Source organism: Ursus americanus, chromosome 7 (assembly GCF_024610735.1).
Source record: "Ursus americanus isolate L20-20 chromosome 7, mUrsAme1.1.p, whole genome shotgun sequence".
Classification (NCBI taxonomy): Eukaryota; Metazoa; Chordata; class Mammalia; order Carnivora; family Ursidae; genus Ursus; species Ursus americanus.
The window spans coordinates 30,873,506-30,982,761 of NC_142133.1; the positions used below are offsets into that span (position 1 = coordinate 30,873,506).

At 45.9% G+C, this 109,256-nt stretch overlaps 1 protein-coding gene, 2 long non-coding RNA genes and 1 pseudogene across 7 annotated transcripts; 3 read left to right on the forward strand and 1 right to left on the reverse strand.

The window, feature by feature from the left end:
• The first annotated feature begins 2,198 nt into the window (after positions 1–2,198).
• On the forward strand, positions 2,199–66,231 carry LOC123785986 (uncharacterized). 4 transcript variants are annotated; one of them, XR_015725202.1, is made up of 5 exons: positions 2,199–2,355; positions 51,424–51,641; positions 54,915–63,516; positions 65,451–65,533; positions 66,033–66,231. It is a non-coding gene; the product is annotated as an uncharacterized LOC123785986 (long non-coding RNA). The 4 variants fall into 4 exon arrangements; XR_015725203.1 differs by lacking the exon at positions 66,033–66,231 and having other exon boundaries at positions 54,915–55,009; positions 63,396–65,685; XR_015725201.1 differs by lacking the exon at positions 66,033–66,231 and having other exon boundaries at positions 54,915–65,685.
• Positions 66,232–68,418: 2,187 nt separating this feature from the next.
• On the reverse strand, positions 68,419–92,304 carry LOC123785990 (uncharacterized). Of its 2 annotated transcripts, none has more exons than XR_015725200.1 (3): positions 92,087–92,304; positions 89,870–90,028; positions 68,419–70,525 (listed from the first exon to the last, which is right to left on the reverse strand). It is a non-coding gene; the product is annotated as an uncharacterized LOC123785990 (long non-coding RNA). The 2 variants fall into 2 exon arrangements; XR_006777844.2 differs by lacking the exon at positions 68,419–70,525 and adding an exon at positions 86,944–87,437.
• Positions 83,374–86,530, forward strand: LOC123785987 (large ribosomal subunit protein eL19 pseudogene; annotated as a pseudogene).
• A 20-nt stretch (positions 92,305–92,324) lies between the features above and the next one.
• Positions 92,325–99,564, forward strand: LGALSL (galectin like). Its single transcript, XM_045788102.2, has 5 exons — positions 92,325–92,458; positions 93,269–93,340; positions 93,491–93,579; positions 94,238–94,415; positions 96,408–99,564. Exons 1-5 carry the CDS (start codon positions 92,423–92,425, stop codon positions 96,549–96,551), a joined length of 519 nt encoding a protein of 172 aa, XP_045644058.1. The 5' UTR covers positions 92,325–92,422; the 3' UTR covers positions 96,552–99,564.
• The last annotated feature ends 9,692 nt before the right edge of the window (positions 99,565–109,256 follow it).

Consider the following 109,256-nt stretch of genomic DNA (forward strand, 5'->3'; position numbering starts at 1 on the left):
CAGGGCGTGATCCCGGCGTTTTGGGATCGAGCCCCACATCAGGCTCCTCCACTGGGAGCCTGCTTCTTCCTCTCCCACTCCCCTGCTTGTGTTCCCTCTCTCACTGGCTGGCTGTCTCTCTGTCACATAAATAAATAAAATCTTAAAAAAAACCCAAAAAACTCCTACCTAAATCCTGCTAATGCTCTTCCTACATAGGGCACCTCCCACCCTACGGGGCTTTACAAAGCCCTCGTTCATCTGTTACCTCGCAGGTAAGAAAAGAATGGCTTCATTGTGTAGATGAGGAGACTGAGGCCCAGAGAGGCTAAATGACTTGCCCTAAGTCACTCAGCTGGGGGTGACAGAGTGGGGATTTAAGTTCAGGTCTCTTAATCCTGTGCTCCTTCCATTACCCCAAACCTCTTCCCATGGGCTGCCGGTAGCTTGAACATTTACTCCGTTGTGGAGGTTGGAGTCTGCATTCCACTGCAGTGTTACCCCATTTCAATTTTATTTCTAAATCCGTATATTTAAGCACCAATTTTGTTTCAGAGAAATCCAGAGTGACCTTACTTAACCTTGCTCTGGAGGTGTGTTTATTTGGTGGAGAACGGCGGAGGGGGTCAAGAGGGAAGGGAAGGGAGTAGCCAGCAGGGAATTTTCCCATTTTTCCACTGGATGAGGCCAAAGCCCAGGGAGTTAGAGACAAATCCATGATTCTCCTGGCATTCTGCACATTTGCCAAATCCCTGCTCTTTGCTCTCATTATTCTTCTGGGGTGGTTTCCAAGTGTGGAGGAGCGTAGGCTGCAGAAGTGTTTGCGTCGGGGTGGGGGCAGCAGGACAGATGCTGGGAGGAGGGAGTGTTTACACCAACAGGCCAGCCAAGGCTTGGGGTCACAGGGACGGGTCCTGAGTAGGAAGTGTCCTCTAAGCTAGAGCCATGTTTATCTTTTCTAGAACGTCCTGGATGTTGTTGCTTCCTCTGCAATCGCTGGCTACCCCCAGATGGAATATGCTATGGAAGTTGCTTAACCTCCCCCAGGGTCAGTTTTCTCATGTATAAAGCGAGAATACCAATATACACTCTCTGGGCTGTTCTGAATTTTAAATTAACTATATAAAGCAAATAGCAAATGATGACTTCAATTAGCAGAGGTTTTGAGGCAGTCGGGAAGCAGGACAGTAAGGAAAGGGGCCTGCTTGGTCCACACAGGCATAAACAAGGAGCAGGAGTGGGTTCAGGGATGAACAGCTTGCAAGTACTTTTGTAAATAGCCCAGATGCTGGCCCCGGGCAAGTGCTGGGAAACTAGTTTGAAAAGCATAAAAGTCATAAAATAGCACCAGTGTTTTTTGTGTTTTTTTCTTAGTGTGAGCAAAAATATTCAAGCAGACAAACCCAAGCCAATCTTCTGGGACGAAGACTCTAAATATTACTTGTGAGTCACCCCAGCTTCCTTCCAAGAGAAAGACTCCCCCATGCCCTCACTCAACGCCCCCGTCTGTGACGCATTAGGGTTGTAGCTTTTCAGCTTCTCCTACCAAAACCCTAGTCCCTCATCGTGGGCACGAGGACAGCCCTATCCACAGGGAACGTGCTTCCTCATTTCAGTCCCCCTCCTGTTTAGAACCAGTACCACCCCCCCTCCCCCGCAAAAAACACCTCATCAGAAGAGCGGGATGCACACCAATTCCCGCAGCAGACGCTAGATGGCGCTGGACGCCACGTTATCCGGGCCGTTCTACCATTGCACCCTTTTCTGGACAAACGTTTCTGCGGTGAGGTCCTCTCCTCCCCAGAGACCTAGGGTGGTGGTAAGGGGGTGATTGCAGTTTATACTATGAGCAGAAAGCGCCACCAGGAGATCGCCCCTGGCTTTGCTTCTAACTGGGACCCCGCCCCGGAGCGGCTGCAGAAGGCAGTTCCCAGACCTGAGGCTGGAGACCTAGCAGTCGTTTGCTGAGCTATAAATAACGTTAGGAATAAGTAACCCTTTTCCAATTCTGCTCTGCCCAGAGAAGGGGGAAGGAAAGGACCTTTCTCCCTTTGGATGAGGGGGTGGTGGAGAGCCAGGTCCCTGAGGCTCCTTTGTGAGAACTGCCCAGCCTCTGCCCTTCCCGCTGGGGCAGAGCGGAGGACTTTGACCCTGGACCAAAGGCCACTTCGTTCCAGGCCCCGCCCTCAGAGTGAGAGCAGCTTCAGTGTCCCCGAGGAGCTGAGTTGTGGGTTTATTTTCTGTCGGGACATCCGGACTGCCGTTGCCCTTAAATACCTGTTTAATTCCATTGTACCGAGAGTACACCCTCATTTATGTGGAGAGCAGACCGGGATCCTTACTGCTGCAATCCCAAAGCTCGTATGAACAATAACAGTAAGTGGCAGTTATAAAGTGATTTCGTTTTCTAAGCATTATGAGCTCTCTTTATACCTGAAGAGGCAGGTGACTTGCAGTTTGTGTTTGCAGATAAAGTGACTGACACTCCAGGGTCTCTTTGGAACCGTAGGCACTGATGTTGTCTCTTTGAAATGATGAGCGTTGCTGTTTATTGTCATTTCCACTGTTACGTTTCCTTTGATGTCCAAACACAACACTTGCTTAAATACAGCTCTTGGCTAATGGGTTTCCGTGTGGCTGATACCATCTGGGCAAAGAAGGGCTGAATGTGGAGAACCACTGGAGGGAGAGGAATGCCTGAGCAGACCCTTGACTTCTAGGCCCTGGGGGAGTTTTTCCTGTGCTGGGAGTCTGGGCTCCGCAGAGTCAGAGGGCAGGTACCTTGGCAGGGCTGCTGAGATGACTGGGGGTCCCCATCGATCAACCAATCAGCACATTTGTGCACTCCTACCATATGGAAAGAAATGGTGTGCCTCCGTGAGGTCACAAAGACCTTTAGTCTTTGCCTCAAAGACTTTCTGGTGCAATGTCACTGGGGCAAGGATAATACACACAAATAGAAAGAAAAGGCCTAGCAAGAGTCCAGAAACCCAGTATCAGAGCCTGGGCATGCAGAGCTTCCCTTTAGGGCAATGAGGAGAGGGGCTAGGGGCACTGAGAGGAGGTGGGAGGAAGGGACCCGGTCAGTATTCAGTATTCCTGGTGGCTTTGGCTGGGCCTTATCATCTGCATAAGATAGGGCTTGCCCCTAGGTCCTGTCCAGGCTGGAGACGGCTTGTTGGGGTCAAAGTGGAACCAAAGGCCCAGGGTAGACGGGTGATGGTTTGTGCCTCCTGAAGGTTTGCATTGTGGCCCCGGAAATCACCTCAAGGCAGGTAAACCTTCCACCCTCCGGCCCTCCTCCCCACAAGGTTCTGTTCCCCGGGTCCTCAGAGATGGGGGCCGAGTTCTAGGCCCACCACCCCTACTTCTACTGAGCCACCGAGTCCTGGTAACTGGGCTTCTGACTTTCCCCCTTTCTCCCATCCCATAACCATCACCACCAGTTCAGGCCCTCCTCACACCTTCCCTGAAAGGTTTTTCTTTTCAAAATAAACAATGGCATTTTTATAGGAAATAAATGCACATGGAGGTGAAAACACGTGAATAAATCCAACAAAAGGATGTATAGTAAAAAGGTCAGTCTCCCTTCTGCTCCTGGTTCCAGCTTTCTAGATCCTCTCCCAGAGGCAGCGCTGCCCCCCCTCCCCCCCCCCCCCCCCCCGCCCCCAGCCCCTTCTCTCTCTAACCACCCAAGCTTCTTCCACCCGCCCTTTTCTGGTTTCCAGAATTGCATTGTTTTAGAGCTCCTGATTGGCCTCAGGATTTGCAAAAATGCAAACTCGATCAGGCTTTACAGACATCTCCAGCCCCATCACCATCCAGATGCCACTCCCCAGCTCCGCTGCAGCCAGGCCCAAGCACCTGTGCTGGTGTACTGGAGCATGGTGTAATTTTTAAAATAATTTTTGATTAACTTTTTCAAGTAGGTAACATGTTGACACACACACACACAGACACAAAGATAACCATGGTTGGTTCATGTCATATATTTCCATCCAGATAATTTTTACGCATAATCAATAAAATACAACTATATCCTCCCCTTTTTTACCCAAATGATAACAGGAATTCACACTTTCTACAACTGCTTTTTTAAAACTTCAATAATAATATAGCGAGACATGAAGAACTTCTCGATTGTTTTTGTATCTCTGCAGTATTCAATTGCACGGGGCGGGGGGGGGGCGCGTAGTAACATTTACGTTTTGTGGGCCATCCAGTCTCTGTGGGTACTACTCAGGTCTCTGCTGTAGAGCAAAAGAAGCCGTAGACAGTGTTCACACAAAAGGGCATGGCTGTGTTCCAATAAAACTTTATTCGTGAACACTGATATTCGAATTCTGTGTGATGTTTATGTGTCACAAATAATCATTCTTCTTTCAATTTTTTGAACCGTTTAAAAATGTTGGACCCGTTCGTGGCTGCAGGCCCTACAGAAGCAGACAGAGGCCACTTGGGCTCGCGTGTCGACCCCTGGTGTATTTAACCAGTTCTCGCTAAAGGAACGTTTAAGTCGTTTCTAATCTTTTGCTGCAATTTCTAGTCGTCAGCATATGTTACTCCGGACGCGTAGCGGATACATCCACCTGTAGGGAAAGCTCTGAGATGCAGGATTGCTCTGTCCGAAGACATAGGCACTCTGATACGTATTGCTAAGTTGCCTTCGAGGGGCTGTCTAGCTGACACGCCCCCAGCGGTGTGTGGGACCGTCTGTGTCCTCGCAGCAAACCGTGTTTCCACACGCAGCTTTCTGCCGGCCTGGGAGGTTTAATAAAAACACAAAACAGCATCTCAGCGCTTTTACTGTGCGCTGTTCTTACCATGACGGCGGTTGGACATCCTTTCTTATATTCAAAAGCCACTGTATCTCTCTTTCTCCTGGGAGGGATCTTTTCATACCCTTTGCTCATATTTTCTTTTCTTCAGAGATTTGTTCACGTAGCTTTAAAATTTCAGGAGATTCGCCCTTTGCTGAACTGTGCGCATTCTTTCCAGGTTTTCATTTGTTTTTTTTACTTTGCTTATGTAAGTTTCCTTTGTTTGTTTGGCACGCACAAGCTGTGAACATTTTTGTTTGCTTGTTTGTTTTTTTACCTCTATTAGCAAGCTTATCAATTTGTTATTTTATAGCCTGTGGTTTTTGAATCATAATTAGGAAGGATTTTCCCACTCTCAGATTGTTACAGAATTCTCCCACATTTTCTCTTGGTACTTTTGTGGTTGGTTGGTTGGTTTGCTTGTTTCCCTGTAAATGTTTAATCCATTTGGAGTTTATTCTGGTAGATCGTGTGAGGTATGGCTCCAGCTGACTTTTGTTTCCAGTGGCTGTCCAGGAATCTCGGTGCCACTTATCAGCTCGTCACTGGATTTGGTAGGTGGCCTTTCTCATATACTAAATACATTTAAATTCCTCTGAAGTTGTTCCACTGCTCTATCTGTTCGTGCACTAGCGTTATGAAGTTTTTAATCATCCAGGTGCTGTGAGACTCTTGACATTTGGTGATCGAGGCCGGAGTGTCCCAACGTCGGCACTACTGGCATCTGCCAGGCAGGATTCTTTCTTGGTGAGGGCTGTCTGTGTCTTGTAAGGTATTTAGCCGCACCCCTGGTCTCTACCCATTAGATGCCAATAGCAGATGTGCACACACGTATGCAGTGAAGATAAGCAAAAAAAGAAAAAGAAAGAAAAGTTTCCAGATGTTATAAAATGTCTCGTGGGGCACAAAATCACCCCTGTTGAGAACCACTGGTCTAGCCACTCATGGTTGCTTTTTTTTTTTTTTTTGTCATGGCTTCTTATTTATTCTTGCTTATTTCTTCACTGTGTGTTTGCACTATTCCCTCTACTTGGAATGTCCTCCTCTTCTTACTCACTTGCACATCAGAGTTCAGCTCAGACACTGACTCCAGGAAGCCTTCTTGGATCACTCTGCTCCATCCTGTGTCCCCGAAACCCAGGTGCTGACCCCCATCATTCTCTATGAAAACAAGCCATTTGCTTGTCTCTCACCCCGGACCAGGGTGTCAGCTCTGAGAAGAGAGGGGTTTTGTTCATGTCTTTATCTCTAGCTTCTGGCACTGAGCCTGGCGCAGGGTAGGCGTTCTCTGAGTCTCACTGGATAAAAAGATAAGTGGATATTTCTTTAACCCACCTCTTACCAAGAGCCATGAGTTCAGTTAAAGAAGACACGTGTGAAAGATGGGATCTCAACTGTTAACCAGAGTAATGCCCTGGCGTTAGAAGCAGTGGGGGGTGGGGAGAGTCGTGCACGTGTAAAGTGCCTACTGTATGCCAGGCGAGGTGGTAGAGGAGGCGAACACAATCTCCTGTTAACGATCCTGCAGTGTGCTCGGAGGAATAGGGAAAGGGGAGCTGGAGAAACCCAAAGGGCCTAAGTCGTTTCTGGGAAAAAGCTGGATAAATACAGTCTTCGGCATGAGCCCAGAGGTCGGACTCCTACTCTATTCACTTAGGAGGCGCTTAAGCTCTTTAAGCCTCAGTTTCCCCATTAGTATGGGGATACTAGTAGCATCCACCTCAGAAGGCCCCTGTAAGAATGCGGTGTTTCAATTGTACTGGTGCATAACGAACATTCAGTATCCAGTAGGCTCTTATTATTTTTAGTTTATCTGCTAAGTTTGGACTTAGCCAAAAATTTTTTCCAGCTGGTGGTTGGTTTAAAAATCTCTGAGGCTACTCTAGACCCAGGGCAGGCTGGTTTTCCGCGGTGGCTCCTTGCAAAGAGCTAGGGGATCCCTGGCAGGAGCCTCCTCCAGGAAGCAGCAGTGTCCCCTTGGGCTGGTGGTTCCTCTCTGACAGGTTCTCCCAGATCCTTCCAATCTGAGAGCCATGGGGAGAGGAGAGAAACATAAAGTGATTACTCTGGGTGTGGGCCAGGCTGTATGTGAGGGAATGATGGTGTTTGGGGAGCCTCTGATTGACTTTCTTCTGAGGCAAGGAGACCCCAGGATGACTGCAAGCCTCAGGGGCCACGAAAGAGCCAGCTGCTGGGTAAGAAGTATGCCCCCCTCCAAAAGTTAACACCCAAAGCATTTACCCAAGATCTTAGATGAAGCAAAATTATTCAGACACACATAGGAGGAAGTAATAGCGATGAGTAGCATCTAGAACATGCCAGGCACTGTGCTAACTGGCTGACAGAGTTACACGAGCCCCCCGCACATCTCCCTCTCTTACAGTGAGTCTTCATCCAGTGATGGGTGGGGTACAATCATCATACCCAGCCCCCCGCTCCCAGTATCAGTTCTCTTATTAATTCTAGCCCTGTTTATCTCCAACCCCAGAGCTGTCTCCTATCTGCCACACCGTGCTCCGGGTACGTTCAGCCGGAGGCAGGAGCACACGCTCAATGAGCCGCACGTGGATGCAGGGTTTATCTCGCAGCCCCTGGGGGCTGGAGGAGGGGCTGTCCAACACGCCCGAGCAGCAGGCCTGCACCCTCAGACCTCCTGCCTACAGCCCCGTAAAGAGCATACCTGCCCCCGGTGAAACGCTCCAAGACAGAAAACAGACTTCATCCAGGGAAGAACACGTGCTCCTCTTCCGAAAGTCCTCTGATGCCCGCTCGGGAGCCATGGTGCTGAGACGTTGTTGACGGGTTTGCCCTGGTCTGAGTTACGTTTCTCGGCATGTAGCCCATGCCAGGCGGCGGGGCATGGAGGCCTTCCCCTTTCAGAGGTGCTTCTGAGAAGGGAAAATGGCGTCTCCCATTCATTTCGTTTCCACCAGCGTCTTTGTCCAGCCGTCTGTCACCCTTTCCCCCAGAATCTACAACACTTTCAAGATGTGTCTGCTCCTAGGCTTACCTGCCTGCGATATTGTGATCTATAATAAGAAATATATATTTGGTCTTTGTGGCCATCTTTACTGTGAATCTACCTGGTGAACCCATCAGATCGCATGTAAATGTCCTCGGGAAGGCCAGCCCCCGACGAGTCATTACCAGCTCTCCTGGCTCCAAGCACCGCCGCTCACGCAGCTTCGACTCCATATCTGTTTGGGTGTTTACTGATTCCTGTTTCTTCCTCTAGTCCATGAGGGCAAGTGATGTCTTTTTTTTTTCTTACAACTTATCCCCAGAGCATAATGCCCGAACATAATAGATATTCAATATATATTTGAGTGAATAGTGAATGAAGGATAGCATAATTTAGCAGGTGATGCTAATATTTACGTGCTAGTGATGTTCTAAGCATGTTGCAAATATTACAATCTTCCTAACAATCTACAGGGGTGAGTAGAATTACCCTTATGTTATCCCTGAGGAAATTCACCTATAAGCTCATAACTAGTAAGAGCCAGAATTTGAACCCAGGGACTCTAGCTGCAGAACCTCAATGTTTAACCACAGGTTATTCTGGCCTGTGTTTTCTCCCATGTTTTAGTAAATCCACAAATTTCATTCGGTGCTAGATGGTTATTATGTCATGCCCTGTACCTCTTACTTGCCGTAAACTGTACTCGGCGTGACATTGGAAAATTTCTGTGACAAAACATCTTATCTGCCAGATAGGACTCTAGTAATACACATTCTAAATTTTAGCAAAAACAAATTGTACATATTAATCAAAATTCGGTGGCAAACCAATGAAGAATGGACATCATAGCGCGTGAGTTCGAGAACTGCTGGTGTGCTAGCTGAGAACAAATCCTTAACGTACTCAGTCCTTCCATTCTCTTTTATGGAGCAGGAAGAAAAATTTGCCCACCACCACTGCCCTGAGAATGTCTTCCTGGACTTGGCAGTATGCTTCATCTTTCTGCTTGGCAAGACTTTCCTCCTGGGGAGAAGCAAGGCCTCCTTCTATCCCTAATGCCTCAGAAGTCTTCTCTGTCCTTTGCAGTGGTCAGAATGAGGTGGGCCCCTTGGGGCGCCTGGGTGGCACAGCGGTTAAGCTTCTGCCTTCGGCTCAGGGCGTGATCCCGGCGTTATGGGATCGAGCCCCACATCAGGCTCCTCCGCTATGAGCCTGCTTCTTCCTCTCCCACTCCGCCTGCTTGTGTTCCCTCTCTCGCTGGCTGTCTCTATCTCTGTCAAATAAATAAATAAAATCTTTAAAAAAAAAAAAAAAAAGAATGAAGTGGGCCCCTATCTCAAAAGGAATATCTATCTATCTCAAGGCCAAGGTATTCAGATGTTTTGATTTCTTTTCAGCTGTGTTCCTGGTTCCTTGGTACTTTGCAAAATCACCCTCACCCCCTTGCAGGAAAGTGCCAGGGACATGAACCCAGGCTTTCTTAGGTAACCTGCACTTTTTCACTTTTCTAGATGGACTTGGAAGTGGTCTACCACCCCTGCAGATGGTTTAGCACCTGTATCCTGGAGATTTGTTTGGCTCCTTTGCCAAGGTCAGTCCATGCAAACCAGTGGGCATCAGGAAGCTGGCAGTGTAGCCGGGGCTCTGGGGACTCACTTAAGGTGGCTGAGCCAGATCCCGCCTGAGCTCAGGCTGCTGCCTTTCACCCCCACCTCTGCAACCCCAAGCTGACTGGCCATGTTGAATCTCTTCCCCACCCCCCTGCCCAGGTCCATCCCCTGCCCTTTGAGCCCTGCTGGGCTTCCTGGTGGGTTTGGCCACTGGGATTCACTGCAGTCCGCAGAAGATCCGGGGATGGGAAGAGAGAGAAGGGTCTGGATAGTTATTCTCCTTCCTCCTCCTGATTGACTGAGGTCCTGGCCGTGGCTGGGGTCCTCTGTGGCCACAGTTCCATGAGGTTGCCCTTGTTCTGCAGGGGGGTGCTCCAGTAAAATCATTTCTTCCCCTCACCTCCTTTAGGCCTCAGGGAAATAATGGCTCCCCACAGAGACTAGACCCTTTTGTGGTTCTTTTAACCTTGCCCACTGCCATCAACAATATCATCACCAAAGTCTCTTCGGTTAAACCCTTTCAGGTGTGCCATCTTCCTGATGGTACTTTGGAACTTTCTGGGTGCCTTTTTATGGCCTTCTTAATATGTGTATGGTCCTTGACGTTTCTGGAGAACTGCTGTAGCCTGGGCTGCCTCTCCCGTGTCCAGCAGCTCGTGCCATCTCCTGCATGTGGAGAATGCTTCCACTGTTCCTAGTTCAACTCCTGTGCCCGTCGGCCCCTGATCCCAGGGCTCTCAGGGGAGGGAATTGCGGTGTGGGGGAACCCTCAGATGTTAGCACCCATAATGCTCTCTTGGCCGCTCCAGACCTTTATTCTGCTCAAGCTTTCTCAAGGCCTCATCCTCCCTCCACCACCAGCCCCATTCATTCAACAGAGCTTTATGGGAAACCTGCGGCGTGTGGACACGTGCTCATCACACCGCTCTACCATCTGCTGTCGTGTCAGCATTTCACTCCAGTGATGTTCCTTTTTGGGTTTTGTAGTGGATGCTCCTGGGCAGTGACTCATGCTTAAAATCTACATTTGCTCACTTTTAAAATCTTCAAATACCAGGGAAATACAAATTGTTTATCACTCGTAATTCCTGGGCCAGGCTTTCAAAGAAGCAAACCCAGTGGGAGGGCATCTTGCCTTTCCTGTTTTCTGACTGTGGGACACTTAGATTGTCTGGGCTCCCCAAGGAACTGGACCTTGATGACAGCCACCAGCATGGCTCTAGGTGGGGTGGTGCAAGGATTGAATGACGCCTCGTAAGGGTCCTTGCTCAGACCCAGCACGGTGCTTCCCTGACAGTAGAGGGGCTGACTGCCTCAAGGCCACACTGGGGACAGCTGCCAGTAACGGCAAAGATGTTACTTGGTGTTCAGCCTGCAGAGGTTAAAAGTATTTATTTACATGACAGTGAAATTTTGTAGATGACCTAAATATCCACCAATAGGAAATAAGTAAGTCAGAGTACATATGTCATTACAGAATACTATATTGCCATTAAAAAGAATTTAATTGATCTATGTGTACTGAAATGGAAAGATGTTGAAAACACTTGGCTAAGTAAGAAAAAACAGTTTCAGGGCAGTAAACATAGTTGAGTTCTGCAATATAAAAATATTTGAAAGATGTATATATTTTTTAAAAAGCCTAAATGTGTATGTGTGTGTGTGTGTATTACATATATGTAAATTATAGAATAGAGATGAGAAAACTCTCTAGCAAGAGTGGTCACCTCCAGAAGCAGAAGTAAGAGAAAAGAGGTGATGAAGGGGATCTTCTTCAAATTTGGGGAGGTGGTATGCTTCTGAACGTTTGGATCTTTAAAGTAAGAACAAATTCACAGATCAGATAATTAACTCCTTCTTCCCCGCAAGAAGAGAGACAAAGAAAGAAAGAACTATTATTAACGCAGAGGAAGGCAGGGAGAGGGGAGGGGCAGTCACTGAAAGGGCTCTTTCATTTTTCCCTCTGTGGACTTCTGTATTCTTGAATTTGTGCAGTAGGAACACACTCGTGCATTTCTGGGGTAGCTATTTTTTATCATGCAAAGGCTCGTTTATGTACTCAACAGCTAATATTTTTGTCTTCGCTCGATGCTGACACTGTGCTCTGCCCTCGACCGGCTATCATCCCCGCAATATTCTGTGAGTCACATATTATCATCCCATCTTATAGAAGAGAATTCTGGGGCCCAAAGACAGATTAGGTAATCCACCCGATTGCCCATCTAGCTAGCATACAACAGGGCTGGGATCCGAACAGGACTGTCCGGTGGCAAAGACCACCTTCTCGCCTCCTGCTGCACTCCACGCTCCGGGCGTGGTGGTGGGTACCAGCGGGAATGAGGCTTCCTGCCTTCGTGCAAGTGGAACCTAGTGAAGAGGGAAAACAGGAGAGAAAGGTGAAAGAAACGAACAGACTGAGGAAAAGAAGCAGAAGCGTTTACTGGAAAGAAATGCTCAGAGAAATAGCCCGAGTAAAGTTGGGTGACACCAGAAAGACAATCAGAGGTGGTTTGGTGTGCCGGAACACCCATAAACATTTTCATTTGGTTCTGCACACCCAGACGCCTCGTGTCACACTGCAGCTCTGTCCAGATGATTCTAATAATAGCCCGATGGAATCCTGTGGTTGGAGGAGACTGAGAGAGGTCACTGAGTCTGTCTTCTGCCTGCAGAAGGGAGTAAGTGTTCTTTTTGTGGGAATAATGGAGGCAAAGAGTAACTCAAATTACTAGATCAAAGTCAGTTCCCCACCCTACCCTCGAAGTCGGCAAAGGAGTGGAACCGTGTACTGGATCCCGGGGCTCCGCCAGTCCCATGAGTCAGCATGTGGAAAATTATATTCATACTGTAGCTCTTTACAAAGGAAACAACTGTCCACCCCTCTTTTCCAGCTGGTAGACATCTGGAGGGGGGAAGGGTGTCAGCTGGGGAAATGAAAAGGAGTCACTAGAATGCCCCTTGTCCCACGTGGTGTCGGGAGAAGGAACGGGGACCGTTGGAAGGAGTTGGGTGTTAGTTGTTCATGCATCGTTGGGTCACTCTTCCTTCCTGTTACCCTGCTTCATCAGGATGTGGCTCCATCAGGACACTGGATCAGGCAGAGCGCGTTACAAATGATTAAGGGCCTTGCAAGAGATTAAGAGAATTACATTTGTAGACTCCATCTAGCCAAAGGCTGAAGGGCAACAGCTGGTGATTCTCTGAGTAGCTTTATGCATGGAAAATAGAGAATTACCAGGGCAGGTTCCAGGACTTAGGGCTCTGAATAATGAGAATAATGCAGAAATAAGTTCTGTGAGGGAAAATGGCTCCTCAGTCATGGGCATTGAGAGGACTGTTGAGTTGGGTACCATTTGAATGAAGATGCAAGTCTGACAGCAGTGATACAGGAAGAAATCCATAGGGCGAAGGTCACCTTTGGGCCACTGTGGTTAATTGGGCCAGAACTAGGGTGAGGTACTTACCTTCAGTGCAAAATTTGAGGGGACATCAAAAAACTCAGCAATCAAGAAAAATAATATTTTAACGCCGTATTTCTTAAAAATCAGAATTATGCTCTCAAAATGCCACAAAAGATCCATGATGAACAAAATATCCAAATTTTAAATTAAAAAAATCAGTGCCAGGTTGAGCCGTATTAGAGCCTGAGGCAAAAGGAAAAATGTGTGCCCCCAGCCTTAGTGGAAGCAAACTCCGTTTGGGTATTTTCCAAATATGCTTCTTTGCTTATCTCATTTTTAATTGAGGGAATTGCCATGTTTGACAATTGCTTTGGACTAAGTGACAATCTTAAATAATTTTTAATTAATTTAAGCAGAGCTAAAATGATAGTAAATTCTACTTGGGTGTAAGTCAAATATTTAAACTTAAAATAATGTCAGTTTTAATACACCCACTTTGCAATCTTGAATATTTTTTCAACTACTTTAAGGTTCTAGAAAGAAATTAATCATTTAAAAAAAATGCATCTGGAGGCACACAGCTTTCCTTCACACTCCGTCATAGCCCCTCATGGCTGTGGTGGTAAATAAGCCCAGAATACGGTCGCCAGCGGAAAGTGGGGTATGTCTGTGTCAGACGTGGGGGGGGGGGGCTTTTGCTGATTACTCCTCCCCTCAGTCTACAAAAGACCCTTCTACCTCTCTGGGGTCCCCCTTTGGGATTGGGGATATAGGGAATCATCTTATCTCATTTCACATCTTTCTCAGGGGCCACGAGATTATGGAAACTGGGGACGTTAGCCTATATTCAGTGCTTGTCATGCAGGAGTCCCTGGCTTTTGGGAGGCAGTCACCTTGAATCAAAGGCCAAGGGCATGTAGCACATGCCTGATAAAGATCTATGGGTGTGAATTCTCTACTCTAGGCAACTTTAAGAAATGCCATTCGGAAATTCTTGGCTAGAAGAAACTTGCTGGGAGAATGAGGTTTTTTTCTTCTTATTTAAAAAAAAATCCATAATATGCTCATACGGTTCAAAATCCAAAAAGATATAAAAAGGTAAACATTAAGAAGCCTGTCCCCCACCCTTGTTCCACAATCTCCCCTTGCCCCCTATACAAACAGGCAATAACATAGTCGTTTCTTGGCAATTAAGGCTTTTTTAAAAAATAGTATTAAAGTAGGGTTTATAATTTAGACTGGGACCCACCCAACTCTTTCTGGATGAGACTCTCTAGTTGGTACAGAGGCTAAGCAGGGAGGTCATATCTTGCATGTAGTTGACACTGGCCACTTGGAGCTGTTGCTGTACTCAGGACACACCAGAGCCCGTGGCCCGCGGCCTCTCTGGCCGACTGGCTCAGCGGCTCGCGCCGGTGTTCCCGAACAGCCAAGCTGACGGGGACTAGTCTGCGGCCATCAGCATGGTTGGGGTTTTCCTCCCATGACATCTTTGGTCTAATAATAACCCCCAAAGGAAAGGGTATCAGTGTTTCTTAGAAACACATGCCAGAGTTTGTAATCTGTCCCACATTCAACCACAAGCAAACTTCTGCATACCCAGGATTACCCGCATCCTCACAATGGGAATGACATTCCAAACCACAAACACAACTCTTTGTTTTTGTGGTCACCATGTACCCTCAAGATATCAGTTGCTCCAAAGGCAACTGATTTCCTTTGCTCTCTCGGGGATGGTTGAGAAGCCCCCTTATGAGCAAGGGTCCCACAGGGTTCAGAGCTGGACTGTAAGCAGAAGCTGGGCCAGGAGAGATCTCAGTACAAACCAGGAGAAATGCTGACTAAACCGCCATGCCACATTAACTTTATAATGTGTCGAAGGCGTCTTCTCCTCACGCCTCTCTTGGCCACATCCCTACTCATCACCCTTCTCTATAAAGTTGTTTCCCACTGAGTCACCCTCTAGGGCTTGCTGGCAGGCTCCCCACTCCTCTTGGTATTCAGCCGACGGGCCCCTCCCAGACTTCTCCACTCATTCTCACCCTTCACAAGGCCCTGGAAACTTCATTGAAAACTTGAGTGGTGCGTGATCTCCCGGGTGCTGCAGGATGTCCTGAGCAAGGTGGTCAAGGAAAGCAGACTGGACCCCATGGCTTCCTCTGGGCCCTCTGACTCACTTGGATCTAGGAGGGCATGGAGACCACGGAGTCCAGAAAAACCAAATTGGGCTTGTGGTTCCACCCTAGGGCAACATGTCAATGCTTACCTAACCCAGAGCAGACACATTATTTTTTGTTGTTCTGTTCAACTAGCGTTAATTAATGTGTTCTGGAAAGTGGTAATTGCTGTTGGGGCAAATTTAAGAGTAAGAATCCTCTGGTGAGGAGGAGGGGCAAAGAGTGGTAGCCAGTGTTCAGAGAACAGGAAATGTCTAGAGAGTTCTGGAAAGAGAGCCTGTGAACTTATAACAAAGATCAACTGCTTAAATGCCGAAGGAAATTACAGGAAGGAAGGGGAAGCTACAGGTTGGATTCTGAAGGGAGCGCTACTCATGACGCAAGATCGCAAGCACTTTCCCTGTTTCCTCAAACCCGCAGAAGCCTCTCCGTTCCTTCGTTTGTGCAATGCATATTCACACCAACTTTACGGGGGGCACTCAAGAATCAACTAGAAACGATGTCTTTCTCTGCATATTTTTCTGTTTCCTTGGATATCTCTTCCTTGCTTTTTGAGGAGAAATACAAGGTTTAAAAAACCCAAATAACTTTTTCTCTGGAAGATGAATTTCACCAGCAGTAGTGCACTTCCAGCGATCCGTGCTATGTCCAAGGAGTACAACACCCGTCACACTCACTCCCGACGGTGACTGGTTGCTCTTCTGTTAGTGAGTGTGGGTAAAGACTAGGTCATTATTTCACAAAGCTGGACAAAAACAGAGTAGAATGTGTCGCACTGGCTTCCTGGACTACTTGACTGTAACACTCGCTGTATTTTTTTTTTTTTTTTTTTAGCTCTACATTTTTGAGGCCACGCTGATGGAATGTTCCTTTGTACTTTCGCTGCTGTCTGGAAATAATTGCTTTCATCTTATGGATTAAAGAGAGCTCAGATTTCTATATTTTAATAAGTGCGACCTAGATAGTGGTAAACAGCCCACACCAAACCCATGCCCTTTTGATACAATAAAGTGCATCTAAATAAGCCTTTTGAAATTCTGATTAGCTCAGGCAGGCTTCATTCCACTGCCAGGAATCTTGAGGTTAAAGGAGACTTCTCCCACGCCCACCTATAAACACAAACCACCTGGAGGGAAAGAAGCAAGGAGTATTTTCTCTCACCGCTAAATTGAATAAACTTTAACTCCTTTCCTTCACACGTGAAATGCTAGATATCTCTCATCTTGCCAAATGCCAGTTCCTGTCTCCTGTGGGATGACCCTCTCCCATCTTCCCAAGGACTTCAGTCCTTGGTTGGCATAGCCTCTCTTTCTCCTTTCTGCTGCCTTGATGCCTCCCCTTCTCTTTGAATCATTCCCTTCTGCATAAAAAATAAACATGAAAAACTCCCCTTCTCTCATATCCCCCAGCTACAGCCCCACCTCTCCTTTCCCCCTCCCACCCAAATTTCTAGAATGAATTCTCTACCCACTGTTGAGGTCCCTGGCTTCCTGGCACCACTGAAATGGCCCTTGTCAAGACCCCCAGTGACTGCCATGTTTTTGTCGTAATCCTTTCGACCTGACCACTTCCTCCTTCTGGGCCCTAACTTGGTTTCTGGGTCAGCCTCTCTCCTGGTTTTCTTCCTCCTTCCCCGCCCACATCTGCTTAGTCTGCTCCACCCACATTTAAACACTGGAGCAGCTCAAGGGTTTGGTCTCAGGTTCTGTTTTCTTCTGTCTACACCCTCTCCCTGGCTCATCTCATCAGTGCCCAGGGATTGAAATGCCCTCTTTCTGCTGTTGACTCCCAAATTTCCCTTGCCAACTCAGACCTCTCCAGCCCACGACTGTCCCACAGAACTACCTGCCTTATTTAATGCCGTGCTCCTTATTTCATGTCTCATGGATGTCCCAAGTCTGACCAATCCCAAACAAGGGATAATATGCATGCTGAGCATTTGAGAATTCAAGGAATTTGTCCTTGTCTTCATCCTGGGTGGTGATGCCTGCTCATGAAATCTGTGTGTGTAGCAAGTGTGGTTTAGGTGTGTGTGGGAGTGTGTGTGGCCCCTAGAGTTCTACTCCACTCACCAGGTGTACAGTGTCCTGATTAGGAGCTAAGTGTCATTTTTTCTGGACTTATCTCTAGTGGACTGTCTTTTCTATCAGTTCTACGATATTTTGAATCACGACCGCAACAGCAACAAAAGCCCACATCCCATACATTTCCTGGAATGTTGGGAAATGTTCTATAAAGCGTGATGGTTGCCTTGCTGGGACCACAGGGCTAGGTCATACCCTCCGAGGTGGTGAGAGGGTTTACCGTGAAAGAAAGAGACGTTCTCAGAGCCATCAATCCCAGAAGAGCTGGTTCAGGGCCTTAGATGTAAGTGAGGAAAACCATAATTCCTCTCTGTGGTCAAGGCCTAGAGACAGTGAGGATCATAGCAGTGGGCAGGTCCCTGAGTTACATGAACATAAAATAACATTTGAAATGTTTCTGTTTAAATCAACTTACTCACGAGTCTGTCTCCCATCCTGGCTGTTCCCCTAAGCTCCTACCTCGTCGTCAACCATGAAGCTTCTCATCCAGGAGGGGCTTCCCTGGAGCAAGAACACAGGAGGGGCTGGGAAGCTCTGGCCAATCACTCATCCTGCTATACTTTGGAATTACTTGGGGGGGGAGGGCTTTACAAAATGCTAATGGTTGAGACTTCCTGGAGATTCTAATTTATTTGTTCTGGGTGTGGCCTGGTCCTTGATAGTTTTCAAAGCTTCCCAGGTAATTCTAAGGCAAACCAAGGTTAAGAGCTCCACTCTGGGCCATGCTAGCACCAGCTTTAAAAAATTTTTCACGACGGCTGATTTCCAGCAGTAGGATTTCGGCTCCAGAGAGCCTCAGGCTTGTATCTATCAAATGGCCCTTCCTGTAATGATCTCTTTCCCCAGTAAACTTAGAGGACTGGGGCTGTGTCATTGCATCTGTTTCTCTACGTCCAGTACACAGTGGAGCTCAATAAATGTTTGCTCAATGCCTGGATGAATGTCCTGGAAGTGAAGAGGTGGTTGCCTCTAGTCCCCATGCCCTGGGTCATGGCGACTTTCTGAGACTGCATCATCAGTGCACGCTGCGTGTGCACTTGGTATCACAATGCGTTCCAAGCTGAGTCTCCCAGGTTCCCACGAAGTCGCTCTCTGTGGAACTGCTCTCCACGCTTTCATTGTTCTACCGCTGCCCCCTCAGGGTGGGGACACTCACCACAATAGGTTCGTTCCCTATTTGCTATGGTTGGAGACGTCACCTGGGAATGTTTCATCCAGCCTCTCCAGGCCTGCTCTCCCACTGGCCTAGGAGTGTGGTACCCTAAGTGCTGGAAAGTCTGGAACCTAATGGGTGGTCCTGAGAAAGCTCCTGAGGGTCTTGGGAGCCAGTGTTCCATGAGGGATGATTTCTCTTGGGGATGTGTCACTCATTTCACATTGTCGCCTGTCAATCTCTGAGTCTCAGGATGACATCATTTAGCTTGGGCCTCGGGTGTGTTGGATGCAGAGCCAGCGTTGTTTGTGCTCTGCCCTTGTGCAGCTCTGCTTCTCGGGACTGAATCCTTCAGGATGGGGGATCTTAACGCAGGGCCGATAGATGGGTCTTGGAGAGGAGGATCCATGACTTTCTAAAATTGTATGTACACTATTGCATCACTACGATTTAAGCAAGTCTCCCTAAAGGAAGAGCCCCTTAGTTTTCTTCAGATTCAAATTTGTCCAAGAAATGGCAAAAGTTCTGGCCCATCAACCTCCCACTGTTTTCCCCACAGTTTTACCTTCCTGCTGATCCTAGAAGGCCTTGAGAGGGTGAGTTCTACCATTCTGGCACAAAGATCTGGAATGAGGTTGTCTAGGTTAGACTAGCTTCTATGCACAGAGAAAGAGACTATGGGTCATTGGGTTTTCTGAGAAGTTGAAGGGTAGAGGAATGCATGAGAAGGGATCCTTCATCCTCCATCGTGGATACTGATGGTGTGTGTGTGAGAGAGAGAGAGAGAGAGAGAGAAAGGGAGAGAGAGGGAGGGAGAGACTGCCTCACACTGAGCATGAGTGTAACAATCTGACAGGCAGCTGTGTCTCATTTTTCCTGTGCCAACCCCTGTTGGCAGGTCCTAGGTTTCCTGGGCTCTGTAATGCTGATTCAAAATGGCTGGAATCTCCTCAGGGAGACCAACCTCGTGCCACCAACATTCCCACCCCCTGCCTACCTCGAACTCCTCACTTAAGCCCCAATATCATCCCTTTCTCCAGAGTGGGTTTTGTTTATTTCCAACAAGATGCATGCCCTACCCATCCCTCCCTGGGCAGGGGCCGTGGAGGAAAGGAAGCATTGTTTTCCCACCCAGGAGAGGCAGCAGCTGGTGGACGAGCCCCTCCAGCGCAGGCTCAGCCTCATTTCCCTTGGCTGCGGAAAAAGGGACAAGCAAGGATTGAAACTGGGAAGCCAGTGCAGGGACTGCTAAGGCTCTAAGACCGACTCAGAGAGAAGCTGGGGTGACCACACCCAGGACTGAGTAACACCCAAGTCCGCTTGGGCTGGCCTGGAAACGCAGAGTCAGACCTGCTCTCTGCTCTCTGACAAGCTGGGGCCTCGGGCCCACCGCTGTGCTGGGGCGAACAGCATGTGCGGGGCCTTCCGTCACTGCCCTCCGCACTCTCCCCAGTGGGCTGATTTCCAGCCTTCATTTCTGCTACCTTTTCCCACAGAGTGTTGTCCATGTTTCTTCCCGGAGAGCTGGTGGGGGGCCCTCCTTTACCAGGCTCTGGGTGCTGGGGTCGTGACGAGGTGGGATAGTGTCGGGGGCACTTTTCCTGGCAGATGCCCTGCCCTGAACTGGGGAAGTGGCTTCGTGCGAGGAGCATGGATATCCCTGGCTTTGCTGTGAAACTGATTGGGGGTGTGAAGGCTGAATGCTTTTTCTTCTTGTCCAGAATTTTCTAGATGTAAACCCCACACGTATATGAATACCTACTTCAGTACGTAAGGTACGGCAGCTGGTGCCTGTCCTGGACCGCGCTAGTGTGGAGCTGTGTCTGCATGACAGTCCGAGTATGGAAGTCTCCAGCCATTGCTTCTCCGTTACTGTTGAGGGGTCTGTACCTCTCCCCCACTAGAGCCTTTCGTGTCATGTATTTTGGAGCCCTCTTGTTAAGTGTGAAATGTTCATAATTATCTCCTTGAAGAGTGGCCACTTTCATTACTATAAATTTTCCTTCTTTGTGTAAAAAATGTCATAAACTTTATCTTAGATTTAAAAAAAAAAGGAAGAATGACGATCATTTCAGAACAACAGCTGGCATTTATTGGGCATGGATGATGCCAGATACTTTGCTAAGCACTTCACACGGATGACCCATTTTAATCCTCATGGCTCAGCTGAAGCTACCATTACAAATTTTACAGAGGCGAGCAAAGCTCAGAGGAGTTAAATAACTTGCCCCAGGTCACAAAGTAGGTAAAGGTTTAAGCTGAGCATCAAATCCATCCCCAAAGCCTGTGCTCATAACCACTGCCATGAGCCCCCCACAAGGATGGCTAGGCAATCGGAGTAGTTCAGAGTCCGAAGCCTGCGCTCATAACCACTGCCATGAGCCCCCCACAAGGATGGCTAGGCAATCGGAGTAGTTCAGAGTCCGAAGCCTGTGCTCATAGCCACTGCCATGAGCTTCCCTACAAGGATGGCTAGGCAATCGGAGTAGTTCAGAGTCCGAAGCCTGTGCTCATAGCCACTGCCATGAGCCCCCCACAAGGATGGCTAGGCAATCGGAGTAGTTCAGAGTCCGAAGCCTGTGCTCATAACCACTGCCATGAGCCCCCCACAAGGATGGCTAGGCAATCGGAGTAGTTCAGAGTCCGAAGCCTGCGCTCATAACCACTGCCATGAGCCCCCCACAAGGATGGCTAGGCAATCGGAGTAGTTCAGAGTCCGAAGCCTGTGCTCATAGCCACTGCCATGAGCTTCCCTACAAGGATGGCTAGGCAATCGGAGTAGTTCAGAGTCCGAAGCCTGCGCTCATAACCACTGCCATGAGCCCCCCACAAGGATGGCTAGGCAATCGGAGTAGTTCAGAGTCCGAAGCCTGCGCTCATAACCACTGCCATGAGCCCCCCACAAGGATGGCTAGGCAATCGGAGTAGTTCAGAGTCCGAAGCCTGTGCTCATAACCACTGCCATGAGCCCCCCACAAGGATGGCTAGGCAATCGGAGTAGTTCAGAGTCCGAAGCCTGCGCTCATAACCACTGCCATGAGCCCCCCACAAGGATGGCTAGGCAATCGGAGTAGTTCAGAGTCCGAAGCCTGTGCTCATAGCCACTGCCATGAGCTTCCCTACAAGGATGGCTAGGCAATCGGAGTAGTTCAGAGTCCGAAGCCTGTGCTCATAGCCACTGCCATGAGCCCCCCACAAGGATGGCTAGGCAATCGGAGTAGTTCAGAGTCCGAAGCCTGTGCTCATAACCACTGCCATGAGCCCCCCACAAGGATGGCTAGGCAATCGGAGTAGTTCAGAGTCCGAAGCCTGTGCTCATAGCCACTGCCATGAGCCCCCCACAAGGATGGCTAGGCAATCGGAGTAGTTCAGAGTCCGAAGCCTGTGCTCATAACCACTGCCATGAGCCCCCCACAAGGATGGCTAGGCAATCGGAGTAGTTCAGAGTCCGAAGCCTGCGCTCATAGCCACTGCCACGAGCCCCCCACAAGGATGGCTAGGCAATCGGAGTAGTTCAGAGAGTGATGACATAGGAATTCAACTATAGATGATATCAAAATTGAGAAGAATGAAAAAATCAGGTAATAAGAAGAAGGGGGAGTGGAGTGGGAAGAAGAAATAGAATTATGGAAGAGAAAGTCTTGAACTCTGCCATGAAAATCCATTGGTTCCACAAAAATGAATATTGAGAGGACTTACTAGGGGTGCCTGTAGTGATCTCAGAAACCGTACCCAATCTCTCCACTCTGATAGGCCATCCCTGCCCACCGCGGGTGAGCCTTTGTCTTCCACTCCAAGCCCCAGCCCACATCCGCTGCTTCCGGCTGGGTGCTAGTCACCCCTTCACCTCCACACACTCTGGTGATGCTCCACCCAGATCCTCTCAGATGCCTGCTCCTGGCTGTGGGCGCTTTGCTTTGAACAGCCCGCACCTGCGGCTTCCTCAGAGGCCTGACCTGCACTAATGGAGCCACCTTTCCCTCCAGGAGCAGGAACCGCCTGGGAATGTATTAACCCCCAAGGTCACCTGTAGCCAAGGACTGAGGGCAGATGAAAGCTTAGCAGACTTGCCTCAAGCTGTACAAAGGCTAAGGTGTAATTTCTACTCTGGAGCTCCTCAGGAGCCAGGCTGGTGCTGGACTTCACCGGAGGTCACATCCTTGCTTGGCTCCATCCCTGCCTTGTCTACTTCCCCGCTCCCTTGTGATTGCTCCTGGAAGCACTGCCTTTATAACTGTGTGTGCACACACCTCATCTCAGGCTCTGCTCGTGGGAGCCAGACTGAAGACAGTGTGGTGGTGACATCCCACCAACATCTCTGGGAAGACCGAGTTGACTTGAGCTGACTGGATACCACAGGAAGCCTGAGGCTCTGGGGACATTTGTGGGTCAAAGAGTTCCTAAAGGAAGTGGGGAGGATTCTGAAGGGCAGGGAAGGGATGTGGACCAACGTCACCCCTCCCACAGAATTGTCAGTTGCATATGGTGACTTCTGGGTTGGCAGTGGACCTTGCTTTCAGAGATGGAACTCTGGCTTTCTGCTTTGCTCATTTCCAAATCACAAGCATGTGAGGGGCTAGAGTTATCAGGAACAGAGGAGAAATCAAGTGGCTTCTGAAGGATAAATGAAGGGTGAGGGAGAACATTCTGGAGCGGGGGGAAGAACAAGATGAGCAATGAGGAGAGAGTCCTCTTGGGACTTCCATCCTTCAGTGGATCCAGAAATGGGGCCACAGCCCTGTAGCCCTTCACTGAGGGTCAGACCCCTTTGTTCTACCTGCAGAACCCTCACCCTATGGCTGGCACAGCCAGTGAATATGAGCTTTTCCTTCCTTCAGTAACTCCTACAAACCACAGCACACTAAGGAGAGAGTAGGTGGCGATTCCCACAGGGATTACCTCACCTGAGGAGCCAAGTTCCCAAGTTTCAAGTAAGCATGCTCTAATGAGAAGACACACAGTGCACAGGACTCCCTCTGAGGAGATTCCACATCACCTCCTACACACACACACACACACACACACACACACCCTCCTATATTCTTTCATCCATGGGTTGCCCTCAGTCAGGGCCTGCTGGGTCAAGAAAGTGACCAGGCTTTGGGGCCTATTGTAAAGCCAGACTCCAGGGCTCATGATTTTTCCTGCTTGAGTAAGCCCTAGCTGCCTGGCATCCTGGCAAAGATAACTGCCAGCTCAGGTCATAGGAAAAGTGGTGGGGTTGAGAGAAAGAAAGTGAAGCACCCCAGGGCCTTAGGACCTGCCTGACAGAAATACGCCACTCCCCTGCTCAAGAGTCATCTCAACTCTCTCCCTCCACACCTGCTCAGAGAGTGTGACCTGCTGCCTGAGGAATGCAGGTGCCTCCCTCCACAGCTTGGCCACAGGGGAACAGCTGTTCCACCTCTGGGGAAAAGGAGTCTCTCCCTTGGCCCCAAAGGGATGCCCTCTCCTGCCTTCTTCCCCGTTCCTAAAGTTGTGGCAATTCTTCCTCCCTGGGTGATGCCAGGTGTGGTCTTCACTGGAGTTCATCCTCCACTCAAGGGTGTTTATCCATCATGAACTAGGAATGTGCTTCCTCCTCTTACATGGGAAGGTCCTGAGGTGGTGCACAATTCCTCCTCCCTCGTCAGAACCTACCCTGATACTTCTCCCCATGGCCTACTCAGGCTTCAAAGTAGGTTGAGAAAAGCTTCATCAGGAAAGGTAGAGTTCCCAGGGTATATTTCCCTCCACCCAGAAAAGGCAGCAAATTCAGATTCTGTCCGTAATAACTCAAATCAACCCTCAGGGACGCTGTGGACCGTTGTGTAGATTACAGACTGCACACATATGCCCTGTTGAGGGGATGAGTGGAGGCTGAAATTCAACTAGAGCTCTATTTGCTAAGCTGTGTATGCCGGTGTGGGATGCATTCTTTTTTCATTGCACAAAAGCACCCCTTATACACTTTCATAATTCATACAAAGACTCTCTATAATCCAGCCTCTGACCTGGTAACCTTGTTTCCCTTACCTTCTTCTGCATGGAAACGTTCTCATCTTCGCAGTCCCAAAGAGTAGTCTTTACCTTTTCCTCTCTTCCTCTTCTGTCTGGGATGTCCTAATAGAAACAAAACACCTGTAGTTTACCATTGCCATTGAGAAAGTGACACCCATGTGCCTTCTCGAATTCTCCATCTGTAACGAGCAGCAGTCCCGGTCAGTCTGGACGAAACTGTCAATGCTGCTTCACTCATCCACTCAGCCTGGTCTTCCTTCTTTTCCTCCCACAGTGTCCAGCAAGATCATTTCTTATGAGGCTTTCTCTTGAGGAGGTGAACGAGGCCAAACCTGAAAGATCCCTTTGCCCCTCCTGCAGCCTTAAGAAGTGGCAGGTGGAGCTCATGAACAGGCCTGGCTCCAGCCCCCCTTGCTCTTCAAAGGGATATTTATTTTCCGTTGTTGGATCCTTTGTTGGATCCTCCTTGCTGGGCTGTGAGCTAACTAAGCACCCAGCTGGAGGCAGTGTCCAGCCCCGAGAGCAGCTTAAGCAAAGATCATGGAAAGCACCTGCTGGGGTAAATGGCCCTCGCCAGCTTCAGTCTGTCTGATACATCCCACATGGATGCTCCCCGTTCCTTTCCTTCCCAACAGTCTCTTTGCGAATTTTCTCCCCAGCTGTTTGCAGGAGGCACAAAGTAAGAGTTTATTCTTGTGTTGTTGGAGCCCCTCAAGTTTAACTCTGAAGCCCCCAACAGGGCAGACCTCCCTGGCGCCCCTCTCAGGGATGGGACTGGGGAGTCGGAGAGAGGATTTGGAATTGATCTGATCCTATGGGGGGCACACCCTGCAACCCAGCCAAGGCTTCACCAATGGCCTAGGAGGGCCCAGGCCTGTCCACTCACAGTGTGACTGAAAACATGTGTCCTGGGTTGAGGTTCTGTCCAGCTTACAGCCAGGCCTTGGCCTTTTCCTGTGTCATGTTCTGGGGTCTAAGCACAGCTTAGAGGGATGGAAAGAGAGGCTCAGACCCAGGACTTGCTTTGTAAACACCATTCTCTTCTAAGAGGATTAGCACTCCTTGGAAAAATAGCCAGTTCTAGGGCTGGAGTGGAGAAAGTTCATGAGTCTGGAATATCTTGTGCCAGGGAGCAAGAAAGGACTCACAGAATAATGGGAACACGTCAAAAAGACACAGAAACCAGCTTTAGGAAACTCCCACTGGACATGTCTGGAATAATTTGAGCACCATAATAATGATGGTAATGTATTATAGTCTGTTCAATAAGATTGGAATCTTTGAGTCCATAGTGATATAAATAAATGAATGAATAAATTGTTGAAAAACAGGGTGTTCACACAATCTGAAAGTACTCCCTGTGAAATACTTATTCATTACAAGGGGGAAAATAATAGTTTAGTGTGGAGAAACTGGCAGACCTCACTTTAGTCAAGTGAACATCACCAGTTAAGGGGACAACTTGAAATTGTGTCCCACCTGATAAAATGCAATGCCAAGAGCACAGCATCATTGCTTTGACGTAACTACTCAAGAGGCAGAACATGAATCTATTTGTGTGGAAACACGAGGCAGAATTACATTTCACAAAGGAAACGGTCTGTGATCTTCGAGTGTCAAAGACATGAAAATCAAGGAAAGTTATAAGAATTATCCCAGAATGAAGGAGACTTAAGAGACTTGACCACTAAGTGCAAAGTGTGATCATGACCCGAATCCTTTTGCTGCAAAGAATGGATCTGGGACAAGCAGCAAAACTCAAATATTGTGTAATAACTAGATGGTAATATTATATCAATCTTCGTTTACTAATTTCAACAGTCATGGTTATGTAAAAAAATATCCTCGTTTTTAGGAAATACACGATAAAGTATTCAGGGGTGCTGGAGTATCATGTTGTACATAGACTCGCAATTGTTTCAGGGTAAAATACTGTTTTTGCAACTATTCTGTAAATTTGAGATTGTTTCCGAAACTAAGAAAAAATTTGAATTAATTACGTGAAACCCCACAGCTATGATGAACTGCAGGATGGAGAAACTGATTTTCTCAGAAGTTGAGGTATAAAGCATTTGGGGATTTTATTTGGACACAAACCCAATATGTACAAAACTGGCAATGATAATATGTAGCTTGAAACGTTGCTAGAATTAAGAACAATTCCACTTGGGGCGCCTGGGTGGCTCAGTTGTTAAGTCTGCCTTCAGCTCAGGGCGTGATCCCAGGGTCCTGGGATCGAGCCCCGCATCGGGCTCCCTTCTCCGCTGAGAGCCTGCTTCTTCCTCTCCCACTCCCCCTGCCTGTGTTCCCTCTCTCGCTGGCTGTCTCTCTCTGTCAAATAAATAAATAAAATCTTTAAAAAAAGAAAAAAGAATAATTCCACTTGGCTGTGAAGGCAGGACTTTATCTGTTTTATTCACTACTATATTCTTAGTACAGTTTCTGACATTTATACATACTTGTTAAATAAATGAACAATATGTGGCAAATAATCATACCTCAATAAATGGTAGTTTCAAATATTATTATTACTAGGGAGAAGGCAAGTCGGCCATATGAGGCTGCCAGAATGTTGGTCTTCCAGGTGGTACAAGGTAGACAGTAGCTCACACCCAGCATGATGGTGGCCCAATCTGGAACATCATGCTTGGTTTTGAAGGCAACATTTAAGGAGTATCAGATATCATTGTTTTCAGTTGTAAATAACATAAAGGTTGGTTTACAATGTCCTAAACAAATGAGGATTTAATCTTCTCATAAAGCTGAAAGTCTGGAAGCAGGCAGTTGGTGGCACCAATTCTTCACCTCAACAACTTCATTCCTAGAGCCTCTAAGATGTTTTTTGACCTCTCCCTCATGGTCATAAGATGGCCCACCTAGCTCCAGGCACCACACCCACTTTCAGGGGAGCAAGAAAGAATAAAGAGACAGCGCCAGGAGTGTCTATCATTTCAGTTAGGAAAACAAAAGCTTTGGGGCACCAGGGTGGCTCAGTCGGTTAAGAGTCTGACTCTTGGTTCTGGCTCAGGTCAGAATGGTGGGATCGAGCCCCGCAACAGGCTCTGCACTCAATGCAGTGTCCGCTTGAGATTCTCTTTCCCTCCCCCTCTGCACCCCTGCTTGTGCTCCCCCTGCCCTCTCAAATAAATCAATAAATCTCAAAAAAAAAAAAAAGGAACGGTGGAAGGTGTTGAACATGTTTGGATTAAAGCAGAAACAAATTAGAAGAACGTGATGGTCACCTTATAGAATCGTCACAGGGAAGACCTTTACTTCCTCTGCGCTGCTCTAGAGAACAAGAGTAAGAAACCAGGCAGGAGATGTTAAGAGGTGCCCCACGCCCTGGGCTGGCCCTGCCTACGCCTGGAGCTGGCCCTACAAGGCATGGCTGTTTTGCAGGGAAGCGAGGGCCCCTGGTCTGGGAGTGGCTTGGCCATCGCCATCGGGGACATCCTCCATCTCACAGGAGATTGAAATGACGACCGTCCGGGGCCTCTGGCAATGCAAAGATTCCCTGGTTTTCCCGTGACCCAGTGAGAAGCAGCCTACAAAAAAAGGGAGCTGATTTCTCGCGTCTTCAGTAGCTTCTCGGTGAAAGAGAGCAGCTTGCTTCTGAAGAAGTGAAAGCTCTTGCTTGTGTCTGGAGTCACATCCTCCTGGGGCTCTTCTCTCCTGCTTAGCGCTTCAGGCGCCGTTATCCACTCGGCCCCTTGAACTAGGTGTGCAGTTGAAGAAGGAACAGTTCTTCCTAGCCAATGAGTGCAGCGAGAGCTCAGACTGGGCACAGGGTAGAGCAGAAAAAGTGACGTTTGGACACCAGGGCTCAAGTTTTCCTTGGGGATGAAGATAATCCCTGATCTGTTTGATTCACACCGTCGTTGGGCCGGGTGTGGTTAAAACACTTTGGTAGACCCTCAAAGGCTGAACTACTGAGAGTCATTATTACGATAATCTAATCATTCTGCCTTCCGTCCTGTCCTGTCACGGAGGGAATATTGAACCCACAGGAGCTCTCTATTACTAGAAGTCTATCTCCCCCAAACATAATTGTTTTCTCCTCATTGGTCCTTCATCAGCAGTTGTCTGAAAGTTTCGTAAGCTCGGCCTTGCACGCTCTCCGTGATTTTCCTGACTCCGTCTCAGGAGGCTGCAGCAAAAATGATGGGTCTGGGCTTGTTCTCCTCAGCCCTTCTCGCTACACCCCTGATCCTGCCACCCAGTCCTTGCTTCAGAACTTGGCCCAGAGGGCCCCGGCAAATATAAAATACCTTCAGGGAAAAGCGTGCTTTTCGGGATCCAAAGAGGGAAACATCAGCTGCTGGGAAGTCATTGAAGGTGCTGCTGCTAAAGAGAAGACAGACCAGGGCGCTGATGTTAATCTCACGTCTAGCATTCTCTACCAGGCACTGCGTTAGGCGCTCTAGGCTTAACACATTTCATTCTCCAACCACTTTGTACAAAATAAAGAGGAGTGTCCGTAAAGCCCATAAAGGGAAATTAAAGCCTTAGCGAAGCAGCTTGCCTGAGTTGACGTACCTTACAAGATGGTGATCAGGCTTGAAACAGGTGTTTTGACTTTGCCAATACACACTTGTCATATGCAGGGTGGCTAAGCTGAGCCCGGATCTTAAGGATTTTAAAACTGACATGACGGGAAAGGAAGCAGGGTGGGGATGCAGTGGGGCCGAGAGCCTAAAAAATGGCCATTATACTATTATTAAGGTGCCAGGAGTTTTTTAGCTTTTAGATGTGGACCCTTCTCTTTGTCTTGGGGCGTGAGCACTCCTTGGTTTGGGGACTGTCACCACCAGAATGGGCCTTCTGGTGCTGAGAACCACCTGCAGGACTTGAGGGGGAGGGCCTCCGGAAAGACTCAGGGACCCGGCTGTGTGTGTGGCTCAGGCTTGGCACACATCAGAGAAGCTGCCAGGGCCGCCCTCAGGGGGTATGAGGTCCCAGGAAAATATTTGGTGGAGTCTCTCATCTATATAGGATGTTAAAATGTATTACCAAATACACAGATCCACAGAAGACGTAGCCATTTATCCATAAAGATTTAGAATAATGGGCAGAAAAGAGGGACTTCTGTATGTGTTTATTGTTCAGTCGGTACACCCGAAGGTTCTTTATAAAGTCCAAGCACCTAAAGAGGTAGCAATGTTGTTGTTCCTCACGTTTCCATGGATCTTTGGTTCTCTGTATTTAAACAGTATAGATCTTCCTACTTCTGCAGTTCCCCAGGACCGTTATTTAATACAGTTCCCTAGTACCTCATGACTCATGAGGCTGTATCATCCGTCATGCCACCCGCTGTCACCCACCCTCTCAAAGGTGGCTCTCTGCGTCCTTGATAATGACCACAAATGGTAGTCTTACTCAGAGTGTGCAGGAAAATGTGAACAGTAATTTGCTTTCTAGTCACGTTAAGTTTACTGATAGGAAATTTATAGCGAAAGCATAGAACATCTTCTGACTTTGTCTTCTCTTGAACTCACAAGGCCATAATCTCCACCTTCCGAGAATGGGAATCTCTTTCAAGAGAAGGCACCCCTGCCTTCCAAACATCACCACCAGCAGGAAGGATAAGTGAGGGACCCAGGGGTGGGGCCAGAAGATTGGTCCCATGAGTGCAAAAACTTCAGTCTCTTGTCCCGCAAGACTTAAGACCCACCTGGTAAAGCATGATGTCATAGGCTGGAAAGACCCACCAGCATTGCAGAGCAGCTGCTTGCAATTCACTCATCTGTCCTGGAAGCAAGGCTTGACGGGAGTCCTGGAAACTACACTAAATTTCAATAAAGGCAGTCCAAAGCAGGGGCAGAAGGAGTGAGAGGGGCAGAGGCCCCACTCTCCTGGGTCTCAAGGTGGTAGGAAAACAATCTCTTCTTGTGTCTGCCTGAAACCGAGCACCTCTGGGAAGAGACAGTGTCTGCAGGAGGTGCTCTGTGCACTGGGGCACCAGGACTGGGAGGGTGGGGACCACAGCCAAAGGTAGCTGGAAGGATGAGAGAAATCCCATAGATTCTGCATAGTGATGGCCCCAGACAGACTGGTTTGTAGGCTCATGGGTGGTATCTTTGTAGGGACTTCCAGAGATTCTTGGAAGACACTTTGGAGTGCACAGAAGTGATTGGGCCATAGGGCTGAGATCCAGCAATCCCCTCTCACCTGGGGAATTGCAAATCTGATCTCATTTTACACTTACAAGTGAGGGGACCCACAAGTTCAGTTAGGTGGTTTAAAAAAAGTAAAACTTGCTATAGATACTCAAATATACTTATACAAGTAATTACACAGCACAAGATGTTTCAAACCTGCTTTTCATTAAACAGTACAGCATGATTAACGTCCAAGATCAATGATTACTTGCTCGATTTATTATTATTTTAATTTTGGAGGTAAAATTTACATATCGTGACATGCATAGATCACAAATGTACAATCTGGTAAGTTTCACCAGATATATACAGCTGTGTAACCAGCACTCCCCCAACCAAGATACAGACTGTTTCCATTACCCCAGAAATTCTATCATGCCCCACCAGTCAAACCCAACTCCATGGGCAGCCGCTGTTGTGATTTCTATCACCATGGATTGGCTTTATAGGTTCTAGAACTTCATATAAATGGAATCATACATTATTTACTCTTTAATGCCTGGCTTCTTTAACTGAATATGTTTCTGAGGTTCACCCATGTTACAATGTATAGTCATAGCTAGTTCTTTTGTTGTTGTTGAGTTTAGTCTTTTTATTCTTTTTTTAAATTCCACTGTATAGATGACCACCGTTTATTCTCCTGTTGATGGACTTTGGGTCGTTTCCACTCCCTGTGATTTCAAACCGTGTTCTGAGGCACCTTGGGGTCACTGTACGGGTCCATTTAGGGTTAGCTGCTAAAGTGGGATTCAAGACAACTGTGTTGCACCTTGAGGGGAAAGAGTTGCTTCACTTTCTAGGGGCTGGGATTCTCTTGGCTTGTTTGTCCTTGCTGTGGCATTGTGGTAAAGGAGAAGCAACCCAGGTAAATGAGAAACCAGTAAACCAGGTATAGGTGACGCTGACTGCCAAGTAGACCTGTCCAGATATGTCACTTCAGCTCACTTGGTGAGTAACCCTGCTCCTGAAACAATGGTCTCTCTGTAATAAACAAAGTTTGCAAAATGAATTGGACTCTGACCATCTGCCACATTCCAAAACAGTGAACTAACTGAAGGCCAGGATGGGAAGCTCAGCTTCGGCTCAAATTTAGGACAGACCTGCAAATACAAGGGGATAAAAAGAAACATAACTGTCTGGAGTGTCTCCAACTTGTCATTCATCCAGAAAGTGGAATATGGGGTTGTAGCTCTCACAGGAGGAGGGTGGGAGGGGGGTGACAAGGCTGGGGTTCTCAATGGGTTCATCAGCTGCGTTTGCTGAGGCCCAGCCCGGAGAGGTGGACAAAACAGGAGATGAGGCCATCTACAGAGCTGGAATTTCTAAGTGAATCCTCCCTTCCAGCCCTCTCTTCCTCTCTACCCCTAAATATTGAACCAAAAGAAAATGTAAGGCAGGGTCCCCAAACCCAGCCCGTCTAAAGAGACCCACAGTGAGCCACCGATGTTCTCCCATCAGCCAGAGTCCCTCTTTTCTTCTGTGTCCTCACCTAGCTTCGTGGGAAGTTCGGTCCCTTCTACTCTTGGCCACCAGGAAACTCTGATGTATTTGCCACTCTAATATCTCAAGTGTGGAGAAGGCCTTGTCATCTGGAACATCCATTCTCATTCCCCTCACTCTGCTTCTGTTCTGTATTTATATTTCACTAATGCACTGTGTATTTCCTATACGCAATACCTAATCCTTTGTGGAATGAGGTGGGGTATGAATAAATAAATCAGTCACAAAGCCTGGCCTCAGACCTCGACTGAAACAACGTGCATCTCTTATGTACCCCCACCCTGCAGGGGCGGCCAATACAATGGCTCCTTCTTCCGACAGAACAAGTGAGCAAGCAGGAGTGGAGCCACCTCTGCAGGTGATGCTGTCCAAATTCCTCAGCAGTACTTTGCATTTTCATCCACTCATTCAAAAAGTTAGCTACGGTACTGGGGGAAATAAGCAAGGTCCCGCTCTTACGGAATCTACATTGCAGTAGGGGAGACAGACGAGCAAGTAAGCAAAAAAGTAGATCACATGATTTCAGATAAATGCTACAGAAAAAGGTAAATGAGGGTAGAGTGGTTTATTGTTTTAGGAGGGCTTGGGAAGGCCTCTGGGAGGGGAGATACACAAAGATGTTTGAATGAAAAGGAGGTGAGCCAGAGAATGTTCTGGGAGAAGGGTTTTCCAGGCAGAGCAAACAGCTGTGCAAAGCTCCTGTGATGAGAACGTGCTGGATCCATTCTGGGAACTGTAAAAAAGTTCCAAGGAGTGTCGAGTGTGACAAGTAAAGGGGTAGGCAGTGATGGGAGGTGAGGAGTCAGGTCATGTAGGGCTGCATATACACGTAATAGGAAGCTGTTGAAAACTTTTGAGGAAGAGAGTGGGGTGAACTGATTTATAATTTTGAAAGATCTCTCTGGCTGCCACGTGCTAAACAGACTGAAGTGGAGTGAGAGCCCAAGCAGGGGGATGGGTCAGGAGGCCTCCGCAGGTGAGCGGCCAGGAGGCTCTGGGCAGGACCAGAAAGTGAGTGCAGGAGATGGTGAGGGTGGCCTGATTTCACTACAGAAGGAAGACGCCATTAATTAAACTATGGTGTGCCATCAACTCTAGGTGCGCTCTGCATTCATAGATGCTATCGTATGGGGGAAGATGTGTCTCAGAATTGACGAAATACGGAATTCAGAAAGTAGAACCCAAGAGTCTTGCTAACAGATTGGATGTAGAGGGTTGAGGAGAAAAGAGGAACCAAGGACGGTTCCTAGGTTTCTGGCCTGAGCAAATGGGTAAGTGATGTGCTATCAAAGATGAATGAGAAGGAGGGAGGGGCGCTGGGGCAGTGGGAAACAGTGGGGGAGGTGGGGATTTGTTGGGCGGGCCTACCTTTGAGCCGCCTGTTGGCCAGGTGGAGGGGTGAGGCAGGCTTGGCCAATTTAGCTTAATTAAATTGGACCTTGGGAGAGCTAAGAGACAGATTTAGAAATCTGGGAATCCTTAGCATTGGGATGGTATCTATGGCCATAAAACAGGGTACACTCTTTTCCCCTTTTCTGGCACCTCATCTAGAGACCCTCTCAGGCCCGCCATGCTATAGAAAGCAGAGGGCGAGAGCAGGAAGATCTTAGGTCATGTTGCACCCCCCCCCCCCAGTCTTCTCCCAGGGACCCTCCAGTGCGTCTGTCCTACCTGGGTTTCCTCCAAAAAACAAAGCCCAAATCAAGGGCTTTTATGCAAGTAGTTTATGTGGGGAGTGAATCCGAAGAGCGAGAGATCAGGAGCTTGCGCGATGGGAGGAGGAAGAAGGGAAAGCCGATCCGAAGGTCCTTGATGATGCTGGTCACCACTGTGGGCAGCCTGCTCCCACTGAGGACCTTCTGAGGACTCACACTGAATGCCCCTGAGACTTTTCCACCTGAGGCTCAGGACAAGGGATTATTCATCCACTCTGTCCCACATCCCCTCGCCCAGCATTGCCCCAGGACGGGTAAGCCCCTCAAAGTCCCAAGTTCGTGCCTGCCCGAGCAAGGGTAGGCAGCTCTCACTGGCTTCCCCCTTGGCAGGGGCAGGAAGTCCCAGAGTAGAGGCGACACACGCGAGAGCAGCGGAAGCGAGGCGCTGGCCGGGCGCTTGCACACGGCTGGTTGCCACAGCACCAGAGCAGAGAACGGCCAAGGGCTCCGAGGCGGGATATGAAACGTCTGCCAGAGTCGCCTCGAACCCCGCTGTAAACCCAAGTCAGCGTTTGAGGCCAGAGATCCACAAGGCTGGAAGGATACATGGGACACAGAAATGCAGTGTAAAATGAGGTAATTAGTCAACGTCAACTGGATTTTAATATTTAGGCTAAAAATGTCTGGAGGCAAGAGGCCTTTCAGAGCGGATTCACTCGGATTAAAATGCTTCATTCCAGCCCCGTCTCCTTCCCACTCCAGATACAGAAAACTGTTTTTCTCAGGATGGAAGCTCTCCTAGAGTTTGGCAGAATCCCGGGTTCTGCTCATCTGTGTTTGTGACGTGGGTGGAGACGTATGTCTGTTGTTCCTACTTTAGGGGCCTTTGGCCTCTCACCTAAGAGTGAGTAGGTAACATCTTCCTTGACCCAGAAGTGATTTCATTTGGCTCAAATCGAGGTCATATTACCCAGGAATTGACACCATCAGTCCAGCTTGGCTCTGTGCCAGGACCTACAGTAGTCAAGGTGGGGCTCATTCCTGGTAGGCATCTCCAGGGTGCCCTGGGTCCTCCAAATGAGCTCCCTGGACTACAGGGTCTTCGTGAGCTCTTATCTTATCCCCTCACCACAACCACCATCACCATCATCACCACCACCATCATCACCACCACCACTTCATGTTACACCAAAGCTTCCACAATAATTATACTAGTTATTATATATATACACTAGTAAACATATAGAGAATAACATATATATGTATATATGGCACCTATTGTGTGACAGACACTATTTTTTAAAGATTTTATTTATTCATTTGAGAGAGGGAGAGCATGAGGGGGGAAGGGCAGAGGGCCAAGCAGACTCCCCGCTGAGCATGGAACCCAACACAGGGCTCAATCCTAGGACCTTGAGATCATGACCTGAGCCAAAATCAAGAGTCAGACACTTAACTGACTGAGCCATCCAGGTGCCCCTGACAGACACTATTCTTAGCACTTTCTACATAACAGCTCAAAAGCTTCATATTTAATACATAAATTTATATGTAATTTATGTCAGTTGAATTTATATATAAATGCAAAGCCCACATTTTCACATAATAGCCCCGTTAAGCTTTAGCGATGCTGAAGGGAGAGTACTATTATCATCGTTATCCCCAACTGACAGATAAGGAAACTGAAGCATGGAGTGGATGAATAAATTGCCCAAGGTTAACTGGCCAGTCAGTGGTAGAGCCAAGATTCAAACCCAGGTGGTCTGGCCCTGGAGTCTGTCTGTGGCTATCTTCCTGCAATGCATCCATACCTCCTACACCAGGGTCAATGGAGGCGATACCAGGATGTTGAAGGGAGGGGCGTGCCCTCCTTCCCGCTTTCCCCCATGTTTCCAACTGGGATGTAGAGTGGCAGTGAGCCATCTTGGGGAAAGCAGATGAAAGCAATAACTGAAATTTAGCAAAGCAACAACATAGAAGGAAGCTAGGTCCCCGATAGGATGGAGCCCCTCTATCTGTCCTGCACCTGCTTCAGGGAGAAAGAAATCAACTTCTGCATGGTTTAAGCCTCTGTTATTTCAGGTCCTACTGGCAACAGCTGGATCAATATCTTAATGATGCAGTGGGCAAAGTCAACCTGGAATACAGCTTTGCCAGCCGCAGAGCCTCCTGTCCCCATCTCAGAGGCTGCTGAGAGGATGACGTGTACTGTGACATGCCAAGGGGCCAATTCTGTCTCTGTGTAAGGTTGGAGCTTTCTGAAGACTGTGCACCCAGCTGCACAAACCAGACTCACGGGCAGGAGGTGGGGAGGGGCCCATCTCCATGACAACAAGGTGGTGATGTTTTTATTTATGTAGAACCAGAAATGCCCCAGTAGTTTTTATGAGCGTAAAGCAGAAGATTATCAAACCAGACCAAGGCTTCCTAAGCAAAGAGCTGACACTCCAAAGAGTCCTCATCTCACAAAACAGGGTGTGTGTATATTTGGGGAATGTAAGATCACAGGAGAAACTAGATAGGCCATCTAATCTGATTTGAAGTCTGGGAAAGAGAAAAGGAGAGCAAGGCGAAGGAGGCCAAACAGAGTTGAAAGGTTTGAGCATGGTGGTTTGGGAGGTGCAAAGAAGGATTTTTTCAAATCACTTTTTCGTTGAGAAATCAATATAATAGTGAAAGAATTTTTTTAAGTTTCTATAATCACTATCTTTCACAGAATTTAAAACAATATTTTATATATCCATTCCTTCTAGTCTTTGTACCCATAATTATCAAGCTTATCTACAAATCCATTCAGCTTTATTTACTTCTAATTACACTTTTCAATATTTCTACATACTCACTGCAGTTGTTGGGAAAGTCACTTAATTCACACAGCCTTGGTCTCCTCATCTTTAAAATGGGGCTAATAGTTCCCAGAGGAGTTGTTATAAGGATTAACTGAAGCGAAGAAGTTTCAAACGTTTAGCAGAGTGCCTGCCACACGGTCAGTGTAAACCAGAGGCGTTCCTTCCCCCCAAAGAGTTAGAGTTTCCCCAAAACTCCAATTCAAGGCCCCTGAGTGTTCAAAACATCCCATGCACTTCTGGGAATTCCTAACAGTGAATTTCCTCAAGCTTCCCTCTGCCTCCACGCTCATACTTCTCATCTGTTCACATCAGACCAGAAAAGGGATAACTCGAGGGAAGGCTTGGGTCCATGAACCCATCACGGTAAAGCTGTTTGATGAAGTACTAGGTGGCAAGAAGCAAGCAAAGCCATCACTACACCCAACAACAGAGGTGCAGATGCTGGCTGGAAGGTGTTAGATCCCCTTATACAAAGCTCCCAAACAGGAAAAACTCGTCTATGGGATATCCGAATAATGGTTTCCTTTGGGGGAGATGACTGGAAGCGGGGATAGGGGTAGCTTCTGGGGTTCAGCTAATGTCCTGTATCTCAATCTGTGAGGTGGTCATGCAGATGTGTTTACTTTGTAAAACTACATCACACAGTTCACCCCTGATCTGTGAAGTTTATTGTATGTTCAGAATAAGATCTCATAATAATAGCTAATATTTTTGAGCATTTATTAAGCACCTGGCATAGTTCTAAAGTGTTTCATAAACATAAACTCATTGAATCCTCACAACAGTCCTGTAAAGTAGGCACTATTATTATCTCGATTGTACAGATGAGGAAGCTGAAACACAGAGTGGTTGAGTCACTTACTCAAATTCACAAAGCTAGTGCATATTAGAGCCAGGATTCAATCTGGGGAATCTAGAGCCTATACTCTTTTCTAATTGCCCCTCCCAGAGAAAGGGACCAAAGCTGCTTTCCACTAATGCCATGGCACCAGCCAAGCATGACCTTAAGCTAATCCCAAAGGTGAAACATGGACCATTCCCGTCAGGATGAGATGGGTTAAAAGTAGACAGGCTTGTTAGGTCCAGAGACTGCTTTGTGGAACTAGTTGGATCTCAGCTGAGATCCATTTTTATTTTCTACTTCACGTTTCTTAGACCACATTGGGGGTGTGACTTCAGACCTCAGACTCGTATGAGTGCTGTTCGGGGCACAAATTCCCAGGAGAGATTGTTGTTGTGTCCTTCCACCTGGCGCCAAGGGGGAGGCATTCAGGCTTCCTTGCTAGCCCTTTCTGCAGGGTAGGTTTATTTCTCATTTACCCTTCCACCGAGAGGGGAGCCCTTCAGTGTCCTACTCTGTTTCCTTCCGTCTGGGGTGTGTTTTCTTTCTTAGAGGCACATAGAATAATGGTGGGTCTTGCAATCAGATACCTAGGATTAGATCAAATGTTGTACCTTCCTAAATACAGAGGAATGTATGTCTCCCTTCAAAAGCCTTAGTAACTCTCCTTTATTTGGAGTATGAAGTCCAACTCCTTAGCCACAAATACACAACCCATTCTCATCTCTGGACACTCTCCCCCAACACCACAGAAACCTCGAGCCTATGGACACCAGACCACGGCAATTCCCTAACAAACTATACTCACCACTTCGGGGGACCAGTTCAGAGGGAAATATGAGGGGCTCCTGCTGGAGCCTCTTTTACACAAAAGAGCAGCTGGATCTGCCTTCTGAGCCTCCCCCCTGAGTTATGGCTCATATTTTATTTTTCAATAAGAAATAAAATTGGTAAATTTTCAGGTTTTATCTTATAAAGAGAGAACAATTTGGGGAAAAGGAAGTATTTAAAGCTAGGATTAAATTTGGCAAATAAAGAGAACATGTTTGGAGGAAATAAATATTACTTCATAGATACGTAGATCAATTACAGCTATTTTAAATCCAGTATTTAAATGGCCTCTATATTTGTAATAGAAAGAGTTGATTTTAGCAAGAAATGTAATACTTCACTCAAGTACAATTCTACAATAAACATTTGAACTTGGTTGTTGCTTTTCGTTTGTTACTCTTTATTTCGAAATAATTTTAGACACAGGACACTGTAAAAACAGTAAAGGAGCTTCTGTGTACCCCTGAGACTTGTTCTTAACAGATGCTAGAAACTAGTATAATAAAGTATGTCCATAACATTTGAAAGTTCAAAGAAAATTTGATAAAGTGGCGTTTTATGCATTTTATGCCTGTCTTATAATAAACTTGACATTGAAGTTTTCCCTAATTCAGTACTCACTATCTCCCACTTCCCCCAGAGCTGGTGTGAGCCTAATAATTCATTAGGTTTTAAATATTAAATGTCAGGGGTGCCTGGGTGGCTCAGTCGGTTGGTTAGGCGTCTGCCTTTGGCTGGGGTCGTGATCCCAGGGTTCTTGGATGGAGTCCCGAGTCGGGCTCCCTGCTCAGCGAGGAGCCTGTTTCTCCCTTTCCTCCAAGCTTATGCTCTCTCTCGCTATCTCTGTCTCTGTCTCTGTCTCAAATAAATTAATTAATTAAATCTTTTTTAAAAATTAAATGTCAAATCTCTTATAGATTGAAAGCAAATAATTAAATCTAATGATAATCTAGTGGAATCATGGAAAGAGTGTGTTTGGAAACCTATTATCTTACAAAAAGAGCTCTACACACCTTGGGATCTGTGTGAATTCCCTGTTCCTGCTTCCTTAGTCTGACTGGTCTGTTCTGAGGCTTATCAGGTGGTCCTCCCTCTGGGAAGCCTGGTCTAGAACTTTTCAACAGAGCTGCCTCATCTGATTCCCCAGACAACCAGAGTCATTTTTCTCAGCCACATTATAGAGAATTGTATGTCTTGCTCTCTTGGTGGATTAAAGGAAAGCCAGTCAGTATGGTGGGAAATACAAGTTTTAGAAGAGAAACATTGTATTTCAAGTTCCAGCTACTCCATTAATCCAAGAGTCAAACTTCTCATTTGTAAAACGAAGACAACCTTAGCTCAGAGTTGCTAACACAGGTAAAATATGTGCCTATCATTTGGCACAAAGAAAGACTATTGATATTACTGACAGTGAGAAGAAGGAAAAAAAGTATCATTATTTTTTAAATTAGCAATTGTTTGAATAAATGCCCTTAGCAGATAAGAGAATTTCTCTTAGAGAGAGAACTGCCCTTTTGTCTAAGAAAATTCCATGGTTCTCCCCACCTTGGTTGTAAAAATTGAGGCTCCCCAGGACATGGTTTAGGAAAAAACTGAGCTTAAATTATAAAATACTAATAATAACAAGCAAGAGTGAAACTCATCCATTCCTTTTCCTCTTCTTCTTCTTGCTTCTCTTTTCTTCCTGAACCATTCAGTCTTAAAACCATGAGAGGGGCAAGATAAGGTTAGTGTCCACACTGGGGTCTTTGGTGGCCCAGAGCAGTGCATTCTAGCTCTAGTGGGGGAAGGAGGACGTCCACATGAGGGGACAGCCCAACGTGCAATGTCAGAGCCTGTATGTGGTGAAGAGAGCATCCAGGTGAAGAAGAGCTGGGAGACAGATTACATACAGGGAGACTGATGAGCTTGTAAATATATTAAGGATAGCAGATGTCACTGTCAGAGAAGGGGGTTATAGAGAGAAAAGTAAAACCTTGCAATGGCTGGATCGGAATTGTCGACATCAATGCAAACTCATAGTTTTCCATAGGCACAGATTTAGGAGTCGAAATAAATGTCAATGTGTGTATATATGTGTGAAGAGAGAGTGAGATTGCTAAGTAGTGTTTCATTGTATGAATATTCCACAATTGTATATCCATCCTGTTGATGGCCATTAGGATTATTTCTAGTTTGGGAGCTATTATGAAAAAGTTTCTGTGACATCTTTACAAAATTCTCTTTTGGGGGTATATGTTTTCTTTTGGGTAAATACCCACAAGTGGAATTTTTGGGTCATAGGGTAGGAGTCTTAATTCATTCAGGCTGATATAACAGAATACCATAGATGGAGGGTCTTATAAACAACAGAAATTTCTCACAGTTCTAGAGGCTAGGGAATCCCAGATCCAGGCATCAGCAGATTCAATGTCTTGTAAGGGTTCAAAGATGGCTGTCTTCTCACTGTGTGAGAAGGAGTGAAGGGGTGAGGGAGACCTTTAGGGTCTCTTTCATAAGGGCACTAATTCCATTCATAAGGACTCCAAACTGATGATCTAATCACCTCCCAAATTCCCCATCTCCCAATACCAACATATGAATCTGGGAAGACGAGAGCACATAAACCATCTATAGCAGCAGGCCTACCTTTAGTTTTGTAAGAAATCATCAATGGTTTTCCCATGTAGCATTTTTAGGACCACCAATGTAGGACAGATCCAGTTGCTCCACATCCTCACCAACATTTGGGGCTTTTAATTTAAGTCATTTGAGTAAGTTTGAAATGGTATCACCTTTTGATTTTAATGTCTTTCCCTGATGATTATATCAGGGAGTGTGAGTGTTCCCACTTGGGGCTTTTTTCTTCCCAAAATTGTTTTGCTATTCTAGGCCCTTTGTATTTCCATGTTAATTGTACGGTCAACCTGTAAATTTCTACAAAAGCCTCTTTGGACTATAATTGAAATTGTATTGAATCTTTAGGTCATTTTGAGTAAATTTGACATTGTAACTATATTGCACCTTCCAATCCATGACGTGTAGCTTTCAATTTTGTAGGTCCCTAATTTCTTTCAATACTCTCTTGCAGTTTTTAACATCAACTTATACATCTTTTATTAAATTAATTCTTATTTTCTATTTTTAAATTTTATTTTCCAATTGTTGGTTGCCATTACATAGAAATGTAACTTATTTTTGTATACTGGCCTTTTATCCTTAGGATTCTCTACATAAACAATCCTGTCATCTACAACTACAATTTATTCTTTATTTCCAAACTTAAATTCTTTTATTTACTTTCTTGCCTTATTGCACTGGCTAAGACCTCCAATTCCAAGTTGAATAGAAGTGCTAGAAATGGACAACCTTTCATTTTTCCTGATCTTAGGAGGGAAATATTCAATAATTCACCATCGTATAAGATATTAACTGTAGGTTGTTTCATAGATGCACTTTAGCAGATTGAGAAAGTTTCCTTCTATTCCTAAATTTCTGGTTGTCTGGTTGTTTGTTTTTTAATCATGAATGGGTGTCATATTTTGTCATATGCTTTTTCTGCCTCTACTGAAATGATTATATAGTTTTTCTCCTTTACTCTGTTAGTATTATTAATTAAATTGATTTGTTTTCAAATGTTAAACCAACTTTATAGTCCTAAGATAAACTCCACTTGGTCACAACATGTGATTTTTTTCATGTATTTTTGAATTCCATTTGCTAATATTGTGTTAAGGATTTTTGTGTCTATATTCACAAGTACATTGACCTGTTATTTTTGTTTCTGTAAATGTCTTTATCAAGTCTTGATATCAGGGTTATGCTAACCTCATAAAATAAATTGGGAAATTTTCCCTTCTTCTCCCTTTCTAAAAGTATTTATACAAGATTTGTATTATTTTTTTCCCCTTAAATGAATCAAATTCACAAGTGAAATCATCTAGCTATAGAATTTTTTTTGTGGGAAGCTTTTGATAGTGAATTCAATTTCTTTATAAAATATAGGCTATTTAGGGGTGTCTAGGTGGCTCAGTTAAGCAGTTGCCTTTTTAGATCATGATCCCAGGGTCCTGGAATCAAGCCCCACATCAGGCTCCTTGCTCAGTGGGGAGCCTTCTCTTTCTCCCTGGTTTGTGCGCTCTCTCTTTCTCAAATAAATAACATCTTTAAAAATAAATAAATAAATAAATAAATAAATAAATAAATAAATAAATAAATAAAATAGAGGCTATTTAGATTTTCCATTTCTTCCTGACTCAATTTTGGTTAAGTTGTATTTTTCAAAGAATTTATTTATTTCATCTAAGTTACCAACTTTATATAAAGTTGTTCATCGCATTCCCCAATTATGATTATAACACTTGCAGGATTAGTAATTATATCCCTTCTTTCATCACATATATTGATCATTTGTATTTTCTTTTTTTTTTTAACTGAGCAACATTGCTAGGGGTTTATAAATTATATGAAACTTTTTAAAGTACCAATTTCCAACTTTCTTAAAAATCCCCACAGTTTGTTTTCCAATATATCAATTTCTGCTTTTAGTTATTATTATAACTATTATTATAGTTATTACTTCCTTTCACTTACCTTCAGTTTTATTTCCTTACCTTCTTTTTTTCTCCTCTTTGAAGTGGAAATTTGAATAATTAATTTTAAAACTTCCTTCTTGGGGTACCTGGCTGGCTCAGTCAGTAGAGCATGCAACTCTTGGTCTCAGGGTTGTAAGTTCAAGCCCCACATGGCCATGGGCACAGAAATTACTTAAAAAAATAAATAAATAAAACTGCCTTCTTTTCCAACATGAGCAGGTTAATGCTATTAACTTCACTCTAAACACTGCTTTACCTGCACCCTACAAATTTTGAAATGTAGAATTGCATTCTCATTATCATTCAATTTGAATATTTTCTAATTTCTCTTAAAATTTCTTCTTTGATCCATGGTTATTTAGAAGTGTATTATTTTCTCTCTCTCACTCTCTCTGTCTCTCTGTCAAATAAATATTTTTTTTAAAAATTAGAAGTGTATTATTTAATTTTCAAGTATTTAGGATTATCTAGGTAGCTTATTAATTTTTAATTTAATTCCACTGTAGTCAAAGAACATATTCTGTAAGAATTCAATCTTTTGGAACTTATCGATATAAAACAAGTGTGTAATTCACCTTACAGAAAGTGGAAAGCGGACATCAGAGAGATGTAGATAAAATTCCATGGAGTTAGAGAAGGGAATGGTAAATTCCAACTGGGGTCTATCATGGAAGACTTATGAAAGGAGGTGACATTTGAGCTGGGTCTTGAAGGATGGAAAGAATTGGGAAATAAGGAAATAGAGGACAGTACCTCAGGCAGAAAAAAAACAAAACTAAAATTTCTTTAAAAGGAGAAATTGTGATTATCTTTTATGAAAACCAAGACCTAAGAGCACTGCTGGGAAAGTGACTACAGACTCATGGCCCCAATATTCTCCTCTAGGCTGCCTTGAGACATCTGCTGCAAACTACTTAGACATTTTGAACTCTGGGTCTGGCCCTCTCCTGTTTCAGACACTGACAGCACCACATACTTTACAGTAGCCAGATTCCATAACCTGAAAAGCATTTGTCTTTTTCTTTTTGGTATACTCAACATTCATAGGTTTCTTTTTCTGCCCACAGGTCTGGGAATATAACAGGAGGGATACACCGGGAAGTCTGTTCCCAGTCATAGCGTCTCCCTTCTGGGACGTTTAGAATTATTAATGGCATCATTAGAGAAAAGCTTCATTTGTCTCTATAGTCATGTGGCAAGAGTCACTCTTAGAAATGTCACAGGCAGGAGGCAAGTGCCTCCTGGGGATCTATGTCATCTAAAAATAGCTCCTAGTCACAGTCCCCTGATGGGTGAGTGATGCAAATGAGTTCAGGCTTGACACCAGTATCTTCCAGCCAAGCACTAGCAGGCCACCATTCAGCTCCAGAGGCATCTCGGGACCTTATAGCCACCACCCCAGAGCTCAGGACAGGAATGGTGTTTTATTTCCCCCTTCACATGCTCTAGTCTCCAGAGTAGCATTTGCGGAAGTCCATCAAGTGAATGAGTGAAACCAAGCTAAATCTCCCTCTCACCTGAGTGCTGGCACATAGCAGACATGGCCTTTACCCTGATCTTCCCTCTGTGACGTGGGACGGTTGCCCTTATTGTGATTGTTTCTTAGGGGTTGAGTTCCCAGTGTGGAAGAGTTGGTTTGGAATGTTTTCTCAGATCTACTTTGATATGCTAACACCCACATTCCCACCTCAACTGAATACTCCTTCCAGCCCTGCCAGATGTCATGGGCTTATCTGTGTCACAGGTGCCCCAGAAGGAAGGAGGTGAAGGGCTGACCTGGAATAAAAATGAGCTTTTGAAAGCTGACTCAAAAGACTGAGAAGCCACCTCAAGGTCTTTCAAGACCTTCAGTTCCAGATAGAATAATTTAATATAATTCCTGGCGAGAAAAGTTAGGTAATCCAAAGTCAGGCATAGGGTTTATCCTCCGTGGGTCTAATGAAGCCTATTTGAAAAAATCAACTTGCTGTTTCCTTTGGCCTTGCTGAAGACAGTGTCCTCTGGCCAGAAGCTATATACAGAGCATACTGGCATGCCTGCCCACATGTGACGCATTTCAGCCATGTGTTTGCAGAGAAACTGTCCTAAGGACCCCACCTCCAGTGATTAGTCCCTCCTTGACTTTTGCAACTCCAAGTCTGTAAGGGTTTCCTAGCCAGGATGGTGGCAAAGATCAAACTCTCTCTGGAATGTGTCTCTTCAGATGTGCCTGACAATTTTGTGTCAGAGACAAAGACAAAGTGTGAGAGCAGAAAGTGCTTCATCTAGGAGCGGGTCATCTCCAGCAATGGCATCTGGTTTTGTTTCAAGGCTGTGTGATCTGGACAAAGCCTTCCAGATCACTTTGTAATACTGAAGAGGGACTGGGCATCTGGTCCCTCACCCTCCAAGTGAGGAGGACAGAATATACAAGGAGCATATGGGCTAGAGGCTCCCCTGGGTCTGTTTAGCCTAGGTGAGTCTTAGAAAGTTTAGGGACAAACTCTTCAAACTTCAATCTGGTACCTCCTTCCTTCATGCATTGCTTTATGTTTCTAGTCCACATGAAACTTATCAATGACTTTTCTGCTGCTTCCTCCCTGCTTTCCTTTCTCTTTGTAGAGGGGGCCAATATTTGAGGAGTACAAGATTTGGAAGCATTGGGGCTGAGACTAGAAATTAGAAAGAGACCCAAGTGAAAAATCTAAATGCCTAATCAGGCATATCTTTCTCAAGGGAGAGAAGGAGGGAATGCTGATAACCAGAAAGGCCAAGAGAGGCCTCCTTGCAAATGCTTCCTACAGATTCTGAAAATATATTTATAAACCAAGCCAAATGCTACAGGGAGACATATTCCAAATGTAATGGGTTCAACAAACTGGGATAACATCAATGTCATACTTGTTTGAGATGTTTCCGGCATCTTCCCAGAATGTGCCCAGAGCAATAACTATTACAACAACCTCATCGAAACAGGAGTGCCCAAGAATGCTCCACCTTCCACTTTAATGGTTAGGCTTTGTGCATTAGCATACATTCCTGCCATGTACTAGAACTCCCTCCTTGTGTATAAGATGCTTGGGCTCCAAAATAATTGGTTTGCTTTTAAATGCCCAACTGTGATTATATAACCTTGATTCAATTAACAGGTCTGACTTGATTCAAGCCTTGCTCAGGAATGAGCCAAATAGTCACCTAAATAATAATTAGAACAAGTCAAACCAGCCTTGCCAGTCTCCAATGTTGGGGATTGAAAGAACATCAGAGTCATCATGGAGTTGATGGCTCTGGACGTCCAACTCCCAACACTGGGCTCATTCCCCTTTGAGGTCCAGGACTGTAGGTCTGGGGTTCCCTGACAATGGCCATCAAGGGCTCTGATAATTGCTCCCTCTTTTCAACTTAGCAATGATAAAACGGAGCCCAGGAGAGGTAGCATTGATGGCTCAGGGCTATTCTATCAGCTGAAAGCAGAGCGAAGCCTTAAGTTCAGCACAAAGGGCTACAGAGTTCAACTGATCCACCCTCCTACCCAGTTTGGGAATCCCTGACTGTCCTCACACCTTGCTTGGCCTCTGTCAACAGCAGGAAGCCCACTGCCTCCACCAATCTTGGATGACTCCAACTATGACAAACTCTTCCTTGCTTTGATCCCAAACCCACTTTCCAATAACTTTCATCCAAAGATTCTTTTATCCTTAGCTTTCCTGATGTCATTTCTTAACTTACTCATCTTTACTTCTTCGAAACAAGTTCTAGATCCCCAAAAAGTTTGCACTGCTAAGATATGCTGACAGCAGCTTGGATTCATGGTTTCTTACAAAACCCAGGCATAAGCTCTGCCTTGACTTTTGAGTGTTTCAGCTGCTTCAACGCTGAACACCACCACAGCCCAGGACCTCGTAGGGGTCAGAGGAATCAAGGAATCCTGCACGTTGTTGTACAAAGTTTTCTCAAAGACTAGAACAAAATTGGAGAGGAAAATGAAATAATTAATTCATGCTTTTGCCAATATAGTGACATATGTTGATGAGAGAATCTGAATTTTTTTCCGAATAGATTTTTGTATCAAACTGACAGTGTCATTTATGATTAGTTCATAATGGTATTGTGCAATTTTCATGATGTTAGACATGGATCCCACTGAGTGCCAGTTTGCAGAAGGGAAAGCCAGATAACTCAGTATTTTGATTAGATATTCAACATGAAGAGATTAGAATTAATCACAGTTGACATAATGCATGGCACCTGGAATGCCGTACTATAGTGAGAGGGGTGCCTGCTTGTCTTCGCCACTAGACTGTGAGGGCCTCGGAGGCAGGAAATGTCGCCTCATCACCGTGCCTTCAGGGTTGGCACAGGTGGCTTCTCAGCAAATAGTTATTGGATAAACTGATCCATAAAAGGTTTTCATTCCTGGCTGGTTTGCCAGTTGGGGGAAGTTAATCAGTGTGATGTCACATTGTACTGTGCCTGTCAGCACACCTGTGAGCACATCCTATACTGGAAATCTAGATCAGGAAGCAATTTATAGTACAAGAGAATTACTACTCTATCCTGGAAATCTAGATCAGGAAGCAATTTATAGTACAAGAGAATTACTTCCTTAAAAATGGATTTGCCACACAGCCCTTCTAAACAATGAAACTCCCCCTACAACATTTTAAATGATCCAATTTACAAAACCTTGGTCAGCATTTCTTAGGAGCATGTATCACAAGTGACACCCCATGCAACTACCAGAGATACATCAGTACATTTTGAAGGACATGTTGGAGTTCAGCTCTGCCAAACTTAGGGAGCAATCTTAATGCCATTTTGATCTTTCCCGCACCTCTGCTAGCATATGCCATCAAATCAAAGAACCTGCAGGAACAGCAGGAAAGGAGGACTTTCAGCAGTCAGAGATCAGCTCCTTTCCACATCCCTGCGCTCTGGGCAGGCAAAGCTTGGAAAGTGTGGCACACGAAGGCCAAGGTTCCCCGACCTTGGAAACTTAGAAGCCACAATATTATAAATCCGAAAGGTCAAGAAAAGGAAACCTACATTTAAATGCTGTTATTTTATCAGAGTAGCCATCCAGTGAGGCATTTTGCAGATAATAAAGCTGAAGCTTAGTAAGATTAATGTCTCCCAAAGTCACACAGAAGTGACGAGTTGGCCCTCAAACCCAGGCACACGGGCAGAACTCGAGCTTCCAGGGCCCTACCGAGAGCGTGCGTGTCTGGCCCACAGCCTCCTGGGAGAGAAGGGGCTTCGGCTTCCTGGGTGGCGCAGCTGTTACCTTCAGCTTTTGATTGCTCACCATGACCCACCATCAACCCTGAATTCCTCTCCTTTCTGCCTCTATTTGTAAATTACTTAGAAAAAGTCCTGTCTGGGAATCCCACTCCGATGCCAGGGGGCTGAGCAAGTCAGCTCTCCTGTGAGTGGGGTGCTGGTGAGTACCTGTCGGGGATGTGAACTGGGTTCTGACATCATTCCACTATCACCTCTCCCACCTTCCTCTCCTGTTCCCCTCTGCCTCCTGCACACTGTCTGTGGGAGATGGGAGAAGCCACAGTGGTCCTGGCATCAGGCCCAATTCAATTTTGCCTTTGCAGGTGTCAGATAAAGACCCTGGCTTCCAGATAACCAACTTGGAGTTCAGCTCAGTCTGGCCCTATAATCCAAAATGGGGAGACAAAGTCTATCACCTACAGCCTAAGGGGGAAATGTCATTGTGGGAATACAGAAGTCCTCTGGTGGCCTTTGCCTAGGGTGACCTTGTTATGTGGCATCAGGGATGACTCCAGGATGGCTTGGGTAATCCTGTTCCCTGGAAATGAGTGGGGTTGGAATGAAATGGATTATCAGCCCTATTTTTCATTGTTTACCCCAGCCAGAGGAAGCTTTGGATAAGATAGCTGTGGTTGTATTGGCCCCCAGTTAATCTCCTCGCCTCATCTGTGGAATCGCAGCTCTTTACCCTTGGCCCCACCCCGCCCCCTCAAGCCTCTCTCTGCCCTGTCTCCGCCCACGCTTTGCCTTCACTCTACCTGCCCTTTGTCCTTAAACACACTATGCTCTTTGACACCATCGAGACTTTGTTGTCCCTTCTATCTAAAGTAGCCCTCCCCCAGTCCTCTCTCAGCTATGTACACCCAGCTCTGGGGTTGCCTCCTTGCTGTGGCTTGCCACAACGGACCAGGGGAAATTAATCACTCCTATGTGAATTCCGCCAGTACTTTGTCCGTCACAGCGCTTGTCACATGATATGAGAGTATTCACCTGTCTGTCTCACTGGTTGGATGATGCACTCTTTGGAGGAGAGGGGTCATTTCTTATTCTTACTTACACCCCCTGGAACATAGGAAGGGCTCTGTGAATGTTGTTGGAAAGTGGCCACAGCAGCAGCAGTGGAAGATGATAGATGGATGATGATAGATAGATAGATAGATAGATAGATAGATAGATAGATAGATATAGTGTGTGTGTGTGTGTGTGTGTGTGTGTGTGTGTGTGTGTGCTGCACGTGTCCTGGGAAGCTCCTTGGGGCCAGGAGCACAGGTCAGGCTCCTGAGTGACAGGACCTCTTGTCCCTCCCTCACCACATTCTCCAGTGGGGCTCAGCTCGGGCCCTGGAGGAGACCGCCCACCAGCTCTAGTGCAAGCAGGGCGTGCAGGGCAGCAGAGCTTTGGTTTGGGGGATCAAAGTGTCCTTTGTAGGACATCAAGGTTGCTTTTCAAACCCATGATAATGGCTACCCAGGAAAGGGAGACAGAGAGGCCGGGTGGTCATTTCTGATCTGGGGAATTTTGTGGAAATTCCTTGATCCGTCTGGGGCTCGTGACCCTCACCTGTACAGACGGAGAGATGACGCATACCTCGTGTTGTTGGGAAGACTCGTAATTACTATGTACTGAACCTATTGCTGTGCTTAGGGTTTGACAAACATCACCTAGTGAGAGAGCGACGGAGGCCGAATCAGAACTGGAACCACTACACCGTATCCAAAGGACAAGGAAAACTACAGAAGATGACACAAAGGGTAGCGGTCACTATCTACCGAAAGAGCATCTAGACCCCAAAACCTTTGTGCTGTTAGGAAGTGAAACTGGAAAAAAAAAAAAAGGCATTTTTCCCCCTGCGCCATGGTAAATAGCTGCTCTGGGAAGTACAAGGTGAAGGAGTGGCAGGGACACCAACAAACTGCGCCTCCCCTTCCACAGACTGCCTGCTTTCTGGGAAGGGGCTGCCCAGCCGGGGACTACACGTCCCGGCCACCCTCGCGTGTAGGTGGGACTATGCGATAGGTGCCCTACGGAATGTGGTTAGAAATAACTCGGGTCACTTGCAGGTCAAGATGGTTAAGAAGAGGATGTGAAGAAACAAAAGGTAAAAACAACCAACGTGACCCTTAATGGAGGAAGGGACCAGTAAAGTGAGGTGCATAGTTAGGGTGGAATAGCATTCACCCTTCAAAAGGAAGGAAATTCTTTTTCTCAAAAAGATTTTATTTATTTATTTGAGAGAGAGAGAGGGAAAGCACAGAGGGAGAGGGAGAGAGAAGCAGACTCCCCGCTGAGCAGAGAGCTGGACGTGGGGCTCGATCCCAGGACCGAGATCATGACCTGAGCCGAAAGCAGATGCTTAACCGACGGAGCCACCCAGGCGCCCCTAAAGGAAGGAAATTCTAACATGTGATATCACAGTTCCCTAAGAACGAGACGGCAGAAAGTTTCAGAGCCTGGCTCGGTTTGGGGCGGAGAAGACGTTTGTGCTGAGGGCTCACCTTCAAGTTCACAGTTCTCGCAAACGGAGTCACAACCCCTTGGCTGCGAGATGGATTCCAAGGACCTTGCTACTGAGGAAACCCAGAGAAGTCTGCCTCCTTGAAAGGCACATCGCTCATTCACTGAGAGGAGCTGGGTATGGGCCTGGGCTATAGGAATGCAGGGGAGAAGGGAGCGATGGCTCTCGGTCAGCTGAGGCAGACATGGGAACCGGGACTGCATGCTCTCCTAGGCCAGCCTGCTCTGGAGAACGTGACTGCTGGTGGTTCCAGACCGGCGGCAGCCTTAGTGAATACAACATTGAAGGGCCAGGGATTGTCCGGTCTTGGGCTGCTGGCTATGCCCCAGACTCCAGGATCTGCAACAAGAGGAGGCCCAGCCTGGGGGGTGTAGAGGAGGTGGGAGCAGCCAGGATGGCTCTGGAGCTCCAGCGGGGCCATGGCATTATAAAGTGGCCGTAGGAGCTGATTGTCCGGGCTCTGGCCCCTCTGCTTTGGGTGGCCATCTAGGGACCTGGCAATGACTGAGGAGACCCCCAGCCTGAAGTCATGCGTCCATGTGACTCCAGTGGCCCAAAAGACCAGGAGTGACCCTTGGGTTTCAGATAATCGTTCCGGGATCCTTGACTTGTTGGGCTTATCACAGGACAGTGACACTGGGAAAGACAGAAGGTCAGGCTGACAATGGGGGGCGGGGAATGAAGCTGGAGCCAAACTGGGGAGCCGATAAAAGAGATGCAACCTCAGTTCATTATCAATTTTGCAAAGAATTTACTGTTTTAATGAACTCGAGCAATTCGAGGTTACCCTATCCTGACAATACTCTCCCATGCATTCTTCCACTGCTCCTAAGCTGGAGAGGTGGAGATGGAATTAGGGCCACGGAGCCAGGAATTGCACACAAATCTGACCATTGTGCCCAAATCCTGCACTGTCCACAGGGGCGAGTCATGCAGGGAAAGGTCACGTGAATTGCATTTAAATAAAGGCTGAGAATGATTGGTTTTTTGAGATTTTTTTTTCAGGGATTCAATGTTTGTTAGATGCATGAATGCCCCCCTCTCCCTTATTCCAGGGTAAGATCTCCAGAATTCTCCTGCAGTGGCCATCAACACCCCCGTGGGCTCTGACGTCCCTTGACCCAGGCATTCACCGCGTGATGCGCCGCGGGCCTCTGAGGCATTCAGAGACGACAGCACAACACTCCAAGAAAAGATAAAGTGCAGACGACACTTTTCCTTGCATCTCCTTGTCTTGGAGTCTCTTGGAGTCATTCCCCCATCATCCTACAAGGTAGTGTCTGTTTTTTTCTCCAACTCTGGGCTGTTTGCATTTGCTTTCACTAGGGCCAAAGAGGTGTGTAAGTACCCTGCCTATGGCCTGAGCCGGAGCTAAAGAAAGCTGTTTTAGCTTCCCTGGCATTTTCTGAATTCTTCTACAGCCTCAGCCTGGGTCTTGTACAAAATCCTGCTGATAAGCATCTGAAGCCAGCTTTGACGTAGTGCCAAGGCCGCCTGGGTCTTTTGCTGCTTCCTGGGAGCTGGTCCCAGGGCCGATGCTGAGCATGGGCCCCTCCCGCCCGCCAGACCCAGGCAGGGCCCTGCGGAAAGGGAAGCCTGTCCCTCGCCAATCAGAGGGTGACTCAGAGCTGCCAATCCGGAATCCCAGTTCCCACAGCATGACTAACACTGTCCTCCCCGCCCGCTTCCAGAATGATGCACCCCTCTCCGGCTGGCACTGGTCACCTTTGTGGGAAGCACGCACTGGGTCTCGGGAATAGTTTGCCATTCCCTTCAGGGCCGTGGTGGGTTGGTGGCTGTGGTGACTCGAGGTCATTCAGAGACCTGCCTACCGTCTCTCCCGTCCCTCCTGCTCTCTTGCTGCCTCTGAGAACAGGCTGAACTATTCCTGACACCCGGGGTTGAGCAGCACCGCAGAGAGGCTGGGCTGGAGTGAGGGTCACCGGGCTAGATTCATCACGCCTGAACCCCAGCCTCGGGCCCGCTTCATGGACAGGCTAATGCCTCCAGATACCTGCCTATTCTTGGGTGGGAGGGGGAGGGCGGACTTCTCTTCTCAGGATCACCTCTGGCTCCTCGGCTCTGCTTCCGCTGGAGTCTTTCAGTTTGAGTCACTCTGCCATCTGTGCGCACTGACCGAGGTCTGCACCTGCAGCTCAGGCCCTTGCCTTGATTTCCACCGAAACCAAACAGCCATGCAAGACCTTCGTGTGTGGAGCAGACTCGGCCAAGGGCTGCTTGGGCCAGAGGGGTGGAGGGGCGCTGCAGTCATGCAAACCACTTCAAACGGCATCTTTGATCTTTAATGATCCTCTTTGAGGCCACCCTTGCCTCTGGAGACGGCTCACTGGCCAGCCCACCCCACATCACTAACTGAGCTCATGTCTCCCCAAAGAGTGGTTCGCAAACCACCTGCACCCGAACCACTAGTCGGGGGGGAGGGGGTGGATCTCCTGGGGGTGTGTGTGTGTGTGTGTGTGTGTGGGTGGGTGGGTGTGTGTGTGTGTGAAAGAGAGATGGGAAGAGGTGTGTATCTTTGGTTTGTTTATTTGGATTTTGTTTTTTGTTAGAACACTTGTTTCCAAGTGAATGTGTACATTTGGGGATGTTTGCCCATGCTATTGGCAGGGCCCACTCGCTAGAGTGGCCCCCTGGATCATATCTGCAAAATCCAAAGAGTTGAAAGGAACAGTGAATGCCATCTAGTTCGGGGGTCTGCAAGATTTTGCCTGCATACCCCTCAAGGGAATTTTGAAACCATACGCACTCCCCATAAACATTTGTGTGTTGGTATCTGAAAATTTTCATCCTAAGTTTAAATAGCTGCAAAAGATTAAATTCCACTGTAAATGTAAAATATTTTAACATTTTAACAGTTTTAACATTTTGAAATAACTATTGTCACTCATTTAAACGTACCTAAGTAGAATTTAAATGTGATGGCAATTGATACCCTCCATTATCCTTTTTTAAAATACCCTGAATGAGCTCTTCATTAGGTCAGAAATTTTACATTATTTCTTTTCCTCCTTGAATTTCTATTTCCACTTCTCTTCCCCTATAGAACTTTATCTGATATAATATACATTTATGATTAAAAGTTTTTATTAATCACCTTATCACATTTCTCTTAAAAATATATACAAATGCAAATTTAATGTCTTTCTTTTTCTGTGGTCACAAAGTTCTAAAGCTACGCTTTCTAGTACTGTAGCCGCTAGCCACATGTGGCCATTTATGTTTTTAATTAAATAAAATCTAAAATTCAGGTTTTTTTAAGATTTTATTTATTTGTCAGACAGAGAGAGGGAGCACAAGCAGGGGGAGCAGCAGGCAGAGGGAGAAGCAGCCTCCTCGCCAAGAAAGGAGCCTGGTGTGGAATTCGATCCCAGGACCCTGGGATCACAACCTGAGCCAAAGGCAGACTCTCAACCGACTGAGCCACCCAGGTGCCCCTAAAATTCAGTTCCTCATTCCCACTAGCCACACTTCAAGTGCTCAGTAGCTGTGTGGCTCATGGAACCACACTGGACAGAGCAGATAGAAAACATTTCTTTCCATCATTGCAGAAAGTTCTATTGAACAGTGCTGGTCGACAGCATGAAAAGACTGTCTCCCAGAATTAGTTATCCTTACAATTAGTAGTAACACACCATTCCTCAAAATAGCATAAATGTATCACCCATTTATTGAACATTTGGGTAAAATACTATTGTTCAAAAAGGTAAACTTTTATTAGAAACGCCTTTCTTAATGAGATGATTAGTACTTTTTTTTTCATGTATCCATGGATGAATATAACATTCTTTAGGATGAGAATAGTTTCCACATCAATTCTTACCTGTAATTTTCGCTTTAAAAACATAGATGCCAAGAAAATGTGCTCAGAATGGAGGTGTTTTATTGTACTGGTATTGTTTGATTTCGTGAACTCCTTCTGTGGAGTGTGCCCGAGAATCACACATAACGACAAGACTACTATTAGCGATTCATCATCTGATAGTTTTAAATGTTTCTCCTTCACCTTTGTTAGAATGATGGGATAATGCCTGATTTGCCAAAGGATTTGTGGTCCCGTCATTAGAGCAGTTCACTTAGCCTTAACCGATACTTTGAATTGTCTCTTTGATGGGAGTGGAAGATTTTTACAAATGATAAGATGAAAGGATGGGCCACATCCTTGTACAAAACACGGGAAAAAGAAAGGGGGAGAGCAACCCCAAAACGGGAGCATTCACAGGGAGACCAGCTTTAGTAAAAGGGGACACCTGAATGTGGCATCCCCTGCGTTTTGTTTTTTTTTTTAATCCAAATACATGAATTTGTTCAGCACAATTATGGGCCTATTCTTTCTTTCGCTCTTTTCTTTCTTCCAATATTTTATACTGAAAATGATACACATACATATTTAAGATATATACATATGCAGTATATAATAGCCATAAATTTATCTATAAATATATATGGTATATAATAATTAAGCCACCACCCAACTTAGGAAGTGGAACTATACCGAATGACCCTCATGTCTCACTTGCCTTCCTAGGTACGCAATCAAATTGGTTTTTTAAAGTATGATTTGTGAGATTCATCAGTACTGTGAATATACCACATTTTATCCATTCTGCTGTTTATAAACGGGTAATTTGGGTTTCTTCACTGTTATAAATAATGCCACTCTGAATATGCTTGTACACATCTGCTGGGATAGATACAGGAAATTTTCTCTGGAGTAGCCGTCCTCAAAGTGTGGTCTGGAGACTTCTGGGAGCTTCTGAGACCCTCTCACAGGCACCTACCAAGTCAAAACTAGTTTCCTAATAATAAGATGTTATTTGCCTTTTTTACCCTCATTCTCACACAAGAGAATAGTGGCATTTTCCATCAGCTACATGACAAAAGGTATCTCAACGCACAGATGCAGAAGCAGCTGAGAACCCCCTGCCTTCTGTCAAATCGGATTTGCAGACTATTGAACAACGCTGCTCTTCCCGCTAAGTTGTCCCATCTTGGGAAATGTAGTTATTTTTCACAAATACATTATTTATGTTGGTAAGTTATAACTCTGTTATTATTACTCTTTTTTTTAAAAGATTTTATTTATTTATTAGACAGAGAGAGAGAGAGCCAGCGAGAGAGGGAACACAAGCAGGGGGAGTGGGAGAGGAAGAAGCAGGCTCATAGCGGAGGAGCCTGATGTGGGGCTCGATCCCATAACGCCAGGATCATGCCCTGAGCCGAAGGCAGGCGCTTAACGACTGTGCTACCCAGGCGCCCCTGTTATTATCACTCTTAAATGAATTAATATTTTTTAATTCTTAGTTTTAATTTCTAACATGGTAAATATTGGTCAGTATAACTCACCTGAGCAAAATTATTTGGTGTCCTCAGTAATATTTCAGAGTGTAAAGGGGTCCCGAGACCAAAAGGCTTGAGAACTGCTGCTCTAGGATATTCACTAGAAACCGAAAGCCTGGGTTGTAGCTTTTGTCCATCTTAGGCTTTCCTATATAAAGTAACAAGAGTCTTGCCAAGCCGATGTACCAACTCACCCTCCCATTAGCCACACACGGAGTCCCGATAGCAGCACAGATGATCTATCTCAGAACACCTCGTGAAGGGGATGGGTTTAAAAAGCATCCATTTCAGGGGTGCCCGGGTGACTCAGTTGGTTAAGCATTGACTCTTGGTCTCAGCTCAGGTCTTGATCTCAGCTCAGGTCTTGCTCGCAGGATCTTGAATTCAAGCCCCCTGTTGGGCTCCACGCTGGGTGTGGAGTCTAGTTAAAAAGTGATAAATACATAAATAAATAAAAACTAAACAAACATCCATTTCTTCCCTCTGTCTCGCTCTACCCAACCAGTTTTCCAGGTGAACCAGATTGGAAGTCAAAGTGATTGTGAGATGCCCCAAATTCACTGAGGACAGCTGTGGGTTGAGGTTCTGGAAAGCAGAATGGGTTATTGCAGACTGGTGGTTTATTTATCCACTTTGGGTCTCCTAGCAACCACGCTGATTTTCGATCTCTTCGCAATTGAAAATGGTCACTACTCCCCTCCCCCCTCCTCATTAAGGCCCCTTGGTTCCCCGCCCCCTACCCCCAGCCTGCCTTCCTAGAGTTCACCTCACTGAAATAGTCAGCTAGGGCAGGTTTTCTGCACATCGAGATTCTTTATCCTCTCTGGCCTAAAAATAAGCCCCGAGGAGGCCATTTTTGGCCCTCTGGCTGTAGGGCCGGAAAGGAGATTCCCCAAGAGAAAAAGTGAGTTTCCCAGCCTGTCCTGGAGAGAGAACGGAGAAAGCCTGTTCCTGCCTCAGAAACACAAAGAGGTAAAGCTGATTTTTGCATTCTATTATCCCAGTGCATTCCCAGGCAGGGGCCATGAATAGGTTATAATATTCTTTCTTTAAAAACACACACCTGGGAATAACCGTGCTCACAGGAAGTAGGCCAGCCATGTGCACGACAGCCTGGAAGAATAACAACTCTCCTGATTTTCAGAAACATGTTTACTTCAGAGCAGGGTTTTTACCAGGAAAAATGCTGCTGGGTTGTGTGGGCTCCTTTCAGTGCCCTCGTCCCTCCTCCCTTCCCACAAATCTCCTACTTCCGTCACCAGTTGGCAGGAACTGGCTGTTCCTCGGCCCTGGGAGTCCTGCCAGAGCCCTCCCATTTTCCGGAGAGGTTCTCTTCAATTTCTAAGCAGAGTTGTTTAAAACCGGATGCCACACGCAGCCCGGGCTCCTTGCCCTTCCACCCCCTGCCTCCCACCCCCTGGCCCCATGGAGCAGGCCCCCTCCGTTCACCATTTGTGACTTTGGAGTCCACAGCGTAACTGAAGCCAACCTCCTTCTGTGGGGCAGCCCGGCACAGGCTCCCGGCCAGTGGGGGGAAGCTGCCAGAGGAAATTTCACTGGGCAATGAGGCCCCCAAAGGCCTTCCAGCCACCTCTTCCCTCGGCCCCTCCTGTTACCGTCTCCCTGCCTCTAGGACCAGGAATCCTGAGGCCAGAAGAATTAGACCAGCTCATCTAGCCAGCCCCTCAATCAGGGCCAGACTTAAGCCATCACAGATTACAGGGAGATATCCAGCTGAAAAAACAACCAAAGGAGTGTCTACAGCTTTCATTCATTTAGTTTGAATACACTATTCTTTGAGCAGAAGGTGTTCATTCATACTTGTGTTCATTCATTCATTTGCTGTTCAACAAGGTATCTAGTGCACGCCAGCCACTGTCCACAGCGCTGTGCTCCCTGTGGCTCTCACGTTCTGATGGACGTTAGGAAAGAAATACAAACGAAGGAGTAAGAAGTCATTGGAAATAGGACAATAAAAAGAGTCATCAGGAGGCTGCTGATGGCCGGCAAACGATGATATCCTCTGAGCCCGCTGCAATCTTATAGACGCATGCAGGGCTCACCAGGCCTGAAGCCCAGATCTGGCAACCGGCAAGGCCAGAAAGCCAGCCAGGACTGTAACAGCTCATGGCAGTGGGAAACTGGAAACGTGGCTTTGGATTTTCCCCAGCACATGTGTGGAAGGAGGTGGGCCGTCTGAAGCTTGGGGGAGGGGCTGGACTCAGCAGCCACAGATGTCCCCGCTCATGTCTGGGGAGCAGCTGGCAGTCCGAGGGTCTCCCTTGGGCTGGGGGAGGGGCCTTGGCCTCCTGGCCTCGTGCTGCTTGCTATTCTGGTTGTCGCAGGAGCTGTGACACCATTATACCCACAGGTCACCCATGATGACAGAGGGGGAGGACCCAAAAAGGTGCAGCCACTGCCTTCCTCGAGAGCGGTGGTCATGTCCATGTCTCTCCAAACCAAATTCCGTTTTCCACAGTGGACTAGTCATCTGTGTGGGGAGGTGTTATCACTGTTTCTGATGACTGTTTATTGAGCAATGCCTCCACCATTTTGCTTTCAGTTTTTCTGCTTCCAGCTTATCTGTCACATGAATAATAACCTATAAATACACTTTCATTCATACACTGGGTGGCAACCATGTGCCGGGCCCTGTGCAGGGCACAGAAACTGCACTTTTGGAGGAAAGGCAGGGTCCTGCCCTGAGGGTTGTAATGGGACAGGCAGGCACAGCGGGTGCCTGAGCCATGCTCTCATGGGGGTCACTGAGCCGAGAGCTCTGGGGACCAAAGTGAGGGCATTCCTTTACCATGGTGTGACCTCGAGAGCTCATTCAGTGTTGAGTGCACCGTGCTTGGCACTAGGATCTCAAAGGCCTCAGCAGAGAAGGGAGAGCAAGTTCACTGGAGATGAATGAATAGAAGTTTCCAAGGCAGGCACCTGATGGGGAGGGAGTGGGGGAGTTCATGGTCAGAGTGAACTCCCGTGTGCAAAGTCTGAGAGGCAGGAAAGAGCAAGGTTCACAGCAAGGCCAACGCGTGTTCCCAGGGCCGGAGCCTGAGTGTGGGGGCGGGGAGGTGGCCTATCAGAGGCGAGCTGGGGACGGAGAGTGGAGAGGCCAGAGGTTACAGAGGCCGCGCCAAGGAGAGTTTGGACCTTATCCTATAATAAGCAAGAGGGAACTGTGGAAGGTTCCTAAAGCTGGGCATGACATGATCAGATCTGAGAGATACACTCACATACATACCTCCATACATCTATTTATATACTACACACATACTATTGTAAACACATATGAGTACCTATAAAGTAAAATCAATGAAAATATCCAAATATTCTAAATATATACCCACTTTAAATACATATGTGGTTTATTTCAGCCATATAAACCTAGATACATCAGTGGCTATGCTTTTCCTCTTCCATTCTCTCTCCCCTAGCCAGTCAGAAACTTGAACATTACCCAGGAGAAATCCAGTTTTCTTATCAGAAATATAAAGAGAAAGGGGTGCCTGGGTAGTTCTGTCAGTTAAGCGACTGCCTTCGGCTCAGGTCATGATCCCGGGGTCCAGGGATCAAGCCACAGTCAGGCTCTCTCTCTCAAATATAGGTGAAATCTATAAAAAAAAAAAAAAAAAAAAGAGTGAGAGAGAAAGAGAAAAACACAGTTAATATACAATTGGGGTTTTCTTCTTCCTTTCTTCCAAATGATGCTTTTGAAAACCAATAGGCAAGGCTGTAGGGAGGTGGATTCAGAAGTGAACAGGAGAGAGGGGTGGCCAGGTGACAGCCCTCCCACAGAAGCCTCCTCCTGCCCCACTGCTGGGTGAGGGATGGCGCAGGGGGAGGCTGGAGACACAGGCCCTGTCATGGGGAAAAGGCGTCCGGTGAGAGCTGCCAGCACCTTGGATTTGACTAGACGGCCGTGCAGAAACGATGCCCACTCCTGCAGCCCCTTCCTCCTCTCTCCCCAGAACAGATCCGCACGTCTGGGCAGAAGCTGCTGGCATCTCTCTGGGCCAAGTTATCCATCAACAGTTGGCTGAGTGGTGCTGGTGGCAGTCCTGAGACTGCTGAGCTCCAGCCAAACCAGCTGAGTTGAGAGTCTAAGAGTCCTTGCCCCCCTCCCTCCAAAGTACCCCAGAAGTGTAGTCCCCAACTCCCACGCAAGAGGGGGAGAGGAGTGGTGGGGAAGGGGAAGCCATATACATACCACATATCATTAAAGAGAATTTTGAGGCGACTTACAAAATCCACGCAATAAGTCGGAGATCTAGGGGTTACCCTTAATTCCTCCCTCCTTCTCACGCTTCACGTTTAACTCCTCTGTCAGTTCCTCCTCCGACGCATATGGCAAGCCCACCTACGTCTCTTCATCTTCACTGTCCCCGCTAAGTCCAAGCCCCATCATCTCCCACTTCGCGTGTTAGTTTGCCAGGGCTGCCGTAACAAAGTACACGGGCGGAGTGCTTTACAGAAATTCATTTTCTCGCAGCTCTGGAGGCTGCACGTCTGAGATCAATGCGTCCGTAGGGTTGGTTTCTTCAGAGGCCTCTCTCCTGGGCACGTAGATTCCATTCTCTCCCCGTGTCTTCACATCGTCTTTCTCTGTTGTGTATGCCTGTGTCCTAACCTCTTCTTATAAGGAGACCAGTCATATTGGGTTAGAGTTCCCCCTAATGACTTCATTTAACCTTCATTGTCTCTTTAAAGGCCCTGACTTCAAGCACAGTCCCGGGGCGCCTGGGTGGCACAGCGGTTAAGCGTCTGCCTTCGGCTCAGGGCGTGATCCCAGCGTTCTGGGATCGAGCCCCACATCAGGCTCCTCCGCTATGAGCCTGCTTCTTCCTCTCCCACTCCCCCTGCTTGTGTTCCCTCTCTCGCTGGCTATCTCTATCTCTGTCGAATAAATAAATAAAATCTTTTAAAAAAAATTAAAAATAAAAACAAACACAGTCCCATTCTGAGGTACTGGGCACTAGGACTTCAACATATGAATTTTAGGGGAAGAGAATTCAGCCCATAACCCTTGGGCCATTGCAAGGATAAAGGGAGATGCAAACATCTTATAATTGCTCTCCCCACTTCCATCTTTGCCCCTCTCCAATTTGCTCTCCACACAGAATCCCGAGTGAATTTTTAAAAACATAAATCTTATTGCTTTATTCCTCTGCCTCAAACTATTGAGTGCCTTCCTGTTGCACTTAGAACAAAACCCAAACTCCTTGCCCCGCATGATCGGGCTCCAGTCTACCATGTCAGTCTCTTCTCGTGTCCCTCCCCCCACCTCAGCCACCACACTGAGTCACACCCAACTTCTCTCTGTTCCTGGGGCAAGCCAAGCCTTTACACAGCTCAGAGGCTTGTACACCCACTGTGCTTGCCTGGAAGTTCCTTCCTGCTTGTGTAACATGGCTGTCCCCTCCATAGTCTTCCTGTCTCAGGTGAAATGTCCCTCCACCCTGTTCTTCTCAACGACAGCACCCTAAACATGTCCTCCACGGTGCTCACACATGACCGTCATCCCTTTGTCAGATTATCTATTTATTGCCTGTTTTTTCCTTCTTCTACTAGAACGTGAGCTTAATGAGGGCAGGGACTTTGTCTTCTTTCCATGGCTTTCCCTCTAGCACCTGGAAGAGTTCCTGGCATATTCTAGCTGCCCTGTAAACGCTAACTGAATGAATGATCATGCCAGAGTAAATTATGTGGAAAAGTGGACCCATAAGAACTGAATGATTTGATCTGTTGTATAAAATATTGTTGGATACATGTTCTGCCAAAATGACTATTGTAGAATAGTTGTTCTCGAACCTTCCTTTCTGGCAGGAGTGGAAGAGCAGGAGCAATTTCCTGTTGAAACCACTTCCAGTCCTCCACCATTCAATCATCTCATCAGTGGAGAGCACACCCCTTTAATTGCCCAGGGCAGGACGAGCTGGCCATTCGAGTGCCACATTAGAGTGGCACAGACTTTGGCATTGACATTTCCAAATGGTTTGAATCTTGTCTCTGCTATTATAAGCTGCATGGCCTGGCAAGATCTAAACTCCCTGAGCCTCCCTCTCCTTTATAGGTGGATTAGAGAGAAAAGTACCTACCCCTCAGGAGTGTTCTGAAATTAAATGACATAATAAATAAAATTCAATGAAATGCATGGCATAATAAAGTGCCTAACCTAGTTCTCAACACACAGTGGATGTTACTGAGTGGTAGCCATTATTACGGGTCCAGGAAGCAATGATGCAGGACTTTGGAGCAGAGTCATGGAGGCAAAGAACAAGAGATAAATTAAACACGTGATCATGAGATGGCACTGATAAAATCTGTAATTATTTAAAGGGAATGTGAGAGATGAAGCAACATTAATGGAACGGAACTTGAAATTTCTAGCCAGATGATTGTGCAGTCACGTGCCATCATGCCATCAGCAGACACTTCCACACAAAAGCTGCCGGGTAGAATAATTCCACAATCATTTTGAAGCCAGATCACTCACTGCTTGAGCCTTAGCTCTGGATATCCTGAAAATGGGGTTTACTTGTGTTTACGAAGTCTTTGTGAGACCTATTCACTTCCTGGTCAGTGGGAAGAAGAAATCTTAAGCGTTAAGGAAAAGCTGGAGTGTTTTTCTTTCCGTGTATTTCTAATTTTCATTCATCATCTGGCCTTTCCTTTCATATGTGACTGGATCTTTCCATTTCTTTTGCATTGTAAGGGGAAAGGCTCCTCCAGCTGTCCTCCCAAAGTTACAGATTTAGGCTCCAGCCCCCTGGAGAATTCCATTGCTTCTATGGGGGTCTTCTGCTGTCCAGGACTCTCAGACAGGTGCATGCTGAAGCCATCACTGAGAAAAGCATAGAAAGTGGTGTTCCCGAGAACTGGAAACCCACTGAAACCAGATTAGCAACCACAAGGCAGTCTCTCAAGTTTAAGGTGGGTGGTTGCTGTTTTATGTTTTATTGGTTGCTGAAAGGAAAGGTGGAGGGCAAAGGAATCATCAGGGAAGCATTCATAAAATAGGGATCCAATCACCACCACCCTTGGCAAGGGGGGGGGCGGAGGTGAACATAATTGTGAGAGTCAAACTCTTTTATCCTCCAGCTCAGTCCCAAGTTATGCCTTTTAAAATTGCAGCAAGAGGGGCCTAATGTGAATAAGTGTTGAATGAATTAAGTTACAGGAAAAAACCCAAGCATGCTTAATTATATATTCCGGAGAAGCAAATGCATATGTTATCGAGAAACGTGTACAAGAATATTTAAAACAGCATGATTCATAATAACCAAAAAGTATAAACACCCCAAATATCCGTCATTAGTAGAATGGGTAAATAAAGTGTGGTCTATTTACTAAAGGAATACTACACACAATGAAAAAGAATGAAGAGTGGATACACCCATCAACACGGATGAATCTCATAGATACCAGGTTGAACCAAAGAAGTCAGACACAAAATAAAATGTGGCAGATACACTCTACCGTGACCCCCAGCAAATCACATCCTTATACAATCCCCTTCTTTTGGTTGCAGATGGAGACTGTGTCTTATTTCCAACGAATAGAGTATGACAAAGGGGATAGGATGTTGCTTCCGTGGTTAGGTTATGGTATATGTCATAGTAATGAGACATCACTCTCACAATCTGTTACTTTTTTCTTTCAATAGGTTTGTTACTTTATATAAGACTCTGTCTTTGTAAACTAGAGAGAGATATTCTTCCTTACTCTCATGAAGTAAGCTGTCACATTGTGAGAGAGCCCATGAGAGGGCCATGTGGCAAGGAACTGTAAGTATTCTCTAAAAGCTGAGAGTAGGGGCACCTGGGTGGCTCATCAGTTGAGCATCTGAATCTTGGTTTTGGCTCTGGTTATGATCTCGCAGTTGTGGGATCAAGCTCTGAGCTCAGCCTGGAGTCTGCTTCAGATTCTCTCTCCCTCTCACTCTCTGCCCCTCCCCCCACTTGTGCTCACTCTTTTCTCTCATAAATAAATAAATAAATAAAATCTTTTAAAAAAACATAAAAGCTGAGAGTGGCCTTTAGCCAACAGTCATACAACTGCAAGGGAGTGAATTCTGCCAACAACCTGAATGAGCTTGCAAATAGATCCTTCTCCAGTCTGGCAACCAGATGAGAACAAAGCCCAGCCAACACCTTGATTGCAGCCTTGTAAGATCCTGAGCAGATGATCCAGCTGAGCTGTGCCCTTACTCTTGATCCATAGATAATGTGATACGATAAATGTGTGTTATTTTAAGCCACTAAGTTTATTGTAATTTGTTATACTACAATAGACAACTAACAGAAAACATACTGAATGATTCCAAGTTCACAAACAGAAAAAATCAATGGTGAATAGAAGTCAGAATAGCAGTTACCGCTAAAGTGAAGGAGGGATTATTAACTAGGAAGGAGCAAGGGTTACTTTCCGGGACACTGAAAACGTCCTATATATTGATCTACTTACATGTTTGTATATGTATGCAAAAATTCGTTGAGCTGTACACATAAGATTAATGCACCTTAAACACTCTACTGTATATGTGTATTCTTTGATTCGAAAATTTTAGAAAATAATAAGAAAACCAAGGGAGGGAGGGAATTCTGAAGGAGGATCCTTTGTCCATCTCTTCTCCAGCCTTACATCCGGTTGAATCTCCAGCAAAGAGTGTGCGGAGACTCCCAGAATGTGGGTTCTAGTACATTTTTTCAGCCTTCCCTTGGCTGAAGTGCACTTTCCTGCCCCTCACGCTCCCTCTCTAGTTACAAAATGAGGCCACTTGCAAAATTCTGGGCCGAACTAAGAATTTTAAAGTAGGCTCATGGTATTAATTTAAAGATGAGGGTTTGACAAGTCCTCATGACCCAGAACGCCTAGGATGCAAGCATCCTCTGGATGAGGCTCACTTGTGATTATCTCCCTCCGGAAGCTTGGTGCTCCAGACTGTCACTTAGCTAGTGTGAGCAAACTCGGCCAAGTGCGCAATAACTACATCACAGGAAGAATTTATTGTTCTCTACTGTCTTTGTGTCCACATTCCATTGGGTATAGTCTATACCTCACATATTTGGGGATTCTGGAAGGTTCCAGTTACCTCCTGTCTCTTGAAGTTAATCACCTGGACAGGCACCTTCAACTGCCCAATCCCACCATGTCCCCCTCCCCCAAGCTCAAGCAGAGTTTCCTTTCACTTCTTTGTTGGGCTCTCTTGCCTGCTCTGCTCCTAACATGACATAGTCAGCCTTATTGCTGGATCTCCTTCTGACAGTCTAGCTCTGCCTGTGTTCTCCAAGTGGGTGCCAAGCAAGTGCTGCTGTGTCTCAGCCCTTCTTCAAGATACTCATTCATCTTAGAATTTTCCTCACCACTTCTCTTGAAAATGAACCCTCACCTTTATAAAGGGCAGAGGCAGTGAGGATAACTAACCGGGAATAGCAGCCGAGCTACTTGGACAGGTGTGACTCTAACCTCCCTGACTCCCAGGTGGGTGTTGAGAGGAAAGGGAATATAATATATTTCTGACAGAATAGTTTAAGACCACTCTCCCTCCTCCTCTATCATATGTCCCCCCAAAGTCAGGCAGCCCTGGAGTGGTCATGGGCATTCTGGGGATCTGGCTAAAAAGAATTAAGTTGGGGGTACGTTTGGTGTGGGTTTAAGGGAAGGTTTGCATGTCATTTCCACGTGCGGTTCACTGATGGCTAGCCATCTACTCTGACAGGTCATCCAGGGTCCTGATGTGAAGGTCAGGGGTATGCTGTGCCATGAATGTGACCTGTGACACCCAGCACCAGAACTCATCAGGTAATGGAGAAAGAAAAAAGCCCAAAGATTAAAATGTACAAGCTAGTATATGGAAAAATTCTTCCAATTCTTTTTTTTTAAATAATTCTTTTAAGATTTTACTTATTTATTTATTTAAGAGAGAGAGAGCCCATGCACAAGCAGGGGAGGAGTGGAGGGTGAGGGAGGGAGAGGGGGAAAACATCCCCACGCTGAACACAGAGCCAGACATGGGGCTTGATCCCATGACCCTGAGATCATGACCTGAGCCAAAACCAAGAGTCTGATGCTTAACTGACTGAGCCACCCAGATGCCCCAAATTCTTCTAATTCTTAAAGTTCTGAAATGAAAGAAACTCAATTAAGGTTTTCCCAGACTTGAGTGCAATTCCAAAAATGTACACAATGTTACCAATGAGTTGTGAAGCTGAAAGAAACTTTACAAAACTATCAATAGCTTAGAAAAACAAATTTCAAATATGTTAGAGGTAAGACTGAATTGTCTTTCTGTTCTCTCCAGAGAAAGGGATAATACAACATTATTGTCACATGAAGAGAAAGTCAAAGTGTATGCAGACCAGAGCTGTAGGAAAGAAGCATTATAAAGGTGTGTCAGGCAACAAATTAATAAAAGTTTATTATGTTATTTCTCTGGATTCTATATTTATGGTATTTTTCATAAAATATGTAGTTTGCAGTGATTTCTTTTATTACCCTGAATAAACATCCACTTTTATACTTAATTTTTTAAAAGAGCTTAAGTAATCTCCACACCTATCACGGGGCTCGAACCTACAACCCTGAGATCAAGAGTCACATGCTCCACTGACTGAGCCAGCCAGGTGCCCTCTAAATTAATTTTTAATGGTAATTTTGTATGCTTTTTCTTAAAGATGACCCTTCAAGTTATATGTGTCACAAAACCAGGATCCACCCTGATGAAGAGGTCACCTGCCCAAGACTCTCCCCATTTGCCTCTCACACCTCTGCCTCTCTTTCCTGCTGCCTTTCCTCCCTGCACCTGCATAGAGATCTTCACAGAATCCCTGAGTGGCTCCAGACATTTGTGTCATGGACGGTCTTTGAGTTATAATGGAATGTTAGCACTTATTTGGTCCCCCACCCATTTTACAGATGAGGAAACAGACCCAGAGAGGCAAAGCAACTTTTACAAGGTCACACAGCAAGCTGGTGGTGGAACTTAAACACAGGACCCTGATTCCAGTCCAGTGCTCTTTACAGTGCTGCTTGTACTCTGTTATTTATTATGCCAGTGATTTGCAAACCTACCAGTACATCAAAATTACTTGGTTTTCTGAAATGCAGGTTTCTGGGCCCCACCCTCAGAGACTGTGATTCATTAGAGCTGGATCTAGAAATCTGAGTTTTAAAAAAAAATCTCTCCAAGTGCAGCTAGGGCAGAGATGGATGGGCCTTGCTTACTTATCCCAGCCTTCCTACTTCTCAAACCCTACACTGTTTCCTTCCTCTTAGCCATGCCCCCTCCCAATACAGTGGGGGAAGGGAGCAGCAGATATGGGCTCTCAGCTTCTTACTGTCCCACCTCCTTCCAGACACACACACACACACACACACACACACACATGCATGCACATGCACACACACACACACACACACACACACACACACACACACACAATACTACAGCCTTCTTCCCTAACACATTTAGCTTGCAAGTCATTTACAGGGATAAGTACCCGATAAGCTCGTAAGATTGTCTAGAGCCTAAACAGCAGAAAGACCCCAGATCCCATACCAGGGTTTTTGGAAAATAATTCCTGGTAGATTTCACAAGTGCTTACTCGTCCTCCACATGAAATGGAAAATCTGGACCTGTCATATCCAGTTTCATTATTGACCATGGGGATAACCACAGGGTGAACCAGAGAATAACTAGCGTGATTAATTTCTGACTCAGGCCTTTAACACCACCTTGATGCTAACTAGTAGTGATCGGATCTGTCGGCTCCTGATGTCTGGGGCCTCGGGAGATTAGCAGCCAGAACAAGACACACGCTGTTAATTTCCAAACAAAGTAGATGCCATCTGAGGCCTTAACAGTCATGGCTCCTGAACTTCACCTGCTCCTAGGAGCCCAAATTAGGAGAGGAAAGCTTTTGCCTATCCCCAGGCATAGTGAGATAATATATATGAAACTCTGCAAATTCTCAGGAGCGATATAAATATAGTGTTTCTACTCACTATTTTTATAAGCCCCGATCTGGAGGTCCTAGAAAGATGTTTTTGAGCCCAGAGTAATCAGTTGGCACTCCCCTAAAGCACATATGCATGGACCTGATTAATAACTTGGCCCCAATAGAATCCCTCAAGGCACTACAATTCTATTTTTATAAAAGGTACAAAGATTATTAATGGCAATGCTTTTTGTTATGAATAATTATGCTTGCCAAAAACAGTTTCCTATGGTGTGCAGGTCCTTGATCACAGCTTGTATGGGGTTCCCTGGGAGCTGCTGGCTTCTTCCGCCATCCTAGAAGCATTTTATAACTATTTTATGTTCTTTGGCCTTTCTGCTTCCTCTGTGTTTGGTGTCCCAAAACTAAATTCAAAAGAGTAGTTAAAGGCTACTTGTTTCTCTGAATAGACTTATATTTCGTGCTCCAAGAAGACATTTCATCCCTACCTTCACGCACATGGTGGTCTAGAGCTAACTAGCAGCTTGTTCCAGTGGTTTAGGAAATTCTTTTCTCCCTTTGTAGGATCAAAATAAAGATTACTCAGATGGATCTGTGATTCTGTCTTGGCAGAGAGTTTCAGAGTCTGGGAACCAAAATCTATTTGATGAACATTCATAGGCTTCATTTCAGAATCTCAAGTGACAGAAACATTCCCACTGATTGCAAATGACTACCAGAATGCTTAGCTAGTTTTTGATATTTTATTTTTTTTGAAGATTTTATTTATTGGGGCACCTGGGTGGCTCAGTGGGTTAAGTGTCTGCCTTTGGCTCAGGTCATGGTCCCAGGGTCCCAGGATCGAATCCCACATCAGTCTCCCTGCTCAGTGGGGAGTCTGCTTCTCCCTCTCCCTGTCCCTCCCCCTGCTTGTGCTCTCTCTCCTCTCTCTCTCCAATAAATAAATAAAATCATTTTTAAAAAATATTTAATTTATTTATTGGAGAGAGAGAGAGCACAAGCAGTGGCAGCAGCAGGCAGAGGGAGAAGGAGAAGCAGACTCCTCACTGAGCAGAGAGCCCGACATAGGGCTGGATCCTGCGACCTTGGGATCATGACCTGAGCCGAAGACAGAGGCTTAACCCACTGAGCCACCCAGGAGCCCCTGGTTTTGATATTTTAAACTAACACCCGTAAAACAATAACAAAGACCATCTCTTGATTCTCCTTACATCAAAATACATTCTCAAACAGCTTCAATAAATAAAAGTTGAAGTTCTATCATTGAGAAAAGTGCCTAATAAACTATCAATAAACATTTGTTGATATGCAAAGATTATGCCAAGTACCTTGGTGCCACAAAAATAAAAAGGACACCATTTCCATAGAGAGGACCTGAGGATCCAGTCAGGGAGACAAAACATATACACTGGCAATTACAAGTAGAATATAAGAAGTCCCGCAAAAGAGGTACAAACAACGCTATAGAATTTCCGATGCAAGAGATTACTTCTGGCTGAAGGGAATCCTTGAAGGGCTTAAAGGAGGTGACATTTGAGCTGGGTCTCAGACATGTGCACAGTCCGCTACTGGATCTGCCGTGTGTTTCTCCAGTTACCCACTCAGTAAAGTCGTCTTGCCAGCGGAGCTCGTGGTTATGATGTGTGTTCATTTGTATTGCTGTGTAACCCATTACCGCAAACTGGCTGGCTGGTTTTATCATCTCGTGGTTCTGTTGGTCAGGAACCTGGTGTGGAGTAGCTAGGTTCTCTGCTCAGGTCTCACAAAGCTGAAATCAAAATGTCAGCTGGGCCGTGTTCTCATCTGGAGTTCTTCCAAGTTCATTCAGGTTGTTGGCAGAATTTTCTTGCAGTTATAGGACCGAAGTCCCTGTTCTCTTGCCGGCTGTTGTTTGGGCTGCTTTCCGCTCCTAGAGGCCACTCTCATAGTGTGGCTACACGGCCTTCTCACAATATGGCGGCTTGCTTCTTCAAAGCCAGCAGGAGACTCTCTCTCTTTAGGGAAGGGCTAAACCTTCCTTTAAAGGATTCACCTGATGATGTCAGACCCATCCAGAGTAATCTCCCTTATGATTAACCCAAAGTAACTAATGAGAGACCTTAATAACCTCTGCAGAATCCCTTCACCTTTGCTATCTCACGTACCCTACTCATCCCAGTAAAACCCCAGCATGTTCACAGCCCCTCCCCCAACACTCAAGGGGAGAGGATTATTCAGGGCATGTGCACCAGGGAGCAGAAATCTTGAAGTTTATTTTGAGGCCATTCTGCCTGCCACATAATTCAAGCAAAAGTGTAAGCTTTAGCACCCACGTGATAACACAAACCTTACTGCAAATTGCATCACTGTCCACAAATTTAAACCAACAGGACGGTAAGAGACAAAGAAAGGGATACTGCAGGTGGAAAGCGATGCGGCAGATTGTATTTTCCAGCGTGGCTGCCATGATAGAGGGCGTGCTCGTTACGCTTAATACACGCACACGACACGACTGCATAGAGTGCCTTGCACACTACATGCACATGAACACACACACATGGTACACATGCTGTGCTTACCACGGACATTGAACCCTCCTCCATTGAGTAGTAAAGTCTACGTCAGCCCCTCTTGGACTTGGACAGAACTGCGTACCTGCCTCGGTCAGCAGAGTACGGCAGAGCTGAATGACTTCTGAGACAAAGGCATAAGGACAACGTGCACTTCGCCTCGTCTCCTCAGACACTCGCTCCTGGAACCCGGCCGCCGCGCACGAGAATGCCGGTCCCACAGAGAAGCCACGTGTAGGTGTTCCAGGCCACGGTCCTGCCTAAGGCCTCAGCAACAGACACCAGACCTGCGAGGGAGGGAGTTTTCGGTGACCCTGAGCCCTAACTGCAGAGTCACCCTTCACCTTCCAGCTGCCCAGCAAGTGCCCCGCGGGCACCCTGCCCGGCCCAAATCACAGACTCATGAGCAAAATGAATGACTGTGGTTTAAAGCCACTGAATGTGGGGGGAGTGGTTAAGCAGCCATACGTGACGGGCACAGATGTAGAAAGGCGAGCTGGACCCAGGCAGCTCTTTCCTTCAAGAGGAAACCCTCCCGTAGCCAGAAAGCTGAAAGCATCGAAGACTCCGAGGCCCCACAGCCTGACGGTCGTGGAGCTTCTAATCTTCCCTGCTTTGATCTGCGGCCCTCTCCACGCAGCCGATTAAGAACCCCGAGCCAGTGTCCACAAGGCGCTTGATGCCCTGCTGGGGAGCAAAAGAGAAAGGGGGCTGGAGAGGTGAATGAGGAACAACAGAACTGGAGGGAGAGAGGCAGAGGGAAGAGGCTGCTTTCCAAACCGGGGTCTGAATCGCAAACACGCATGTAAATGGCAGAATGCTAGAAACGATAGAGGTTTTTATGAAAGATACCTCCTACACACACACACACACACACACACACACGCACGCACACACACGCCCCACGCTGCTGGCAAGAGCAGCCCAGCCTCCACCTGTCTTGCCCTCTCAGGTTTGAGACAAGGAATCTGGCTTCCAAATACAAACTGAATTTCCCATTGCCCGGCCACGTCCCTGCTTCTCTAGAGCGTGGAATTCCAGCCGTTTGGCTGCGTCCCAAGAGGCACTGGGATGACAAGGGCTTCTCACATGTGTTCTTGCTTACTTGGCGGGTGGGGGAGAGAGGATTTCTGAAGGATCTGGAAATCCTGCGTAAATGGGGCACTGTGGGGGGTTGTTCTGGGCAGCAAGAGTAAGTAGTGCATGACACACCAAACCCATACATACTGTACACACCACCCACACACGCACACACACGCACACATGCACATATATGCCACACCTACACCACACACTATACCCACAGCACACACGCACGACGTGCACACACACGCACACACAGCCGGCCGACCTGCAGGAAGAGGAACATAGTGACAGGGAGAGTTTGACTAAATACTTATAAGAATCTAAGTAAAATGACAACTCCTAGAATTACAATATTTTGCAACCATTTAATCCAACCTCTCCACTTTATAGGCAAAGAAGTTGGGGTTAAAAAAACAAGTTGGGGTTTAGCTGAAAGTAGGAGTGCCTCCTTCCCAGGCTGGACCTTTCCCTCAGATCTCAGTGCTACGAAAGCCCTCATTGTGCCTCTCCTCAAGTTTTAAAAATATCCACGGTGGTTAAGACTTCAGCCCCAGTTACACACACACACACACACACACACACACACACACACCCTCATCTGTGCAACTGTTATTTTGACTTAAGTTTAAAGAAAAAAAAAGGAAAGAATTTGTTGCTTCCTCTCATTACCCATGCATAAAACCATGGACTTCCTTTCACTCCAACATCTACAATCTCATCACTTACTTTTCAGTTTGAGCACCAAATCCAGATCTGAAAATTCCAAGGATAAAACTGCTGTGGTAGCTGAGGCTCAGAGCAAAGTGAGAAAACGTTAGGTCACAAGCAGAGCCCCTTGTCACCCAGATGTCCCTTCGCGCCCAACAGACACCACCTGAGCGCCTGAACCACCCCAAGAGGCCAGCCTTTCACTGGATCCCCACCCAAGGCTTTCAGGGCCGTCTCAGGAATGCGATCCCGTGGGTCTCACTGTGGACGGCCGCTGCCCAGGACCCACGCTGGTCACTGGCCACTTCATAACTGGCCCTCTAAGCCACCCTGAGTCTGGTTAGACAAGACACACTCCCCACCAAGTCAACTGAGAGAACTTTTGAATCCTCAGCCCCAAGAGAGAAAGAAACCAATTTCCCCTCACCCTTGTCCCCCAGGGCCTCGGGCTGCTACACAGTCAGGTTAATCATTATCTACAGGGACGCAGCTCTACCCACCCCGAAGAACTTCTGCACCTGGAGAAAGGAAGGTTTTCTCCATGGTCCGGCCTCACCCAAGCACCTCTGCTGGGTCTTCCCTCCCACATGATCCCCACCCCTCTTGGGCCACGGACCCTCTGTTGTGAAGGGGCTTACCAGTGCCCCGGGGTGCTATTGAGCAGACTTGTCAAGGGTGGCGGGGATGGAGCTCAGCAAAGTGACTGGGTGTAGGACAGTGTCTTTTCTGTGTTTGATGGGAGACCCTCCCTAGATGCCAAGTGCCTTAGTCTTGCCATTGGGCGAGGGCTGCCATGACAAAACACCAGAGACTCGACGGTTAGGCAACAGAAATTTATTTTCTCACAGTTCTGGAGGCTAGAAGCCCAAGATTAAGGTAATAGCAGCTCTGGTTTCTCCTGGTCCTCTCTCCTCAGCTCGCAGATGGCTGCCTTCTCTCTCTGTCCCCACGTGGTCCTTCCTCTGTGTGCATGTATCCCTGGTGTCTCTGTGTGTGTCCAAATTTCCTCTTCTTATAAGGACACAAGTCAGACTGGATCAGGGTCCACCCACTTTATCACCTCTAAAGGCCCTATCTCCAAATACAGTCACATCTTGAAGTACTGGGCCTCCGCCTATGAATTTAGGAGGACATGACCCAGCCTATAATAGTAGGAGAACTGCCATGGGGTTCCGTTCCTGGCAGTCAAATGGTACAGAGTAGCTCTTGTGGAAAGGTCCCCCAGCTCCCTCTCCCTCCAGTACATGAGATCGCTGAGTAGTCTCCCTGGAGTGTAGGCAGCTGAGCAAGGGATAGCTTTTCCTTTCTCTCCTTTTTCTTGTCTTTGCTATGGCAGGAACTCTGTGCCCCAAGGCCCTCAGAGCTTTGTCTTTTAATTTGCAAGGACCTGATTTGGAAGCATACAATAACCTCAATACTAGGATTTTCTTCTCTTTGCTTTCTTTCTTTCTTTTTTTTTTTTTTAAGATTTTATTTATTTATTTGACAGAGAGACAGCAAGAGAGGGGACACAAGCAGGGGGAGTGGGAGAGGGAGAAGCAGGCTTCCCGCTGAGCAGGGAGCCTGACACAGGGCTCCATCCCAGGACCCTGGGATCATGACCTGAGGCGAAGGCAGACACTTAACAACTGAGCCACCCAGGTGCCCCTTCTCTTTGCTTTCTGACTCTAACAGGCCCCTTAAAGAAAGGATCCAGAATGAAGGGGGAGAAGGAATAGGACAAAGATTGATATTTCGAGACCTCCTTTCTTTGCACATTTTAATGTACAGCTCTATAAAATTCATTGTCCTAATTTGGAGGTCCTATTTCAGAGCACCCCTACTATAATCTTCCTTATGATGGCCAAAGACTTGAGAAACCAGGAGGTAGGAAACCTCTACCAAGACTAACAGGGAGAATTAAATCATACAACAGCTGAATATCAAAGCACGTAGCACAAAGTAGAATGTAATCTAAACCTCTCTGCACTTCAATTGGCTCCTGTGCGCACTGTGCAAAAGGAGCAGGTGCAGAGGCTATTTTAATGCAAAAGCTCATGCTTCAGCCATAGTACCTGCTCAATAAATATTCATTAAACTTTTTAAACATTTTAATTTTTCAGGACTCTGAATTATGTCCAGTCGTGTCCAGGTTCAAATCAATGACTCCAAGAGCAGCAATGTAATTCCTTGGGGTTTATATAGTGTATAATTTCTCCTTTCCCTGGAAGGCTTAGTATCAAGTCTTCAAATCAAGCACTTGGTTTTATTTTCTATATATTTTTTTCTCTTTCAGTCTACAAAGGCAGAAGTAGTGACTCCAGAATTTCTATATAGGAAATATATAATGTAGTTCTATATAGGAAATTTATAATATATAAACTGGATTAAAAAGATTAGTCTAGGAGACTTAAAGACACATTTACATAAAATATAGCTGCTTTATACATTCACGGGCAGGTTTTTGTGTGAACGTAAGGTTTGATTTCTCTGGGATAAATGCCCAGGAGCACTGTTGCTGGGTTGTATAGTAGTTGCATGTTTTATCTTTTAAAGAAACCATCACACTGTTCTCCAGAGTGGCTATGCCACATGACATTCCCACTGGCAATGGGTGAAGGTCCAGTTTCTTCACATCTTCGCCAGCATTTGGTGGTATTGCCACTATATTTTTTATTTTAGCCATCCTGATAGGTGTGTAGTGCTGTGGTTTCAATCTGCCGTCCCCTGATGGCTAGCGATGCTGAACATATTTTCAGGTGTTTATTTGCCATCTGTATGTCTTTTTCAGTGAAATATACATTCGTGCCTTTACCCATTTTCTAATCGGATTCTTTGTTTTTTCATTGTTGAGTTATTCTATATTCTATATGCTAGTCCTTGGTCAGATATGTGGTTTACAAATATTTTCTCCCTGTCTGCAATTTGTCTTTTCATCCTTTTACCAGGGCCCTTTGGAGAACAAAAGCGTCTAACGTTGATGAAGTCTAATTTATTATTTTTACTCTTATGAATTGTGCTTTTGGTGACAAGTTTAAAAACTCTCTACCTAGACCAAGATCCTGAAGATTTTCTCTTATGTTTCTTTCCAAAAGTTTTATGGTTTTACACTTTACACTCTAAAGGCATGACCCATTTTAAGTTAATTTTTGTATAATGTGTGCAACTTAGGTCAAGGTTAAATTTTTTTTAGCTTATGGATGTCCAATTGCTACAGCACCATTTATTGATAAGTCTCTCTTTTCATCACTGAACTGCTTTTGCACCTTTGTCCAAAATCAGTTGGGCATATTTGCATGGGTTTATTTCTGGGTACTTTTTTCTGTTGCATGGATCTATCTATGTCTGCACCAATATTACCACATAGTCTTGATTACTATAGCTATACAATAAATCTTGAAATCAGATAGACTGATTCCTCCTACTTAATTCTTTTTTATCAAGATTATTTTAGCTATTCTTGTTCCTTTGCCTTCTGATACAAAATTTAGAATACTCTTGCTATAGCTACAAAACTCTTTCTGGAATTTTGATGGAAATTGCACTAAGCCTGCATATCAGTTTGGGCAGAAATGACGTCTTTACTCTGTTGAGTCTTCTAATCAATGAAGTTGGTACGTCTCCATTTATTTATGTCTTCTTTGATTTCTTAAGTGTTGTGTAATTTTCACCATAAAGTCCTGAATGTATCATCTTAGATTTACATGTAAGCATTTCTCTCACTTTTCTTTGAGCAATTATAAATGATACTATAATTTTAATTTCAGGGCCCATGTGTCCATCGCTAGTACGCAGAAGTACAATCTATCTTTGCATGTTGTTTTGCACCTAGTTTGCATCTTGTCTCTTGCGGTGTTGCTGAACTTATTACTTCTAGGAGGGTTTCTGTGTGTGGAGTCCTAGGGATATTCTACCCAGTCAATCATGTTATCTGCAAATAGGGATAGTTTTATTTCTTTACTATGCCTATGCTTTTTATTTCCTTTCCTTGAATTATTGCATTAATTTTTTACTTTTCTTCCAGTCTATTTTCTCTCTGTTGTTCAAACTGGGTAATTTCTATTGTTTTCTCTTCTAGTTCACAGATTCTTTCCTCTCTTTCCTCCATTCTGCTGTTGAGTCTACTCACCGAGTTTTTTTGGTTTTCATTTTATATTTTTCAGTTCATTTCATTCTTCCTCCTATGCTTCTATTTCCTCTAATCTTTTCTGAGACTTTCTATTTCTTTGCTGAGGTTGTGTCAAGCATGTTTGTAACTGCTGAAAGAGTTTTATTATGGCTACTTGAAGTCTTTGTCAGATAATTCTAGCATCACTGTCCCTTGAGTTGGAAACCTGCATTTCCAGCTGCCCGGTAGGCCTTCATATATGCTGGGCATCTCAACCTAAACATATCCAAGACCAAAGTATTCTCTTATCTCAGAATACTGCCTGGCCCCCTGACCTTTAACCTCCACTAGTGATACCATCACCTTTCCCAATAACCCAGGCTGCAAACCTCTTTGAATGTCTCCCTGTTCTATACCACCTTCACATTCGATCACTTGCCAAGGCATGTAGATTCTTGCCTTACTTAGTTTACTGCATCCTTCCCACTTTTTTTACTCCTGCTGCCTCCATGCAAGTACTAGTCTCATAAACTTTCAACCGGACTATCATAATCCTCACAATTAATTTGGACTCATAAATTCCCACACTAGCTTTTGCTTCAGAATCACACATTCTCACACTCAGACACACGTACACACTCCCACACGCAACCCACACCTACTGAATTAGAACCTCTAGAAATGCAGTGGAGTCTGGGAATTTTTTAATCCCCAAATGATTCCAATATGTAGCTAAGTTGAGGAGCCCCTGACCTAATGATTCCTTGCCTCTAGTATTTTCTTCAAGCACCCTCTTCCCCAAATTTTGATCCAGGTTGTACATTGCTTTCAAAAATCTTTCCAAAGCAGCTGCTTACATTAGTCTTTTCAAAGACCTCCGATGGCTCCCCACTGCCCCTGCAGCAATTTCCAAAGCATATACCTGCTAACAGGTAATAGGAGGGGAGTAGGGGAGAGAGGAACCCAGGACTGATTTTAACCAGCTCCTTGAATGCAAAACTTCTCAGCATTTGCTATGTAATTATAGAGTGTGAGCTTTCAAGAGAGAGTGATGCAGCATGTCTAGTCCCCAAATTATCCGGCCGCGGGGCCCTTTTATGAGCCATCCCACTGCTCTCGAGTTCTAAGGAAGCTTTTGGGAAAAGCCAGTCTACAGGATAAATTCCAAACTCCTGAACCTGGCCCCACGGCACCCCCATTAGACCCTGGGTCTGCCTTTCCAGCCTTGTCCTGCACAGGCCTCAAATACCCGCTCAGACTGAACTATTCCCTGTTCTACCGACACTTCTCATTCTTTCTCTCTTGAGGGAGAAAGGGCTTTATTATGAGAGTCAGACAAGAGTCCACCACTCTGATTCTTGTCCTGTCAATCCACGGGCCCATTTCTATTTGCCAAACTAAAATGCATATTTACACAACATAAACTAGACCTTTAACTGAGGGAAAAGAAGGTCTAGGTCCCTCATCTATGCTGAAGGACGGTACCAGCAGTGCACAGGCACACACGTCCGTGGGCCCATTCACAGCTGCACACACACTAAGGACGTTTTGATTTTTTGGTGCCACAGGATATGAAACTGACTTTTGTTCTTGATGTTCTCATTTACTAGGGAAGCTTGTTGGATGGTTGGGAGGGGGAACCTTTGACATGAGCATGACCAGGGTGCACAGACAGACTCCATAAGGTTACCTTCTTCCACTAAATCTCTGCCAAGTTGAGACCATGAGACAAATATCTTCTTGCCTTTTGGGTCACAGTGGCTACTACAATCCACTCAAGCATTAGGAGAGGAATCTCAGAGTTTTCTTTCTTTTTTTTTTTTTTTGCCAAATCAAACCCTCAGTATGTTTGAAGATTGATCTTTCTTAAACCCTAAGTGGAGTGACATCATGGGACAATTGAGCCACTCTTGTTTAGAACCAGGGCTCCTTGGGTCAGTGCCCTGCTCTAAGGAAATTAGGCAACACGTATCAGTGCTTCAGATGCGTGAAACAGAAACTTGACTGCAGTGGCTAAAACAAGTGCTTTATTTCCCTGGCGTAAGAATTGTAGCAGCAGCACTGCAGGGTTCGCTGTCCAAGGGTTTCTGATGCCATCAAGGACCAATTTCTCCTACCTTCCTGCTGCACCATCACTAGCACATAGCTCCTGCTCTCATTATGCCCATGTTCTCTGTAAGAAAGAAGGAGAAAGAAAAACGAACCAAAGACACAGGCCAGCTTTTTATGGGAGAAAACAGTGGCTTTTCTGAAAGCCCCATCGATCAGGGTTCTTTAAATCCTGTTGGCCAGGGGCGCCTGGGAGGCTCAGTCAGTTTAGCGGCCACCTTCAGCTCAGGTCATGATCCCAGGGTCCTGGGATTGAGCCCCGAGCCGGGCTCCCTGCTCAGCAGGGACTCTGCTTCTCCCTCTGCCTGTCGCTCCGCCTGCTTATTCTCGCTCTCTCTCTCTGACAAATAAATAAAATCTTTTAAAAAAATAAATAAATCCCGTTGGCCAGCTCTACATTATATGACTACCTTCAACAGCAAAGAAGCCTGGGGAATACAATTTATTAGTTGGCAAATAGCCACTCACCTCAAAATAGGTTCTGCTTGCAAAGAAGAAGGGAGATTGGAGATTAGGTAAACAGGCAGAAGCGTCTGACCTAGCGGAAGCACCAAGCCACCTGCACCATCAGGCAGAGCACCTGGAACTCCTGCATGGACGTAACGTGAAAACCTTAAATTACGTGCCTTAAATTAAAAGCTATCCAAATAAACGTCCATGCTCTATTTACCTGTCTGTATTGCAATGTGCATATACACCTAGCATACCTTTGGGCATTCGTTCTATGTTTATAGCATTTAGCAAATTGCTTTCCCAGGAATTACCCAACATCCCTGCGATCTTCTGGTTATTAAGCATTTAAAGCCAAATTTCAGCACATGAAATAGAAAACATGGCGTGTCCTGAAAACGGCAGTTGTTATAAAAGCTAAAAACTGCTTTTGCCCAGCGACAAAAAGGTCGGTAGGCATTTGAATGCCAAGTTTTTTCGTGAATTCCGCTAACTCATGTATTTACACACAGCCTGGAAAAGGGATGGATTGTCTTTCTCAGCTTGCCGTTGCCTAATCCATTACATTTTTTTTTAGTAGAAATTGTTCCAGAAGAATCCAGTGTGAGTTTTCTGTATATTAAATGACTTGAAATGTAAGAGCCCGAGCAAACCTCAGACACAACCGTCCCCACAAGGCAGACGCCAGAAACGTGCACAGCAAACAACTGGGACGGTGAAAAAGAGTGACTGGTTCTTTCTGTAAAGGCCCAAGAGAAATAACCATGAAAGATGCAGATATTTTCCAAAGAGCTTTCTTGCAGTTTCTTGCAAGCCTTTCGGGAGCTTTCCACCCGTGTGACAGCAAAGCCAAGAGAATTGAGCTGGCGCCCTTCTCCCCCTCTGTGACTCAGGCGGAGTAGGTCTTTTCAACAGCACTTGTTAATCTTGTTAAATCTTAAGTGCCTCTTGGTTTTATGAGCTACACTCACTTTCCCTTCCAGCCCTTGCTGACCTTGCCGTCTTTTCATGGCTTGAATGTCATCTCATGAAAGAAGTGTACAGTTAATTCTAGGACAACACCAGACTGGAGTATGTGTGTGGCCAGCATTACGGGGAGAGGCACAGGGCTGGGGGTCTCTATCGGATGCCATTAAATTCACTTTGAATCTGTCAGCAAACATCTTTTAGAGACTAGATTTTGGTGACCTGGATGTTGCATTTGTCTTTGTTTTTTAGAAGGGGGAAATGAATTCGTCCTAAGGTGGTTCAGCTGAGTGGAGATGCATCACACATGGGAGCAGAAAATGTGTTTAGTTGGTACAACCACGCTGGACAGAAACCTAGCAGTATCCACGAAACTGTTAGATGTGCATTCCCTATGATGGAGCAACTTCATCTCTAAGTGGGCCAATGCTTAGATTTTTCGCAAGAACATATCCTGGTTTTGCTTGAGAACAGCATTCAATGAAGCGGTTCACTTTTTTCCTTTTTTTAAGATTTATTTATTGACTTGCGAGAAAAAGAGTGAGAGAGAGGGAGAGAGCAGGGTGCGGGGCGGTAGGAGGAGCAGAGGAAGAGAGAATCTCAAGCAGACTGCCCGCTGATCATGGAGCCCGACTTATGGCTCCATCTCACAACCCCGAGACCGAAACCTGAGCTAAAGCCAAGACTCGGAGGCTTAACCGAATGCACCACCCGGGCACCCCCAAACAGTTCACTTTTTGATACTAAATCTAGCTCTTGGGAGAGACAAACGTTCTAGAAGCAGAGGTAGCTTCCGAGTGCAGCTTCTAAGGACTAAATAAGGCATCTCAAATCCTGAAACAGCCCACCTTTTCAGTACTACCTGGGACCGGGCTCATTTCCATTGGGGCCCATGCACTAAGCTCAGCAGAGAAGTGACTGCAGAAAGACAGCTCAGAATCATCAAAGAGAAATGGAGGGCATGAGGATTTCAAGATATCTCCTCTCCCTTCCACCATCACTCAACCCCTCCTGCTAGACAATGACCCTCCAGACTTATTCCTGCTTCTGCCTTCACAAGGCCTGTCGCATTTGGGGACACATTCTTCAGTAAAATCCTATAGAGTTCAGGAAGAAATTATTTCTCGCCCACCCCCAATACAAACGGTTTGCTCCAGGAAACAGCTGTGTCTCTCTGAAACCATGCTTGTTTTCAAGAGGATGGCATTAAAACCACACTGGGCTCCGGATACAGAGACCCCTCTTTATGTTCTCCCAGTTTGGTTCAGTGTCCTAAAGGAGTTTGAATATCTACTCTAAGATCTGTACTTGGCATCATGAGTTCTCCTGTAGCTGTAAATTACTTTTAAACATCTACATACTTGCTTTGCTTTGTGAATTCTTTAGAGTACTGTTATGTGGCAAGCTATGGGGTAACTTCTCTAAGACAGCTTCAGGTGTTATGATAATGGGCAGATCTTGTTGAAATATCCGTAAGAGGATGGGACAGAGTTTGGGAGAAGGAAAAGAACCTGCTAGCATAAGGGTCAGTGATGGCGATCGAGTCAGGTCGGTAGCAAGAATGACCTTTATTCAGATCCCAAGTAGAATTCTTTAGTCCCTCGGCTCAGAGAACACATTTGGTCTGCTGGGCAGTCTATACAGCATGTCGCTGAGTGTTCTTCCTGATGACTATTTTTGCAAAGAGCGCTTACTACCAAGTTTTCTTCCAGCCTTTTGAACCGGGATTTCACATATAAATAAAGGTAGAGAGGGATTAAAACAAAATTTCTCTCTCGGGCTCAAAGAGGCGATTTTACCAAATTCCAGAAGAAGGAATGCGAAGCCACTAAATCCTACTGGAGCTGAAAGTCTTAAGGATAGTGATTGCTGCTTGGTGAGCTCCTCTGCACAGCACAGAATCGCACACGGGGGAGATGTGTGTTCTGCGTCATCCAAAATAAGAACTCCTCATCTTTGGATCTCTCCCTTACCTAAGCCCGGTCTTTAGAAATAAGGAGTCCAATTCCATAGTATAGGAAACGATTTAAAAATATCTTTAAAAGAGAATGTGTGTGTATAATGCCAAAAATGGTGATGGAAAAAACGTTCTACTGGATTTCCTCTTTTCTCTCCTCCCCAAAGTCCACACAGGTCTCTTCTGCGGAGCAGCCCAGACCCTCGTCTCTCACCTCGTCTGCTGCCCTCCTGGTCCTTGACAGTGTCGTACTGTCTCACGCACCCTTGTAAGGGCCCAGGGCCCACCGTGCTCACATCTGCTGAGCCTCGCTCTGCTTCCTTTACCCTCTTCCCATGGTGCCACCTGCTATTCCTTCGGGCGTTTTTAGCTAACCCCTCACTCCTGTGACTGGCAGAGCACAGGACTGGTCTTGCCCTGCGTTTTAGTGCCTTTCTTCTCACTCCCTCACTCTACACTCCAAAGGGGCCCTTTCTTCTTCCAGGCCAACATGAGAAGCTTAGCACATGTCATCTTGTTCTGGACTTCAAGCCCAGTCATTGTCCCTCTGCATCTAGTCCTGATTCTTAGATTTTTACAGGCAGGATTTAATATTCAAATGTAGTAGGCAACCCAAAATGATCATTCTTTTGATGTTGTTCTTAATAAATTCACCAGTACCTGGCAGGCATGCATGCACTCGCACATGTACACACACACACACACACACACACACACACACACACACACACACACAGAGGCAGGCTTGCAGGACTTTAGAAAGAACTAATAACAAACAATATTGCTACTGTTACTGTTTTTAGGCTGTCTTCCACCCTCTCAGAAGTAAGAGCTCAGGCAGCAGAGCTGAGCAGTTAAGAGCTCTGTTGCTGCAGCCACACTGCCTGGGGCAAACCTCAGCTCTGCTACCTGACCTAATTTGGCAAGCCAACTAATTTCTCTATGCCTCCATTTTCTCATCTGTAAACTGGGAATAATTAAAGGACCTACCCCCATAGGATTGTCTGAGGGTTAAATGAGTTAATAATTGAACAGACTCAGAGGTTCACTGCCCAGATCCCCCTTCAAGGGAGAACTTACCGCCCCCGTGCAGAAAGGATGGACTCCAGCTCCCAGCAACCTCAGTGCGTCTCAGGCAGCAGACTTGCCTAAGGCCATGCCCTTCCTAGGGGAGCCCAAGTTTGGTGACCAAGTGAGGCAGGGGGCGGGGAGGCATTAAGGCAGGCCATTCTGGTCTGATGCAGGACTCTGATGGGCAGCCCTCACCTCAAGCTCCCCGCCAGCCTGGCCGAGGCTTTGTTGACCCTGCGTTGCAGTCTGGCATTTTCCTGCTTTCTCCCCTTCTCTTCCAAGGTGTTAATTCCTAATAAGCATCTCACATCCCAAACTCTGTCTCAACTATTGCTTCCAAAGACCACAACGTGAGATGGCATTTGTCAGGTATTTAGAGAAGTCCCTGGAGCACAGTAAACACTCTGTCAGTGCTTGTTAAATAAAATTAAGTAAGGAGTCTGGAAAGGCAGCACCCTCACCACCCATCCCCCTTAGAGAAGAGGTTATAATTAATGTTCAGTATCAGGTTACTTTAAAGAGCCTGAGAGTCTCCCTAATCGGGATGAGGAAAATACAGCTAGTATGAACTACTGTATTGCTGTGTTTATGCTTTAGGATTTTTTTTCACTCTTATCTTTTCTGTGCTTGATCGTACCAACTCAATTTTTTATTGCTTACAAGGGTATTTTCTGACATTTTAAATTTAGGTTCCACATGTCTCCTTATGGCTAACATGAATTTGGATATAACTCCAATGGCTTCTAAAATCAAGACTTCTCAGTGGGGGGAAGGACAGCTCAGTCCTGTCTTTACAACCCAAGGCGGATTGTTCTCAGGCTGTGTAATGGGAGGGAAATGAGCGGACTCTGGTCTTGGGACCCTGGAGTCCTCAACAGCTCTGAGGTTGTATTTCATCTTGTAGATCTGTGGTTGTGCCGGGTTTCACCTCACTTCATGACGAAGAAAGAAAACACCCTGCTCTCGAGGCCCTTACCCTCTGGTGTGGAAAGGCCGTGCCAACTGATAAACAAGACAATTAAAGATGGAGGTTAAATATGTGGAGAAGTAGAGGATACGGTAAAGAGCGCTGGCCAGGGCCTAAACGAGGGAAGGCGTCTCATGGGAGGGGACACTTATGAATGGAAGGATGACAAATCAGAAAAGTGCCTAGGGTAGCACATTCCAGGCAGGAGGAACAGCTACTGAGAAGACCCTGAGGAATACGTGTACTTGGCTGTTGGGAGAATAGCAGGGAGGCCAGTTTTGGCTGAAGAGCAGAGGAGCAAGGGAGCGTGTGGCCCCCGGGTGAAGTTGGAGACATAGGGCCAGATCCCATAGGCCTTAAAAGCCAAGGAAAGGAATTAAGTTTCATTCCAAACACCATGAGAACTCACCAAATGATCTTAAGGAGGGTTGATGTGATATAACTTATTTTTTAAAAGACCATGCTGGCTAAACACAAGCTCAACATTGAAGAAGGAAGCTGAGCTACAATTTACTAAAAGATATGGATTCCTGGGTGACGCTGTACTTTAGCATTGTGTAATTATTTCAAAGGGCTTTTAAGTGAATCTGTGGCTGTTTTATGTGCCACCAGGAGGCCACTGAGAATGAACAATATTATAGAGTAAAACCATCACTAGACCTGAAAAAACACTCATCCTGCCCATACTCAGAAATGGCACCCATCGTCTGTCCTCACTAAGCCCATTCCTTCTTATTTCCATTCAGACTATCACCTGGCATTGGCTTGTCTGTATAAATCATCCAGAGCCAATCTTTGGTTGTAACTTCTCGTCGTTGTTGGCTATATCACTTGGGCTTGAAATGGGATGATACTCACTTTTTGGCCCATCCCGGCTACGGCATCAATCTGTCAACAGTGACAAGAAAGGATGGATTTCCTCCCGCAACCGCAGCCACAGTCACGATATGCTCAAGCTTCAGAAGAGGCTTGCCTCCGGGGTCTTCTGCTGCGGCAAAAAGAAGGTCTGGTTGGCCCCAGGGAGGCCAATGAGCTCGCCAATGCCCATGCCCGTCGGCGGATCCGGGCTGATCTGCTGATCAAAGATGGGCTGGTCATCCGGAAGCCTGTGACTGTCCGTTCCTGCGCCCGGTGCCGGAAAAACACTTTGGCCCGCCAGAAGAAAGAGAGAAGGTACTGCTCATGCTGGAATGCCTGAGAAGGTGACCTGGATGAGGAGGATGAGAATTCTGCGCCAGAGATTGACCGGCCCACCTATCACAGCCTGCACCCGAAAGCGAAGGGTTAGGTGTTCGCAAACGAGCGGATTCTCGTGGAGCACATCCAGAAGCTTCTGGCTGACCGGGTTGAGGCACGCAGATCCAAGACCCAGGAAGCACACAAGGGCTGTGAAGAGCGGCTCCAGGCCAAGAAGGAGGAGATCATCAAGACTCTGTCCGAGGAGGAAGAGACCAAGAAATCTAATTTCCTCTCTTTTGTCTGTATGTAGTGGCCTCGGCAATAACACTGATCAGTTATTCAATGAAACAAATCTTTATCTGCCAAAAAGAAAGAGAAGGGTGAGTATTGGCCTCCTGAAAGACAAGGACTTCCCTCCCAAAGAAGGACTGAATGTAAACAGGATGTGTTTGTCTTTACTTTTCGTTCAGGCTGAGAACCTACTCACTAAAGACAGGTGGAGGAAGAGCCTGCCCAGGAGAGCCCAGAGCTAATGGAAGGAGTAGGGAGGCATCTAAAAGGCCAGGAAGGAAGTGGGCCAACCTGTCCCGGGGAGAAGCTGGGATTACAGGGAAATGAGCCATTCTGCATCACTAAATACAACCGATGTGTGAGGTGGGCAGAACTGGCCAGGAATGCAGCTGTGCGAGGGCACATCCCAGATGAGTGTGAAGGGGGACATTGGTTAACAGAGAAAGCTTCAAAGGATATTAATTCAATACTTGTGTCTCTGCCTCACTCATTTCAAAAACAAAACTAAACAAAACAAAACCCAACATTTTTTTAAAGCATGAGTCTCCTCTCTTCTCTCGATGGAGTTTTCCCTGGCACTAAATTAGGGATGGGATCAACAGCCAAGGCAGCTCCTTTGTTTCCTCTCCTCAATTTACTTGTGTTTATCCCTGGTAATTAAAATGAGGATTGGCTTTTAAGAGAAGTTGACAATTTCCCTCCCTCCCTATTCAACCCAGCCCTCACACGCGCACACACACGCACACACACACACACACACACACACACGTGCCAGAAATCTTGAAAAGTCATGCCTGGTCCAAGCCCCACTGAACTGATAGAGTTCCAACTAATTCTTAGGTGTAGGAGCAACACTGAGCCAACCCAGGCCAAGGTTGTGAATGAATGAAATGTGATGAGTTTCATCAGTATAGACTGCCAGTGTGAACTTCTTTTGCTTTTTAAAACATTTCTTCAACTCTTCATTTCATCTTTCTCTGTGAGATAAATTAATCATTTGAACAATTCAGACCTAAAATAAACATGCAGCAGATAATCTAAATCTAGATAGAAAATGTGTTATCTGATTACAAGGGGAATGTAACCAGCCTCTGTATTCAAAACATTTTATTTCTATTTTCTGGGCTATACTGCCATGTTGGCGGGGACTCTTAGACCCACTCTGAATATTTTCAGACGGAACAGGCAGTGTGCAGGAGAGGAATCTACAATCGGAGGAGAACGAAGATCCCCTTAAGAAAGTCACATGGATGAGGAGGACAAGTATTTCAAGGGCAAGCATGTGTATGGTGGTTTTTCTTCTTCTTTTTTTCTTTTGGAAAGTAAAAAATCATCATAAAGACAACCAAAATGGAGCCTCACTCCATAAAGCATAATAAATAAATAATGAATGAATGAATAAATACACGAAGTCTGTTTTCTCTGAATCTCTTTCGTTGGTCAAATTTGGATGCCAAGTTTAAATTTCCAGGTCTCTCTGGGCTGGTGGTCTGCTCAGAGGCTATGCTGTGTTAATCCCTACTCTGTGTAGTTCACCTTTTAAGAAATCCAGAAATCTGTGTCACCCAAACACATTTCCTCCAAAAGCCAAATGCCCATCTGGCAGCGTGCCTCCTGAGTTTTCCTCCCCACAAGTTGGGAATCTCCAAAGGACTCCTAAATCTGAATGTTGGTCTCCTTCCCCCCAGCTGAGCCACCCAAGTTTCCATGAAACTAAAAAACTAAGAAACCCTTTATGCCACTTGACAACAAGAAAGTAAAATCACAGAGGCAATAAAAGGGAGGACTATAAACCAGCAAATGAAAACAGAAACATCAAGCATAATGAGAAGAGTGAAATTAGGCCTGGGGCGTCGTCACACAGGCCCAGCACATTCTTTATTGGCAAAAAGACTGGCTGAAGACCAGATCTGCCTCTTGGAATCGTCGAAAGGTGAGGCTGGGGAGAAGGCGCAGAAGCGCATCCTTGGCTCTCAGGATACGCCCAATGCCATGCTGGAAAGAATCTTAAAATATCTTTCATTCATGCTGCCAGTTCCAAACGCTAGAAGCAGTGTTCTTTCTGTTTTCCTCGGCAGAACGCCTTCACAACCCCGCCAGCTCTTGTCACCCTTCCCAGGAGTGAGCTCTTAGGACAGGGTGCACTAAAGGGCCCACGGTGACATCCCCTGGGTAGGAAACAGCAAGTTCCTCTTGAAGCCCTGAACCCCTCCGGGGGATGGGCTCATTATTATCTTCTTCAGCGTGGAGGTTTTCTGAAAGCAATCCTCTTGTGCTGAGTAATTAAAACACAGGCAGGAGGCTGGTTCTAGTTTCCTCATAAATAAACTGAAAATAATGAAATGTTAGGAACTGCCGCTGACTGCCAAGTTTTATGGTTGTTCCCTAATTACTTTGGTACAACACAAATGTGTGCATGTCTAAAATAATTATTTGATAACGGGGACCATAGTTCCTACAATAATTAAGAACTTTAATCATGTACTGAAATATAGAAAAACAGCCTGATAAATGTGCGCCCTCCTACCTAACTAGGTAAACAAAAGGACGCTGACTTGGTGTATTTTGTGGCTTACATGACTATTTATCACGAGCAGAGACTGACCTGACAAAAACAATGATGGAGAATTGCAAGCCTGACGGGCCTATAAAACTGTGTACTGTCTTAGTCCTCAAAATAGGCTATAACCAACCTTTGGGGTCTGAGGTGGGGAGGGCATCAAGCCACAGGATAAAAGAAGGTAAACATTTGGGGATGCTTCAGTTTTACTGTACTTAGGGGTGTAGGGAGCACATTAGGTTTATATCAAAAATAAACATGGCAATATGATAAAACAGAATGCAAGTTTCTCAATATCACAAAGACGTTGTGAGCTGGGAGTTACAGCTACAGGGGCTTTCACGGGTCCTCCTTCATCTTAGGTGTTCTCTGTGGGACCACTCGTGAAGTGCTCGTATAGCATCAGGAGCCATGACTCACCAAGTAGAAAAGAAGGCGTTTCCGGTGTGCAAGTTTCTACTCTAGATTCGACTGGGTGAATTTCATATCATGTATAAAAATATGAATAATGGGAATCGTACAGCACCTTCTAGATAACAGGTTCTGAATCCGGGGGCAATTTTGCACTCCCCACCCACAACCCATGGGGTACATTTGTCCACGTCTGAGGACATCTTTGGTTATCACCTTGTGGAGTCGGGGGTGGTGTTACTGGCCTGTAGTGCTCAACGTCTTATAATACACAGGACAGCCCCCCACAACAAAGGATTTCCCAGCCTAAAACGTCAATAGTGCTGAGGTTAAGAAACCCTGCTCCAGCTAATGTGTCTATACACACACAGGAAACACGTGGTCAGAAGGTCAAAGACAGGCCGAGGGGATCAGAGCCCACAGAAAGCCTATGAAGGCAGTCACAGTGCAAGGGAAGGAGGCATGTCTATCTGCACCAGGGCAGGAGACAAACAGCAGCCTCTGGAGACAGGGCATCAGCAATTGCCGGGCCAGAGAGAAGAGCAGATTTAGAATTCAGGCCAGGAGCTGCAATGTGGTGTTTGAAGACATGCATTTGTGGGCCTGTGGAAGTTGCTGTATACATTCGATCAGAAATTTGCCACCTCCTCCAGGAAGCTGCCTTAATCCTCCAAATGGGAGTGAATCTCCCCACTCAGTGCTCAGGCTATAGGTCTAGGCATTCATTACCTTACCAACCATGACATTCTGCCATTGGTTCCCAGAGTGAGCTGTAAGCTCCTCAGAGACAAGACTTGGGCCTCTTCAAACATTTCTTTTTGGTCCATGGTATCATAGAACCAAACAATACCCATAAAATAGTTGTTGAATTGACCTCAATGCTGTAGTCTCCTCCCAATATTAGAAATGCTGCATGCACACATGTGAAGAAAACACATTAAATGGGAAGGAAAAAAGGAAGTGATCTACTATTTTCATCTGGGAAGATCATTTAGCAAAATCTTTCTTCAAAGACCTGTTTATACTTCTTTTTTGATGTTAACCATCTGTTTGACTGCCTTCCCCCCTTCTTTAGCCTTTTAAGCAGTTTCCAGTAGTAATGCAGTTCATCTCGAAACTTCACTGGTGCCTCTCATAAAAGGGTCACAGTCTTGGTTAATGTTGTTTTAGACGCAACTGCCTGAAATCCAAGCACAGAGCAGTCTGCCTATCCTTTCCTACACAACTACAAATAATTAAAGGTCTATAATTCATTAATTTGCTAATAACTTTTCCCTGTAAAAAGCAGTTTGACTCTGCTCAGCTTTAATTGTAATTAAAAATTCACTTAGGCTTTCTCCTTCCTCTTCATATTTAAAATGAGTCATTATGTAGACTGAGAAGGAATCAAGCATTTTGGGGATAAAAGACAATTTTCCACGTTAAAGTATTCTAGGACTGTTCAGTACCTTCCTATTCTTTAAATTCCCAAGATGCAAGAAACACATCTCAAGCAATCCAAATATCTTCAACTCCATTTACAAAACAAATCAAAGGATTCTTCTTCACCTTATAAAATCACTTATCAAGCCAAGATTCAACCCAAGATTGCTTTCATTTAGCAGCCCTTACTCTCAAACCCATTCAAATTCAGATGGTATTTACACATCTTTTCAGGAACCAGAAGAACTTTCTAAGAGCTAAGAAGGAAGGATGAATGAGCCCAACCCTTCATTTTGCAGGTGAGGAAATAGGCTCAGAAGTCAGTATGAACTCTCAAAGCTACATAATAGTAACAGCTAGGACTTACCAAGGGCCCATGGCTTCTCACATCTTCATCACTTCCACCGAGTCTGAGCTGCCATGATATCTTGCTGGCCTGGTGCAGAAGTCCCGCTTCTACCCTTCCTCATGGGCACTCCCCTCCCCACGAAGGCCACTCCACACAGCAGCCAGAGGGATGCATCTGCTGCAGAGGGAAAACTATGTCACTCCTTTGCTCAGAAACTTCCAATGTCTTCCCACCTCTCTCACGTAAAAGCCAACCCTCACATGGTCTATGGGGCCTAATCTATTTGTAATTATTTATCTCTTCTGTCAAAGCACCCAATACTCCTCACATACTTCGCCTGGGACTTGTCCCTTCAGAAACCTCTTCCAGACTTCCAAAGGACTCCCTCCCCCTTCCCTTTCTTCGGGGCTCTTATCAAACATCGCTCTACCACAGGTGGCTTCCCTGTCCACCCCTATGTAAATAACAACACTCTACTTCCTGTCTCTCTCTCCCACCTTACTTTCTGTCCTATTTTTTTCTAACACTTTTACTACCTGACATATCATATACTTATTTGTTTATTGACTGCCTTTCCCCACTACAAGATCAACAAAAAAATCCCTGCTGGATCCCCAGTGCCTGGTACATGGCAGACACTGAGTATTTTTGTAGAGTAAGTGCTACTATGTGCCAGGTACTATTCTAAGGAAGGTACGAGAAGCCATTTACTTAATCTTCCCAACAAGAAGGCACTATCATCATCACTGCCATCTCTGGTTCACAGACGAAGAAATTAAGTCACAGAAAAGCTTAGAAATTTGTTCAAGATCATCAGCTAGTAAACTGTAGAGTCAGGATGTGAACCCAGGGCACAGGCTCTTTAACCACCGAGATGTATTGTGTCACGCTCAACTAATGACAAAAAATGACTTCGATGGTTTTTCCCCATACCAGACTCTCAGAAACAGAGATATATCCAAGTGTGTTCCAAAGTTTCTTATAACTGCCTAATATTTTAAACAATCACTAAGATGTGATTTTGAGCTAAAACTCGCAAACAAGATAAAAAATGTGAACCACAACTGTGTTGCATTTGCGTCTCTAATTCAGAGCACACAAAGCATAGGACTGCGGCATACAGACGTGTGCAGGTAATTCTCCGTACTAGACTGAGATTACCACGATTAGCTCTGGTCCATAAAGGGAAAGCTAAGACGCAAAAGCTGCAGTGATGTTCCAGGCCACACAGCCAGCAGCACTGGCTGGAAGGGAGCCTGTGGGGGCCCCTCTGGGACTGCAGCAGGTCACACATGCTCCCTGTTTATTAGCGTAAAACACCCTGGTGATTCACACAATGGAATGTTTAAGCCAAGATGTCACCTAATAGAGGGTATGTGGATACAGCTTTATCTAAGAAGTTACATAATCATCCTAATGTGGAAATGCAAAAAGGAATTTGTGCCTTGGAATAAAAGAGGGGTGTACCCCTGGGAACTACTCCACAAAGCTTATAAGAAGTTTTCCAGTGAGAACCTTATTGGCCCACACTGAGCAGGTGACTTGTGAAAAACAGGGCCCAATGGGGGCTGAGGATTCACTGTGAGCAGTTCTCCTTGGAAAGACATAGCCAGGCCCCTGCCCTGGAGAGCCTCCAGGGTCCCCCAGACCCGCCCATCAGTCCACAAGGGAGAGAGAGGCCTATTCTTATCTAGCCTCCTGGGAGTAAAAAAAGCCCTTACCCTGAGTCCTCTCTGCCTCTTGCTTTCGGGTCAAATATTTATTTATGCAAGTCTAGCGCCCTCTCATTATCTTTCTACCCTAGAGGGCCGAACAAATCTTCTCTTCCACTTTGTTGGAATTTTCTGAAAGAAATCTCGAGCTCTGGAATACCGTCCCCACCGTCCAGTCTTCCCTTGACCTCGGCCTTCACAGTTCCACCTGCCCCAGGACGTGACAGAAGGAAGGAGGTTGGCTAGAAGGGAGGGGCGAAGGTGTCACAAGCACCTGTCACCTGGCAGGCCCTGGTCCCTACTATCCCAGCCCCCAGGACCCCCGCCCTCCCGCACGCCCCGACGGCGACTGGCCCGTCCCTCCCCCTCTCAGCCTCCCGCCACCTTCCAATGGCCGAGGGGCAGGGCAAGCTGAGCAAGCCGCGGCAGCCCAGCCGGGTCCCCGCCCTGTTCCCAGTTCCCGAGCCGGGCCCCGGCGGCCTTTAAATGCCTCCCAGGGCCAGCGCGACGCGGCCCTCGTCACCTTTCTGCCTCGGGAGGCGACAGCAGCACCCCGAGGAAGAAAGCAGCCCCGACTCGGCAGTCCCCATCCGGGCAGCTGCGGCCACCTCCGACCTCCCGGCCCGCGCCGCCTCCCGCTCCCCTCCCCCTCCGCCCCGGCCCAGCCTGCCCGGTCGGCGCCTGGCCCCAGGCGTGCGCGCCCGCGCGCCGGTGTGTGTGTGCGCGCGCCCGACCAGCCTCGGACCCGCGCCCCCGCCCGGCGCAGGACCGCCCCGGGATCCCCGCCCGCGCGCCGCGTCCCACGTCCCCCGCCGCCGCCGGGCCGCCAGCCGTGCACCCCGGCGCGCCGTGCAAGAAGATGGCTGGATCGGTGGCGGACAGCGATGCCGCGGTGGTGAGTGCGGAGGGGTGCACGCGAGGCGCCCCCTTCCCGCGGCCCGGCACGCCGCCGCCTGCTCAGCGGGGCTGCGGCGGAGAGGAGGCTGAGGCCCAGCCCGGCGCCCCCCGCGTGGGAAGGCGCCCGATACCTGTTAGCGAGCGCCGGCTGTGAGCGGCCGGCCTGGGGGGCAGGCGGGGTGCCCCGGGTGCACCGGAGAGAGGGTGCATGGGGGCGGACGGCGGCGTGGGGGTGACCGACAGCCCCCGCGGTGCCGTGCAGCCGGCAGCCAGGTGTGTGCACGTTGCACGTGTGAGTGTGCGCTTGGGTGAGTGTGTCTGGGGCGCGCGCCCCGCGGCCGCCTCCGACATCCCGGGGATTCCCCCTTGGAAATGGGTCTGGCCTGGGGGGCCCCGAGACAAGTTGAGCGCGACCCTGCACCCCAGCCACGTCCCTCAGGACAGGCCTGGGCGACTGCGGGTCCAGAGGCGTTTGCGGTTGAAGAGGGGCCTCCCCTCCTCCGACGCGGGGCTCTGGCTCCCGGCGTGCCTCGACCTGGATTTTGATCTAGATCTGAAGGTCTGGGAATCTTCAGAAGCTTAGCCACCGGGTGGGTGGAAGGGACGGGTTTTGTTCCCGGGCTTTCTGCGGTTATTCAATGGGCTGTGAGGTGGCAGCATCTGCAGACGCTGCCTGTGCCCTGCGAAAGCTGCTGGATTCAGCCAGATTTGTATAGGTGCTTCCCCACTACCTCCCCTTCCCCTCCCAGCCCCCACCCCCCTAAAACTAGAGCCTTTGGAAAGCCAATCTGTGTGCTGCTATTTTTAGAAACTAGATGATGGGCATTTAAACAACTCCTTGGGCTCTCCAGTTCAAGCCGACGTGTACTTCCCACGACTGGTAAGTGATTTCGTTCTGTGCTCTGTGTCTCTGCCTGTACCCTTTTCCTTTCTAATTGCATTTTCCAGTGGGTCAGGTCCTCAGGATCTGAGGGCGTGGCTCTTCCCGGACAGGCTGTAAACTTCCCGTTTCTCCTGTCATCCTTTGCAGATAGTCCCGTTCTGTGGGCACATTAAAGGTGGCATGAGACCAGGCAAGAAGGTGTTGGTGATGGGCATTGTAGACCTCAACCCAGAGAGGTAAGACAGAGAGTCCTTGTCACCCAAAGGCTCGTCAGGCGCTTAAAGGCCCTGCCCACTCTTGTTGTGGTTGATTGCTGCTCCTCCTCCTCTCCCTGTGGCCAGTGTTGCTAGCTGGAAGTGCCAAGAAAGTACCATGTTCCCATGAAAAGAATGTGTATGAATCCCAGCCATCATTTCTCCAGACAGCTATTTATATCAGTGATTATAAATATAGGCCCACATCATTTTCTCTTTGACCCTTAAGGAGGGCAAAGGATTTTTTTTTGTAAGGGTTTTTAAACATGGTGCTTGGAGCAAGATCTGTCAATATACATGACAAGCCAACATTACAAGATATCATTGCCCCTGGTCAATTCCTGGGGCTGTTTTTGAGAATTGTGAAATGGATTAAGACACAGATGTGTGGGTGGTTTGGGGTATCTGAAATCCCTAATGGTGGTCATGTTCAACTGCACCAAAGTTTTTACCAGAGCCTCCTTCAGGTATTAAAATACCTGGCTTGGTTGTAATCCTCCTTCTCCGCATATATTCCAAGCTTCTGTGTAACCTGTAGTGGCCCATTCAAAGCAGACAAACCCCGAGGAGGAGGAGGAACTACGGGAGCCTGGGTTGTTGACAGCCAAACCCAGAATAAATGAGCCGATTTTCTTTTCAGCTTTGCCATCAGCTTGACCTGTGGTGACTCCGAAGACCCTCCCGCCGATGTGGCCATTGAACTCAAAGCTGTGTTCACAGACCGGCAACTACTCAGAAATTCTTGTATATCTGGGGAAAGGGGTGAAGAACAGTCCGCAATCCCTTACTTTCCATTCATCCCAGACCAGCCGTTCAGGGTGAGTACCTCGAGCGCTTCAGCTCCGGCCGCTGGCAGGGTGACGGTGCGCGGCTCCTCCAGCGTATGCCAAGAAGGCTTTAAGCAGCCAGAATTTGTGCATGTCTAGGAAGTTTGTCACCTGATGGTGGAAAAAAGAAAAAAGATCAAAAGAGCTCTGTTTGCTGATACAAACTAATACTCCCCATAGTAGCTCTAGGCTCTGTTGAGCCAGTACATTTAGTAAAGAAGCCTGTGTCCAGATTGTTAAGGATACTTTTCTATGTAGTACTCATCCTAGTACTAGGCATGGAATCTATACCTGTCCCAAAATATCCTGATTGATTAATAAATAATAAGGGCTAGAAATTTCCTCATTTTTTTTCAACCTAGAAGGAACACTAAACCTTATTAGTTGTGACTTTTTTTTAAGAACAATAGTGATAATCTTTTCATTTTCTCCTGTTACTTTTGCTAATGAGGTCTGGGCCTTGTTTCTCCCTCTGGGTTAAGTAGCCTTAGTCTGTTTTATTGTCACAGGTTGTGTGGCTGACAAATTCCTTCCCTTGGGCCCGGATGGGTATAACTTGGCTCTCCACCATCTAATGGGCAGGAAGCACAACCCAGCTTCGCATACAACCAAGCAATATTAGTAGCACCTTCCTCTATGAAGGACAGTGCCAAGTGAGAGATGCAAGTAATGTGAGTGATGTGTTAGGAAAGGATTTCCTGAAGCCCCGGGCCTGGTGATGAAGTTGTCTGTATTACACCTTGTTAACATGCATCACAATAATAACAGCTCGGTTGCATATAAGCCTATTAAAGCACAACTACCCTTAACCTGTTGCTCTTCATCTAGACATTTACAAGGGCCTTATGAAGAAGTAGTAATTTTTCTTCTCACCTTACCATCTGGTGGGGGGAATAAGAATCCATGACTTACATCAGTGATAGAACTGAGATCGTTGCCCTTCTAATCATAGTCTGGGGAAGGTACCTGTTCCTATTAGCCATGCCCTCCCCCTTCTCTAGAATGGTAATGGCCCCTTAGGCTCCTCTTGGTTATGTCTGTCTGTCTGTCTTTCTTTCTTTCTTTTTTTCTTTCTTTCTTTTTCTTTGTACTATGACAGTTTCTTGATGAATCTTAATGCATAGCTTATGAGTATGAGTAACCAGAGCTTCTGTCTTCCAAGAGGAATATAATGCTCCCCAACAACCAAATTGAAATGAAATCGGCCCTTCTTGGTGATAAAATTTTAGTAATAATATGAATTAAATGTGACTAATATCACATATGAAGTCTCTTCTTACATGGTGGCCACCAGTGCTTTTAATAAATACCTAGCACAGAACCAATGATTAAAATCTATGGTGAATTACTTAAGGAAAAGAGGAAGAAAAAGCTTTTACCATATGGAATCAGCATTTCTGTTTGGCTTAACAAAGCCTTGTTAATTACACATCCTTGGGCCAATGGTAATTACTGTGTAACCTTCTCTCTGCTTTAATGTTTACCATGTTTGAGGGCCTAGACTGTCATTACATGGTCCTAAGTGGGGGCCAGTTTATCTTTGTGAGGGTCTCCTCTGAGGGTTGGATGGGCTCAGGGGATGACCGTGGAGGCATTAAGTGCCATGTAAATCAATCTGTGCTGCTTTAGGTCACTTTCCGGAGTACAAAGAGAAGGAAGAAGGGTTCAAGCATGAACAATTAAAATCTTTAAAGGATATTGAATAGTGAAGAACGGTGGTTCACAAAGTGTGTTCCTCATTCCAGCAATAGCAGCATTATGTTGGAACTTGATGGAAATGCAGATTCGTAGATCTTACCCTAGACCTACTAAATCGAAAGTTTGGGGGGTGGAGCCCAGCAGTTTGTGGCACTTCTGTATGATTCCAAGGTTGGAGAACCACTGAAGATATTGCCTCTCTCTAAAATGAAATATTGTGTGTTTGTTTTCCCCAGCAGCGTTCACTGAAATTGTGAATTGAGATTATGATTTTGTTTCTTCCAGGTGGAAATTCTCTGTGAGCACCCACGTTTCAGAGTGTTTGTGGATGGACACCAACTTTTTGATTTTTACCACCGCATTCAAACGTTATCTGCAATCGACACCATAAAGATAAACGGGGACCTCCAGATCACCAAGCTTGGCTGATACTGTTTAAACCACCTCTGTTTCAAATACGATCAGGTGCCACGACTGTCTGACTGTCCGTCTGGAAGAAGTGTCCTAGCAAGATCTGGAGACTTAAAAAGAAAACAAAAACAAAAAGCAGGCTTCACTGTCTCTTCTTTCTGTGCAGTTTAAACCCAAAACGACAACTTCAAACTGTGGTTTGCCCTTGGGAAGCTGTCAGAACAAAGACACCGAGCCATTATTTCCAGAACAAAGTAATACATTATGCTGGATTTTATTCAGACTAAACTGACATGGATTTGTGATAATTTGTGATTCGGTAGCAAGTTATTCATCTTTTCAAAGCAAGGTGATACTTAGAAACTAAAGTGCTAACGACTTAAAACAACACCACCAACAACAAAGACGATACACCGAGATCAACTCATTTCTGCACTGAAGTGGAAGTGTGTAGCACAACCAACATTTTAGTCAGGGTATTTACATAGAATGTAGGTGGTTCAAGGTTTGGTTGGTTTTGTTTTTTGGGGGTTTTTTCTTGTTTTTTGGTTTTTGCACAGCATAACGTTAATTCAGATTTTTAAAGCTTTCTCGTAGTTATTTATTTATACTCAATGGACATATTAGAGAATGATTAATGTCTCAAAAACAGCAAGTTATGAACTTTTGAATGTATAGGTATCTTAGGTCCAAAGGGGAAAATTACATAGTACAATCATGAAAGAATTGTATCTTCCATACCCCTAAACTTAGGATCTCTTGATATAAATTGCTGTAAGTGCTTTTGGGAAAAGTTTGCAACATTTCGATAAAACTGCTTTTCAAGTAATCGATGATTACATAAATTCTATTTATATCCTGTTTTCTCCTTACTGTGAATTAGCACAGTATTGGCTTCCTTAAGACCAATTAACTACTTTTCCCTAGGTCTTTATAACAGCTCGTTAAGTTGTTATTAAACTAATTGGAAACATGTAAGAGGCGATTCTATCAACAATTTTTAAAATAACTATTATATAAACTTTTAAAAGTATACCATGAAAATGATTCTGGAATGCAGTGCAGAGCAGAAGCAAATGGCCCCAAATAACTTACTTGGAAACAATTTGTATCAACGTAAGCTGTCAGCTCATTGTGTTACTTTTGTTACGTGTCCCTCGCCAGTATCCCTAAGCAATGCCTTTTGGAACTTCAGAGGAGAGGATGCTTCCAGCTGTGTTAGCTGTGCTGAGACATTAGGATAAGGGGGGGATCCAGGTTAGGAAACGATCCAATTAGTTTATCTGGAAGGTTAACTCCCAGAACTCCAGATCCCTTGAGTCCAGCCAAGAGTGTGAATGTTTCAAATCAAGCTGTTAAGAGTTTCCTTGCGTTGGTGGAGCTGATCCGACAGCAGAGCCTCTCCACGAGGAGCCTGCAGTACTGTGAACATCAGCGCGCGGCAAGGGCCGGCTGGAGTCCTGGGTGCTGGCCTTCGCCAACTGATTGGCCCTGGAGACAAATACCCTCGGCATTGCTTTGGTCAGGTAGTGGGGGGTGGACAAAGGGGTGCTCGGGTGGGGATGTATTTATATATAATTTAGGTTTCGTTTGTACAGCACACTGCATCATGTTATGACCTGTCCTTGTCCTGCTTTGCTTTTGAGTTCTTTTACGCAACATGCAGAGGCACGGAAGTGGCCACGTCATTTTCACGTGTCGAGAATGTAGACAGTGTTTCAGTACCAAAGTCTAAGAAAAAGCAAACTAAAACCGTGAATTTTTTATAGGTGATATATTTGGGTTCTTCTCAACTTTGAAACTACTTAGCACGGTTCCATTGTGTTATATAAGAAGATAACTTTATCCAACAAGACTGGCTGAGCGTTAAAAGCTTTATGTACCAGCTGGCTTAATCAGCCATATTCAGCCAAGAGGGCTGTTCTTTGGCTCCAGGTACTTTCAAGCCTGTGATTCACTTCTCGTGGCTTATAAAGCCACTAGATTTTGAGGCGTGTTCGTGCAGACACTTCGAGGGCACCCTGAATTATATGAGTAGGGTTTTTGGTGGAAGAGCCCCACAGGAGGTTTCCTTTGAGTGGCCGTCCTTCCCCACGCACTGCATAATTCAGCAGAAACCAGAGGAGCTGGGCTTGGGGCTGATTGGAAGTGACACTGTCCTCTCTGCCTATCAGCTAACTTGGCTTAGCCGCCAAGCCCTTAGGCAGCTCGGTGTAAAGATACACTGTTAACCCTTCCTTTCTCTGGGAGGCCCAGTGGGAACCTCTTGGTTAAGCTGTTGGAATTACTCTAAATGATATGATGGTTTGATTCAGGTATAGCTCAATTAGCAGGGGGGCTGTGTTACTCGTTAGCCGTAGACTGGAAACAGGGTTCTTGCCTCTCATTGGCGTGTGAGGTCTGAGGTGGGAATTCAGGGTGGAAAGTGCTATTTAAACCTTCACAGGAAAGCATTTGGGTATGTAAGGAGTTATTTCTGACCAGAGCCCTAATTTTGCAATATGCCCAAAACCAAGGAATATAAATAACAAGCAGGCTCTGGGGGAATAAAAGGCAGGCTTTAGACAATCTGTCCACTTCTGCATCAAAATTGGAGTGAATGTATATACCTACTTAAAGATTAATAGAAGTGACTTCTACTTTCTAGGCTGTCCCAGAATTGTCTTAAATTACTATTTTTTTAAAATCGGAACCCCCATTTCAAATCTTGCCAACCTCAGTTCAAAAGCCCCTAAGAAATCACTCTGGGAAATGATGGTCACCATCATTGTTAAAATGGCAAATCCTTTCATTTCTATTAAGAAGAAAATAACCAAAAAGAGGGAGGGAGTCCTGTTGCCTTGAGAGGAACAGCCTTGGCATTTTCCGGCATTAATGTAGGAATAATGTTCTTATGATGACATATTTTCAAAGAAACACTTTCTTATTTACTGCGTGGTGTAAAATGTTGCTAAATGTGTTCTTACATTATTATGTCACTGCTGAAAGTTATTTGCACTATAATAAAGGAATTTTCTACAAAATGGTTTCCAGTTTATAAAATGCTACATTCGGCACCAGGTATGATATGCTTAGCCTAAACCGTATGGGATAGCAGTGTTCCGTCACTTCCACGTACACTCCCAAGACCAGTCGTTATGTTTCCCACCTTGCTAAACTGATCAAGGGAAGGAGAGTGTCTCGGAGACCTGATGAGTTTATTGTTGTGTGTGCAATAGGGTTTTTTAAATGTAGTTTATATACAGTAAATGAACTTTATTTGGTGTACAGTTCCATGGGTTTTTAACACATGCATAGATTCCTGTCATTACCACCTCAATCGGATACAGAATTGTTCCATCACCCCAGAAAATTCCCTTGTGCTATCCTTCTGTAGTTAAACGTGTCCCCCATTCCTCACCCTAATCAGGCAACCCGTTCCCTGCCACCTCCCTATAGTTTTGCCTTTTCCTGAGTGTCCTATAAAGAATATCATACAGTACCTCATCTTTTGAGGTTAGCTTTTTCCATTTGCATAATGCATTTGAGATTCATGCGGTGTGTGTATCAATAGTTTTTATTGCTGAGTAGTGTTCTATTGTATAGATGTACCAATTTCTTTATCCATCTACCTGTTCAGGATACAGTGGTTTCTTAATAAATCATTAAATATAGTCTTAGCACATTGTATATACAAAAGCAAGATTGCATTTCCCCACTCTTCTCTTTCCTGTGGTTTGAATGATTAGGAAGGAAACTTGATTCCTTGGCTATTCTGCCTACAAATAAAACTGTGGCTTATAGAAGTTTGGCTAGCTTCAGTTATGGGAGATGAGTGGAGAGATATTTACAGGCTGGATCTGCTGTCCTACTTACGTCTTGATTGTTTTTATTCCCGTTTTTTCCTTTTTTTTTTTTTTTTTTAAGGATGCAAAGCTATGAGGCTGGTCTCTGTCACGGCTTTTACGGTTAAGTGTAGGCCGGGTGGCACCTTATACAAGCACCCGTTAAGGTGAGGACAATTTGCTGATGCTGTTGGGCAGAGATGGGAGTGCTTCCCCTGGCTCCCAGCCTAGCGGGGAAGATCCCTTCTGGAAAAGACATTATACTTGCTGTTTGACAGCATTGTGGATGAGATGGTGTGGGAGATAACCATAATCGGAGCCTCCAAGTGCCTCAAACACTTAAGGTCTTTCTTCATTCACAGGTATTTATTGATCTGTGTCAACTGCTATTCCAGGCACCTGGATACATCAGTGAATAAAACTGACAAAGGCCTCTGGTGGCTTTAAACTCTAGTGTGCTTAAGAATCACCCAGCAATGGCTCAGTCGGTTAGGTGTCCAACTCCTGATTTTGGCTCAGGTCATGATCTCAGGGTCGTGAGATCGAGCCTCGTGTCGGGCTCTGCACTGGGCATGGAGGCTGCTTAGGATTTTCTCTCTCTCTCCCTTTCCCTCTCCCCCCCCCCCACCTGGCTCACGCTCTCTCTCTCTCTCTCTAAAAAATAATCATCATCATCATCATCCAGAAAATCTGCTTAGAGGCAGAAGTCCAGCTTCTCCCCTGGGAGATTGTTTCAATAGGTCTGGAGTTGGTCCCAGGAGTTTGTATTTTTAAGAAACATCCTGATATTGCTCAGCCATCAAAAAGGATGAAATTTTACCATTTATATCGACGTGGATGGAACTGGAGGGTATTATGCAGAGCAAAATAAGTCAGTCAGAGAAAGACAATTATCATGGTTTCACTCATATGAGGAACATAAGAAATAGTGCAGAGGATAGTAGGGGAAAGGAGGGAAAACTGGAAGGGAAGAAATCAGAGGAAGACAAACCACAGAAGACTCTTAGCTGTAGGAAGCAAACTGAGGGTTGCTGGAGGGGAGATGGGTAGGGGGATGGGGTAACTGGGTGGTGGGCATTAGGGAGAGCACAAGATATGGTGAGCACTGGATGTTATACGCAACTGATGAAAAACTGAACTCCACATCTGAAACTAATGAGGTACTGTATGTTGGCTAATTGAATTTAAACTAAAAAAAAAGAAATATCCTGGTGGTCATCAGTGGTCCTGGATCCTAAATTAAGCAGCTCTGCCTTGGCGAATTCCATTCGCTGAATCAAACTGTTGGATTATATGGGGTTGTGATTTTCCGATCTGTGGATATCTTCCTTTGAAAACTGCATTTCAACACAAAGAGGTCCTGCTCTCCCCCCAAAAATCATGCAGCTGTCATAACCCTACAGTTATGTGTCATTATCCCTGATTTAACCTTCTCCTCTCTTCACTCTGCCCCCACCTCAAATACAAGACACTGTAGTAAAAGAAAGTATATTTCAACCAAATGTTAAGAAAATCTTCCTCATTTGGATTGTCTTAGGGCCTCAGGAACACCCTGACACCTATTTTAAACAGTGCAGGCTCTGAGAAAGATTGAGGTTCTGGAGGAAGCCTGCCCGCCTTATTGGTAAGCATTTCAATTAGTTATTTGTTGGAGAATTGCCAGGGTGGGGCCTAATTGTTCTCTGAGGCAAATACACAAAGTGGCTTATAACTCGGAAAGAGGGCAGAAGGCAAGTGGTAATGGCCCCAATGAGCTGTTCATGGCATTTTGGAAATGAATTTAGAGTCTCCCTTTCACAAGAAAATGCTGGTGAGTTGTACATGACGCTGCATGCTTGCCCTGCTTGCTAACCACCATGTTAATTTCACAATGGTTTCCCCTAAAAAAAAAGTGTCCTGCACAAGGCAGAGAACTGCCTTGCAAGACATATACTTAATAATTAATGAATATGGGTGTATACAAGATGCCAAAACAATACTCAACCAAGAGAGAAGGGGAAGAAATAGCCACTGACGCTGTCTCTTGCTTTGATACACCCTTCCATCTCCCAGGGAAAGACGGTGACGAGGCGAGCGAACAAAGAAGGTAAGGAGACATCATTGCTTGATAGGGCAGCACAGGCAGTACCTAAATAATAGGGCCTGGGAAGCAGCGAGCCGGCCACAGGCCTAGATGGTGGGTGATGTGAGGTTTTGGGGGCCTTCCAAGCTCTCATGAGTAAGAATGATAACAAACGTTTGCTAATGACCCCAGCACCTCCCTTTCCGTCAGGATTCTGTCATTAATTCTAAAAGGATAGATGCAAATAATCGAAGCTTACCTAAACAGCTGGTCTGAGAACAGGAGGAAGAGAAGCAGTGAGGTTGTGGAGAGAGGTGGGACGAGGGCCCCCTGGCCTCGGGGATTCCTTGTGTAAGCTCAGGTGGGCACTTTATTTATTTATTTTTTTAAAGAAGGATAAAAATGTTTTAATTGTCACAATACATTGGTAAATTGAATAATCTACACTGCAGCACCAAGTGGCTACACATGGTCATCATCAAATGAACTTTTCAGGGGTGCCTGGTGGGTGCCGTCAGTTAAGCGTCCAACTCTTGGTTTGGCTCAGGTCGTGATCTCAGAGTTGTGAGATCAAGCCCTCGATCGGTGCGGAATCTGCTTAAAACTCTCTCTCCCTCTGCTCCTCCTCCCCGTGCTCGTTCTCTCTCTCTCTCTCAAACAAATTAATTAATTTTAAAAAAGAACTTTCCAAGTACCCCACTAACCACCAGTCACAAGTTGAGGTGGGCACTTTCAACTTCCAGCTTTATTTCGCCTCCTGTGAGAAATGGAAATAATGACACTTGTGTCATAGTGTTTATAGAGCTAGAGTTAACAACATTTTGTGCAGGAGTAAAACATTCATCACAACTGAAAAAGCCAGAGTTAAAATAATCATAATGCCGGGGTGCCTGGGTGGCTCAGTCAGTTAAATGACAGACTTGATTTTGGCTCAGGTCATGATCTAAAGGTCGTGAGACCGAGCCCCAAGTCGGGCTCTGCACTGGGTGTGGAGGGTGCTTGGGATTTTTTTCTCCATCTCCCTCTGCCCCACCCTGCCTCTCTCCCTCTCTAAAAAAATAAGAATAATAATGATTATGATAACAATTTCTATAACAATCCTCCACAACGTTGTATAACAGTATTAGAAGTGCTAGTCTTTGAGACTGTATCTAATCCCTTGGAATATGCTTTTAATATTGTTTCATTGAAGTCTATTTTGTTTAAAATCTAGCCAAAATTAGCAGTGTATTAGGCAATATTTAAAATGATGTTTGTAAAATATAATTAGAGATTTCTTTTATCCTGAATTATTACAGCTGTTCCAAAATTAGAAGCATGGGTTTCTCCTAATGCAGTAAAAATAATCTTTAGTTCAACATAAAATGATTTTTCATGTTACATTAAAAAGTGAACAAGAAAGATATGCACAAAATGATAAGGAACTACTGAAAACATTCTCTTTTAATGAGAATCTTCATGGAGTAATGTGGTCTGTTACTCTAAGATTCTAATTTACCGTTCCTTTATCCTACATTTTTTAAATCCTCAAATTAAAAATGTAAAAAACCCTCACATTATGGAACACAACACCAGTCTCTTTTTATTTGAGGAGGTTGGAAAGAGACCTGCTCTCATAAGACTCTGCTTAAAGTCAAACATTGGGCTTACCTCACAGTTTGGGTTGTTGTTTTTTTTAAGGCAACCACCATTCACTCTGCTTTTGTAAGCACTGTAAATTCCTGACTTGGGATTCCCCTTGCAATCCTCAATAACTTCGAAATTATGTACACGATTTTTAAAATTTCGGCCTGCTAAGTTGAAAGGGCAAATATGTTTATCCGGTTTGCGCTCTTGAAAAATGTCTGCACAGGTATTCGTGTCCTCAGTTCCTCTCTCCCGTCGGAGAGTCACTCGTCCGTCACTGACACTGATGAAGTGAAGCTGGATATCAACAGAGCACTTTCCTATGAAGGCACCCGATTAGGCACTGCGGGTTATAAAGAGAGATGAAAGACAAATGTCACCCACCCTTGAAGAATTTATGATCTAACTGGAAAGACAGGTCATGTACATATAAAATATACATAAAGATGAATGTCAATAAACAGGACCAGACCGAGTGGGCGGAACATTACATGCTCCAGAGGACAGAGCTTGCTGGGGTGGCCCAGGAGGGTGTCTGGGTCCAGAAGACTTCAGCTGGGCTTCCAAGGGCCTGAATGCCCTGTGCACCTCTGGGCTACCCCCAAACTCAGTGATCTCTGCTCCGCTGTCCGCAGTACCACCGAGAGCACCGCTAAGCGTCAGGAGCGGAGCTGTCCGCTTCAGATGGCATTGGTGATCAGAAGTCTTCATTTATTTTAATGACTAACACGATTGTATTTATGTGTTTGTCTCACCCGTATGTGGCTGGTCTCCTGGGAACAGTCTTGGGTTCACCTGAAGCCAATCTTGGAGGAGGACGCAGCGCTTTTTCATAGCCTCAAAAAGCCAGCCTACTCCAGAAAGCGTTAGGTGGCAAGACATTTTATTGGCCATTTTGTGGGAAGAAGAGCATTTTTATCACATGCCACCCAGCGAACTGAGGAATAAAAATCTCTACTAGACATTCTTTTCTCCCCAAGTCCCCAACCCTCTCCTAGGCAGCTTCCACATCTCCCCAATTTCCTTTTTCATGCAGAGCTGTTTGGCCAGGACCAGCTCCCCAAGGGGGTTTTTAAAGGCCATTTTCTCCATAGGGGAGATTCAGGCCCAAAGAAAAATAAGAATTCTCTATCATTTCATTTGCTAGTATCTTTAATACCTTGCCTCATTTCCAAAACAACTCAAGGCAGCAAAGAGTGAGGACATCAAGAGAGGTGGGGAGGAAAATGCCAGAACCTCCTGATTCTTTCTATCCTCAAGACTCAGGTTTAATGTCTCAAATCAATTTTCCCAATAACTTAATTTTAAAGAAGTTGCTTCCTTCTCAATGTTCTCTTATCTGTTTGCTTGTTTACTATCCCTTTCTCCTGCCAGGTGATCCTTTCCATCAGGGAGCAACCATACTAATCTCGTTCACTATCGCATTTCAAGCATTTAGCAGGGTACTTGTCACAATTAGAAATAAATAAATGTTTGTTGAATGAATCCATAATAGCCAACATGTTGTATGTTATCTATAGCTTTGCAACAAATTATCCCAAAATTTAGAGGCTTAAAACAATAATAATAATTTATTGTCTCACACAGTTTTTATTGTGGGTGGTTCTGACCCAAGGTCTCTCTTGATATGACAATTAAGTGGTCAACTAGGACTACAGTCAACTCAAGGCTTGCCTAGGGCTCTGTAATTGGGCTGCCTTCTTTGCATTTAACAAAATCTTGGAGAGGAACCACTTTCTCTCCACTCATCAATACTGTACAAAGGACATAGATCAATGGAATAGTAGAGAAAGCCCAGAAATAAATGCACATTTACATGGTCAGTTAATCTTTGACAAAGGAGGAAAGAATATGCAATAGGAAAAAGACAGTCTCTTCAACAAATGGTGGGGGAGAACTGGACAGCTACATGCAAAAGAATGAAACTGGATCACTTTCTTACACCATCCACAAAAATAAATTCAAAATGGATTAAAGACTTAAATGTGAGAACTGAAACTATAAAAATCCTAGAAGAGAGCACAGGCAGTAATTTCTCTGACATTGGCCATAGCAACTTTTTTCTAAATATGTCTCCTGAGGCAAGGGAAACAAAAGGAAAAATAAACTATTGGGACTACATCAAACTAAAAAGCTTCTGCACAGCAAAGGAAACAATCAACAAAACTAAAACACAACCTACTGAATAGGGGAAGATATTTGCAAATGATGTCTTTAACAAACAATCACTAGTATCCAAAATATATAAAGAACTTATACAACTCAATGGTCAAAAAACAAATAATCCAATTAAAAAATGGGCAGAAGACATGAGCAGATGTTTCTCCAAAGACGAAACACAGATGGACACACGGAAAGATGCTCAGCATCACTGATCATCAGGGAAATGCAAATCAAAACCCCCACGAGAGATCACCTCACACCTGTCGGAATGGCTGAAATCAACAACACAAGAAACAAGTATTGGTGAGGATGTGGAGTAATAGGAACCCTTATGCACTGTTAGCGGGAGTGCAAACTGGTGCAGCTGCTGTGGAAAATGGCATGGAGGTTCCTCAAAAGTTAAAAATGGAACTACCCTGCAATCTGACAATTACACCACTGGGTATTTAGCCCAAAAATACAAAAACACTAATTCAAAGGGAAAAATGGACCCCTATGTTTACTGCTGCATTACTTATAATAAGTCAAATTATGGAAGCAGCCCAAGTGTCCATCAACACACACACACACACACACACACACACACACACACACACACACACACGCAATGGAATATTATTTAGCCGTAAAAAGGAATGAAATCCTGCCATCTGCCACAACGTGGTTGGATCTAGAGAGTATAATGCTAAGTAAAATAAGTCAGTCAGAGAAAGACAAGTGCCATATGATTTCATTCATATGTAGAATTTAAGAAACAAAACAAATGGGCAAAGGCTAAAAGAGAAAGAGAGAGAAAAACCAAGCACAGACTCTTAACTATAGAGAACGAACTGATCATTACCGGAGGGCAGGTGGGTGGGGGGAGGGGTGAAATAGGTGAAGGGGATAAGAGTATACTTATCTTGATGAGCACTGAGTAATATATAGAATTGTTGAATCACTATATTTTACATCTGATAGCGATATAACACTGTGTATTAACTATACTGGAATTTTTTTAAGTTGTTAAAAAAAAAAGAAATACTGGGGCGCCTGGGTGGCACAGCGGTTAAGCATCTGCCTTCGGCTCAGGGCGTGATCCTGGCGTTATGGGATCAAGCCCCACATCAGGCTCCTCCGCTGGGAGCCTGCTTCTTCCTCTCCCACTCCCCCTGCTTGTGTTCCCTCTCTCGCTGGCTGTCTCTATCTCTGTCGAATAAATAAATAAAATCTTAAAAAAAAAAAAGAAATACTGTGCAAAGTAGAGTATTAGGACAGACAGACTGGGGTTCAAATCTTGCTGCTTGCAGCTCTGTGATCTCCCTGTATAAGTTTTGACCAATCTGAGCCTCATTTTTCTCTTCTGTAATATGGAGCTGCAAAAATCTTCTTCACAAGATTATTGTAAGGATTAAGCAAAAGAAGGTCCCTAGGGCAGTTAGCATGGTGCCCGGCATGTAATGAGAACCCAGCAAATGGTGGCTGTTGGCCTCCATCAGAATGATGACTCCCTCACCTGATACTTCATATTCTGGACCTCAACTTGGTTCCGAGGCTACCTGGATAGCAGAGCTTGCTAGGGTCTCACAGGGCAGGTAAGAAAAAACCAAGTCCAGAGAGCTTAAGTGACTTGTCCACGGTCACTTGGGAGGAGGGATCCTGGGCAGGGCTGTCTGCGGAGGCACAGTGAGAATCATGAGGAAGGGTGACGAGTGGCCCGAGACAGCGGCGTCCTGTCTGGGCTCCCTGGGGCCATTACGGGGTGAGCTGGGACGCTGGTTACTGTCTTGGTTGATTCTTCAGGGGAGGCTTATGTGCCTGACCCGCCTCCCAGCGACAGTTTGAAGGGATTATTTAGTGGCTGGTGAAACAGCCGTGACAGGGCATCCTTGCTCCAGTAAGCCACCCGCGTGCATCCGGCAGCTAGGGCCAGATGCGAAACGGCCACTTAGGCCTTAACGAGCTTGCTCAGCTGCAATTCTGGGGAGTCCTAAGAGCCTTCCTAATTACCCCATCTTGTTGTTGGTGTTGTTTGGGGTTTTGGGGTCTTGTTTTGTTTTTTATTTCTTGTGGGGTTTTTTGGGTATTTGTTTTTGTTGTTTTTTTTTTTAAGTTCCCTCACCGGAAAGACTTCTGCTTTGATCAGTCATCCACATTTTCCTGGCAAATTTTAAAGCGTTGCAAATGTGAGCTTATGAGACTGTGTTTGTATTTGCCTGGGTCTCAGGCTCTCTTCAAGTCACCTGAATGGCTTCCATCTTCACTCCAAAGAGCACGCACTTCTTTTTTTAATCCATTCTAGAAAGCCATCACAGCCTACCCAGGGCTCTAGAGGGGAAAAGGATTAGATTTTCTCTTTTCCGCAAAAAGTTAACTCCCTGGTTAAGCGATGAAAAAAGCACCCAACCTTTTTAGGTCAGGAGGACAGGAGGTCATGCCCTGCACAGGCTTTTATGAAAAACTCTGTATGTGAAGCAACACCATGGAAGTTAAATGGGAAGTCGAGCCGTGTTCTCACACTACAATAGGTTAAAAGGAATACCCTAGCCCACCCACCGCCTAGGAGAGAGAGAAAATTCCTACTTATGCCCGAAGTTTGCTACAAGTGAATTGTCTGGGCACAGTGAAAAGAACCCCTTAGACAGGCAAGTTCTTTGTGCCTGACTGTTTGCAGTGAGAGGTAGACACCACAAAATCAGGCTCCGGAATTCTACTCACCCACCTGATGCAGACTGTGCCATTCCCACCAGCAGAGTCACGCTCTGGAGATGAGGCCTGCCTCTAGAAGTCACCAGGGTAGAATTCAAAGAAAAGATCTGGAAAGACAGATATGGGCCCTGCAGGACTGGAACTTGGAAGGCTGGGTCTAAAGTGAGAGAGGGAACTGACAGAAGGCATAGAACTCATTTTGGAGGTGATCTAATATTGCCATTTTACAGATGAGAAAACTGAGGTCCAGGGAGATGACGTCAACAGCTTAAAATCACAGTGCACCAAAGGTAGATGTGGAGATGGAACGCAGCTCTTCTTCTTCCTGGGCCAGGAGTCTTTGCAGGAGCAGAGCCAGGA

What these genes read in the sequence shown, in the direction of transcription:
- LGALSL (XM_045788102.2), top strand. Translation starts at nt 92,423, where the DNA reads ATGGCTGGATCGGTGGCGGACAGCGATGCCGCGGTG. An exon ending in GTAGACCTCAACCCAGAGAG is followed by an intron (nt 93,580 to 94,237) that starts GTAAGACAGAGA and finishes TTTTCTTTTCAG; the next exon opens with CTTTGCCATCAGCTTGACCT. An exon ending in TCCCAGACCAGCCGTTCAGG is followed by an intron (nt 94,416 to 96,407) that starts GTGAGTACCTCG and finishes TGTTTCTTCCAG; the next exon opens with GTGGAAATTCTCTGTGAGCA.